At 42.7% G+C, this 144,179-nt stretch overlaps 3 protein-coding genes and 1 pseudogene across 4 annotated transcripts; all 4 read left to right on the forward strand.

Annotated features, from left to right (window-relative positions):
- Positions 1-658: 658 nt before the first annotated feature.
- On the forward strand, positions 659-1,208 carry LOC103557100 (large ribosomal subunit protein uL6 pseudogene; annotated as a pseudogene).
- Positions 1,209-1,578: 370 nt separating this feature from the next.
- Positions 1,579-62,856, forward strand: LOC103557110 (uncharacterized). The gene is made up of 14 exons (XM_070577740.1): positions 1,579-1,732; positions 4,639-4,776; positions 9,439-9,538; positions 9,571-9,721; positions 13,274-13,483; positions 15,225-15,395; positions 28,457-28,605; positions 30,847-30,987; positions 31,388-31,533; positions 39,514-39,609; positions 48,046-48,181; positions 54,525-54,631; positions 61,235-61,347; positions 61,787-62,856. The coding sequence occupies exons 1-14, from the start codon at positions 1,579-1,581 to the stop codon at positions 61,796-61,798; spliced, it is 1,824 nt and encodes a 607-aa protein (XP_070433841.1). The 3' UTR covers positions 61,799-62,856.
- A 3,504-nt stretch (positions 62,857-66,360) lies between these two features.
- Positions 66,361-72,884, forward strand: RNF7 (ring finger protein 7). 2 transcript variants are annotated; one of them, XM_070577579.1, is made up of 3 exons: positions 66,361-66,812; positions 70,235-70,282; positions 71,873-72,884. In XM_070577579.1, the coding sequence occupies exons 1-3, from the start codon at positions 66,638-66,640 to the stop codon at positions 71,989-71,991; spliced, it is 342 nt and encodes a 113-aa protein (XP_070433680.1). In that variant the 5' UTR covers positions 66,361-66,637; the 3' UTR covers positions 71,992-72,884. The 2 variants fall into 2 exon arrangements, with proteins under 2 accessions (XP_070433680.1, XP_070433679.1); XM_070577578.1 differs by having other exon boundaries at positions 66,503-66,805.
- Positions 72,885-104,606: 31,722 nt separating this feature from the next.
- GRK7 (G protein-coupled receptor kinase 7) lies at positions 104,607-137,699 on the forward strand. Its single transcript, XM_008529341.2, has 4 exons — positions 104,607-106,681; positions 107,936-108,373; positions 128,450-128,724; positions 136,061-137,699. Exons 1-4 carry the CDS (start codon positions 106,070-106,072, stop codon positions 136,395-136,397), a joined length of 1,662 nt encoding a protein of 553 aa, XP_008527563.1. The 5' UTR covers positions 104,607-106,069; the 3' UTR covers positions 136,398-137,699.
- The last annotated feature ends 6,480 nt before the right edge of the window (positions 137,700-144,179 follow it).

The following is a 144,179-nucleotide window of genomic DNA, read 5'->3' on the forward strand; positions in this document are numbered from 1 at the left end:
AGAAAGTGGCATAAAGTGAGTTTCCTGATGTTTTTATCTCCTTGGTTGAGAATCTAATGTCACAGTGCCAGGAGTCAGGGTCAGCAGTGGGCTCACATGGGAGAGACCAAGAACTCTTCCAGGTGAGGCCAGAAATGTGAAGGCCAAGGATGTAAAGCTGGGCCAGGCCTGGAGGAGGTGACCAGAGATCCCAGACAAGGGCCAGAGCAGCTCTCACAAAGTACACCACAGGTGTGTGCCTTCTCAGCCAGACTTACGCCTCTGCTCTGTGTCCTTCCAGCCAGAGATCACCTTAAAGATGCTATTTTGCCCCTGGGAGCTCTTCTTGACAAAAATCCAAAACACAGAAAAATGGATGAGGCCAAAATGATCTAAAATCTATTCTTATAAACAGCTCAAAAATTAAACAGGGCCAGATTAAACATAGGAATTAAGTTTGCTCACCTTGAAACTTAGAAATAACACTCATGCTTTTTATCAGTCAAGCTTCAGTCAGAAAGACAGAAAACACTCCAGGTGTTTCAAATAGAGGGAATTTAATTCGGGGAATTTTTTACAAAGATGTTAGAAGGACTGGAAGAGCAAAAGGAAGGATGAGGAGTGCAGAAGAAGCAAAAAGAAAGGAACAGCGAGCTCTTTGCTGCATCTACTGGTGAGAATGAAGACCATTCTCAGCAATCAGAATGTTGACGTTCCAGAGAACGCCGACATCACTCTGAAGGGACGCACGGTTCTTGTGAAGGGCCCCAGAGGAACCCTGCAGAGGGGCTTCAGTCACACCACTGTAGAACTGAGTCCCCTGGGAAAGAGGAAGAGGCTCCAGCTTGACAAACGGTAGGAAATTGAAAGGACCGGGCTACCACTGGCGCTCTGTGTGTCAGGTGCAGAGCGTGAAGGAGGGTGTTACCCTGGGCTTCCATTACAAGATGAGCTCAGAGTATGCTCACGACCCCATCAATGTCATTTTTCAGCAGAATGGGTCTCTTGCTGAAATCTGAAATTTCTTGTGCAAAAAATATATCTGCAGGGTTCGGATGAGGCCAGGCAATACTTAAGTATCTCAAGCCCAGAAAGATGAGCTAATTCTTGAAGGAAATGGCAATGGACTTGTATCCAATTCAGCTGCTTTGATTCAGCAAGCCACAACAATTAGAAACAAGGATATGAGAAAATGTTTGCATGGTGTCTGTATCAGTGCCCTAGGCTGATGAACAGGATCTAAGAGTTGTCCAGCTATGGAAGCAACAAGGTGTCAGATGATTCATAAGACCTGTTTGTGATATTTTAAAGATGCAATAAAAGCCCTCTATTGATTTGGGGCGGGGGGTGGAAGGAAGGAAGGCAGGAAGGCAGGTAGACCCAGATATCAGAAGCTACCAATGCCACCTGGAGCTGGAGCCTGGGACCCTACATCTGCTGCTACAGTTTGGGAGCCACTGTTGCACTTGGTGCTAAACCCATCAAAGAGATGGAACCACTGAAAGGTTCTTCCTCTGTCTGGACTGCTGGGGCCTAGGAATTAGCCCACCTCTGCTGCCGTGACAGCAACTCTTAGGACCTGCCAACAAGTGCCACACCATGAGGGCCAAAGCAGGTCTCCTCTCTCCTTTCCCCCTCTGGTCTCCCACCAGTGCTCCAACTGGCAGAACTCGACAGAGATCCAGCTGGCAAAAGAGCCTGGGAATGAAGTTTGCAGACTCTCGGCCCGATAGTTCAGAGGGTACCAGGGCAGGTGTGAGGCTGAGCAAAAACAGGAAATAACTTGCACATTATCATGTCAAATTCTACACCTTTCTATATTTTTTACTCTAAACTGGACTATTTAACTCATTTTTATATTTGAACCTGGGTGAATTTCTCACCTGAATCAAACTCGCTTCTGTGAGACTTTTTCACAAAAGATGACCATGAAGAACAAGTTGCATTTGGCCATTCTGCGTGGAATACAGGAACCCGGCAGAGAAGTGTGCCATCCTTCACAAAGAAAGACAACGGTACTGAGGACCATGTCAACTGAAGATAGCTTTTGAGACGGACTGTTTCAAAGCATGCTTTGCTACCCAACATATCTACCCTCGGGATGCTCATGCCAGGGAACAGTTACTGTTTCTCCCTGATGGGCATCCTCTTCACCTGTCACCTGGCAACTGCACCCCTGCCTCCCTCCAGCCCACTGTCCTGCTCCTTGAGATCCTGATGGGCCTGTGAATGACAGGACCCACCCCTGAGGAAGGCCAAATAGAGTTTTTCCCTCTCTGGTGCAGGCAGTGGGGGGAATGTGGGGGAGGAAAAATTCTATCCTACTACCCAAATTAGAAATTGAGGGGCCAGCCCGGTGGCATAGTGGTTAAGTTTGCATGCTCTGTTTCGGTGGCCCAGGGTTTAGGGGTTCAGATCCCGTGCATGGACCTACACACCACTCATCAAGCCATACTGCGGTGGCATCCCACATACAAAACAGAGCAAAAAGAGGGAGATTGGCAACAGGTGTTAGCTCAGGGACAATCTTCCTCACCAAAAAAAGTAATAATCAATAAAAATAAATAAATAAATAAAAATTGAATATTCAACTTAATTTGAGTTAATTTGAATAAGAAAAATTGTCAACTTCAGCAATGACTTTAATATTATAATTCTTCCCTGTTTATTAACAACTACTAAAAGAAGTGCCTGATATTTTGCAACTGATAGTAAAGTATTAGAAAGATTCTACTGTAAGTAAAGGTGATGAATTTCCATTCAGCCGGGCTCTTCTAGTATGCTGCTCTTGCACTGTGATCTTTAAGGTGAGAGATCTATTAGGTTTCTGGATATTTTTTCCCTTCAAATACTTGACTATTACACAGAGAAGCTGGCCTTGAGAACAAAAAGATGTGGGGAAAATTTTTTAAAAGCAGAGGCATTGAAGATGGGGAGGAGCAGAAAGGACTTTCAAATGATAGATGTGTAGTCAGGGTTCTCCGGAGAAACAGAACCTACAGGATGTGGAGGCAGATAAATAGATGACAGACAGATAGATAGGTAGATAGGTAGATATGTAGATAGAGAGAGAGAGACGGAGAGTTATTTTAAGGAATTGGCTCAAACAATTGTAGAGGCTTGGTGAGTCCAGAATCTGATGGAATAGGCCACTGGCTGGAGATTCAGGGAAGAGGTGCAGTTGACTCCAAAGGTAGTCTGCTGGCACAATTACTTGTTTCTCAGGGGAGGTCAGTCTTTGTTCCATTCAGGCCTTCAGCTGACTAGATGAGGCCCACCCACACTATGGAGGGCAATCTGCTTTACTCAAAATCCGTGGATTTAAATGTTAATCTCATCCAAAAAACATCTTCACAGAAACATCCAGAATAACGTATGACCAAATATCAGGGCACCATGGCCCAGCCAAGTTGACACATAAAACTAGCCATCACACTAGGGAGGCAGTGATAGCTCCAAATTCCCAGAAGGGATGGCTCCTCAGGGAGCTACAACTTGGACAGTGCTGGGAAGGAACATGCAGTGGGGCCCCCAGGGTCACCTCTAGTGTTGACGGATTTCCAGTTTGGGGTACTGAGGAGGAGTCAGCAGTTTCTGTAGCAATGAGAAAGACTGGGCACCAAGGAATCCCAGAGTGGGAAGAGATTTGGGAATTCACACGGCCGCGGTCCGCAGACTTGAGTGTGCATCCAAACCCCCTGGAGGGCTTGTTAAAACAGGTGCTGGGTCCCACCCCAGAGCTTCTGACTCAGCAGGGCTGGGACAGGGTCCAAGACTGTGCATTTCTAGCAAGTTCCCCAGTGATGCTGCTGCTGCTCTGAGAACCACACTCTGAGAACTGAGAACCTACAACTTGCTCTTCAAAGTGTGGTCCACGGACCAGCAGCATCGGCATCACGCAGGAGCTTCTTAAAACGCAGGATCTCAGGTCCCACCTTAGACCTACTGCACCAGTCTCATGCTGACAAGATCCCCATGTGATTTGTGAGCATATTAAAGTTTGAGAAACTCGAACCTTCGCCCCCACTCATTTTGCAGATGAGGAAAATCAGAGCAGAGGAGTGAAATCCCTTGCTTGAGGAAGGGGAGAGCTGATTCCTGGTTCCCGGTCTCAGCGTTCTACCGCACACCAGCGCCTTTCCACCTGCTGCAGGCCAGGACCATGGAGAGCAAACCCTGATGCCCGGGCCCCGGCGCAGAGATTCTGATGTAGTTGGTCCGAGGTTGGGTCCTGGGCACGGGCATTTTTTAGCTCTCCCAGCTGATTCTAAGGTGTTGTTGGGGATGAGAAGAACTGCTATAGCCCACAGTGAAGACTCGGTTTTATACCCTTATCCCGTTCATCTCGTTGAATAGCGATTTGAACCTTGTTTCCAAATGTCCTGCTCCATAGAGTCTCTTTGTTGGAAAACAATCCTCGGCCCTTTAAGTTACAAACTTCATTTGGGATGTTTTTTCTAATCAGACCGTGTTTTAGAAATACCTGCAAAGGTTGCGAGGCCAGTCCTCACTGAACCCCTACCTCTAGTGCCAATGAATTTCAGACACGCCCCAAATCTCCTCTTCCCTCTAAGCATACCCTGGAAGAAATGCCCTCTTCCCCGCCGATGAAGGGTCTCACTGTCTCCTCACTGACGGTTTTGCCTCTTTTTCCCGTAGGTCCCTTCAGGACTGAACGAGGGCTCTGGAAGGAGCAAACAGGCAAGGGGAGCTTCCTGAGAACTCTGGTTGGGCTGCTGGGCTGGGGGAGGCGGCGGCTCCAGGCTCAGAGTCCACTGTCCTTCCCTCATCTCTCCAGTCAGTGCTGGAAGAAACAGACACATAGCTGGAGGAACAGTTATATGAGACCAAGGTTGAGTGAATTAGCAACAGTTCCAGCCCCTTGAAGGGCTGCGGTCTGCTGGTAGCTCCTTGCCCCAATTCCTGCACCTCTATTTTTGAGTGGGAGGCGCTTAAAGCTCCCTCTTGGAGGTGTTCTGGCAAAGCCCACTTACCGAAGATTACCGCAGTCAAAGAAAAAAGCCATGAGGTTTACCGGTCTTGCTGTAGCAGGAACGAAAGCCCCCCCAGGCCCAGGAAGAAGACGCTGGGAGGGGCTTTTCATAGGAAGGGGCTCGTGCTGGTGATTCTCAGGAGGCAGGAGGAAGTGAGGGGGCTGCTAGATGGGATGCTGTCAAGAAGAGGAGAGCAATTTGGTAACGGGCTATCTGATCTTCCCCAGAAGGAAGAGCACTCGAGTTGGTTGTAATTGGTGAAGGGGCAGCATCACTCAGATTCCTCAGAATAGAGAGACATTTAGTCCCTGTTGTGTTTGGGGAATGGTCTTGTCTCCGTCCAGCTCCAAACATGGCGCGGGGTGGGAGGTTTGTCTGAGCATCGCTTACATGCAGCTGGGAAACCAGGTCTGGCTGCCAGCAAGGCCGGTTTTCATGTCTCCAGTTAAAATCCTGCGTTCTCCTTGAGAATTTCTTGCCTCTGTAATCCCCGCTCTCTTCACAACAGTTACTGTGTGCTGCAGAGACAGGTCAACAATACAAATTCTCGATGAAACAATCCCAGTCAAAAATGTGAAACCTGCTCACCACATGCTTTTTTAAATTTTGGAATTGAATGTTTGCACATTTTCTGAAGATAGGTCCATCAAGGAGCTCATATTTCTATCAATCCCCATATGCTATGGGTAACAGAAATCTGAATGGCTTTGCCTTAAATAAATTGGGGTGTTCCTTTCCTTACGTAATGAGAACCCAGAGGCGGGCAGCCTAGACAGGTTCAGCAGCTCCACGGTGCAATCAGAGACCCCATCTCCTTCCATCCATCTTCTCAGCCATCCGGGCCATGTTTGACATCTGGTCCTTCTGTACGTGCAGGATGGCAGCTTCACTTTCAGCACAGTGACCGTATCCCAAGTGAGAGGAAATGGAAGAACAAAAGACAAAAAGCTCAGGCCACCTGGGTCTGCCTCCTTTTAAAGGGCTTTCTGGGAGCTTCATCCACCAACTTGAGGTGACGTCTCGTCGGCCAGTGCCGCATCACATGGTTACCCCACATGTAAGGAAGGCTGGGGAATGTCGTCTTCCTAGCCTGGCTTACTGGCCCACATGCCAAATTGAGTTCTGTTAGCAAGGGAGAAGTGGGGAATGGATATTGGTCACCACCAGCAGCTCGGCCATGTTCCCCTTAGGTCTCTGTAAATCTTCCATTATTGAGAAAGAAGTTCATAGGTGTGTTGGATATATATTGGTGGTGGAGCAAATTACTCCAAAACATGCTGGCTTAAATCACAAACCCTTATCATCTCAGACGGCCTCTGAGAGTCAGGCTTCTGGGAGCGGCTCCGCTGGGTGGCTCTGGCTCAGGGTTTCTCACCAGGCTGCAGAGACTTGACGGCTTCACTGGGCCTGAAGGCTCTGCTTCCAAGACGTCTCACACACATGGCTGTTGGCTGGAGGCCTCAGTTCCTCGCCACATGGGCGTTTCCTGGGCTGCTGGGGTGTCCTCATGACTTGGTGACTGGCTTCTCCTGGAGCTAGCGATCCCAAAGGGAGAGCAAGGACGATGTCGTGATGCCTTTTATGACCCTGTCACCCACTGTTGCTGCCACCATATTTTATTCGTTAGAATCAGGTCACCAGGTCCAGCCACACTCAAGGAAAGGGGCAGTAGGCTCCACCTCTGGAACAGAGAAGTGGATATCTCTGTGGAGGCATTTTCAAACCACCGCATCAGGGGTGCCCGCCCGTGAGCCCTTCCCCTTCTGACCTCTCACCTCCTTTGTCTCTCTTCCCTCTCTTCTCACTTGCCTCCTTTCTTTCCTTTCTTCCTTTCTTTGTCTTCTCCCTCGTGAGTTCTCCTGGGTTCCCTCCTATCTGGCATATGATTTCCTGTGTATCTAGCAGCAGAACAGCTCCCTCCCCCAGAAGCCAAATCCACCCAGAGCCCTGCTAAGAATTCTAAGAGTTCAAGTGGCCAGACTCAGCAGGGAGTGGAAGTGCGCAGGCGGGGTGGGCGGACCCTGACCTGAGTTCTGAGGGCCCCATCAGGGCTCAGAGAACCAGAAAGATGACAGCACAGCCACCTCCCCTCTGTGCTTAAATCACAAACCAAAACAACACCGCATAGCAAAATACAGATAATGAAGTCTGACAAAGTTCTCATTTTTCCCAAAACTACTTTGAGCAGGTGTTTTTGAAATATGCAATATCAAATTCTTTCCCCACCTTTGTTGTTGTTTCGTCTCCCAGTTTTGCTGGAACCGAAAACACACGCCTAGCCTCTCCGGTAATTCAGCCCTGGTGAGACCCACCTAAAACGATAACAGCTGTGGACTGAGTTCCAGGCTGCCCCTGCAACAAATGCTCAATGGATGAGGAACCCACACAGTACTTACAAACCGGCACCCATGCCACCCGCTGCCCCGGCCATCCTCGTGCTCCTGGTAGCTGGTAGCTGCTGTGTGTGGCTCAGGTTGCTAGTTGTCTCCCAATAACCATCTTTCCCTTCTTCTGTAGGTAATAGAAGCTCCTGTTTTCAGCTGGTACATGTCTGGACACACGTCTGGGCACGTGTCTGCCTGGAATAAAGACTATATTTCCCAGCCTCCTTTGCAGCTAAGTAAGATCATTTCTGGCCAATGAAATGTAAGCAAAAGCATACATGCAATTTCTGGGAAACATCTTTAAAGGGAGAGAATGTGCCTTTCTTTGTCCAGTTCTCCTTCCCTCTATCTGAAACAGGAACAAAATGGCTGGAGCTCAGTAACCATTTTGGGCCATGAGGTAGAAGTCACACATTGAGGATAGCAGAGCAATAACGTAGGAGAAGCCTGGATTCCTCATGATCTAGGACCTTCTGCAGCAGCTCTGGACCGCTAGCCCATGAAGTCCATTTATATGAAAGAGAAATGAACTTCTTTATTGTTTCAACCAGTGGTAATGGGTTTTTGTCACTCTTAGCTAAAACTAATCCTAGTGTTACAGTTCCTTTAAGAACCTGCCCACTGCACATAAGAACTCCTCATCTCATTTCTGATGGTCCATCTAGTTTCTGACCCTCGCTCCATCTGTATCCTCTTGGACTCTGGCCTTCCTTCTCATTCTCTGCTCCCTAAGCGTCGGCTTTGAGTCCACCTCAGTGACCTGCAAGTGCAGCCTCTCACCCCACTCCAGACTGCTCCTCCCTCACTGCCTTTCTGTGGTGATGTCTTAGGAAGGCTGGTCTAGGGCCCAGAGGGTAAGGGAGAGGCTGCACAAAGCAGAAACAACCCAGGGCATGACGCCTGGGGCATGCTCACTGGAAAGTCCTATCTGTCCAAAAGCAAGACACCCTCCTGGCTCTCCTTGGCCTTCCCCATCTCTTTGCTTCACGTTGTGCCAAAAATTCCTTAAATTAGAGCCATTTGGGTTTAAAATATATACTTAGAAAACTACAGCCAGCCCTGGAGGAATTAAGGGACTATTTTCCATTTGCAGTTTACTGTGAATTAGTTTAATCCAAATTCTTTTTTACTCATTCTTTCATTAAACATCCATTAAGAGCCTATTCTATATTCTAAGATATATGGAGATAATTTATTATCTGACAGTTCTGGAGGCCAGAAGTCCCACACGGATCTCACTGAACTAAAATCAGAGCGTCGGCAGGGCTGGGTTCCTTCTTGAGGTCTGTGGAGAATGCATTTCCACACCTCTCCCAGCTTCCAGAGGCTGCCTCCTTCCTCCATCTTTAAAGTCAGCCACAGCGGGTGGAGCCCTTCTCATTGCATCTCTGGGACTTTTCTCCTCATCTCTCGTCTCTTTCTCTCACCCAGCGGGGAAAGTTTCCGCTTTCGTGTTCTCCACTCAAGCAATTAGCCCGGCGCCGCGGGAATAATCCAAGATGAGAGTCCCATCTCAAGGTCTGTAACTTCAGTCACATCTGCATAGTCACTTCGGCCATCTACAGTAACATATTCACAGGTTCTCAGGATTAGGGCACGGATATCTTTGGGGCTTTTATTCTGCCCCTAAATCCTTAAATTTACAAGCCCCCAAGCCAGTGCCCACAGCAAGATTTCTTAAAAGCCTCTTTTTCCTCTCCCCTCCACTTCTTCCGAAAGCTGCACCTGCTTTGGCATCTCTTTCCTCAATATTCTCCACAAAAACTCTCACAGGCCCAGCCTCTAAGCTGCCTCCCTTATCCTGGCGCCGCCTTCCTCCTGGGAAGAAAAAAACCCGCACAACGAAACCTCTCCAGTGGGCAGGAGAGCCCCCTCCTCCGGCTTCTGCCTGTTGTTGACGGACGCAACCATCCTTCGCAACTTGGTTTCTATGGGAAACCGGGTTAGGGCTGGGGTGCGGTCCACAGCGGACCTCGCGGCGGCGGTACCAGGCTGGGACATCCACCCTTTGGACACCTCTGTCCCTCCGATGCCCCAGTGATGACCTAGGACATGGGTCCCCAACTTCTGTCCCCTCTTAGACCCCGTCCTTCGCAGGGCCACTGGCTGCGACCACCTTGACCTGCGGCAGGACACCAGGAGATCTCAGGCCCAGCCCGCGCCCCGACCAGCCCTTGAACGGTATGTCCTGCCGCCCCTCCTCCCCCCTCCAGCGCCCGCTCTTCTTCCTCCGCGCCCGGCCCCTCGCGGGTCACCGGTCCCCTGCAGCCTCCGCCCCTGGCTGTGACCGCCCCGGCTGCCGTCTCCAGGGCGCGGACCGACGCGGGAAGCGGGTCGGCGAGGGACGGGGACACAGTGCGCCGAGTGAGTGCGGGCGCAGGCGGGGGTGGGAGCGTGCCCGAGGCGGGTCAAGGTTGCTCCGGCGCCCCTGGTTGAACGCTCGAGCCACGGCTGGGCCCGGGCTCCCCCGAGAGGGTGCGGGCTCGCGCCTCCCCATCCCCCGCCCCTGGCCCCGAGCTCCCCATCCCGCCCTCCCGGGGCCCGGCGCACCGCAGGGGCCCTTCCCGGCCTCGAGGGGTGGTGAGGATTTTCTCCGGAATCTACTGAAATTGTTGCGTGCCTCGGGAGCCTTGGAAAGGGAGCGGAAAGCAGCCCCTCCTGCCGGCCCTCTCCTTGTCCCTGAGACTCCGAGGGACAGCCAGCAGCCGTCTGAGCTGGCGAGCAGGGCACTCAGAGCCGGGACAGACGGCAGGGCCCGCCTGCCCGCCCCCACCCTCACCCCTGCAGCCCCCACCCCGCCAATGCCGAGGAGGGGACAGTCACCTCAGGTGGGATAAGCACACCTAGCGTAGGGTGGGGCACACACTCCTTAGACCTCCAGGAGACATCCATTCATGACTCAGCGGATCAATGCTACCCCTAAGAACCTAGGTGGTTGCTGCCTCGGGCCACACACCTACCGGATATGGAAATGACATAAAGAAATGCTCATGATAAAATATTAAGTGAAAAACTCAAGATTGCAGAGGGTCTTAACAGAGTGTTTGTAGAATGTATCAGTGTGTACTTTGTGCCTCTGTAAATACCCGGAACGGACTGGTGAAAAATACTTCCTATTGTGCACAGTGATATTGTATAGCACCCGTCCTAGCTCTGCTGCCACAACAAAATGCAGCAGACTGGTAGCTTAAACAGCGGGAATCTGTTTCTGACAGTTCCAGAGGCTGGGAAATCCAGGATGGAGGCACCAGCAAGGGAGGTTTCATTTTAAGGCGTTTTCTCCTGGCTTGTAGATGGCAGCCATCTGACCAGCTCTGAGGCCGCACCCTCATGATCTCAACTTAGCCCTCATCACCTCCCAAAGGCCCCACCTCCAAATATCATCACACCCAGAGTTAGGGCTTCAACATATAAATTTTGGGTGGACGCAAGCATTTAGTCCATAACAGTACCTTACAGAGTACAGGTGGCACAGGTGGTACCTTACACTGCTTAAGAATTTGGCTCCGGAGCCAGATGGCCTGAATTGGAATCCCAACTGCACTACTTGCCTGTGTCTGTCCTTAGGCAAGTCACTTAACCCGGCTCAGATTCCCCATCAAAGCATTTACTATGTGCCAGGCTCTGTTCTTAGCATTGGTCGTGTAGTAACTCATTATTCCTCAGAACAATTCTTTCTCACCATCACTCCCATGTTACTGATGAAGAACACTGCATATGTGGTCTCATTTAATCCTCACAAATACCAAAGAGGTGATATTCCCACTGTTTTTACAGATGAAGAAAATGAGTTTCAGAGAAGTGATTTCCCACAATCAGCCTACTAATAATTGACAGGCACAGGATTCAAACCAGTCCCTCTTGACCCAAAGCCTGAGCCGCCCGCTCCCACAATGCCATGCCAGTCTTTGCCAATTGCCAGATGGTAGGACTCACCTGGGATGGTTTCCAAAAACAGTCTTGGGAGTCAGCAGCCCAGTTCTGTTCTCAGCTGGATCAAGTCCCTTCCTTCCCTTCCTGAGCCCCTCTTTTATCACGTGTGAAACAAGACGTTAGCCCAGGCCCGAGATGGCAAATAGGTTTCTGGTAGCTGCCAAGTCTGGTTGCTCTGCAGCAGCCTGGAGCGGACCCGGGAGCAGAATTCTGAGGCTGCAGCTGGCCAATGGCCATGGGTGAGGGAAGTGGTAGGGTAGACAACTTCCCAGGAGAGTTTGCCCAGGACTTTCCTGGTTTTAGCACTCACAGCCAGGACAGTTGGTCATCCTCGTGATGGCTCCCTGGGATTAGACAATCTGTAAAGTCCCAACCAGAGCTAAAATATTGTGAGTTTCCCTTACCCCAGTACCTGAGTGTCTCTACATTCTGCTGGGATCATTCTGACTTTCCAGAATGTTTTTCGCTCATGATGGGGTAATTTTTTATGCAGCAATAGGATTCCAATACAAGTGTGATCTAATCTGAAACTGTGAACTACCTCCAGTAGTTCAAATAGCATCTAACAGACGTTGCTAGTTTTCTCTTGAATACTTAAAATACCCCACAGTGCCCTGTAGGTTTGCAGTCCCTCTAAGCACCTCGGGACACGGTTTGGGAACTGTGGCTCTAAGACACAAGGCATTACTAGAGATGCACGGTATTAAGTAATGACAAAAGGGTAGATCCTCCAAGAAGATTTATCAGTTCTAAATTTGTAGGCACCTAATAAGATAGCTTCAAAATATATTTTTAAAAATTTACAGAATTAATAGCAGAAATAGACAAATTTACATTTATATACCTCTCAACAACTGACAGAATAAGTGTATATGAAATTCAGTCAAGATAAGTGTAATGGGGAACCATTGGAGAGGTTTAAGCAGAAGAGTCACATGATCTAATTTACAGTTCAAACATCGCTCTGGTGACTGGGTGGAGAACAGCCCTAAGAGGCCTGGGCTGCTGCAGTCATGCAAGTGGAGAAGTGATGGCAGCGTAGCAAAGAAGCGGCATTCCTTTGGATATCTGCCCTTCTCGACAGCCCCTGCCTCCTAGTTTCTTTGGGATGCTCCACCAGGCCTGGATTTAACAAGGAGAGCCCCTTTTACTGTAAGATAATAAACACACTTTTGGACAGTCTCTAGCTGGAAACTTTCCCATTTGGGAAAACTCCAATAATTCCCATAAACCTTTGTCTCTGTGAACTCGGTTCAGTGACCCAACTGCTACGTAAGTTATCACATGGAGGAGCCCTCTGGGACTGGATAATTTAAAGAGCAAAATCAGTACTGATCGGGTGGCTTCCTGTGGCCAGCAGAGTAACAATAACATCAATAATAATAAGTTTATTGAGCGCTTCCACGATGGGCCAGGCCTCGTGCTAAGTGCTTTATATATTTACGTCACTTGACCCTTATGATGGCCATAATCCATTTTACAGATGGGGCAACAGAGGCTTGAAGAAGCTTCATAACTTATCTGAGGCCACCCAGGGAGTCAAGCGGTGGAGACAAGTCTAAAGTCCAAGTCTGCTCACCTCCAAAACCCATGTTCTCAGCCACTGTGATACACTGGCTGGCAAGAACTGTGTCTATGAAGAGAATTATGCCATTTTTAAATCAATGTGGCCTTGGTCATATTTAGTACCCACTATCAATGTTAACTGCATTCCTTTAGAATTGAGTTCCATGGGTACTGCCCCCGTTTTAAAGAATCTAAAAGAAAAACATGGACTCATGAAGATAGCAATTGGAAATTGAACAATTCCACTCGACTGTCTCGCTCTTGATTCCTTACTCCTGTTTTAAGATAAATGAAGCACTTTAAGATTTTCAGAGAACAATGTGCCGCAATGTTTGCCAGTTTTTAGTGAGGGAGGTGTGATCTGCTCCTTAAAAGGACATCTGTGTGACGGGTCTCAGGGCAAGTTACTGTTTTCAGAATCCATGTGGAATCCAACACTGGGAGACAATGCTGCGAGCGAAGGAAGGAAGACAAAAAGCTAAAGGAGCAGCCCTGCCCGTCGTTCCGATTCTCCAGAAGTTCCTGAGAACGTACGAGAAGCACTGTGCACAGACTCGGACGTCCGTGTGCCCGGCCATCAAGAGGGACCTGAAAGCCGGCATTGACAATGGACAGATTCTCAGGAAGGTGAGCGTATGGTCTCCTCTGTTTATACCTCTGTGAAATGGAGTAGGGTTTACTCCCGATGATCATGGGTCCTCCATCCTCCCAAGCCCAGAGGTGGTGGTGTCACCCCCTCTGCATCCCTGCCTGACCAAAGCCCAAAGCCTGGCCCGCTGGCACTTCCCCACCTCCCCGCCCCCACAGGCCTTCCCACGGGCCTCCCTTTCCTCATACCACTTCACATCCAGAATGGCCAACCGGCCCCTTCTCCCACGCTGCATTTGGAAAGTCCAGCTCAAAAGCACCACTTTTTCCTCGTTGCGAGACCTCCCTCCGCAGCACTGCAGCCACGGCCCTGACCCCTCCGTGTGACTGTCTCCTTCCCCTGACTGCTGACTTGCCCGTGTCATCAGGTCAGACCTGAGCTCACCCCCACCTCCCGTCTCGCTTAGAGTGAGGTCAGCATTCACATAATTCTGACTCCAAAAGCCCTGGATTTCAGAAAGAATTCTGATGTCATATCTCTTCTGAGACTAAATCTCGGGATTGGGTATGAGGGGAAAAGAAAGGAGGCCAGCACTGAAACTAAATGGTCAGCTCCTGGGAAGGGGCGGCTGGACGCCAGAAGGGGGAGCCTGGCCCGCAAAGACAGACTGCCAACTTCACGACTTTTCTATCACCAGCCCAGAAAGACAGTCTGTGTTTTAATAATCAAATACCTACTGATTGCCTGAAATGCCGAGTGCTAAACAAGACACGATAATTAAATAGAGACGGGTGCTTAAGGAAAAGATCATCACTATTCTAAGGTGACTTTGACCCAAATCCATCCCACCCATGTTTTTCCTGAATGCTGTTTTTGGGAATGGGAGGGAGATTGATTACATTGCATGCCACACAGAAAGAACCTCCTGAAGTTCCTCTCTAACCATCTCTCTCTTCCATCTGAACTTCCACTGCCCAGGGCAGCTGCCACCCTCTCCTCTCCGTCTCTTCAGCTCTCACCCCGCTTCCTCCGTTCTCCTCTCCCCCATCTGCCGTCTTCCTAATCCCTTCTTTTGCAGTTCCTTCCCTAGGCTCCCCACACATCTCCCTGCTCATCCCAGTGGAGGAGCTTCCCAGAGCCATCCTTTTTGTGGTAAAATAATTACTAATTTATTTGTTTCTACTATAGTTCTTCTAATTAGCTTCCATTATTTAATTATAAAGGTAAATCATAAATCTTATTCAAATTTATAGTCCCTTCAGCAATGTTTTCAAACTTTTTTTTGTTACAATCACCTTTGGAAATACAATTGACGTAATGACCCAGTATATAAGTACTGGTGTGACTTGGTATGACCATAAGGACTGTTTATGTTGGATGAGTTGCTTTGATGGTGTCTCCATTTTGGTTTTGAATCTCACTAAATTAAAAGTCTCGTGAGACAATTATTCCTTACTGCATAGGATACACTCAGATAATTTCTCTCCTTTTCTATTTCATTAAAGAAAGAAAGAAAGAAAAGCTACTTGCAACCCGCTAAACTGATTTCCTGACCCAACAATAGATAGTGACCTGCTGGGAAAATCTCTGCCCTGTAGGACTTTCCCTGGAGCTCTGCACATGGCAGGAACTGCATGAATTTGTCTTGAGTTACCGCCTCAATGTGTACCTGATCCAAAGTCAATAACTATTAAATGTTCTTCAAATGTTGTTCAATTACAATATTCTTTCTCCACATATTCAGGTGCATGGACATCTCCTTATGATGTCCACCTGTAGTTTTTTCTTACATTCCAGTTTATACTTGTAAGACCTGATGACTCCCCGCCAAGCATCCCACCGATTTCCTTGGAACCTTTGCTTATGACAATTCGAGAAGAGTGTTACACGCTGGGGAAAGAGATCTGCATCTGGGGCCTTCAACTGAGCAACCCAGAGATTGCCAGACTCGTGAGTCAAGGATTTTAAAATTATTTCTTCAGGGGCTGGTCCCATAGTGTAGTGGTTAAGTTCCACATGCTCTGCTTCGGTGGCCCAGATTCATGGGTTCGGATCCCTGGCACGGACCTACAGCACTCATCAGCCATGCTGTTGTAGTGACCTACATACAAAATAGAGGAAGATTGGCACAGATACTAGTTCAGGGATAATCTTCCTCAAGCGAAAAAAGAGGAGGATTGGCAACAGATGTTAGCTCAGGGCAAATCTTCCTCAGGAAAAAAAATTTTCTTCAATTAACCTTAAAATTGAATATAAGCATATTACATCATGCATTCAACTTTAGTCGTTTGGTTGTTGACTGACATGCTGCAAAGTTTTCTTTTTAAAAAAAAACATTTTTTTTAAATAAAACATTTCAAACATATAAACATGCAAAATATAATTGAACTGACATCCATGTACCCACCTGTCTGGCTGCACGCCCAGTTGTGTAGGCAGTGTGGGATAAGTTGCAGAGAGAGTGAAGAAAAGACCTGGAGACAGTGTACGAGACATAAGGTTATTGGGACTTACATGAGGGTGTGTCTAGGGGCGGCCGGCTGGACAGAGCTGTGTACCACTACCACGGGCAGGAGGGGGTTGCTTCTTACGAGGGGACGCAAAGGCTATGTGCTTGCTGAGAGGGGCTGTCCCTGGCATGGCCAGCATTCCCAGGAGCAGTAGCTCATGCGGAGGGGCTCTGTGTTCCTTCGTGATGTTCCATGAGTGAGATAAGTTAAGATCTGGGCTGGCCAGGCCCTGGATCCTTACCAATCCCGGCAGCCTGGCGTCCTGCCCAGAAGGGGGCCAGAAGGACACATGACTCTTAAAGGGCTCACAGTGTATTGCTGAGCATGCGAGACCCCACACCTCCATCATGTAATACACTTTTCTCAAGGAATAAAAAGTGCAGATATTTACAAATACAGTAGCTAAAGTTCATCTCACTTTTGTCTACCATCTACTTCCCAGAGGTGCCATTAGCCTAAAGTTATTGTGTATCAACCCCATGCATGTTTTTATACTTTTAGGACACGTGCGTGTATGTTTTTACTTACATAAATGGAATTATACTGTGTATATGATTTTGTGACTTACTTTTTTACTCACATTGTGTTGTTGAGATTTCTCCATGTTCACTAATTTTGGCTGTTGTCATATCACGGATAACCTTCATTCTTGAATGATAACTTTGCTGGATATACACTTAGAGACTAACCATAATTATTTTTTTCAGTTGAACTTCCATTATTGCGAGTGAGAAGTCATATATGGGACTTTACTTCTGGAAAGGGCAAATAGATCATTCAGACCAACCCTTTCACTGAGGACAACAAGATAAGCTGAAATACACAGTATGAGAGATAAAGAAGCTTGACCCTACCTCATATCATACCCAGAATCAATTCCAAGCGGACTGTAAATTCCAAAGGCAATACACTAAAGTTTCTGGAAGATAATATAGGAAAATATCCTCATGACTTTGGGTGGAGAAAAACTTCTCAAACAGGACACGCACACAAAAAACCCCCATAAAATATTGATAAATCGGACTCCATTAAAACTAACAACTTGTGTTCAACAAGAATCACCATTAAGAGGGGCCGGCCCCGTGGCTGAGTGGTTAAGTTTGCACGTTCCACTGCAGGCGGCCCAGTGTTTCCTTGGTTCGAATCCTGGGTGCGGACATGGCACCACTCATTAAGCCACGCTGAGGTGGTGTCCCATGTGCCACAACTGGAAGGACCCACAACTAAGAATATACAACTATGTACTGGGGGGGGGGGGGAGTTTGGGGAGAAAAAGGAAAAAAATTAAATCTTTAAGAAAAAAAAGAATCACCATTAAGAGAGTGAAAAGGCAAGCCACAGATCTGGAAAAGATATTTGCTACATATATAATCAAAAAGAGTTCATACGTAGGATATATAAAGAACTCTCATACATCAACTTAAGAATAATCCAATAGAAACATAGTCAAGAAACTTGAATAGGGATTTCACAAAAAAGATATCAAAGAGCCAATAAACATATAAAAATGTGCTTAACCTCATGAGGAGTGAGGAGAATGGAAATTAAAAACATGAAGAGATACTACTGCATAGCCACTGGGATAGTGAAAATAAAATCGTGTTAATGAGGATTTGGAACGACTGGAGTTTTCATGCGCTTTGGTAGGAGTGGAAACTGGTGCAATCACTATGGAAAATTTTATTGCAGTATCTACTGTTACCAAAGTCTGTGATCCAGCGATTCTACTCTGCAGCTATGTGCCTGACATAAAGGTGTGCGCATAGGCACCAGGTGACACACACACAAATGTTTGTGGAAGCATTAATCATGATAGCCCAAAACTGGAAGCAACCAAATTCCATCAACAGTAGAATGGATAAAGAAATTGTGATATGTTCATGTTGTAGAATAGCAATGGAATGTTGTAAATAGCAATGAAAATGAACTAACTACAGCTATGCAAAAATAAAATAGGATGACTCTCACCAATGTAATGTACAAATGAAGAGAGACACAAAGGAATACATCCTGTATGTATGCATTTAAATACAGTTCAAAAAACAGGTAAAACTGTCCTGTTTGTTTATCATAAAACTTGTTGTAGGGAGGTGAGAGGGAGTAGAGATGGGGAGAGGGCATTAGTGGCCATTTTTCTAGTCTCCTGCCTTTTAGAAATCCCTTATTTTACTTCTTTGAATGTGTTAAACTTTTTTATAATCTATGTCTAACGGATTCAGTAATCAATTATTTTGGGGGTCAGGTATGGCCGACTCTTGCTTCTACTGGCTCTTACACATGGTGACATTCCTCTGTGTGTTTTTGTGATTTCTTTTTTTACTGTAAACTCATATTGCCTGGAAAGATAGTTGTGGCAATTCACTGAGCTCTAGTTTGAAGGTAGCTGCCTCCAGAGAGAATTTGCTTCTGCCACATGCTCAGGTAGCTGCCATCTCAGGGCTACATTAAATTAAATTCTGGCTCTGAGGTTTCTTTGAACCATCCAGGTGGTATTAATTCAAGGTAGAAACCTGTGTTGTGAGATCTCAGGGGATAGATTGTCTTCTGTGTACTCAGTATCAGTTTGAGGTAGGCACTTTCCCCCGGGATCCTTTGGGGGAGGGGAGAATTGGGTTTATTCCTAGTTTATCCATACTCTAAGGGCATAACACTATGGGCCACGTTATGTTTTAGACCACCCTTTATGCAGCATTTTCTACTGGACTCCACCTGTAGTGGTCTTGGGCTTTATCTCCTGTCCTCTGGACTGCATGATCCCTGAAAACCAGAGCCAATTGCTTGAGTGATGCTTTCAAGGGAAGAGCTAGTTTCAGTGGCCTGCGTACCCCTCCAGGTCCCCACGTTCTCTCATTAGTTGGCCTTTGGTCTTTACTCACTAACCTGCCAGTCAGTCAACACATTTTAAAACGATATTTTTTAAACTCTTAAAAGAAAACATAGAGGAAAAGCTTCAGGACATTGGATTTGGCAATCATTTCTTGGATATGACAGCAAACGTGCAGGCAACAAAAGTAAAATAGATAAATTGGGCTACATCAAAATGTAAAAGTTCCACGCATCAAAGGACACACTCAACAGAACGAAAAGGCAACCCATGGAATGGGAGAAAGTAGTTGCACATCATCTACCTGTTGAGGAGTTAACACCCAGAATATATAAAGAACTTCTACAACTCAACAAGAAAAAAAACCAGGCAACCCGATTTTAAAACAGGAAAAGGACTTGAATAGATATTCTCCAAAGAAGACACACAGATGACCAATAAGTACATGAAAAGCACATCATAATCACTGGAGCAATGGAGATGAGATCCCACTTCACATGATTGCGGTGGCTGCTCTCAGAAAACCAGAAAATAACATGTGTTGACAATGTGGAGAAATTGAAACCTTTGTGCACTATTGGTGAACATGTAGAATAGCGCGGCCACTATAAAAACAGTATGGTGGTTCCTCAAAATTTTTAAAATAGAATCACCATATGATCCAGCAATTCCACTTTGGGGTATATTCCCCAAAGAATTGAAAGCAAGGTCTGGAAGAAGGATTTGTACACCCGTGTCCACAGCAGCATGTTTACAGTAGCCAAAAGGTGGAAGCAACCCAGATGTCCATTGACAGACGAGTGGATGAAGAGAATACAGTATACACATACAGCGGGCTATTATTCAGCCTCTAAAAGGAAGGAGATTCTGACACATGCTACAACACGATCAACCTTGACCACATTATGCAAAGTGAGATAAGTCCATCACAAAAGAACAAATACTGCGTGATTCCTTTACATGAGGCATGTAGAGTAATCAAAATCATGAAGACATAAATGAGAATGTAGGTGCCAGGAACCGGGGGGAGGGGAGAATGAGAGTTATTGTTTAATGAGGACAGAGTTTCAGCTTTGCAAGCTGAAAAGAGTCTGGAGATGGAAAGTGGTGAGGGTTGTACAACAATGTGAAGGTACTTAATGTCACTGAACTGTCACTTAAAAATGGTTAAAATGGTCAATTTTATGTTATGTGTATTTTACCACAATTAAAAAATAAATTTAAAAAAAGATATTTTAAGTATATAACCAGAATTTTTAGTTGTTTTTATTCAGAGAGTCAGTCAAGGTGCCCAGTCCATTCAAGCTGGAAATGGAAAGCAGTCTATGCATTTTAAGAGTGATCCTGAACAGTTCCTTAAAATGCAGCCCTCTTGGTTGTCAGGAGGCTGCTGAGGACTTCATGGTAGATGTCTGTGGTCTTGCCCCAGGGAGCGACACTGCAAACCACAGGTTGAAGTCTTTGGGACCTGGCCAAGAGCCTGTTTTGCACAGTCCAATGTTCACATAGACACTGACGTGCCACATTGCCTCCTCTGTCAGAAGGACAGCTTGAGAAATCCAATCCAGCATTCAAACTAGGCGTTCTCTCATTAAAGAGGCCACAGGCACCAGCTCTGTAGTTAAGGTTGCAAGTGCTTTTTAATTTTCAGCCAAGGTATAATTTGGAATCCTATCCCTGACCAACATGTCATTACCTCGAAAAACACTAAATCCTGCAAATGCCACCAAAGCCTCTTTTAGGCTTAAATTCTGAACGGAAGGAATCCTCAGGTCATGGTGAGTCTAATTGCTAAAAGGTGACCTTCATGATTTGTAGCTTTACATACTCTCTCCTGTCAATTAGGAAGGGATTTAACCATGACTGGGATCCCTTGCTACCACAAGAAATGACCTTGCCACAGACCCCTCCATTCAGAGAACTTGAGATGGCGCCAGATGCTCATGTGTTGCCACCAGTCCAGCTGCTTCAACATGAGAAGCACCTCGTTGCTGCATTTGCACAGTCCAGTTCTGAGCAGACCTCTAAATCCTAATAATGACTATCACTAGGAATATAAATTATTTATGAGGTCATTTGACTATTACAATTTTTATCTAATTATGGGAAGATTGGTATAGCAACACTTCTCCACTGAAAAGAACACAACCACAGGAGGATAAATTTGTTGGTTAGAATGTCAACATCTGGGGGATTGCTGGGAAGATGGTGGTATAGGAGGGCTCTGAACTCACCTCCTCCCATGGACACAACAAATTTACAACTACCCTTGGAACAATTACCCCTGAGAACTGGAAACTGAACCCCAACAACAAGGGACAGTGCTGACTGAGGTGGAAGAGGCAGAAATACCTTTCTGGAGAGGGAAAAAGCCACGTTCTAGCTCCAGAACTTCACAGCTGGGAGAAATCTTAAGCCATATAGGGGATCAGCCCCACATTCCAATGCCTGAAACAATTGTGTGTGGCCACACCTGGGGCCAGCCCTACCCAGCTGCACTCCTGAGAGAGCTGATAACAGACTTCCAGGCCAGAGCCCTACAGCAATTGTAAGCCCCTGAGCCTAGCAACCAGCCACAGTGGCACCTACTCACTTAACAGAAAAATGGCAGCAAGAATGTGCTATTGGACCTTGTAGAAACCTGTGCTGGGGCTCCCCATGCCTGATAAAGTGGCTGAAAGGACCATAGCAGCCACTCACAGCTGAGCCTTACCACCGGCCAGCCAGGGAGACAGCCTAGCCTCCTCGTGCACCTGCAGTAAGAGCAACCCTGCCACAACAGAAGGACACATGTATCCCACACAGGAAACACTCCTGCAACATTTGGAACTAATGATGAGAGGGAAGCCCATTGCTGGGCTTCATGAGGCATCTCTTACACAAGTCCACTTCTCCAAGATTGCGAGACATAGCTGATCTACCTAAAACATAGAGATAAGCTCAGAGAAATAGGCAAAATGAGGAGACAAAGGAATATGTTTCAGATAAAGGAACAAGACAAATCCTCAGAAAAAGAACTAAACAAAACAGAGATAAACAATCTACCTGATAAAGAATACAAACTAATAATCATAAGGATGCTCACTGATCTTGGGAGAAGAATAGATAAATACAGTGAGAACTTCAACAAAGAATTGGAAAATATAAAAAGAACCAACTAGAACTGAAGAATACAATAATGGAAATGGAAAATTAACCAGAGAGAATCAATAGCAGAGTAGATGATACAGAAGAACAGATCAGTCAGCTGGACAAAATATTAGAGGAGATCATCCAAGCTGAACAGATAAAAGAAAAAAAAAGAATTAAAAAGAACAAGGACTGTCTAAGAGACCTCTAGGATGACACCAAGCACACTAACATCCGTATTATAGGTGTCCCAGAAGAAGAAGAGAGAGACAAAGGGGCAGAAAATCTATTTGAAGAAATAATAGCTGAAAACTTTCCTAAGCTAAGGAAGGAAACAGATATCCAGGTACAGGAAGCACAGAGAGCACCAAAGAAGATAAACTCAAAGATGCCCACACCAAGATACATTATAATCAAAATGTCAAGAACTAAAGACAAAGAGAGAATCCTAAAAGCTGCAAGAGAAAGGCAACAAGTTACATACAGAGGAAACCCCATAAGGCTATCAGCTGACTTCTCAGCAGAAACCTTACAGGCTAGAAGGGAGTAGCATGACATATTTGAAGTGCTGAAAGGAAAACACCTACAGCCAAGAATACTCTACCTGGCAAGATTATCATTCAGAATGAAAGGAGAGATAAAGAGTTTTCCAGACAAGCACAAACTAAAGGAGTTTATCACCAATAAACCAGCCTTACAAGAAATGGTAAAGGGGCTTGTTTAAGTGGAAAAGAAAAGACCACAAATAGGAATAAGAAAATTATCCAAAAAGTAATAATAAAATCACTGGTAAAGGCAAATATACAGTAAAGGTAGCAGACCAACCACCTATAAAGCTAATATGAAGGTCAAAAGACAAAAGTACTAAAATTATCTATTTCTAACATAAGAGGTTAATGAATACACACACACAAAAAAGAGATGTCAAAAACATAAACATAAAATATGGGGCTGGACTTGTGGCGTAATGGTTAAGTTTGCACACTCCGCTTCAGCAGCCCAGAGTTCACTGGTTCAGATCCTGGGCACGGACCTACACACCACTCATCAAGCCAAGCCCACACAGAAGAACTAAAAGGATTTACAACTAGGATATACCACTATATACTAGGGCTTTGGGGAGGGAAAAAAAAAGAGGAAGATTAGCAACAGATGTTAGCTCAGGGCCAATCTTCCTCACTAAAAAAAAATGAGCATACCTTTAAAAAAAATCAGGGGCTAGGCTGGTGGTGCAGCAGTTAAGTTTGCACATTCCACTTTGGCAGCCCAGGGTTTGCCAGTTCAGACCCCAGGCATGGACCTATGCACCACTTATGCAGCCATGCTGTGGCAGGAGTCCCACATAAAAAGTGGAGGGAGATGAGCAGAGATGTTAGCTCAGGGCCAGTCTTCCTCAGCAAAAAGAGGAGGATTGGTCACAGATGTTAGCTCAGGGCTAATCTTCCTCAAAAGAAAAAAATCATCTCAAAGAGCTCTTGCTCCATTAGGAATAAAAATAAGTAAATAAGAAGCTCATAGTGTAAAAAAAAAAATAAAGAAAATAAAATATAGGAAGAGGGGAGTAAAAGAGTAGAGCTATTAGCAAGAGGTCAAACTTAAGAAACCATAAACTTAATATAGATTGCTGTTTATTTAGGTTATTATATATGAACCTCATGGAATCACAAACCAGAAACTTATAATAAATACACAAAAAAATTAAGAGAAAGGAACCCAAATATAATGCTAAAGAAAGCCATCAAGCCAGAAGGGAAGAGAGCAAGAGAAGAGGAAAGGAACAGAGAAGAACTACGAAAGCACCCAGAAAAAAAGTAACAAAATGGCGATAAGTACATACTTATCAATAGCTACTTTAAATGTCAATGGATTAAATGCTCCAATCAAAATACATAGGGTGGCTGACTGGATTAAAAAACAAGACCCATATACATATATATACTGCATCCAAGAGACACACTTCAGACACACTTCAGACACCTAAAGACACTCACAAACGGAAAGTGAAGAGATGGCAAAAGACACTCCGTGCAAATTGCAATGAAAAGAAAGCTGGGGTAGCAATACTTACATTAGACAAAATAGACTTTAAAACAAAAACTGTAACAAGAGACAAGGAAGGTCACTATATAATGATAAAGGGAACAATTCAACAAGAGGATATAACACTTGTAAATATCTATGCAGCCAACATAGGTACACCTAGATATGTAAAGCAATTGTTAGCAGACATAAAAGAAGAAATAGACAGTAACACAATAATAGTAGGAGACGTTAACGCTGCACTCACACCAATGGATAGATCATACAAACAGAAGATCAATAAGGAAACATTGGCTTTACATGACACATTAGACCAGATGGACTTAGAAGATATATACAGAACATTCCATCCAAAACCCACAGAATACACATTCTTTTCGAATGCACATAGAACATTCTCCAAAATAGATCACATATTAGACCACAGAACAAGTCTCAATAAATTTAAGAAGATTGTAATAATACCAAGCATCTTTTCTGAACACAACAGTATGAAACTAGAAATAAACTATAGGAATAAAACTGGAAAAGCCACAAATATGAAGAGATTAAACAAAATGTTACTGTTAGGTCAATGAGGAAATCAAAGGAGAAATCAAAAAATACCTGGAGACAAATGAAAATGAAAATACAACATACCAAAATTTATGGGATACAGCAAAAACAATTCTAAGAGGAAAGTTTATAGCAACATAGGCCTACTTCAACAAAAAAGAAAAATCTCAAATGAACAATCTAACAGTGCACCTAAAGGAACTAGAAAAAAGGAAGAATAAAGGAAGCCCCAAATCAGTAGAAGGAAGGAAATAATAAAATCAGAGCAGAAATAAATAAAATAGAGACCAAAAAAATAATAGAAAAACAATCAGTGACACTAAGAGCTGGTTCTTTGAAAAGATAAATAAAATTGACAAACCTTTAGCTAGACTCACCAAGAAAAAAAGAGAGAAGTCAGAAACGAAAGAGGAGAAATTACAATGGACACCTCAGAAATACAAAAGATTATAAGAGAATACTATGAAAAGCTATACACCAACAAATTGGATAATCTAGAAGAAATGGATAAATTCTTAGAATCATACAACCTTCCAAAACTGAATCAATAAGAAATAGAGAATTTGAATAGACCAATCACGAGTAAGGAGATCAAAACAGTAATCAAAAACCTCCCCAAAAATAAAAGTCCAGGACCAGACGGCTTCCCTGGTGAATTCTACCAAACATTCAAAGAAGATGTAATACCTTTCCTTCTCAAACTCTTCCAAAAAATTGAAGAGGCGTGGAAGCATCCTAACTCATTCTATGAGGCCAACATTACCCTGATATCAAAACCAGAGAAAGACAACACAAAAAAAAGAAAGTTATAGGCTGATATCACTGATGAACATCTATGCAAAAATCCTCAACAAAATACTAGCAAATCAAATACAATAATACGTCAAAAAAATCACGCACCATGATCAAGTGGGATTTATTCCAAGGATGCAGGGATGGTTCAACATCTGCAAATCAATCAACATGATTCACCACGTTAACAAAATGAAGAATAAAAATCACGTGATCATCTCAATAGATGCAGAGAAAGCATTTGACAAGATACAGCATCCATTATGATAAAAACTCTGAATAAAATGGGTATAGAAGGAAAGTACCTCAACAAAGTAAAGGCCATATATGACAAAACCACAGCTAATATCATACTCAATGGAGAAAAACTGAAAGCCATCCCTTTAAGAACAAGAACCAGACAAGGATGCCCACTTTCACCACTCTTACTTCACATAGTATTGGAAGTCCTAGCCAGAGCAATCAGGCAAGAAAAAGAAATAAAAGGAATCCAAATTGGAAAGTAAGAAGTGAAACTGTCACTATTTGCAGATGACATCATTTTACATATAGAAAACTCTAAAGAATCAACCAAAAAAACTCTTAGAAATAATAAATGAGTACAGTAAAGTTGCAGGATACAAAATCAACATACAAAAATCAGTTGTGTTTCTATACACTAACAATGAAGTAGCAGAAAGAGAGATTAAGAATACAATCCCGTTTATGACTATAACAAAAAGAATAAAATACCTGGGAATAAATTTAACCAAAGAGGTGAAAGACCTGTAGCCTGAAAACTATAAAACATTGATGAAAGAAATTGAAGAAGACACAAAGAAATGGAAAAACATTCCATGCTCTTGGATTGGAAGAATTAATATAGTTAAAATGTCCATACTTCCTAAAGCAATCTACAGATTCAATGCAATCCCTATCAAAGTTCAAACAACATTTTTCACAGAAATAGAAGAAAGAATCCTAAAATTTATATGGAACAACAGAAGATGCCAAATAGCCAAAGGATTCCTGAGAAAAAAAATACCAAAGCTGGAGCTATCACACTCCCTGATTTCAAAATGTACCACAAAGCCATAGTAGCCAAAACAGCATGGTTCTGGCACAAAAACAGACACACAGATCAATGAAGCAGAATCAAGAGCCCAGAAATGAAGCAACGTGTCTACGGACAGCTAATTTTTGACAAGGGAGCCAAGAACATACAATGGAGAAAGGAGAGTCTCTTCAATAAATGGTGTTGGGGAAACTGGACAGCCATGTGCAAAAGAATGAAAGTAGACCATTGTCTTCCACCATACACAAAAATTAACTCAAAATGGATTAAAGATTTGAATGTAAGACTGGAAACCATAAAATTTCTAGAAGAAAACAGGCAATATGCTCTTCAACATCAGTCTTAGCAGCATATTTTCAAATACCATGTCTGACCAGGTAAGGGAAGCAAAAGAAAAAATAAACAAATAGGACTACAGCAAACTAGAAATCTTCTGCATAGCAAAGGAAACCATTAACAAAACCAAAAGACAACCTAACAATTGAGAGAATATATTTGCAAACCATATGTCTGATAAGGGGTTAATATCCAAAATATATGAAGAACTCATACATCTCAACAACAACAACAAAAACAACCCAATTGAAAAATGGGCAAAAGATCTGAACAGACATCTTTCCAAAAAAGATATACAGGCTGCCAACAGGCAAACGAAAAGATACTCAACATCACTAATTACTAGAAAAATGCAAATCAAAACTACAATGAGGTATCACCTCACTCCTGTCATAATGGGTGTAGTTAACAAGACAAGAAATAACAAGTGTTGGAAAGGATGTGGAGAAAAGGGAACTCTCATACACTGCTGGTGGGAATGCAAACTGGTGCAGCCACTGTGGAAAACGTTATAGAGATTGCTCAAAAAATTAAGAATAGAACTACTGTGTGATCCAGCTATTCCACTACTGGGTATTTATCCAAAAACCATGAAAACACGAATGCATAAAGATAGATTCACCCCTATGTTCATTGCAGCATTATTCACAATAGCCAAGACTTGGAAACAACCTAAGTGCCCATCAAGGGACAGATGGATAAAGAAGATGTGGTATGTATACACAATGGAATACTATTCAGCCATAAAAAAGACAAAATCTTGCCATTTGCAGCAACATGAATGGACCTTGAGGGTATTATACTAAGTGAAATAAGTCAAACAGAGAAAGTAAAATATCATATGATCTCACTTGTAAATAGAAGTTAAAAACAACAACAACAACAAACAGATAGACACAGAGATTAGATTAGCGGACACTAGAGGGGAAAGGGGGAGGCAGGAGAGCGAAAGGGGTAACTGGGCACATACATGTGATGATGAATGATAGTTAGTCTCTGGGTGGTGAACATGATGTAGTCAACACAGAAATCAAAATATAATGATGCACACATGAAATTTATATAATACTATAAACCAATGTTACCTCAATAAAGTAATTAATTAATTAAATTTTAAAAAAGAATAGTGACATCTGTATTAGTTGCTCAGGCTGCAGTGACAAAGTGCCACAGAATGAGTGGCTTAAACAGCAGAAATTTATTTTCTCGCAGTTCTGGAGGCTGGAGGTCTGAGATCAAGACGCCGGCAGCGTTGGTTTCTACTGAGTCCCCTCTCCTTGACTTGTAGATGGCCGTCTTCTCCCTGTGTCTTCACATCGTCTTCCTTCTGTACACATCTGTGTCCAAATGTCCTTTTCTTATAAGGACAGCAGTTACACTGGAGTGGAGCCCACCCTAATGACCTCATTTTAGCTTAATTTCTTCTTTAAAGGCCCTATCTCCAAATACAGTCCCATCCTGAGGTGCTGGGGTTCGGACTTGAACATGGGAATTTGGAGGGACACAATTCAGCCCGTGATAACATCTAAAAAGATGTGCTCCAATGTCTTATCTCATCGTAAAGCTTGGTGTTTCCCATATAATTCCTCAATGAGTCTTCATTCTAAGGGGAAATTATGTTATTTTCATCTGACTTTCTCCTTGGGTAATTAGAAAGTTATCTTAGAGCCAAAAATATTAAGGTAATTAACACAATTGACTTTTAAGCAATATTAAAACACAGAACATTCTTGTCTTCATTGTGTAGGAACTTTTTACCTTGCATTCTTAGGCTTTGCTTCTGGAGTTGAAGGGGCGCAGCACCTGCCCGTTTACCACCCTAGAGCTCGTTGATTGCAAGATGGATCCGTGGTCTCTCGGGAGACTTGGGGAGGCTCTGCAGTTCAGCAGTTTGCACTCTCTTGTCCTGGATTACTGCAAGTAAGGCTGGAATGTGAATCCTGCAGGGCTGTTAACTTCCGTCAGCTGGAGGAGGCAGAGACAGGGGAGGGCAATGTCCTGGTTCCTTGTGCCTCATCAAGTCACTGCTGAAAAGGGAATTCTAGTGCATCCTTAGAGTTAATGTTCCTGAGTAAATGTTGGGGTTCTCAAAAAGGGTCTCTATTCATTCATTTATTCTTTCAACAAATATTTGTTGAAGGCCAATTTGTGCGAGACACTGTGATCATTGCTAAGGAAGATACAGATATATATAAGGCAATGCCGCTGACCAAGGGAGTCCGGGGGATAGTAGAGGAGAAGACATGCTCCTGACTATGTATAATGCAAAGTAGAAAGCCTGAATATCACAGAAGATGTCCATATACATTTTAGTGGTAGTTTGGATAACGGAAAGCACAATTCCTGAGGTGATGGGTCAATATCCACCAGGAGAGGATGTGGGAGGAAAGGTGATGCTAGGGAAGAGCCAAGTGAGTCCTTTAGAGGGCGGGGACACCACCATGTCAGGGCAGGGTGAGAGGGTACTGATGATAATAATACCAGCTAATGGTTATTGAGTGCTTACTGTGTGCCAAGCACAGTACATGGATTATCTCATTTATTCTCCCAAAAAGAGATAGATATGTACCGTGACATATAGATGTATGATAGATATGTACCATTTCTACCCTTAGACTATGGATGAGAAAAGACTCGGGGGATTAATTGGCTTATTCAAGGCCATTCAGCTCTTAGGGATGGAACCTAGAAGTGAATCAGAGCCCACCTCTGATCCATGACACTAGATTACTGGGGTCTATAATTTACCATCCATGGACAATTTCAAACTGCTTGTGTGATCTGGGTAAGTCATGCAGCCGCTCTGATCTATAATGAGATGATCTCCTCCACTTCACTAGTCTATGCTTCTGTGACGATCCCCATGTAGCCAGGTGGTACCCTGTACTCAAAAGGCCAGTGAGCTGTGAGGTGACAGAGATGATTCAAGCCTGAGAAGTGGCACCACAGAGACTCAAAGTCCCTCCCGAGGAACAAGGGTCTTATTAGGGCTCTGGTTGTGACACTGGACGAGTCTGTCAGCAAAAGCTGGGGAGAGGGAGTTCTCTGTGGAGGTTCTCTAGGTTTCTAAAATGCTGAGAGGAGCCTTAGGCAAGGTCTCCTAATGCAAGGCAGCAGCCGCCAGTCCTCAGGAAACTTGCCGGCTTCCCGCACTGCACAGGGCAGAACCAGCCCCACTGCTCTGAGAACCCTCAAGACCCCAGCCCTTGGGCTGGACCCAGAGACCTGCCCTAGTGGAAAGAGAAAGAAAGAAAGAAAGAATTGCCACCTTCAGGAAACAGCTTGTTTTAATTGTCAGTTGAAATCCCGCTGCTGCTAAGACACCCAGAGTTGTCAGGGCTGGGTAGCTGGGAATCACACCCGAGACGTCAACACTAGTGAAATCGCAGGGTCCCGGTCCCCGGGGATGGAGTTCTTTCCCCACTGTCTTCCCAGATAGGCTGTGAAGGCAGCATGTGCTTTTTTCTCAGGCACCGCTACATTCCCACAATCAGTGCGGTAGCTGGCCCTCAATAATTACTTGTTAAGTGAATTAATAGATTTTAAAAGTTATTTCTGTTAATACTACTCACCTCATTTTAAAGTTCAAGCCTTGATGTTCCACATTCCCTGAAGATGTCCTCTTACCTCCCCCATGCTCAGTTCCCTCACCTAATACCTTCCCGGAGGCTGTGGCTGGCATCAATGAGCCGATGCTTGTGGTTCCACTTTGCAAACTCTAAGGGCTGTGCCATGCAAGGCGAGAAGCAGCACCAGCCTTGAAAGGAGGGTGGGAGGTTGAACTTTCCTGAGCCTGCTTTGGACACACTTTAATGGGCCCCTCCTCGCAGAGACCTCCCAGGCTCCTTCGTCCCTGCCAGCCAGTTCACCTGTCTTCAGGAGTCAGAGCTTGCTCTCCGTCCGCTCCCTCGAATGGGCGCTTCAACCTGCCCTCTGCTCTCTTTGCCCAGGAGGCAGACTCCGGGTGCCCCTTCCTCCACACGCAGGCTGCCCCCAACAGCCCACCCAGCCCACCCCCACAGCCTGCCCCGGCCCAGGCAGCCCACGCTGGTGATCAGCAGATGTGCCTCCACCTGCCCTGCAGAGGGCTTTCAAATCAGTAAGCCAGTGGGTGACACAGCTTTTAAAAGTCACTAATTTGTGCCTGTCCTTTCTTTTTAGCTTTGGAATTGAAGAAATTGAGCGTATTTTCTCAGGCCTGGAGAACAACCAAAGGCTCCAAGGCCTCAGCCTGCGTTACTGTGGTCTGGGGCCACGGAGCGGGCCGGCGCTGGGCTCGGTCGTAAGCCAGAGTGCTGTCCGGTGAGACGCGTCCCCCTTCCCACCCCCTCCCATCTTGGCACTGCTCTGTCTTGAGTTGTATCACAGCTTGTTTACAGAGCCTACTAGCTATGAGTTCCCCTGACTTTTCATTATGATTTTAATCATCTTTTTCTCCCTTCTAATTACTTTTGGTTTCTTTTTCTTATTATAAGAGAAAGATCCTTTACTTACTTTTGAAAATCAAGGGTGGCAGGCCAAATACATGTTTTTGGCCAGATGACATGGTCACAAGGTGTATTTTTTTTGTGACATAGTCTGTTTATTATGATTATTTATTATTTTATAACTAGATCTATTATTTTATGAGATGACCTCAAATCCAAATTTGAGGAAGTGGAAATAACACCAAATGAACAGTGTGTTTCACCCCCTTCCCCAGTGAGCTGCACCTCGACGGCAATTACTTGCAATGTTCTGGAGCTCTGGCTCTGCTCAGACCCCTAGCAGAGTATGCAGAGATGCAGGGCAAAGGCTGGCCCACCACATCCTCACCAGACGCCAGGAATCCCCCTCAGCTGCTCGGAGGTAAGCACTGGAGAATTTGGCCTTAAAGTCCTTTTGGGGCCACCCAAAAGAGGAAAACTTTGGTTTGGGATTAAAATTACCTTCCCAGTGGTCAACGGAGACTCTTCTTCCTGAGTATGTGTGGGAGCAGAATGACGGTCCCCAAAGATGAGTTTGTCCTGTTCTTCAGAACCTGTGACTATGTTACTTCACATGGCAAAAGGGACCTTATAGTCCTTTTAAATTAAATCAAGTGATTAAATTAAAGACCTTGAAATGGAGAGATTAGCCTGGATCATCCAGGTGCGTCCAGTGTAATCACAAGGATCTCTATAAAAGGGAGGCAAGGGGGTCAGAGTCAGAGAGAAGGAGATGTGACAGTAGAAGGAGAGGTCGGAGTGATGTGAGGAAGAGGCCGTGAGCCTCTAGTAGCTGGAAAGGACAAGGAATCTAATTCTCCAGAGTCTCAGGAGGAACCCAGCGCTGCCAATGCCTTAACTTTTGCCTGTAATGCCCGTTTCAAAGTCCTGACCTCCAGAACTGTAAGGCAATAAATTCGTATTGTTTAAGCCACTAAGTTTGTAGTCATTTGTTACAGCAGCAAAAAGAAACAAGTATAGCATGTTAATTGGAACTCTTCCAGTTAAAAGTGAAAGCAGCCCAAACAGAATTAAAGAAAAATTGGGGTTTATTGGCCCAAGTAACTGGGACGTCCACAGGTGGGGCTGTCTTCAGAGATGGCTGAAGTCAGGGGCTCAAATCACGTCAGCAGGAGACCCTGAGTTTGCTGCTCTTGACTCTTCTTCCCCTCCAAGGGTTGGCCTTCTCTTCCAGAGCAGCCAATCTTCCTCCAAGCAGGAAACAGCACTTGACATGTCTGCCAGCAGTCCCAGGGCTGTATCATCATGACTTGTAATCAGTCAGAAAGGGTGAGTCTCCTTCTTCCAGTGGCTGTGGGTCGAATCCCATAGGAAGGCCCTAACTGGCCCTTCTTGGGTCACACACTACCTCTTGGACCAGCCCTATGGCCCAGGTCATGGTAAACCATGATTGGCCAGGATGGATCACACACCCATGGTGGGGAGGGGTGGAGCGGGGCAGCCCTGCCAGAATCACGATTTGCAGTGGAGAAGTGGCAGTCCCCAAGAAGTAGACAGATGAGGGGCACAGACGCAGGACTGACAAGAGCAACAGCTGCTTACTCCCCTATGAAAGGCTTTTCATTTGTTTTAATAGATCCCAAGTACACATATTCATGTCACATTTTAAAGCTGACTACTTTTAATCATTGGTAACAGTAAACTATAGCAAGTGGTTAATAGCACAGACTTAGAGTTAAACCTGGGTTCAAATCCTACTCTAGCTGTGCGTGACTTTGGGTAAATTATCGGATCGATCTAACTTCAGCTTCTTCAGCTGCAAAGTAAAAGTGATGATAAGTACCCCATGGTGTATAGTGGGGATTAAGTGTTATAGCCTAAAGCAGTTAGCATGATGCCTTCACACAGTAAGCACTTGAGGGATATTAATTATCATTACCGTTATAGCAGCAACAGTCTCTTCCTGGGAGAGTAAAATCTCGAAGCACGTTGTTGAACACAATCACTCTACTTGCTGGAAAAAATGAACATAAAGAGCTGAAATGGGTGAACTGTTTTTGGCTTTGCTTTTAGTTTAAATAAATTGGGTTAAAAAAACCTCAAAAACTATACACTTCTCACCACTACTCCATCAGTAAAATGGGTATAATAATACCTATCCCGCAGGGTTGTTATAAGGACTTTAAAAGGTAGTATATGCAGGAGTGCTGGACGGCATGTCAGCATGTGACAGATACTAAGAAATGTTACTTGAATTTGCTCTTCTGGAGCCAGATCTTCTGATTCCTGACCAGACTCTCTCCCTGCCACTATGCTACATCTCATCCTGAGCTGCAGATGGGGTTCTAAAGTTCCAAGAAATATTTACCAAAATGGTAGGGAAAATCACTAAATTAGAATGTAATGAGAACCTCCAAGGAAATCTTAGGCCAAACTCAGCCAAAACTATAGGGCATAATTGCTATGCGGTCTAGTGCATATTCACAAACATATAATGAGTGGGAGTCAACCTTTGGGGGTAAAATGATGCTACCTGGTCTTATTCCTGTCAATCCGGGTATCTCGTTGCCTCAGGGTTAAGAGGGTTAGCATCATTAGCTTTATAACTTCTCTTCTCTATAAAATACTCCAAACTACAATTTTTAAAAATGTTGACTCAAAATCATTATGTAGCCATTTTTTTAAATCATAGATGTAACTAACTGAAGGTACATTTAACCATCACAATTGCTCTGCAAAGTAGATATGATAATCCCCATTTTCTGGTTGAGGAGGCTGAAGCTCAAGGCTACAGAGCTTCTAAAGTTCAGAGCCAATCCCCCGGCCCAGGGCCCTGGTGACACCCCACTTAGATTATGAGACACCGTGTTCTCCAAGTCTTTTGATTCCTCAAAATGACTGGGGATTTTGCCCCAGGGTACAAAACAAAGTGACGTGTGCAAACTCAAGACAAACACATAAATCTCTGCTACAATTTGTTAAATGTTGGTGAATAATGGATAAAAAAGGTTGCATTTTGTAAAAAATTTTAATGAAATTTTATTGAAAATAGTATATCTCTGGTAATAACGCATATCCACATCAAATATAAATGCTGAAAATGTTCCATTTCTAGTGGATTAAGTCTAACTCTGTGCCAGTAAATATCTACATTAAATGAAGTACCATGCTGTCAACAAAAACAAAGAGCTGAAGTCAAGTCTACTTTGTGGAAATGAATGCAAAGAACTTGCAACTAACAGAGATTCCTCAATATAATGGCTATCACTCCTTTAGAAACTTTCATGGTATCAGAATTATATAGGTCATTTGTTGAACTTGATAATTCAGTCGACCCAATAAATATACAAAAGGATGCTGGAAAATAGTGATTGCTGTCAAATATTACCTTCCCTTTGCTATTTTTACCAATATTACTGTAAAACACCACAGTCCTATTTATGATGTCCTGTATTATAACTTTGGGATCTAAATAACTTAATGAATCTGATTTTTTTTTTTAATAATTGGAAATCTAAAAGCACCATCTCAAGGGCTTAGTGTGTGCAGGCAGGGACAGGTGTGAGAGGTGTGGGACTGGAAAAGTGAGGTGACAAAGATGTGGAGAAGAAACGTGGAGACCCCTTATTCCAGTTGTCCCAAGAGGTTTCTGCCCAGAAAAGCATTAAGGCTTAATCTGAGGAGTTCTGGATTTGTCTTCCCAGACTGCCAAAAAAGCCAAGTCAGAGCTGACCGCAGAGAGCGCCAGCCCTGTCATTCTTCATAGCAACCCCGGACGGGATGGAAACTGCTCCAGCTGGGCCAGGCCCTGTGGTCAGTGGTCAACAGACAGAATCTCTTTCAAGTTCTTCTCATTACTCAGGATCTCAGCAATAAGAACAACAAAACCCACAACAAGTACATTTCTAGGTTCTTCTCTTCGCCTAAGGCTAACTATAACAGTCTCCAACATCACATTCACTTGAACCTTGATTTTGATCCAGTTCAGCTTGTGCATTTCAGCTATTCTACGTTCTTTTGGGCGAGTGCATTAGTTTGCTCAGGCTGCCATAACAAAATACCACAGGCTGGGCGGCTTAAACAACAAATTTGTTTTCTCCAGTTCTGAAGGCTGGAAGTCCCAGATCAGCTGGGATTCAGTTCCTGGTGAGAGTTCTTTTCCTGGCCTTAAAGATGGCCGCCTTCTTGCTGTGTCCTCACACGGCCTTTCCTGGGTGTGTGCACTTGAAGAGAGAGAAGGAGTGCTCTCTGGTGTCTCTCTTATAAAGACACTAGTCAATCTGATCAGGGCTCCACCTTATGACCTCATTTAACCTTCTTTACTTCCTTAGAGCTCGCATCTCCAAACACGTCTACAGTGGGCATCCAACATATGAATGGGGGTGGGGGGCATGAACATTCAGTCCCTAACAGTAACATACATGCCAGTACAGAGTAAAAGTACCCTCTATGTCAGAGATGGAGCGACAGACCTCTGCGCGGGTAAATTAGTTTTCCTATCTTGATTTCACTTCTTTGCCAGCAGGATTTGCCTTAAATGATAGAATAAAAGAGGCCTATGAGGCAAGAAAAATGATTATGGTATATTACCAGGCCTCCCTTGGCCATGGGTAGATATAGGACCCAAGCTCCACCAGCTGGACTTTGCCACCCTAAAATGTTATTCCTAAGCTGAGGAACCTCATGCCCCACCCCTAACAACCTGTGCCTTAGCTCCATATCCCTGAAGCTGCCGTGGTCCCTGTCCTTTACCCTGGTCTTGAAACCAAGATGCCATAGACTGAAAATTGCGTACCTCCAAAATTCTTATGTTGAAGTCTTAATCCCCCAGGTGATGGTATTAGGAGGTGAGGCCTTTGAGAGGCCTTTGCGATGCCTCTGATTAGGTCATGAGAGTAGAGCCCTCCTGCGGGTTTAGTGCCCTTCTAAAAGAGACCCCAGAGAGCTCCCTCCCCTCTTCTGCCACATGAGGTTATAGCGAGAAGGCTGTCTGTGAAGCGGGAAGCAGGCCTCCCAGACACTGAATTTCCCAGTGCCTGGATCTTGGACTTCCCAGGCTCCAGAAATAAAGGCACACGAAAACCTCCTAGTGCGTGTCTTTAAGGGGATGTAGATGGTTTTAAAGAAATGTGCAGATTCTCAGCTTCCATAGGACCCAGTGCCTGATGAATATCCTCGGTCACAATCATCATTCTACTTTGCGGAAGAAAGGCATACTTCTCTCCTATCCAGTATCTGAGCAGAGTGTCTTTCCTAGGGTGCAAAAACAAAGAGACAATTCAAAATATTAATGCAAGTGTTAAGAAAGTGAATGACAAATAATTCAGTAACAAACCATTTTTTACTCATCAAGTGGCTTCCGATTTTTGCTTTTAACAAAATTGAAGGAAGACCTAATCAAATTATCAACTGACAGCTCATTCAAAATCTTTGTGTGTGTGATCAACCACTGTGTGGTTTTTAGCCTATAACTCAGGAGTTCAAAGAAGTGAATAATACTGCTATGATAAAACTTCTTCTAGGATTGCCTGGTTAAATTTGAATTTTAGATAAAGAAACAATTTATTATAACTACGTCCCATGCAATGTTTGGGATATACTTTAAAACAATTATTCTTTGTTTATCTGACATTTTAACTGGGTGTCCTGTACTTGGGGGGTGAGTGAGGCTAAATCTGGAAATCCTATTCCATTCCCATCTGTATGAACAAGATTTCTCAGCACTTACAACTATAACAACGAAAAACAGAAATAGCATCAATGCTGAACTCTGCCTCATTTTAGCAGTAATATTTTTTACTGAATACATGAATTAATTGTAAAAACAAATAAATAAAACAGCACTATCCATGTCATTGAGAGATACATTCAATAAAATTTTATTTTTGTCTTTAATTAGGATTTATCAAAATCTATAAAATGTGTATGTGGTATGAATCAATCATACACTTCTAAAAATTGATTAATAACTGCAAAAGACATTTTTAAACTTTAACACCTTATGGTCCCAAGAAATTTAAGAATCTCTTTTTTACGGAGAAGTACTACAGGATGACCTGGAAAAGACTTTCAAACATAAAATTCTGCAGTGTAAGTGGAATGGAAATACAAATGAAAGCACAAGAAAAAAAGAGAAAAATGCAAAATTTTCAGTTGCTAAAGAAGAGTTTCCTCATGTTTTGGGTTGCTTGGGAATTTTTTAATGGATAAAGTTGGGTATCAAATTTCTTGGAACTTAGAGTCCAGTTGATACCCTTAAGATAATGATATAACAGATTATACTCTTAAATGTCAATATTTGCCATGAACTAAAAATTTCATCCTTTTAAATTTTAAAATTTATGATGAAAAACTTTAGATATTGTCAACTTAAAAAGCAAATTCAGCACAACCAGAGGCACTCACAACTAGAATATGCAACTATGTACTGTGAGGCTTTGGGGAGAAGAAGAAGGAAAAAAAAAAAGAAGGAGATTGGCAACAGATGTCATCTCAGGTGCCAATCTTTGGGGAAAAAAAAAAGCAAATTCATCTGTTATTTATCTCAAAATGAGTTTATTCAGGAATAGCCAAAAGAATTGCAATTTGGGATGTGCATTCTATGGCAAACCACAAGCAAATCCAGAAAAACAAGGAGGGGAGCTGTTTCTATAGAGAAAAAGTGGAAGTAGGAGGGGCTGTTCTAAAGGAAAGTCCAGGGTTGGAAAGTAACAGTTCAGGGCAGCAATGGCTTCTCATTGGCTGAGCTGTGGCAGTTCTCATTGGCTGGGCTGTTGCTGGGTCGGAGAGAAATCTTCCCTCAGGAGTAAAGTAGTTGTACTTCCTGTCAGAAATTCAACCCTCAATCTCTAGTTGTTTGGTGTAGTTGACCGTGAGGGGAGGGAGAGCTCCCCCTACAGGCCCTCTGGACTCCAATTTAGTTAAGGTTTCTTTAATTAATTTCCACAATACATACCTAAAACCGTGCAAGATAGTCTATAGCTTTTCCACATGCCTCTGGGGTGTTATGAGAGCAAAAATTTTTTGAGGCCGCTGCTTTGTAAGGCCCAAATGTTTGGTTTCTCTCCTGTTCTGTGAGCTGCTCCCAGGCCTTCCAGCACCTTCTCCTTCCTGACAGAGTCAGGCACGCGGCTTTCTGTTGCTGACAAAGAGAAACGAATGCCTCATGATCCAATGACAAGTTTGTTTTCTTATTTACTCGTTATAACGTGTAAAACACAATCTTAGTAATGATGCTGCTTCCTTCCTTCGTCAAATGTGTGTGTGCCCACACGTGGGTGTGTATCTCCTAATATATGCCAGGTACTCTCCCCTGTGCTTGGGATACGTTAGCACGTAAAACAAATATCCCTGGCCCGAGGAGGCATGTGGTACAGGGGTGTATGTGTTTGGGGGCAGTCAGATAATATTTTAAAAACATAATAAATATATATATGCTATATATAGTTTGTTAGAAGGTGATGATTGCTGTGGAAAAAGAAAAAGTTGAGCAAGATAAGCAAGTGTGGGAGTCTGAGGAAGAAGTCGGACCAGGTGTGATTTTAAATAGATGGTTGAGTGTAGGCCTCCTGGACAAGGTAGCATTTGTCTACAGACACAGGAGGTGAGGGAGTGAGCCCGCAGATAAATGGGGACAACAGTCCAGGCAGAGCGGACAGCCTGTGCCACGGCTCCAAGGCCCACAGGACCCCAAGATGCACGAGGAGCAGCAGGGCACCTGGGCAATAACAAGGGCCAAGGGTCAAGGACCTTGTTAGCCAGGAAAGAGCAGAGGAGTGACTGATGGGACCTAAGTTTGAGAAGGACCCCTCAATCTGGGTGGCAAGGATACCTTGAGGGGGCAGCAGGGAGGCCTGTTGGGAGGCTGTCGTCATCCAGGTGAGAGGTGGTGGTGAGAGGTGTCTCCCCAGGTGAGGAGAGGGTGGTAGCACGGGGTGGTAAGAAGTGGTAGGTTCAGCATCTGTACTACTTCCTGAGGGATGGATATGGGTGCAAGGAAAGGAAGAGTCCGGAACAACTCCAGAGTGATGATATACTAATATACTTTTTTAAAATGTGCCCCGAATGTGTTCCTCTCTGCTATATTCTTACTAATCCCAGAGGTTTAGAGTGACTTTTACAGAGCACAGCTGTGGAATGTAAAGAAGAATCAACACAAGGCCTTGCATGACAGTTCTTGGGGCCCTCCTGGGTACAGGCTCTCCTCACGCCTTTGAGGAGAGAAATAGGGAAAAGACAGGACTGAACAGAAGTGAATATGGTTTTGACAATGGGTCAGATAATTCTCTTATGAGAAATATCTCTGCCCAAAGTATACATTAAATGAAGGCAATAAACAATTTCAGTGTGTGTCAAAAACCCATCCATGCAACTTTGAACAGGCTTTTCTTTTTTCATACAGTCAGCCACAGAGCAAGTTCAACTTTGAACCCGATTACAAAGTCATCTGGAGCTGTAACAGTGAAAACTACTTCAGGGAAGAATAAGAGAAAGAAAGGTATTGTTTTTGTGTTGTTTCAGCTATTGCTCCCACTTCCTTCCTTTCCTTCATCACTTCCTCCTTTCATGGGCTCTGTGTTCCCACTACAGAAGTAATTACCCCAGACAGAGAGAAAAACTCAAGCAGAGAAAAAAAATACTCAGGGTTTTTATGGCTTCATATGACCCAAAAACAGAACAGCTAGCCATATCCACCAGGGGAATTAGTCTTGGCACACTCAACAAGGCCACAAAACGATGGTGGGGCCCAGGCTGGTCTGGGAATATCTGCAATAAACCGCCAGCAGGACCTGATCAATCCAGCTTGGGGACTTCTCTCCTATGCTCATTGCTTAGAAACTGAGTCAGTTAGAGGGAATTTTAAGAAATCACCAACTCCACAACCTCTGAGCAAGATTAAACTAAATGAGAAGCTGTCCAATATTAAGGGTTTGCAGCTAAGTGTTGGGAAGCCAGGATTCTAGTCCCAGAACCTGCCCCGATGCCCGCGTCTCAGCATCCTAATCTGCAGTTCGAGAACTTTGCGCTCACAGCTTCCTAAATTCCACTCCCGCTTTAACAATTTGAAGATGTAAAGAGACAGGACAAGATGATCACTGGGCGTGTCTGGGCACAGTCTTTGGGAGACTGTTCATGGAGGCTAACCTAACTTCGTGTTGTTCTGTTTCAGTCCACTTCATTTTTTTTCTGTAAGGTTAGTGTGTGAAAGGCAATAAGCCCTTGTAATGAAGCTCTTTGCCCTTTGGCTTTCTCTTCCTCAGTTTTCGTCTGTTTTGTGTGGTCTTTTTTCTGTCTCTGAATTAATGTATCTCCTCCATGAAATCTCACTGAATTAGAAAATATAAATTCTTAAGATCTAAAAAGCCAAATGAAAATATAAAGTAAGAAAATTTATCAGGCATTTTTTCTGTTGTCTGATGTCAATATAGTCTTTCCACTGGAGAGTACTAGCAGATTTTGGGAAATCTACTAAAAGGAAAAAAAAAAAGAACCATGCCAGGTTATCATTTGTTTTAGACAGTTACCATTTGGGAATATTTTCAACCAAATATCCTTTCAGACGAATTGGTTGGGGTCCTGTGAGGATGAGGATGAGGATGATTGGCATCTCCAGGACAGGTGGCCCCATGAGGACAGTCCTTACACTGGGCCATTTGACATCTGAGAGGGCAGGAGTGCTGGGTCTCTGATTCTAACTCTGCATGTAGACTTTCAACAGAAATTGGTAACAAGGACAGAGACTGAATGTCTGTATCATGCTGTGCGTCAACTTGGCATTGCAGGAAGACCGAAAGGCCAAAATCTATCTGGGAACTTCAAGGCTTCTCAGGCTGGAGTGAGGCTCTGACCACTTCAATTTGTTGAGCCTTCCTGATAAAAAAAAAAAAAATTAAATTAGTTAATGGCAAAGAAGTTTAAAAAAATTGCATAATAGTTGAAGTTTTTACATTTAACAAGCAAACTCTTCTAATACACGTAAAAACACAGAGAACGCATGCATAACCTCATTAGGTGATGACACCAGGATGCGAATATGAGGCCCTTTGCGAATATGACTTCTCCTGTGTGCCACCCCCAACCCAAGACCCTCGCTCCCCACCCACATGTAGGCCCTGGAGATGTTAAACCTTCATAGAAGGTGGATAGTTTGAGGGAAAAGTCAAAAAGAGAGCAAAACAATTATTCATCCTTCACCTTTTAAATAATAGCTATGTTGAGGCCCAGGTCACAATACCTTTCAGCTACTAACAGCCATTACAAAAGTACCAGACATGCTTATTTTCATCTTCATGACCAGATATACTCTCCCACCAGGCCCCTGGAGGAGCCCAGTATCTTGAGGTCTGCCCGGGAACAGGCAGAGGCCTTGACAAACTGCAGGCTGCCTCTGGTCATTGTTTCAGTCAGCACTGATGAAATGAAATGTCCTCGGGGTCATTTTGGGCTGGTGTGTGAGGGATGTAGTGAGGGATATCCCTGGTCCCTGCCCCAAGGAGCTTACTTTCCGGTCACTGCAGCTGCCTCAACAGAAAATTGTTATCAAGCACCAGCTCTGTGCGGGGCACAAGGGGTGCTCCTGCCTTTTTGGGGTGTATTCATTTGCTAGGGCTCCCATAACAGAGTACCAGACTAGGGGAGCTTAAACAACAGAAATATGTTGTCTCACAGTTCTGCAGGCTGGAAGTCAAGCTCAAGGTGTTGGCAGAGTTGGTTCTTTCTGGGGGTTCTGAGGGAGAATCTTTCCATGCCTCTCTCTAGCTTTTGTTGCTTTGCTGACCATCCTTGGTGTTCCTTGGCTTCTGGTTGCATCACCCCAATCTTTGCCTTCATGTTCACATGGCATTCTCCCTGTGTGTGCCTTTGTCCAATCCTCCCCTTCTTATAGGAACATTGGTCATATAGGATTAGGGGCCCACTCTACTCTAGTATGACCTCCTCTTAATGAATTACTTCTGCCACAATCCTATTTCCAAATAAGGTCACATTCTGAATAACGGGAAGGGGGGTTAGGACTTCAACATATGAATTTTGGCAGGGGACACAATTCAACTCATAACAAGGGGACATGCAGTTTAGAAACAGGATACACACCCAGAACACAAATAGCCACACAAGGCAGCATCTGCCAAGGGCCAAGCATGGACACTGGGATCAGAGAAGAGCATTCTCTCCCAGGTCTGAAACCAGGGAGGAGGCTTTGTGAATAAGCTAGTTGCTGGTGCAGGGTGGAAAAAAAGAAAGGACTTAACCTGAGGAAGGATGTAAGTGATGAAGAAAGGCCTTAACAATGCAAGCCACAAGCACACAAGTTTAGCTGGAACAAGAGGATGTGGGAGGGTGGACCTGTCAAGAGGGGTGGGTCATATTAAGGAGGACTTTGCATGTCAGGCTGAGAGTTTGGACTTAGTCCAGTGGACAATGGGAGCCATTAAAGTCTTTCGTCTCCCAAGATATCCTTTGCCTCGAACCAATAAAAACAATTTTGTAGCTTCTTGTCAGAACAGACCATTTTCTTGCTTTTCAGAGTTCACAAAACAAGTTAATTTTCCCACATTGGATAATTACCTTCACAGTCATAAGGTGTTTGTTCGGGGGTTAGTTTGGTCTTGGGGAGAGTTTTACTTGTTTCACAATAAAGAGTCAGACCGAGCTGGTTTACATCAGCCTCCTGGGTGAGGAGTCCAGACGGTTTCCATTTGGTCCCAAGTGGAAACAGCCAAGCTATTTTTATGCTCACCCCTTTGTGAACAGGAGGCTTTTGGCCTGCTGCTTAGGAAGTCGAACTCACAATATGGTACAAATCAAAACCCCTATTCAGAATCCTGACACCTTTTATTGCTCCTCTCTGAATGTTTAATTATAAGAACCTAACAACTTTACATTAGCAGCCATTTATAAGTTGATAGAAGAGGCAAAGTATTCCATTTCTGTGCCTGCAGAGGTTACACATCTGTTTGTGCATACCAGACCTGCCTCAAAGCACCACGGAACATGAGGAACCATTAGATCAGAGGTTCTCAAACTTGCGCAGCAGAGGCACCCGGAGGGCTTGTTAGAACACAGGCTGCTGGGCCCTGCTCCCGCAAGGTCCTGAATCAGTAGATCTGAGGGAAGGCTGCAGAATTTGCTTTTCTATCAAGTTCCCAGGTGATGCCGAGGCAATTGGTCCAGGGTCCACACTTTGAGAACGAGTTTTAGAATTGAAAGAAATCAGATTGCCTACTCTTGCTTTATTTTGCTCAGGAAAGAAAGTCAGAGGGCAGAGTGAGGCTCCTACTGCCTCTTCTCTGCCATAGAAACCACAGAACAAATAGCACCCGGGCCCATTTCTCTTCCATCTTCTCTGTCTCTTCTAGAGCCAGCCTGGCTCACTTCTGAGCCCCGTGACACTGTCCCACAGGTACACAGGGCCTGGGCCACCCAGGCCTGGCGACACTCAAGTGGGTGATGTCTGGCTTGGCCTATGACTAGTCACGAGCCTGTCTTGTTCATAAAGAGCCAGAAGATGGCCGAAGACTAGAAGTCACCCAAAGGTTGTCAGGAATAGTCATCTGCAGAGAAGATGGCTTCCCTGAGCCCCTTTCGCCCAGCCCTGCCTCATCATCTCAAAGCCCCAGAAGTTCCAGAAAGACCCAGCAAGGACGCAGAGGTGTCCTGTCACCTGAGCCTGCTCTGCTTCCCGGCTCAAGCCCCACACGTAGCTCCCAGGATTGTTTTAATTCTCGAGGATTTAGGACTGGAAAGGCTACTCCATGACTTAGACGTGTACAGGGGACAAAATCTAACCATAAAATGGTCAGTCCACACACTTGGGATTGATCAGACCTTTACAACAGCACCAATGCCACCCAAGGGGTGAATTCACTTCCCCAAATAAGGCGTTATTACTTGTATCCTAGCCAGAGTCCATAGGAATGCTAGCAGCATTAAGGAATGCAAAGGTCAAGTTCAAAAGTTAACACGTAATCTTCAGAACAGCTTTATTAGTTCCAAATCAGGAAGTCACTAGTTATAATCCTGAAATTATTTTGGGATTTTATCCTGGAGTGATAGCTAAACAATGGAAACCTTTACAGGCAGGTTCCAAGGTCCAAGATGTAAATCATCTGACACTAATTACCCTCTGCTTCCTTAAGTCTTGCAATCAAGCAAGCGGAATTTATGTTTTGGTTTACAAACCTCTGGTAATTACACAGGAAATCACGCGTGTTCCTTGTTGATGGAAAGAAGCTATTTTTAACAGGTTTAAAAAGAGTCAACCTCAACAAGGAGGTCTGACCAGGACCCGGCGTCCACCGATGGAGAGAGCTGTGGTTAAGTGAAACAATCGGATGCCCCCCTGTCCTCGTGGTCCCAGAGGAGGCCGGAGAGTCAGGGAAGAGAAGAGGAACCTTTTGGGGGGAACTTCTGGTCTATGAAGGTTTCCACTTGCCCTCTGGGTGCTGGCCCACACAGGAAGTAGAGCTCTCTCGGGAAGGGATGAGCAGAGGCTCGGCATCTGGGAGAGCGAGGGCATTCTAGGCAGAGAGAGGGAAGCACGGGAGAAAGGGTGCAGGGGGCCAAGAGCCGGCAGTGGTCAGCATGAGGGAAGTGTGACGTCCACCACAGAGCGGTCGTTGGGCGAGTGGCTAGAGATGTTGCTGGAAAGGCCAGTGGACCCACATGGCCAAAAGCCATGACTGCTGTTAAAGAGTTAGACTTTGTCCTGTGTGCAAAGCGGGAGCCATGATGGTTGTGAAGCAAGACAGTGACATAATGAGAAGTGGATTTTTGAACAGAACTTCGGGCAGCTGTGCAGAAGGTGCTTTAGAGAGAGGAACGTCTGGAGGATGGGAGGCTGGTTCAGAGGCTTTTACGACGGTTCAGACAAGAGAATGTAGAACCACGGAAGTGCAGAACCGAGTGATGGGAAGATAGAGTCTGGATCTGTTTCGGAGGGAGATTGACAGGACCTAGTGGCCAGTTCACTGAGAGCTGTAAGATTCTGAAATCAGGGACAATTTGGGGATCTGGGCAATTAACTAAAGAGAAAGTGGGAGGGAGCCCAAGGTTGAGTGAGTCCCTCTTGGATCTGTGGAGTGGCTTCCAGGGAGAGGCGTGCGAGTGGCAGAAATATGTGTGTGATCCTCAGGAGGCAGTGGCAGAAGGGAGGACTTGTTACACATGGAGCTTCTCCACGCCGGTGTTCAATGACTTACAAAATCCAGAACTGAAGCTGGGAAGCTAGGCAGCAATATTTCCTGTGTACTAAGTGCCTCTACAACCATTATTTCACCATGCTTCCCAGTCGATTTTTACAATGCATCTAGGAGATGACTATTATGATCTCTATGTTAGCAATAAGGAAATTTAGTTTCAGAGAAGTTAAGTGACTTTCTGGGGAGTCACACAGCATTTTTCAGAAAGAGGTTTTTAACCTGGAGACTCTGCTCCTATCTCTACGCCACTCTGCCTCTTAGGCACAACTGGCATCACTATGCCCCCACTAAGTTCTCTGAGACAGAGGGGGGTAAGTTAAAGTGGTCGTTGTTGGTGAGCTTGGTTTTGTTTTAAAGCAGAGAAATGTAAGATTAGGTAAAAATAGGATGGAGTGAATACAGCTGGAGTGGATCAGGTATTACCAGGGGCTCAGCATGTACTCACTTTTACTCCAAGGAATTTGTTTTCCATCCAGAGAAAAGAATTTAATTCTGCTTGAACTTTGGTTGAAGGCCTGGAGCAGGCAATCCCTGTATGAAGCAGCCTCGGCCTTCCCCCCTCAACAGGGCACTGTGACTCACGTGAGGTCTAAATTCTGGAGAGGGGTTTGGACTAGCATTTTCCAAACTGTTTATTCTTCATAGGCACAGGTGACATGTCCCTCCCAGTTGGAGGGAGATTTAGATTGTTTTTCCCACGGGGGTGCAAGCTGTACCAGGCCAGTCACAGGCTGGGCAGCCCCTTTCCTCTCCAGGGGCACACATCTGTGCCACGCTAGCTAAGCCAGGGCGTAGGCTGGCTGAGAGGGTTTCTCTCCTTGCAAAGCTGAGTGGCTGCACAGGAATTTGGCCTTTGGCCTTTGGCCTTGGCCCCCTTGGCCTCGTGTTTCACCACTGCTGCTTTCTGGCATGCCAGAAGGGGGCAAAAAGAAATGAGTGCCACATGCAATCAGTCTCCACATCGTTAATCATTCCGGGCAATAAACTTCACTTTTCAAAGGCATTTATGTTTGTGAAGAGATTTTATAAATAGAAAAATCATATTCTATTTTATGTTCATGAGTGGTCTCAAGGCATTATTACCTGTGCTGTACTTGGAAAAACAATGAACAGTGAGATAGAAGTTTCCACGCTATGATTGCACTCTGCACTCCCCTGCTCATTGATTCGTTCATTTATTCCACAAAAAGTTATTGAAAACCTACAATGTTCCAGACACGTTCTAGTCTATTAGCACTGTTATCTTATCAGCCGCATGCCCTGGATTTAAGGACAAATGAGATATGGACACATTAGGCTCATCCCCAATAAAACTAAAGGATGAGGCAGTTTTCTTCCCTCCAACTGTGCTTTGAAGGAAAATAAACCCTGTCTATCTCGTTCAACAACCCAGCAAATTAGATTCCTATCCAAAGAAACCAAGTGACTTTTTGTAAAGCATACTTTTTTTTTTTTTTAAAGAACTGGCAAACTAGAATGGCCCAATATCCAAAGTTATCACCTTTTCCTAAAAGGTCAGTTCTCCTTCATGACTTGAAAACTTACACATGGCTATCAGCGACTCTTCTCTTCCTGCGCACAGTTGGCTCACTTCAGGTCAGCGTCGTGAGGCCAGGCGGTTTTGTCTCTTCTGTTGCCTGTTGCAGTCCCACTGCCAGGAACGGTGCCTGGCACAGAAGAGGAGCTCAGAAAGATTTGTTGAGTGCCGAATGAATGCAAGTGCAGAAGAGTCCTCGTCTAGCCCTGGGGCTAGGTTCTCAAGTATGTTAGGCACAATTAGTGTGTAGCTAAATGGTCCTTTAAAACCCCTTGAATTGCCCACACAATACGACATGTAGACATACTATCTGTAAGTTCCACGTGGTTTCTTCCCCAGCTTTGGAACAGATCGCTGTTTCTCACTTGAGCCCCAGATGCAGCAGTTGGCTAGTGTTTGGGCGGTCATGTTGCACAAAATGTATATAATTTCAAACACTTGGAGGCTCCCGGGAAGCGATCTGGCTCTGGGACTGGAGATCCGGATCTCCCATCTCACACTCACTGCGTGGGTGAGCCAGGCTCGTGTCTGGATTTCTCTTTCTCCATCCCCTTCGTGGTTTTGGGGTTTCTTTTTTTTTTTTTTTTTTTTTTTTGGTGTTTTTTGCTAAACTCCTAAACTTGAACTGGTGTGAGCTGAACGGGTATGTGATGCCACTCCGCAGCACTGACACTGAACTTTATGAAACCGGATAGACCGACAAGGGTGAACCAGACTCCAGGACCACTGACCGCAGTCGTGACATCTACAAAGGCAGGATGGTTTCTCCCCTTCAAACATGTCCTTCTAGAACTCAAAAAATGTGACAACTTTGCAGGCTTTTTCATAGGGCTGAATCTCTATATAAGGGCTATCACTTTCCCAGGATCCGCGGACAACTTAATCATCTTGTACCAAAAAATTTCCAGAAACATTGGTTTTCCTCTTTAGCCAAAGTAAAGGCAACAATCTAAATCTTAAATGAGATGTCCTCTCATACAGAGCAATTTTGGGCTTTCTGTTGTACAGAATAAAGGATGTACTGAGTATTTTTTAAAAGGACTTCTTAAATTATATGTATTTCCTTGACTATATTGCATAATGCGTCTGCTCACACAAGTCAAATAAGTACAATCTTAAAAAATAAAATCAACTTAGGTGGTGGTAAACAGTGGAACTGTTGTCTAAAAATAGTAAAATACTCTAGTTTTTCTTGTAGGAATCAAGAAAAAAGTTAAAGGTTTGACTGAAGCTGGTCCTTGGTTAGTGAAATTGCATTTGGCAGATAATGGCATAGATGGAAAAGGAAACGAAGGAGAAAAAGGCTTGTTGGAATTCACTCAGATTTTAACATGGTGAGTAGAAAATTAAGAGGTTCTATTTGTTCACCTTCCAAAACTAGGTGCTTGGGTTAAATCATGGGGATGATGGTTTAACTGCAGCTTGTTACCAGTGCCAAGTGAGGTTTTTCAGCTCTGAGAGGGAAGCAGTGACCCATCTTGGTCTTGGTACGTGGTCTTAAGAGAAGGCCTGGAATCATAAAAACGGCACTGCAGACAGTTGCATGTGAGCCCACAAAGGGGTCTCAAAGACCTCACTAGAAGCCCTATCTGAAGAAGTTGGCAACTGAGGAAAGACAGGAGGTATGACCGCCAGGGTCTTCTTCCCTAAATCAGGATATAATGTCAAATATAGCAATGTGACCTGAGGAAGAAAGGCAGCCCACTCAAGTGACCACTCTTGTGTTTGATTACAAAGTTGTCCCAATCTTCTTAGACAGAAAGACACAGCTATTCTCAAAAGCTTCTGGAAAACAGAATATTTCCTTGCCATGTTTATCTTGACAACTTGGACATCTCCCTGTCCAGCTCTCTTGAATCCACATACCCGGTACCCAGTGGGCCAAGCTACGAGTCAGTATTTGCAGCACTGTAAGAAAGCTTGCTGTGTAGAGGGCTCCAGGCTATACCATCTCAGGACATCTGTACTTACAGCCCCTTGGAGCAGACAAGGACAGTGGAGCACAGTCTTGATCTGAGGCTCGAGGGTTTGATTGATGGCTACATATTACTTTAGAGGAAAAAGATTTCTTCTCTAACATACTTTACTTCCTTACTTAGGAAGGTTGGGAAGATTTCCACATGGATAGCTTTGCTACTATTTCTAGAATTATGTTAATAAATTTCATTTTATTACCCTTTTAATATATTTGCTAGATTTAGTATATTGATGGCATATTATCCTTTTAGTATATTACTAACATTTTGCTAAGGATTTTTGCATCTATGTTCAGGAGGAATATTGGTCCTTGCTCTTCTTTTCCTGTAGTGTCTTCATCTGTATCGGGATCAAGGTAATTCTGGCTTTACAGAATGAGTTAGGAAGTGTTCTCTCCTTGTTTATTTTATTAAAAAATTTGTGCAGAATTGGCATTATTTTACCCTTAAATATTTGGTAGAATTCACCAGTGAAATCATTTGGACCTGGAATTTTCTATATGGGAAGATTTTAAACTACAAATTCAATTTCTTTAATAGATATAGGCTATTCTGGTTATTTTTACTTGAGTAAAGCTGTGGTAGTTTGTGTTTTTCAAGAAATTTGTTCATTTTATCTAAGTTTTCAAGTTTATTGGCATAAAGTTAGTCAGAATATTTCTTTGTAATCCTTTTAATGTCTGTAGGATCTGTAGTGATGTTGCCTCTTTCATTCTTGATGTTGATCATTTATTTTCTCTCTTTTTTTCTAGTCAATCTGAAAAGAAATTTGTTAGTTTTATTTATCTTCTCAAAGAACCAGCTTTCCCTTTTCTCTAATGTTTTTCTTTCTTCAATTTCATTAATTTATTCCCTTATCTTTATTGTTTCCTTTATTCTGCTTACCTTGGGTTTAATATGCTCTTCTTCTAGTTTATTAAGGTAAAAGCATAAGTCATTGATTTTAAAGCGTTTTATTTTTCTAATATAAAAGTTTGTACTAACACTAAGCACTCTTTCAATGCATCCCACAAATTTTGGTATGTTGTATTTCATTCAAACTATTTTCTAATTTCCCTTTTGATTTCTTCTTTGACCTATGGGTTATTTAGAAGAGTACTGTTTAGTTTGCACATATTTGTAAATTTTTCAGATATTTTTCTCTTGTTGATTTCTAATTAAATCCTGCTGTGGTTGGAGAACATACTTGTTTTATTGCCCAGATTATGGTCTATCTTAGTAAATGTTCTATGTGTACTTGGAAAGAATGTGTATTCTGCTATTATTGGATGGAATGTTCCATAAATGTCAATTAGGTGAAATTGGTTGACGATGTTGTTCAGGTATTCTATGTCTTTACAAATTTTCTGTTTACTTGCTCTATCAATTATTGAGAGAGGGATTATTGTGATTTTGTTTATATCTCTTTGCAGTTTAATCAGTTTTACCTCATGTATTTTGAAGCTCTGTTATTAGGTGCATAAACATTTAGGATTGTAATATCTCTCAACAAATTGACCCTCATTATCATTTGAAATCCCTAGTAATATTTATCTCTTATCTCTGGTAGTATTCCCTTCTCTGAAATATACTTTGACTTATATTAATATAGCCACTCCAGCTTTCTCTTGATATTAGCATGATGTATCTGTCTCCATCCTTTTACTTTTAACCTGTGTTTTATATTCCATTTGGGTTTCTTGTAGACAGCATATAGTTGAGACCTTCTTTTTTGACCCGTTTTGACATTCTCCGTCTTTTAATTGTCATTTAGACCATTACACTTAATGTGATTATCGATATAGTTGGGTTTTAATCTACCTTCTTGCCATTTGTTTTCTATTTGTCTCATTTGTTATTTTAACTAGTTTTCTGCCTGTTTTGGGATTCAGTAATGTTTATAATTTCATTTTTATCTCTTTTATTGGCTCATTAGCTAATACCTCTGTCTTTTTTCTTTTTAGTGGTCGCTCTAGTGTTTACACCATTCATTTTTACCTATCACAGGCTGCCTTCAACTAATATTATACTACGTCACTCATAGTATGAGAATTTTACAACAGTACGCTTCCATTCCCTCCCATCCTTTGTGCTCTTGTTGTCATATATTCTACTTTTACAAATGTTAAAAATCACAGAATACATTGTGATTATTATGTTTGTTTTAAGCAGTTTATTTTTTTAAATAAGAGGGGAAAGTCTTTTGTATTTATTCACATATTTACAATTTCTAGTGTTCTTCATTCTTTTGGATATATCCAAATTTCTATGTAATATTATTTTCCTTCTGTCTGAAGGACTTACTTTATACACTTCTCGTAGTCCTGATTTGCTGGTGGTGAATTCTCTAATCTTTTGTATGTCTAAAAAGTCTTTTTTTTTTGCCTTCATTTTTAAAGATTTTGGGGGAGGGGTATAGAATTCTTGGTTGACAGTTAATACTTTCAAGATGTTGGTCCACTGTCTTCTGCTTGCATTGTTTCTAAAGAGAAATGTGCCGTCACTTTTGTCTTTGTTTTTTTGTACATAATTTGTCTTTTTTCTCTGGCTGCTTTTAAGACTTTCTCTTTACTACTCTAGTGACCTAACCAACTTGAACTCATAAAGGCAGCTTAGTGCAAATTTAGCATCCATGGTCTTTGTATCATTCATCTATTCTGGGTCTTTTCAGCCTCACTGCATCTCACTGGCAGTTGGTGACCTTCTGATGTGACTTGTGCAGTGAGCTGCATGCTCACCTCAAGGACAGGTCCCCTCCCTCATTTCCATCTTCTCAGCTTCAACACTCACTCTCCTTGGCACTTGTCTGCAGTGCTAACAGGCTGGTGTCCTGGAAGTAGAAGGATCATCTTCATAACTCCACCCTACCCTGGCTAGCCCAGTTCTGGGCTAGCTGGAGAGAGAGTTGAAGGATGATCAAACAGGCTCCAGGAGCACTTTGGGGAACAGATTTGTGGCTCCTCAACTTTTACCCTTGAGAGTCCGTCCTGAGTATTTACACAGGAAGAGCTTAGTGGATGGATGGGGAGCCAAGGGGCTTGTCTGGGGGCCTGCCAGCAAGTCAGCTCCTGGGGTCTGCTTAATTGAATATTTACTTAAAGTGGCTTATGCATATGCATTTATGTTGGGGTAAGATTTAGTGATGGAGATTATGGAGCACTGATCACCTGCCTACCCACTGGCCCTCTTCATCCTTGGTACCACATGGGTCTATCCTCAACTTCGGATTAGCTGGTCCAGGGACATGGGATATCATGCCTTTTGTTTGTGATGAGGCCTTACCAAGCTCTACTAAAGCCAATATCAGTGGCTTCTTTTTCAATATCTGCTAAAGCCAATACCCCTAAAGCCAATATCGGTGGCTTCTTTGAGCTTAAGGCAGGAGCCAAATGACCCTGCTGGTTCTCCCTCTCATGACCCAGGCCTCCCTCTGATCAGGATTCATCTAGCAGTGCTCTATGGGGCCAACAGAACAGTACAATTACTTAAGGCTGACCCTTTGGCAGATTTTGCTTTCTGCTCTGAGCACGCTAAACATGACAGCAAAACTGGCTATAGGATTCGTGGGGACCCAGTGCAGATGGAAACTCATGGGCTCTTGTTCAAATATTATGAATTAAGAATTTCAAGATGTTGATAGCAGAGAACTAAACCAAGTGAGGAGCCCTTCTGAGCTCAGGCCCCACACCTGTGAAGCCGGCTCTGCGTGTCAGGGTACACAAACACCACTAGCAATGCGCGCCAGTGCCAGGAATTCCCTTCCCATGTTTTTTTAGTTCTGATACTAAATACTTAAATATTTTTGTTCTTTTTTTTTTAAGTGTAAGAATTGGGAACTATTGGAGATTGAAACATATTTTCTTGGTGTCTGTGAATCATGCATCATGGCTATCTTCAAGCAGACTGCCTGGGTTCACATCCCTGCTCCACGGTTTACTAGCAGTATAATCCTAAGCAAGTTAACTAACTTCTCTATATCTTCTCTATATCTTGGTTTCCTCGCTTGTAAAACTGAGGATAGTAATAGTGTCTAACTCCAGAGATTGCTACAGGGTTAAATGAGATCATGCATGTAAGATGCTAAATATAGTACCCAGGGCTGCAGCTGGCACCTTTATACAAACTAGAAAAAGAGCCCCTCTGGACAGATGAGTTAAAAGAGTTGGCCACCTCTGGCCAATGAGTCAGAGGAAGTTACCCTTTCCAGGTCTCTGCCTCAGGCCCAGGACTTGGCAATCAGAGCTTGGCTGGATTTCAGCCCCACTCACACCATTGGAAGGCCCCTTTGTGCTGGGCACAAGTGCTTCTAATCACAAGGGTGGCCCTGATCACATCTGATGCGTAGTGAATGCCCCACAAAACCGAAGCTCATGTGAGGCTGTGTCGTGTGGTGGGTAAATCCATGCCCTCTGGAATCAGACCTAGATGCAGTCAGGTTGTGAAGTTTGCCTTCAACACTCTCCACTCTCCTTCTGTGCACCCCCACTTCCTCCTTGAAGCATTCCTGTTCTTACTTATCTCATCTGAAGGAATTGAACATAAGCAGTTCAGGAAGCCAAAGCCAGTCAAGTCCTGATTAGACAGACTGTTTACTTGGGAGCAAGATCTTAGAGAGGGAGAGTCTGGAAGGGTCATGCAGCCCTGGCTTTGAATTCTGGCTGCCGAATCATAGAAAATGTGTGCAAGGAGCAAGAGAGTGGCATTGTATTCGCTACTGACCCCAACTGAAATTTCATATCCCCCGCACATAGTAAGGGCTAAAAATTGTTTTACTGATAGTCATATGATAATTTTTTCAGAGCAGAGATCATGTGTTAACTTCCTGTTAATCCCTGCCGTGTTAAGCACATAATACGGACTTAGTAAGTATGCACTCAATATAATAGCATCATTGGTATGTCATTTTGCAGGAGGCTTTATATGAACTGCTCCATTCCATTTTCACCACAACCTTGTGAAATAGGCAGAACAGCTCTTTTCAGGCCAATTTTACAGATGGGGAAGGTGAAACCCAAGAGGGCACATGGCCTTCCCATGAGCATATGGTTGACAAGAGGAAGAAGCTGACTCGGGACCTAGGCCTTCAGTCAGATTCCACGTCCACTCATGACGCCAGAAATTCTCAAAGACCAATTGGCAGGCCAGTGCGAGGACATGAAGGAATTTTCAATAATCCTCAAAGAGATTAGAAAAAGTAAAGACAGCTAGAGTGTTCATTTTTCATAAAACTACATTTGCTTGATTTAAAAAGCTATACTTTATTTCAAGTCTTTGCCCTTCCTAATTTTACGTAAAAATATTTGTTCTTTTATAAGTGTTGTTGGGTGGAAGTTGTTATTTATTTGACATACTAAAAGTTGCCAAGCTGACCTTCATCAGTCCCCCCAAGTTTTTTGACATTTTATTGATATGTAAAATCTAAAAAACTGGGAAGCCCTATGCATCTTTTGAATAAATAAATGAATGGAAGATTTAAGGCAACTGAAAATCCTTATCCTACCAACTTACTTAGGAGAGGCATCCAAACTAGAGAGATTAAATTGAAAAAAACGTATTCAAGATGTCTCCAGCTTCAACCTGGGTCATGGGCGTGGGGGGGCATGGGGGGGGGGGTGGAGAGGACCTGAAAAGAAAAATCATACTCCAGAATAACTGGATTGAGTTTCTTTGAGTAACTGTGCTTGGCACAATGCCATTTTGTTTTGTCGTTTCCTTTGGTCAGCCTGATCAAATACTCTGCCCACTTAAGGGAAATTGACCTTGGAAACAACGGCCTGGGAGAAAGGGCTGCTGCTGACATACTTGAAGCACTGCGAGCCAGAAAGGCAGGTAGAGTGTTTTGGTTTGTGTTCCCTTCTACTTGTCCACATCCACTCTTTCCCAAATGCTGTACTACCCCAAACTTGCTCCATGTTTTTCATTAAACAACTGGCCTGAGCTATGTGATGACCAGGAACACTGTCACAGGCCAGCCATCTTTGTGTCAAATTGCCCAGTGATTTGCAGAATTCAAGAACTTTTATGCTGTCATATGTAGTCTTTGACCTAAGCAATGAATGTTGTTAGGCAACATTTTCTCTGTTACCCTTTCTTTTCTCTCTTTTCTCTTATCCTCACCTGTTCTCTGAGGAACTCTCTCCTAGTCTCTATTCTCCTTCCCAACCCAACCTGCAAATATCTCTCCAGATATCAATTGGAAAACGCAAGTAACAGCCCTCATAAGATTCTGATGTGCTTTCTGGATCATCAAAGAATGGTTCAATTGTGATTGGCATCAGGAGAGCATTAAATCTACTTTATGACCATGTAATCCTTTGAAAATTAGAGAACCACATATGGAGTGAGTTAACATTGGCCATCTCCCTTGCCCCCTTCACCAATAAGCATGACCAGAGTTAATGATAGCCAGTCTTACTGCTGATGAGAGAAGATGAGGAAATGTGATTTTAAATAAAGCTCAGTGAAAGACATCATAAATAGATTTGAAAATCCAAATTCAATGTTTAAAAAAGGGGGGAGAAATCTTGGTGCACTATCTGGCAGGTTATGTGGAGAGAATTAAGTAGTACAAGCATTCGGTCTTTATCATTTCTTCAATAAAACAGTCTTAGAGACATGGCATAATTTTAGATTGGATTTTTTTTTAACACTGGCAGGTTTAGAGAAAAGAATTACAATATTACTGTCTATTGCATTGCCATTTTTATAAATTTTACTTTTCTTTTTTTTCTCCCCAAACCTCCCCCAGTACATAGTTGCATATTTTTTTTAGTTGTGGGTCCTTCAAGTTGTGGCATGTGGGATGCCACCTCAGCATTGCTTGATGAGCGGTGCCATGTCTGCACCTGGGATCCGAACTGGCGAAACCCTCAGTCGCCGAAGCACAGCGCAGGAACTTAACCACTCGGCCGCGGGGCCGGCCCCTACATTGCCATTTTTAAACTAAAACTATCGTATTACCGTTTCTGCTGGCCAATCAAATGATTTCAAGATTTTAAAATTATCCCTTTATTTTAGAGAAATAGAACATCAACTTCCTAGTCCATTTGAGTTGAATTCAAATTCAACAGAATTATTCTGTTAAAATTAATTCAAATTTAACTTTAATTTAAGCGCGATAAACTGAAGGCAGGTTAATGATTTCTTTAGGTTTTTCTTGGCACTGTAGTAACTTTTTCACTATCTGCTGAGCAGACGACATTATAGAAAGCTGCAGGCAACCTTCTGACCATTACTATAGTGAGTGCTAATGGTGGACAGTCTCAGATGATTTCATGGAAAATGCTTATCATCAAGTACGCATTTAGAGCTGCATACATGGTGCTTGCTTAATAAATGGTTCAATTTGCGTAAATGGGAAGATAATTGTGAAATACCCACCTGAAAATATAGATACTCATTTAAATAGCGTTAAAAAGTAATTTATAAACTCCTCAGTTGAGGGAAACAATAGAAAGAATAAACAAATGGGACTTCATCAGACTAAAGAGCTTCTTCAAGGCAAGGGAAAACAGGATTGAAACAAAAAAACAGCTCACTAATTGGGAAAAAATATTTACAAGCCACTTATCCAACAAAGGGTTAATCTCCATAACATACAAAGAACTCACACGGCTTAACAACAAAAAAACAAACAACCCGATCAAAAAATGGGCAGAGGACATGAACAGACATTTCTCAAAAGAAGATATAAATATGGCCAATAGACACATGAAAAGATGTTCATCATCGCTAATCATCAGGGAAATGCAAATCAAAGCTACACTAAGATATCACCTTACACCCGTTAGATTGGCAAAACATCCAAAACCAAGAGCGACAAATGTTGGAGAGGTTGTGGAGAAAAAGGAACCCTCATACACTGTTGGTGGGAATGCAAACTGGTACAGCCACTATGGAAAACAGTATGGAGATTTCTCAAAAAGTTAAAAATAGAAATACCATATGACCCAGCCATCCCATTACTGGGTATCTATCCTAAGAACCTGAAATCAGAAATCCCAAGAGTCCCTTGCACCCCTATGTTCATCGCAGCATTATTTACAATAGCCAAGACGTGCAACCAACCTACATGCCCAGAAACTGATGATTGGATAAAGAAGATGTGGTATATATACACAATGGAATACTACTCAGCCATAAAAAAAGACAAAATTGGCCCATTTGCAGCAACGTGGATGGACCTCGAGGGTATTATGTTAAGCGAAATAAGCCAGTCAGAGAAAGACGAACTCGATATGACTCCACTCATAGGTGGAAGTTAACATATTGACAAGGAGATCTGATCGGTGGTCACCAGGGAAAAGGGGGGGCGGGGAGAGGGCACAGAGGGGGAAGAGGTGTACCCACAACGTGACTAACAATAATGTACAACTGAAATCTCACAAGGTTGTAATCTATCATAACATTAATAAAAAAAAAAGTAATTTATAGTAGAAGAAAGTGGACTTTTCCAGATGTATATATCATGAGTAGCTTTAATGCATCCACCTTTTGAACCAAAATAATTACGGCATGTTTCTGATGGAAACTTTCAATCAGACTGTTACTTTCAACACCAAGAAAGACTCCTCAAAACTGGGTTAACCGGTTGGATTCCATAGGGAAAGTCTTGCCATTTAGCTCTAATGGCATCATTTTAAACATTAAAAGCAATTAGAAATATCACTGCTCATAGAACTAATCTTCTTCTTTTGATTGCTTCTGGGTTCTTATCATTTGCAAGTGAATAAGCTAACTTCTAATTCTAATTCCACTTCTTTCATGAAATTCAAGTTAACAGCCTAAGGTCATTTATTTACCAAGGAGTCCTTAATGCAATGATGGAACACACACAGTGAAAGCTTCCTCGGAAACATCATCAACCTCACGTCTTAAAGAAAAAGTTAAAAAAGAGACAAACTGCTATCCACATCTGACAGGGTTGCTTTTTAACTAATAAAAAAACCTCAGAATACTTCCGGGTCATTTCATTTATTCATTCTTTACTTATTTGTTTCCTTCAACATACATTTCTTAAATGCCTGTTGTGTGCCGGGCCTTGTTCTCGACACTGGTGAGTTGAGCAATGAATTCCTGCCCTTTTGGAGCTTACGTCCTAGTGGAGGATGACAGACAGTAAACCAACAACGACAAAAAGAAGTGAAATATATACTATTGTACAGCAGATGGGGATCATACTTAAGGGAAAAACAAAGCAAGAAAAGGAGATAGAGTGTCGGGGGCAGGGGTTGCAATTTTAGTTCAGGCAGCAAGAGAAGGCTATACTAAAAAGGGACATTTGAGTGAAGACCAGAAAGAGCGAGGAGCAAGCCGTGTAGCTGTCTGGGGGACCAGCATCTCAGGTAAACGGAACAGCAAGTGCAAAGGCCTTAAAGCAGGAGCCTACCTACTGTGTTCTAGCGCCAGTCCAGAGGCCAGCGTGGCTGAGATGGGGCGAGAGAGAATGGGAGAGGAATAGCATAAAAAGTCCAACAAATAAGCACAGAGGGCAGGGGCCCTTCTAGACAATTATGAGGACTTTCGTTTTTAACTCTCTTGAGATAGAAAGGCATTTGAGAATTTTAAACAGAGGAGGGACCTGATGTGACCCACATTTTAACAGGATCCCTCCAGCTCTATGTTGAAAAGAGATTGAAGGCAAGGGCAGAAGCAGGGAGACCAGTTAGGGAGTTTCTCTGGAAAAATTAAACAGAGCCTTTCAGCAGACCTAGGACATCCAGCAATGAGGGTGTGGTGAGAAGCTGGAAAGAGGAGGATTAAGGAAAATTCTACACACCGAATAGGTGGGACTCCGCCTTTACCATTACCCAAGGCTTCTTTGTCTGCCCTGCTTCCAGAAGGCTGATAGCCATGTAGAAGACTGGGGTATTCTATGAGAAACTGAACAGCCTTAGAGAAGGAACTCCAGATGCTGACAGCTGGCCACCCCCTCACCATTCAAAGAAGCCTGGCAGGTAGGCAAGCCATGCACACACACAAGAGCTTCCCATCAGCCTTTGGATGCCTCATGCTTCACTGTGAACAGAAACCCGAGAATCTCTAGACAACTGAGGCAAGTCTCCAACACAGGAAACCAAACCTGAAACAGAGAGGAAAAAACAAGCCCTGAAGATGCAGAGACAATGCCAAAAATTAAAAAAAGAAATTAGTTATAACACCCTCAGTGAAATAGAAGATAATGCATCTGTAAAATAAGAACAGGATGCTATGAAAAAAGAATAGTAATTAGAAAATAAGAAAAAGTTCTTGGAAAGTAGAAATGATAGCCAGAATAAAAATTTCAGAACAAATGTTGAAATACGAAGTCATGAAATTCTTCAGAAAGTAGAACAAAAGATAGGGAGATGAAAAGCTGATGAGAAAATATGAGAGAGGATCAGTCTAAGAGCACCCATGTCTAAGTCATAGTTTCAGCAAGAGAGAAAAGTGGGAAGAGGCATTATCAAAGGAATAAATCAAGAACTTTCTCAGAACCAAGGGACATAAATCTGCATACTGAAAGAGCCCATTGAGTGCCCAGCACAGCAAATGATAAAAGGTCTATCATCATGGCATTTAGAGCACTAGGAATAAAGGGGCGATCCTAACAACTTAGTAAAAGAAAAAGAAAATGAAAAATTGCATGCAAAGGACTGGAAATGGGAAGGACATCAGACTTCCCAACTGGATGCTGGAGGCCCTGCAGCATCTCCATGACAACTCCCTGAGAACTCTACATTCCCAACTTCTGACCAAGTGTGAGGATAAACGAAGATGTGTTTACTACTCGAGAACCCAAACTCTGTACTTTCTCTGCATCCATTCTTAGGAAGCTTCCAGAGAACAGGCATGAGCAAAACGAGAGAATAAACCACAAAGAATGCAGAACCCAGAAATTAGGAGGACCAATACAGAAAAGTAGAAAATGGAGTCCCAGATGATGATTGAGGGTCAGAGCAGAAAAATGGAAGAAGACTTTGGAAAGGGGGAATACCGGGGTAAAAACTGCATTAATTGAGCATTAGAAATACTTAAGGATTTTGAAAGAAATACTGATAGGTGTATGAGAAACAAAAGAATTTTGGGGAAAATATTTTGAATAGGTACACAGAAAACTATGCAAATGAAAAAAACAAGGCAATTATTAACTAAAGCAAAATAAACTTAAGAAGAAACGTTGTGAACAAAATATATATGATCATACCAGTGAATACAACAAGTGCTGACTTAACTAAAAATTGTGATATATCTCCACTGGAAGGTTTGGCGAGAGGAAGTGACAACAGCAAATATGTAAAATTTCAAATGGAAACATCGAGAAATAATATAATAAGCACTTTGAAGTAAGGCAATAAACACCATGAAAAACAGCTGAATGAGTTGAAAGTGGTTAAGCTGAAGAAAGAGTCTTTCTCCTGATTTCACTGGACCATCATGAGTCACACGAAACATGGGACTCGTGCCCAAGTCACATTAACCAATCACTGTGCCAGAGAGAATACACTAATCGTCCAGTCCCAGATTATGTGCCCATCCTTGAAGTGGGACCCCAAAGGAAACTCAAGGTTCTGTTCCAGAAAGAAGCTAAAGTGGAAGCTGCGCAAGCAAAAACAAGAGATGTCCACTAAAGATGGAGAGCCAATAACAGGATTAGAGCTGATGAATTACAAGATCAGAATTTTGCTTTCAGATGATTAATGTGGAAACAGAGTCCAGGATGGATTTGGGGTTGGGGAAGCCCGGCGTTAGGAGGAATAGTTAGAAGGCTGCTGTGTCATCCAGCTAAGAGACAGGGCAGTGAGAACTGTTCAAAAACAAAATTCAATTGAGAATTCTGAAACATACTAAAAATCATTGAATTGGACCCTTTATATAGACGAACTTTAAGGTATGTGAATGATATGTCAATAAAGATTTTTTTTTTTAAATGGGTAGGAGCAAGAGAGAGGAAGAAATGAAATGCTGCTCCATGGCCTGGGGACTAGAGAGAGAATTCAACTGAGTAAATCTGGAAATCTAATTGGCTGTATTAAACAGTTATGAATCGAGCAGCATACCTCATTAGTGTTGATGAGGAAATTCCAGACTGATTGGCTTAAAATTCCACTCGTGGGAGAGGCTGAACTACAATTAGATTAGGTATTAAGTTGTGGTTGCTGTCCTGAGGTTTAGCACAAGTGACTCAATTTTGGGCCTGTTGTTCCTTTTTTTAACAGAATGGAAAAGAAAGGACTAGCATAAGAAGTTATTACAGAAATAAGCTAATTGTTATGATCACTCACATCAAGAAGATACAGGGAAAGGTATTAGGTGAGAGGAAATTTAGTTATTAATTATTGCCCAGTTAATAAGAATGTGGGAGACTGCCCCTCTCAGAAGCCTGAGACCCAGTCCGTCAAATGGGGCTGTGAGATATCCTGCCCACATTCTCTTGTGCTCCTCTCCTCTCAGGTAAACTGCCAGTCTTAAAACTTACAGTCACTCCTCAGATCTCCTCAGACACCTTCCGATCTATTTGGAAAAATAGCAAGAAATCTTATATTACCCGTAAAAAGAAGAAAAAGGTATGTTCTTGGATGTCTGTATCAGACAGTAGTAGCCATTGGGGGCGCTGTATGGAGCCTGGGCATGCTGCTGGGGTAGAGGGTGCCCTCACAGCAGATTTTGCACTTGATAAAATCATGAGAATTTGGGTTCTAGGTAACAGTCTCCTAAACCATGGTTCCATTCTGACGGATGATGACTGTACCAAAGGACAAGAAATAAGGGAACAACATAGTTCCCTCAAATATTAGTGCAAACCCTGCCTCTTCTCCAACTCCCTCACACTCCCGGCAAATCTTGGTTCCTAGTGGCCCATTGTGGAGCTGAAATGGTGAATTTACCTGAGCTCTTTATGAAGCATGTGCTGCCTCTTAGGGGGTAATGATTTACGTATGTTTACTCTCTATTAAGTACTACTCTCTTTTTTTAATTTATGATTTACTGTTAACTATTTCACAGGTTAAAAACTGACTATGGATGCCATCTATTTCTATGGCCAACCAGATATGCCTAGAAAGATATTGCTTGTTCTATAATAATATTTTTCACTGTAACCAAGCCCCTTTCAAGTTCTAAAATTTGACAAAACAATTTTATGAAAATTCAAAGAAGTGTTAATCCTATCGTGCTTGTCAACTTCTAAAATGTGAATTTCACAAGTAGGCCTTAGAGAAAATGGGTGGGATTCTCTTCTGGAGCTTCTTCTCTTATACATGTGAAATTTATGATTTGAAGGAAGTCATGTTCTTTATCTAAGACAGAAAGAATCTTCTTTCATAAATATATCTATAGTTGGGAACAATAGTAATTTTTGGAAATAATAACCACTTTATAAAAGACAACATCCCTCCAAATGGGCATCTCCTCCAAATAAGGAAACTTCTGATCACCATACCCCCCATGAAGATGTCAGACAGAAATGGAGGAAGTGTGGTTGATGTATGTATGGATGATAAATTGGATTAGTTGAATTTTATATGCCAGGACAATATGGTGCAGGAATGAAAAGCATGGACTGGGGAGTTAGATGAACAAGAATTCTTTGTGGAAACCAGCTGCTTTCCAAGTATGTGACTTTGGGCAAGTCAATTAACCTCATTGTGCCTCAGTTTCCCTTTATATAAGATACAGATAATAATAGCATCTATCTCATTTGGTTAGCATTGAATGAGAGGACACATGGCAAGCATTTTAGGTCAATACTTGTTTCATAGTACATGCTCACAAATAAATATTAGTGGCTCTGATTATTGCTGTTATTATTGTTGATGTTAGAATTGAGTGATTCCAGTTATTTCTCTTAGGACAGCTACACAAGAAAAATAGAAAAGAAAAAAAGATGAAGACTTAGGACCTCTGTATTTTGAAGTAAAGAAAAAAAAGTCATTCATTCTATGTACAAATGTAACAAGCACTGGCAAGTTCATGAAACCAAACTAACTGTGGGGATGGGTATAGTAAATTATGTCTCCTCTTGAGGATCTTAGCATCTAGCTAGGAAGACAAGATCCTCACACATTAAAAGTAAACAATAATAGAGCATAAGAGTTGAAATAATATAAGTCATTATCGAGGGTAACAAAGGCTATAGAGTAGTGAGATCAATTTAGCAAATCTCCAGAATTTAAATATCCAATGTGTGAGGCCTCCTGAGAAATTATTCCTGATTTAAAAAAAAAAAATTTGGAAAAAAAATGGAAATTTGCCACTGACATCCACTGGGTGAGAGTTTAAAATCTGTTTCTCTTTAGGGGTCTTTTGGCCGTGTCTATCAAAATGAAAAATACATAGCTTTTGACCCAGATATTCTACTTCTAGAAATTTATTTTACAGATACACTCTCACACTGTGCAAAGAAATATACATGAGGATATTCACTGAGGCACTGTTTATTATACACTGGAAACAACTAAATGTTCTCAGAGGATTCTCAGGGAAATAAATCACAGGAAATATATGTGGTGGAATACTATGCAGCCATCAAGAGGAATAATGTAGATATATAAATGCTTATACAGAAAGACAAAGTAATACTGTTAAACAAAAAGAGCAGTCTAGAGAATAGTATATGTGAAAAACTCATATTAAAAGTGAAGTGATGTAATATGAGCCAGCAATTTCACTTCTGAGTATACACACAAAAGAATTGAAAGCGGGATCTTGAAGAGCTATTTGTATATCTATGTTCATAGCAGCATTATGCACAATAGTCAAAGGTGGAAGCAACCCAAATGAATGGATAAACAAAATATGGTCTATACATACAATGGAATATTATTCAGCTTTAAAAAGGAAGGAAATTCTGACACATGCTACAACATGGATGAACCTTCAGGACATCATGCTAAGTGAAATAAACCAGTCACAAAAAGACAAATACTGTTTGATTCCACTTATATGAGATATTGAGAATAGTCAAACTCAGAAACAGAAAGTAGGATGGTGGATGCCAGGGGAAGAGGAGAGGGAAATGGAGAGTTGTTTAAAGGGTATAGAGTTTCAGTTTTGGAAGACGAAAAAGTTCTGGAGATTGGTTGTGTTAACAATGTGAATGTACTTAATACTATTGAACTGTACACTTAAAAATGGCTAGGATGGCAAACTTCATGTTATGTGTATTTTACCAAAATTAAAAATTTTTTTAATGAGCTGATGTACTATGTGTCTGCTTCCACATATATAGGAATTTCTGGAGAGTCCATTAACAGTACTTGCTTTTTTTTTCATTATATACTCATTTTACTATTTTAATGTTTTTATCATTTACGAGCTGTCAGTTAGAAAAAACTTAAAATTGTTTGATAAACATCAGTAGCAGCATTTTTTAGTTGCTATGTGACCTGGTGCCAAAAGAGAGATGTGCTATGATTTCCTGGAAGGACATGAATAAATGGTGACAAAGAATGGTCGGTGAGAACACAAAGATGAGTAAGTTTTTCCTAAGTGCGGAGGGCAATTTCAGAAATGCTAAAATGTGAGAAAAAAACAAAAAATACAGAGCAGGCTGTGTTTGGATGACTGAGCAGACCAATTTGATGAGGATCTCGGAGAGGAGTGTTTGGGAAAGACACTAGAAAAGTAGGTTGAGGCCATATTGTGGCAGGATTTAAATGACCAACTGGGTCACTGAGATTTTATTCTGATGATAATGCGGAGCCATGGAACATTCTAAGCAAGAGAGTGCCAGGTGGAAAAGGAGGTAGAGGAAAATTAAACAGGCACGTTAGATTGAAAGGCAGTTAGACCGGGGAGGAGAGACAGGAAGGAACTGAGCACTCAATAATCCAGGGGCAGGGTGATGAGGTTCAGACTCCGCCGGGGCAGGTACCATTCCTCGCTCTTAACCATCCTCTAGCCTTTCTTCTGAGTTCCCTTCCCTTTCTCTTTCAAACAGCCCGGTTCCCACCAGCTGGGTGCATTTTATCCTCATCTGGTACCTGCCTTCTTTCTTTATTAGCCGTCTAGCATGTGGAGCCATCTCTAGTCAGATGTGTGGTCACTTAATACAAACAAAACATGTGTTCTGTATGGTTCAGCTGGGTTTGTTTATTGGCATTTCTGTCTGGCTCACAAAGTTAGCGTGGTCAGATTCACATCCGCCACCACTGCTACTGCTCTGCGCTGGCTGACAGCTCGTAGAGCTTTGCTTTCTTCACTCATTTCCTGGCCTCCAGGACCTCCCATCTCCCCCGGAGTTCAAACTTCACCTCTTCCATAAGGCTCTCCCTCACTGCGTCAGTCCTCAGGAATGTCTCTGTCCCTCACAGCATTTAACACACCATTCGACAGACAGCACACATTAGCATCTAGTCAAATGTGACCCTGTGTCCATATTTATATTTTTACACATTTATGCCAGGAAGAAGGACCTGACCACACACTTCCAAAAAAACTGGCTGTGAAAACCCTGTGTACGGCAGCGGAGCATTGTCTGATACAGCTCCGGAAGGTGAGAGGCGCAAAAGACTGGGCAGGTTCCGCTCTGCTGCGCACAGGGTCATTAGGAGTCAGAATCGACTCCACGGCACTAATAACAAACACATTTAAGCATCCTTGTCTCCTCTGCCAGACTCCTTGAGTTTGGTTGGCCCCTCCAGGCACAGGGCCTGGCATCAGGAGATGAGGGGATGCCGAGGCCCGGTAAGAAGAGACGGGAGGCTCTGAATTCCGAATCTGACACAGCAGGTGTCCACCACTAGGTGGCGGCGGTAATCGGGCATCTCCTTAGGCTCACTGTGCCTCAGTTTTCTCGTCTTCTAAATGGAGATGTTGTCTGCTTTGCTTGAGAAAATATAATAGGAAATCTGACACTGGGCTAGGAAAAGAACAACCCTGGCCTCAAAACACTGTAACCTCCACCTAATAGCAGTGTGCTCTTTACTGGACGCCATTACTCCTACATATAAAAGGAGAAGGTTAAACTAGATCAGAGGTGCTCAGTATGGTCCCCAGGGTTCCTGCGAGCCTTGACCAAGGAGGTCAAAACTGTTTGCATAATTCAGAGCTGTTTCTTTCCACTCTCTCATATGAGTATACAGTGGAGTTTTCCAGAAGTTCCACGATACGTGACGTTACTGTTCTAATAATGACTTGTAATTGGATGATTACTATTATTTTTAAACGAACACGTTTTAAATTTTTCCTCCATTTTAAGTTTTCCTTTAAATTATACATATATATAGGATATATATATATAATATACATAATATATAACATAAAAGTTCTTTAAGGTCCTAAGAATGTTTTAGTGTGAAGGGGTCCTGAGACCAAAAAGTTTGCGAACCACTGAAGCGGATTTCTAGAAGATTCACTCAACAAGTAAGTGCGCCCCCGAGGCCAGGCATTTTTCAGATACCGAGGATAAAGTGGTGATAAAGACGTGGTTCCCGCTCTGATGGGGTTTACCTTTGGGAGGGACGAGACAAACGAATACATTAACAAGATAATTTATGAGAGCGGTGAGTCTCCTGAAGGCTAAAGCAGGACACGTGCTCCTGCGCAGAGTGCGCCCGCTCGCCCGGGAGTGACACTACCCGACGCGACGCGTCGCCTTCACCCGGAGCCGCCGGGCGGCCCGCGACCCTCATCCCTCTGCCCTGCCGGCAGCGCCTGCGCGCGGGGGGCGGGGATGCGCCGGCGCTGCCGTGCGGTGACGTCACTGGGCCGCGCCAGCCAATCGCGGGCAGATCCTGTCGTAGGCCCCGCGGGCCGGCGGGCGGCGCTGTGGGCCGTCGGGCGGCCCCACGGAGCCGCCATAGCCGCCCGCCTCCCGCGACCCAACGTCTTCGCGGCCGGCTCCGCGCCGCCGCCATGGCCGACGTGGAAGACGGCGAGGAACCCTGCACCCTGTCCTCGCACTCGGGGAGCGCAGGCTCCAAGTCGGGAGGCGACAAAATGTTCTCTCTCAAGAAGTGGAACGCGGTGGCCATGTGGAGCTGGGACGTGGAGTGCGATACGTGCGCCATCTGCAGGGTCCAGGTGATGGGTAAGCGCTGCACGCGAGGCCCGGGCCGCGCTGCGGCCTCCGCGGGGCCGGCTCCGGGCGCGGGGGACGGACGAGGCCTCGGAGAGACCCCTCCCTGGAGGAGTGGGGGCGGGGGCGCCGTGTGCCGGCGCGAGGGGACTGGGGCCACGCCCGTGCAGCCGCCGCCTGGGGCCGTGGGGTCGTTCACCAGGCGCCCAGCGCTGGGGGCTGGCGATCTGTAGAGAGCGTTACTGCCCGTTTGGCAGTAAGCAGAGGAATTAAAGAAGGTAATTGGAGGTAGTGATGGGTGTGATCAAGAAAAGAAAACTGGGAGATTTGATGGGAGCTGGGAGGAACCGCTTCGGTTTGTGTGGCCAGCCCCGGCACCCTCTTCTAAAAGCACGCCGCAGAGCGGGCAGGGTGAAGGCCCTGATTCAGCAGGGCACGTTAATGGGTTTGGTCTCAGCAAAGTGATGCTCTGGAGTCATCTTCCACAAAACCACGCCCTCAGCCCGGCTCCTGAGAGGCGCAGGGAGGAAAAGCGTTCCCAGCCATTGCCTTCTTGGATTAGCTGCTGCTCTTCTGCTGGCTTTTAAATCCGGATGATTCAAGACGGGTCAGATGGCACTCGCTCGGCATGAAGAGGGTACAGGGTAGTTCACGAATATTTAAGTTTCGTGGGAATTGAAGAATGGAAGCGCTTTATTCAAAAACGTAAATCTTCGTCCCCTTCCTGGCCTGCCCGCACCATAGGACGTCGTTTCCTGCAGAAGACAGTGCCCTGCTCTGAGTCAGGCCTTTATGGAGAACCCCCTTTTACAAAGAAGTCTTATTTCTTTCTATGATATTTTGAATAGAAATATTGGACTGAGTGAAACCTTTCAGAACAGCTTTATCCCGCTATGTTTTTATATGGTTTCTGTTTTAAGATTTCAGACCACCTTGAAAAAGAGGGGCTGTTTAAATGCAAGTTATGTTTTGAAATGGGGCGTTTAAAATCACGGAGAGAGTATCTTAAATGTCGTTTCTTGAGGGTAGATGAAGAAACCTGACGTTTCTGTAGTGCGAAAACTTTGTCTTGCTCTGCAAAACGAGAGAATTGGAGAAAATAGCTAAAAGAGAATTTCTCTCACTTCTCGAGGGATGAAATTTTAAACCTACCAGAATCGAAAGATTTCTCAATTTATACTCGTTAGTATGCTCTCGGTTTTTATTCATAAAGGCTTGTTTCAAAGAGAATTTACCACAATGGGATTCAAGTAGTTTTTATTTTTTGCTTTTGAAATGGCTTGATTTCAGACATGATGCACTTATTTTGCATATTAGGTTTTAAAAGCATCTTGTTTACTGGCCTGCAGTGCAGCCCCTCATTTCTCCCCTTGAGAGCTAGAATCATAATTTCCAGTATGGGTGGCATTTTTAACTTTTCCAGGCAACTGAATCTTTTGGTCTTTTGCAAGAATGTTTCTTTTTCTCCCCAAAGAAAAATTTTAAAATAGTAAGTGGAAATGCAGAATTTAAAATAATGGTTGAAATTTTGCAACAAATAAACTTTACTGGGATATTTAAAGCAAGTCAAAGTATGAGCTATAAATGCCTCACATTAACTTTCTAATTATAGCAGATATTCTGCTACTGTGGATTAATGTTGCAGACGGACAACAGCTGTACTTTGGGTTCAGGAAAGTATTCTGGACTAGACCTTTGTATTTTGTTTATGAGGTGTGAAAATCCACTTAGTGGTCAGGTGACTGCAGAAGCAAGTTTGTTTTTCAGACTTCCCACCCATCACCCTAGCATCCTTCTAAAAGGTGTTACTGTTACTATACTCCTTAGAAAGTGCTCTTTTAGATATTAGGAATATCCCCCAAAGAAATGTTTTTCTTTTATCTGAAACTTTAGGTATTTCATCCATTTAAGTCAGTTTTTGATAATCCAAATCAAAACTATAAGCACAATTCAGAGATTTGTAGATTCTACAAAAAGAGTCACCTTAATCCCATTTCCTTAATGGTTGAAATTCATCTCATACACCTAAATGATGTATTATGACTTCTTGATCCAAAATTTACCTGTCAGCCCATTCCCATGTGGTTAACTCTCTCTTCCTTGGTTTCCACTCTTCTCCCCTCATTCTGAAAGGAGCAGATGGCACAGTGAGCGAGTGCTGATGAGGAAGAGGGGAATAGGTTTGCTAGTACTGCCAAGTTCTAAAGAGCCAGAGTAACCTTCATGGCTGTATGTTAATTTAAACATTTGACATAACGTTCTGGGGCCCTTGTTTTCCTAATTTGTAAAAGAGGCAGTTGGGATCACAGATGCTCATTCTGTCATTGCACAGAACCAGAGCCATGTCTTCACTGTTAGATCACGATCCTTAGGGTATTCAGTTGTTTGCCGGTCTACCTCCCATTTGCTGGTGAGCCAGGGACCCAGACTTGGTCATTTTGGTGTCTGCAGTGCATAAGTCCTTGCACAAACTGGATACTCAGTAATTGTGGGATTGAAGAAAGCCTCCGGAGGCAGTGGTTGTTTTTAATCTGTACTGGAGAGGCAGTGTGATTTTTAGGATCAGGGCATGCAGAGAGAAGTACTCAAATGCCGCAGCAGCGCCTGGGGTAAGAAGAGAAGCAGACTTCAGCTCCACCGTGGGGCTAGTTTAACCAAAGTATTTTTCTCCAATTTATATTAAAAACTACTTATTTCTGTTGGTTTGAACTTCCTTTTACCCAACTTTGACTCCTTTTCCAGCTAGTGAATGAATCCATTACATTGGTCCCTAAAATGTTCTGTTACCCCCTTCATCAATCCAATGGTAATACAGACTGATTTTTGAAAACTTCTAGCATATCCTTTAGTTTCTCATTCCTAGTATTTACTCTCAAATACTTTATTAAAATACTTTGCCATTGTTGGGTAAATACTTTGGGCTCAGACTTATTTGTAAAGGGAACATTTTCTTAAGGGAAAAAAGAGAACTTAGTATTTAGGAGGGTTTCTTTGTTTAATTTTTATGTAGATTATACAGTCACATAATTCAAAAATTAGGAAAAAATACAATGAAAATTCCTTCCCATTCCATGGCCTCCAAGGTAAACTTTATTATTAATCTTTCTAGAGTTTATGTATGTATAAGCAAATACCAGTATATATGCATGGCTTATTTAAAAGGATGTCTTGAAAATAAACATCAGGACATCTTTTCTTCAGAGCTTGTAATAAAAGGTCGGTAACCCTTGTGAAATGGCCCCAGGTCATAAATAAATTAGTGGAGTGCCTTGTACTTTATTCATTTTTAAACAATGTTCAGATGAGAAATTAATAGTAGGAGTGTTTTCTCTCCATCTCTAGCCATTTAGGCTTTTATTTGACTTTGAAGTATCTAGGTTTTAAAAATTGCATTTAGAGCATCAGAATGAGGATTGCTGTTTGTTTACTTTCAGATGCCTGTCTTAGATGTCAAGCTGAAAACAAACAGGAGGATTGTGTTGGTATGTTGTAATTTCGTTCTCTTGCTTTTTCAACTAAAGGTTTTCTCTCAGTGGGGATGTTTGAATTTGCAATTAAGATTGACTTTATCAATACACAAAAATAAACTGTAAAGCAGTGATCCATTGTTAATATTAAATGTGTTGTTTCTCAGAAAGCCTTAGTGGAATTAATCTTCAAGTCCTTTTATTGCCTGTAATTAAGAAGAATTGTTTATATGTTCCTGACATGGGCACAGTGAACATTTTGATAATCAAAAAAAAATAATAATTCTCTTCTATTAAGAAAATTATAAAATAAAGAATTTGCCAAAACATTATTTAAATTTTGACTGTTATAGGTCAGTTCCATAAGATTTTATTCCAATAAAGCATTTCAGTTTTCAGTACTCTTTTATGATACAGTATATAACTTTTCAACTAAGGTAGAAAAGATTCTAAATCTCCAGATTTTTTTTTTGGAATGTAGTTTGTATATAGAAATCTAATAAATTTTCCTTAGAGTCTGGGACTGCAAAAGTTGTCTTAGGCTAAATCTTTTAAGCAATTCAATAGTTTTTGTCCTAGTTCTTGAGGTCATCACTTCTAGATTGCTATATATAGGTGTTTAAAAGTTTTCCTAGAATAAAAGATTAACTTTGTACTTTGTGTAGTTTACGTACAGCTTCTTAGCAGTTTTGATCAAATCCTGTTTCTTCCACTCGAAACACTTAGAATGATTCCCTCTTGCTTCCTACCCCTACAGCCAGTTTTCATAAGCAGACTTTTTTCTTTTCTCCTTTTTTTCTGTTTCTGTCATCATTCTGTTATAGAGCTCAGCTGGTCAAGCAAAGGACAAATGAAGCTTATGTTTGAGATTGTATTTCAGATTGTGGGTGATTTCCCTTGGTTTAAGATTTTTCTTTCATGCTGTTTGTTTAAAAAATATTAGTTTGGGAATGTGAGGTATAGGCCAGCTTTCTTTGATCACAGAGAGGCCTCTTTTTCCACACAGCCACTTTGAAAATTTTATTCTGTTTGTTACGTGAAGAGTCGCACTGCTTACAGATGACGTAACAGTTCATCACCGCTTCTAGGAAACAAATCAGTGGATGTACAAGTATAATGTATAGAAGCATGTCACCTATTTGTAATAACCTGCTATGAACTGAAAACATTTGAAACTCCTTATATCTCGGTAAATAAAAATCAGGAGGACATTTTTCAATAAAATAAAACCGAAAAGATCTGCAAGATCAGTGCGTGACTGAGAAAGTCTAGGATCTAAGGAAGGCTCAAGCCTTTAACCTCCTAACGTCGGGAAGACAGCATGTGGAGCTATGTAGGAACTGGGGAGCCACCACATCACCCGCAGAATCTAGAACAGTGATGGAGAGTCTCCCAAGCACAGTGCCTTATCTCCCTTCTTAAGTGTAATTTACACATGTAAGTTTCTATTTCTTTGTAGACAGAAAAAATTATTTTGACCAATTAACCATGTTTATTCAGAATTATGAACCATGATTATTATTCATAACACAAAATAAGCTATAATTCTGAGCTCAGTAATTGAAAGTGAAATATGTAACGTCAGATATTCTTGTTTTCTTTCAGTGGTCTGGGGAGAGTGTAATCATTCCTTCCACAACTGCTGCATGTCCCTGTGGGTGAAACAGAACAATCGCTGCCCTCTCTGCCAGCAGGACTGGGTGGTCCAGAGAATTGGCAAATGAGAGTGCTGGAAGGCCTTCTCAGTGTAGCTGTTCGGAGCCCTGTTGGATCTTGTCATCAAGTGCCCTACAAAGGCTAGAACATTCCAGGGGACTGATTCTTGGAATGGGAGGAAATGGATCTGTGGTCCTATGGGACTCATGAAAGGCATGGTTTAGCGTTTTGTCAGTTTTATTTTCAGAAATTGTCTACAATTAAGAAGATAATTTATTAAAGATGGTCTTTCCTACCTCTGTGGTATGTGTCATATACACTGCTTAGAAGTGCTATAAAGGAGGAGAGAGCTACAAATTGAATGACTTTGATCATTTACTTATTGATAGCTGAGGGGCTGTGGAAGCAGTTCCATTCAGAAGAGAATTTTTTGCATGCTTACAGTTGATCAGTTAAAAGAAGAAAATGTTACAGTAACAAATAAAGTGCAGTTTAAAACCCAACTCTTCTCCTTAATTTGTCCTAATATTTATTTTTGGTGAAGAGGGGGTGATTCATTAAATCCTTATTTGATATAATGAGAATTTTAAGGTTGTACCAGTGCACAGGACAGATGAAATTTGACCTTTGGGTGTATGGGCTTTCGATTGTCATTAGGTTATATCATTCTCCACCTTTGACTCCTCAAGAAAACCCAGAATCTGCACTCACCTCACTGTTCAATCGCTGAGTGGTAAAGGACAGAAGTATTTTCAAGTTCTGGTCAGATTATGTTGTAATTTAACTGTTTTAGGTGGAATGCTAATGAGGGGAAAATGTTTACCACTGTAGCGTTAGATCAGAAAGTTTATTTTATCACATGGTGTTTTAATAAATAGTTTATTCTGTTACTTCATTTGAATTGTCATTATTGCAATTTTATGCACAAGCTTAAAATTTAATAAACTAATTTTTCAAGTGAGTGCTTTCATTTCATTTGAAAAAATATTCATATACTCTTGTTTGGTAATAGTAAAATTTAAAGTTTATTACCTAGAAACATATAAGTGTGAGAAAATAATTAAATTTTATCAAACTCATTTACACTTAGTAGAGGTTACCTTGTAATAATTTATGGGCCACGAGTTCGTTTTGAATTTTTCCATAATAGAGGCTGCTGCTACAAATTTTAAAAACTAAAACCTTAAAATCTTGACCATTCCACTTCTGCAATTTCAGTTTGCCAGTATGAATCTTTTTAAATCTCAAGAATGTGGCTAGATAAAAGAATGTTAACAAAACAATAATTAGAATAAAAATTAGAATTGTGTATGCTGTCACATTGCGTACCATTTATTAATCAGATTTCTTTGGAAATTTTTGCTCGTGTATTCTTTCACAGTTGTCTACAGAGAAAATTAATTGCAGTATACAACTGTTTGACCATTTGAATGTGCTTATCGTTGTGCAGTGAACTATTTTGGCAGCTTTTCCTTTGACCTTTTTAAAAAGTTGTATCCATAAAATGCGAGCCAAATATTTGGCTTTGCAGTGAAGAGAGAAACAGTAAGAATGTCGAGTTATTTTAGTCAGTATGACAGTATGTAAATGAAATGTGGAGGACGGTGGTAATACTTTGATTTTCCACACAGCAGAACTGCAGGCCCACCACCTAGCAAAGCTCTGTTTCTGTTGGACACGGGCATTGCGGGCAGAGGAGCAGGAGGGACTGGGACAAAGCAGCTCTGACCCTGCCCGTCCTGGGTGATAGCGCTCCTCTGCCTAGCCGTCTGAAAGTAGTACGTACTGTTTCATCGGAAAGAACACGCTGGGGCCTTTCATTGTGAGTTTCAACGCAAAAGTTCGGAACTGAACAGGTTTTCCTTTCCATTTGACTAAACTGTTGAATTTTATTGTACTAGTGGGTTGGAAACAGACGTTTGTCGCCTTTAGCTATTTAATTTTCCATCTGTACAAGTTGGACAGCTGATAGCCAAGTGAATAAATCTCACCTTATCAAACCCATTACTTCCTTTTTATAAAAATTACATCCTCTTTGCTATCCTGAAGTGAAATTTATAAATATGTTTCCACTCATAGAGTTTAATAATTTAATTGTAATATAAAATAGAGGTAAAAGGAAAGTAATTTATACTTCATTTGTATTTCACTATCTAAATGCTTGGCCATAATTACACCAGAAGACACAATGAAGGGAGCTGATGCGTGTGTGTGTGTGTGTGTGTGTGTGTGTGAGAGAGAGAGAGATCACTATGTGTAGACAGCAACAGTGTAGACTGTTGTGACTCAGAAACATGTATTTCCATTGATAGGACTTTTTTCCCCCCAAAATGGTGGATTGTTCTTAAAAGTTCTGAACAAAAAACGTACAGTCTTTTGGTTTATGTATTAGTTGCATGTTTGGAAACTTACATGGATTTTTAAAGCTGTGCAAAAAAGTATATGTAAGAAAAAGTTAGGTTCTAGGCTCAGATAAACAGGTTTTTCTACAATGTGAATGGATATTCAAAAGTCATGCAGGATGCTGCACTATGTTTCATCGTGTGAGACCATCCCAAATTTTCAAAACATCCCCTTTAGAGGTAGTATTGGTTTCTTTGGGGGCGCTAATCTAGGTGCTTGTCCAGTAGGCAGTTGCCGTGTATACTTTGTTGCAGCAGTCTCCCAGAAACAGCGTAAATGACACACACACAAAATAACTAAAAGGTATAAAAGGTTCAGATTTTTGAGTAGCTGCTAACCTAGAAAGTAGAGTTCATAGAGGCCAGTCACTGTAAACTGTTCTGTAAGCCCTTGTTCAAAAGAATATTTAAAGGAAAAATACTACTTATTTGAATATAAGGAAAATTGGTATTAAAGTACAAATATATATTTAATTTTAAGCTATTTTACGTTGAACGTTTGAATGGAATAAAAAAACGCATGAGAAGTGTTTGCATGAAAGTTCCTATTTTGTCATCTTTATGTCATTCCATTTCTGCCGTGATTCGATTTTGTTCAACAAAGTATGTCTTACAGGAAAAGTTTCTTCTCTACATTTTGATCCTCAGCCTAGTGGCCAACAGCTGAGACTTAGAGCTGCGACACCTGGATTGGAACCACAGCACCGTCATTTGTTGTGTGACCTTGAGCACGTTACTTCACCTCTCCAAAGCTTAGTTTCCTCGTGGACAATGTAGGTAATCATAATAATACCTCACTCACCAGATCTTGTGAGGATTGAAGACGAAGTGGATTAATACCCACGTAAAATTCTCAGAACAGTTTCTAGCACGTGCTAAGCTACTGTTACGATTTCATTTAGTCATTTTTGGAAGCCCCTTTAAATAAAAGTGACACTTTAAAAATAATGTGCTTTTAGTTATGGGGTAAAGCACTCCTAAGTGTACTCAATAAAAATTTCCTAAGAAAAAGCTAATTGTTGTAAACATGTTACATTACTAGTAGCACTGTGAGCTTTTGTGAAGGATGGAAATGAGGCCTGAATGACTTGCCTGTTATATTTTTTCTAATCATTTGGTCAGCATGATTTCCAGATTTTATATTAAAAAAAGGTTTTGTAAATGTTGAGCTCTTGTTTTAATTTTAGGTTTTCCATCTTAGAAATATTTTGTTGGAATCTTGCAGGTATGAATATAGAGGTACATTTTTTAACCACTTGATTTGGGGGATAGCCATATAGTTCAGAAAATTAACCCTTTTTTTACTGCCCTCAATTTTCCCCGCCTTTCAGAGCGGGAGTAAGCTTTACCGTCAACCTGCTGCTTTCTCATCTATGCACTTGATGAACCTGAGTCGGTGATTAGAACACAGCCTGCCTGTCCTAGGTTGGCTGCAAGCACGCTTTCCCTGGGTGCATTTAGCTGCAATTTTGGAGTCACTCAGCCTGACCTGGAATCTTGACTCTCATTTACTACCTGTGTGATCTTGTACAAAATCTTTAACTTCTCTGTGCGTATTTCCTCAACTAAAATGGGAATAACAATATTATCTACCTCAACAGTTGCTATGAATTGCTGCATGTCACTGCCTAGAACAGTGCCTGAAACATAGTAAGCACTCAGTAAATGTCAGCCATTGTTGAGATGACTGCTGCCACTGCTGACCTCTGCCTTAATTAGAGAATGGCTCTTAAGAAGGTGTCTTGTTTGCAGTGATGCTTCTTGTAAGAGTTACGATGTTTGTGTGCACCCACACCTGTGAAGAACTGCCAACGTGAGTTTTTAGGAGAGTGGTTTTCAACCTTTTTTTTAACCACCCCAACGTATCTGAAAAACACGTTCCCATCAGCAGTTGTAGGCCCTCCCACAATGGTTCCCGAAGTGTGTGGTGAACAGGGCTGGGAGGAGAGTGGGAAGCAGCTGCCCAGAGGAAAATCTCAGTTAAAAATTTGGAACTACTTCAATACACACGAAATGTTCTGTGACATTTGCATTTTATCCCAGACTCTAAGGAGCTACCTACTACTTAAATTTATTGGGACTTATATTAAAAAATGCAACTAAATTATTTTGTATCAAAATTTTAGTGTAATAGAATAATCCGAATTCTTGCCAGACTGCCTGGGGTGTGACTTTATAAATCAAAAAAATACATAGTATAGAACAAGTTTTGCATGGTGGGGACAATCGTCAGTAACTCTTCAGTGGTGATTCTTAGCCTTTAGTTGTAAATCAACCTCTGCTGTGCTAACTCCTGCTCTGCCTTTTCTGCTCTTAGGGAAATTATATATTTATAACATTGTACATTTATAATAAAAATATTTATTGCTTGCCTCCTCTATATGAGGCTTTGCCATAATATAGGAAGAGTTTGAATACAAATAAGTTTTGTGTCTTCAGAGGCTGAGGGGTCTGTCAGGGAGCGTTAGACTTAGAGCAGAACTGTGAGCCCTGCTGTAGTGAACCTGCTGAGAGACGCGCAGCGCCCTGGGTAGTAGCAGGGCAGACCGCATCCGCCTGCAGCGTAGACTGTGTGCTACAAGGACCAGTTCCTGTGTGGATTATGAAAACCTATTTCCGTTTTACTTAACCACACATGGTATGTCTGTGCTCCATAGCATATGGAGCTTTCATTTCTTGCTTGAACGGTATAGATCTGTGCTATCTGATAGTATAGCCACTAGCCTCATGTGGCTATTTAAATTTAAATTTTAGCTAATTAAAATAAAATTTTAAATTCAGTCCCTTAGTCATACTAGACACATTTCATTGCTAATAATCACATGTGGATCGTGGCTCCCATATTGGATATCACAGAACAGAACATTTCCATCATTGAAGAAAGTTCTTTTGGACACTGCTGGTGTAGACCATCTGTTGATAAGGTCTGTTCTATCAGAATTTAGGGATCACGGGAGCCTCAGTTATATGAAATTCTGTTTTAAGTGACCTTCCACTATCCCTTTAAAAGATTATCTCTGGAAACTAGAATGTTGAACAGTGAGCCTTCTTTTACAGTTAAATCTTATCCTTGACAAAGTGGATAACACATTTTTAATCTTTTAGCTGGTCAATTCACTGCACCTAGGGAAAAAAATTAACGCAAACATAAAGATCCAAAATTACGTGAAACACCTCAGTATTAAGTATAAAAAAAGGATTGTTGACGCAGTTTCCTGTTCTTTATGTCTTGTAAGAATTTCTTATGTTTTCAAAGTGACAATATTTTAAGCTATATATTTATGTAGCTGCTTTTATGTCCTTGGTAAGTTTATAGCAGTGGCTCTCGACCAGGGGTGATTTTGCGCTGTTGGGGACATTTGGCAATGTCTGGAGATATTTGTGGTTGTCACAACAGAGGATGGGGGTGCTACTAGGATCTAGTGGGTGGAGCCCAGGGATGCTGCTAAACATCCTGCAGTGCACAGGACAGCCCCACAACAAAGAGTTATTGGGCCCAAAATGTAAATAGTGCCAGGTTGAAAACCCTGATTGATAGTAATTATATACATTTTGATAATATTTTTGAGAAGTTAGAATTCCTTATGAGAAATTTGCTGAAATATTGTCAATAATAATAATAAAACTTGTATAACACTATGTGCCAAATTCTCTTCTAAGAGCGTTACGTGTATTAACTCATCTAATCCTCACAGAAATCCTTTTCTATTATTGTTAACTCTTTTCACAGCTAAAAAAGACATAGGCACTGAGAGGCTAAGTAACTGACTGCTATGGATGGAATTTCCCCCACTCCTTCAATATATATATTGAAGCCTTAAGCCCCAATGTGATTATATTTGGAGATGAGGCTTTAGAAAGTAATTAAGGTAAAATGAAGTCAGAAGAGTGGGTCCTAATCCAATAGGATTCGTGGCTTATAAGAAAAGGGAGAGAGAGATCTCTCTTCGTGCGTGCTCCCAGAAAAGGCCGTGTGAGGACACGGTGAGAAGGTGGCCATCTGCAACCCAAGAAGAGTCTTCACCAGCCACTGGCCCTGCTGACATCTTGGTCTTAGACTTTGCAGTCTCCAGAACTGTAAGAAAATAAATTTCTGTCATTTAAGCTACCCAGTCTGCGATATTTTGTTATGGCAGCCTGAGCTAAGACAGCTGCCTGGGGTTACAAAGCTAGTGAATGGAAAGCAGCCTGTGAACCCAGGCAGACCAGCTCTAGAATCCATGTTCTTCACCACCAGCTTGTACTGTCTCAATAGAATACCTTATTTGAACATATTTTTCTCCAAAATTACTTTTCTAAAGTTTGTTCACACATTTCCGTTTTTATTCCGGTAAAGCTACATGCAGACTTCTTCATCCATAGTTGTATTTCAGAGCTGTGTCCTACGTGTTTTCAAACTATTGGCCAAGGCATTTCATCATGTTCTATACCATTTTGTTGCATACTCGTACACTGCTGTCATAGCTGATCCAAATTCAAACATTCATGCACTGAAAAAGGAGTTTGTTTGTTTTCAAAGACTAGAAACATATGAAGAGATCACTGGTAAAAAGTAATATATCAAAATGTTTGGTACATTTTTCATAAATGCTAAAACAGCATTGGAGCAGGTTATTACTAGATTTATCAATGTTTTTTAATTTGGTTTCTGGAATAGATAATATGGTGAAAATGTGAAGCCCGTCTGCTCATGTTAAAATATAATTAGGTCTCAATACTTGGAGTTCCTTGGAAAGCAGTTGTGTCCTTAGTAAAGCCAGGCTCCATAAGGAGAGAATGGTGCATAATATGGACAGTTACTCTCATGTTTGGTGTGGTATCTGCTTTTAAACGCAAGTGAATCAGTTGGTGGTACATTTGTCTGCAAATATCAGAAAAGCTGACTACACTGGCTTAAGCAGATAGGGGGTTATGGTCTCACACAATGAGAAGTCTAGGCTAGGAAGTCCAGGGCTAGTACAATGGTCAGTGGATACCTCAGGAACCAGGCTTTTGACATCTTCAGCCTAAAGTCCCTTTCCCTCTTAGTCCCAAGGGAGCTGCTGTATTTTCAAATGTCATATTCATTCCTGGGGAAAAGTGAGGGGCAAAGGAATTTGTTTTCTTTAACAAGATTTTGAATTTTACTTGGGAAGGGTTGCCCTCCCTGGTGTCCTTAGTCTGTAACTCATTGGGCAGAGTTATGTCAGATGGCCACTTCTAGATGCAAAGGAAAATGGGAGATGAAGTGTTTGGCTTTCCAGCTTTTACAGCAGAGGAAGAAAACGGGAAAAGTAATTGGGAATAGGTGTTGAATTAGTCAACCTAGATTATCTGTCACAATTAGTATTAACAAATAATTTAATGATTGTTAATATTTGGGGACTTACTGCTACATGTACTTTCATAAACTCTTAGAATTAGGAAGGATCTTAGAAGTCATTTTATTGCTGAGATGGCATCTTTGTGTTTATTTTTTTTTATTGAGGTCAGAATAGTTTATAACATTGTGAAATTTCAGTTGTACGTTATTTGTCAGTCACCATATATATGTGCCCATTTCCCCCTTATGCCCACACCCCAGCCCTCTTCCCCTCTGGTAACCACTAATCTGTTCTCTTTGTCCGTGTTTGCGTATCTTCCACATATGAATGAAATCATGCAGTGTTTGTCTTTCTCTGGCTTATTTCACTTAACATCATACCTTTGAGGTGCATCCATGTTGTTGCAAATGGGACAATTTTGTCTTTTTTTATGACTTGAGTAGTATTCCATTGTATATATATATATATATATATATATATATATATATATATACACACACACACATATGTATATACACACCACATCTTCTTTATCCATTCATCAGTCGATGGGCATTTGGGTTGCTTCCATGTCTCGGCTACTGTGAATAATGCCGCAATGAACATAGGGGTGTATAAGTCTCTTTGAATTGTTGATTTCAAGTTCTTTAGATAAATACCCAGTAGTGGGACAGCTGGGTCGTGTGGTATTTCTATTTTTAATTTTTTGAAAAATCTCCATACTGTTTTCCATAGTGGCTCTGCCAGTTTGCATTCTTACCAGCAGTGCATGAGAGTTCCCTTTTCTCCACATCCTCTCCAACATTTGTTCTTTCGTGTCTTGGTAATTATAGCCATTCTGATGGGTGTAAGGTGATATCTCATTGTAGTTTTGATTTGCATTTCCCTGATGACTAGTGCTGTTGAACATCTTTTCATGCGTCTGTTGGCCATCTGTATATCTTCTTTGGAAAAATATCTGTTCAAATCCTCTGCCCATTTTTTTATCAGGTTGTTTGGTTTTTTTGTTGTTGAGTTGTATGAGTTCTTTATAAGTTTTGGAGGTTAACCCCTTGTCAGATATATGATTTACAAATATTTTCTCCTAGTTAGTGGATTGTCTTTTCATTTTGTTCATGGTTTCCTTTACCTTGCAGAAGCTTTTTAGTCTGATGTAGTCCCATTTGTTTATTTTTTCTTTTGTTTCTCTTGCCTGAGTAGACATGGTATTTGAAAAGATGCTGCTAAGAATGATGTCAAAGAGTGTACTGCCTATATTTTCTCCTAGGAGTTTCATGTTTCACATCCTACTTTCAAGTCTTTAATCCATTTTGAGTTAATTTTCATTTATGGTGTAAGATAATGGCCTACTTTCATTCTTGTGCATGTGGCTGTCCCGTTTTCCCAGCACAATTTATTGAAGAGACTTTCCTTTCTTCATTGTATGTTCCTGCCTCCTTTGTCGAAGATTAGCTGTCTGTAGATGTGTGGTTTTATATCTGGGCTTTCAACTCTGTTCTATTGGTCTGTGTGCCTGTTTTTGTACCAGTACCATGCTGTTTTGATTGCTGTAGTTTTGTAGTATATTTTGAAGTCAGGGATTATGATGCCTCCAGCTTTGTTCTTTTTTCTCAGGATTGCTTTAGGTATTTGGGGTGTTTTGTTGCCCCATATGAATTTTAGGATTCTTTGTTCTATTTCCATGAAGAATATTGTTGGGATTCTGATTGGGATTGCGTTGAATCTGTAGACTGCTTTAGGTAGTATGGACATTTTAACTATGTTTATTCTTCCAATCCATGTGCATGGAATATCTTTCCATTTCTTTATGTCATCATCAATTTCTTTCAGTAATGTCTTATGATTTTTATTCTATACGTCTTTGACCTCTTTGGTTAAGTTTATTCCAGATATTTTATTATTTTTGTTACAATTGTAAATGGGATTGTATTCTTGAGTTCTCCCTCTTTTAGTTCATTATTATAGAAATACAACTGATTTTTCTAAGTTGATTTTGTACCCTGCAACTTTGCACTTATAGTTGTTGATTATTTCTAATAGTTTTCCAATGGATCCTTTAGAATTTTTTATACATAGAATCCTGTCGTCTGCAAATAGCAATAGTTTCACTTATTCCTTGCCAATTTGGATACCTTTTATTTCTTTTTCTTCCCTGATTGCTCTGGCCCAAATCTCCAGTACTATGTTGAATAGGAGTGGTGAGAGTGGGCACCCTTGTCTTGTTCCTGTTCTCAGAGGATTGGCTTTCAGTGTTTCACCACTAAGTATAATGTTGGCTCTGGGTTTGTGATATATGGCCTTTATTTTGTTGAGGTACTTTTCTCCTATGCCCATTTTATTGAGTTTTTATAATAAATGGATGTTACATCTTGTCAGTTGCTTTCTCTGCATCTATTGGGATGATCATGTGGTTTTTATTCCTCATTTTGTTAATGTGGTGTATCACATTGATTGATTTGTGGATGTTGAACCATCCCTGTGTCCCTGGTATAAATCCCATTGATCATGGTGTATGATCCTTTTAATGTATTGCTTTACTTGATTTGTCAATATTTTGTTGAGGATTTTTGCATCTATGTTCATCAGCAATATTGGCCTGTAATTTTCTTTCTTTATTGTCCTTGTCTGCCTTTGAGATCAGCATAACATTGACCTTGTGGAATGAGTTAGGAAATGTTCCATCTTCTTCAATTGGGGGGAATATTTTGAGAAGGAAAGGCATTACATCTTCTTTAAATGTTTGGTAGAATTCTCCAGAGAACCCATCTGGTCCTGCACTTTTCTTTTTTGGGAGATTTGATTACTGTGTCAATCTCATTACTTCTGATTGGTCTATTCAGATTCTCTGTTTCTTCTTGATTCAGTTTTAGGAGATTGTATGCATCTCAGAGTTTATCCATTTCTTCTAGATTGTCCAATTTGTTGGCATATACTTTTTCATAGTATTCTCTTATAATCCTTTCTATTTCTGTGGTATCTGTTATAATTTCTCCTCTTTCATTTCTAATTTTATTTATTTTTGCCTTCTCTATTTTTTTCTTAGTGAATCTGGCTAAGGATTTGTCAATTTTGTTTATCTTCTCGAAGAAGCAGCTGTTAGTTTCATTGATCTTTTCTGCTGTATTTTTGTTCGTTTCAATTTCATTTATTTCTTCTCTAATTTTTATTATTTCCGTCCTTCTGCTGACTTTGGGCTTTGTTTGTTCTTCTTTTTTTAGTTCTGTTAGGTGTAGTTTAAGATTACTTATTTGAGATTTTTGTTTGTTAAGGTGGGCCTGTATACTATGAATTTCCCTTTTAGGACCACTTTTGCTGCATCCCATTTGAGTTGGTATGGTATATTTTCATTTTCATTTGTCTCCAGATATTTTATGATTTCTCCTTTAATTTCTTCATTGATCCAGTGGTTGTCCAGTAGCATGTTTAATCTCCACATAGTTGTGACTTTCCTAGCCTTTTTATAGTTGATTTCTTGTTTCATAGCATTATGGTCAGAAAAGATGCTTGATATAATTTTAGTCTTCTTAAATTTATTGAGGCTTGCCTTGTTTCCCCAAATATAGTCTATCTTTGAGAATGTTCCATGTGCACTTGGGAAGACTGTGTGTCCTGCTGTTTTTGGATAGAGTTTTCTCTATGTATCTGTTAAGTCCATCTGGTCTAGTGTTTCATTTAAGGCCACTGTTTCCTTGTTGACTTTCTGTCTGGATGATCTATCCATTGATGTAAGTGGGGTGTTGAGGTCCCCTACTCTTACTGTGTTGCTGTTAATGTCTCATTTTAGGTCTATTAATAGTTGTTTTATGTATGTTGGTGATCTTGTATTAAGTGTGTATATATCGATAAGTATTATGTCCTCTTGGTAGAGTGTCCCTTTTATCATTATATACTGCCCTTCTTTGTTTCTCATTCATTGTTTATCTTGAAGTCTACTTTGATATAAGTATGGCAACACTTACTTGCTTTGGTTTGCCATTAGCTTGGAGTATTGTCTCCCATCTCTTCACTCTGAGCCTCTGTCTTTAGAGCTAAGATGTGTTTCCTGTAGGCAGCATATTGTTGGCTGTTGTTTTGTAATCTATCCAGTCATTCTGTGTCTTTTGATTGGAGAATTCAGTCCACTTATATTTAGAGTGATTATCGATATATGAGAGCTTAATACTACCATTTTATCTCTTGTTTTCCAGTTGTTCTGTATTTTCCTTGTTTCTTGTCCCATGTATTTCCAACCACTGATTCAGTTTGGTGATTCTCTGTGATGATTTTCTTAGTTTTCTCTTTATTTATCATTTATGTCTCTTCTGATTTTTTGTTTAGTGGTTACTGTGAGGTTTGTACAAAAGATCTCTTAGATGAGATAGTCCATTTTCTGATAGCCTCTTATTTCCTTAGTCTATGCAGGTTCTATCTCTTTCCTCTTCCCTAAGTTATTGTTGTCACAACTTATTCCATTTTGTGTTATGAGTTTGTGATTAAAATGAAGTGATAATACTTAATTTGATGCTTTCCTTCCCTTTATATTTACTGTTTAAGTGTTTGCTAATCTGTTCTGATAGATAGGTGCAATTTTCTGATTTTGTCATCTGTTTATCTCCTTGCTCAAGGCTTTGTAAACCCTTTCTGTTTTTTTTTTTTAAGATATGAGGGCCTTCTTGATCATTTCTTGCAGGGGGACTCTTGTGGTGATGAACCCCCTTAGCTTTTGTTTATCTGAGAAACTTTTTATTTCTCCTTCATATCTGAAGGATAGTTTTGCTGGATAGAGTATTCTTGACTGAAGGTTTTTGTCTTTCAGAATTTTGAATATATTATTCCACTCTCTCCTAGTCTGTAAGGTCTATGCTGAGAAATCTGCTGAAAGTCTGATAGGGGTTCCTTTGTGGGTTATTTTCTTCTGCCTTGCTGCCCTTAATATTTTTTCTTTGTCATTGACTTTTGCCAGTTTTACTAATATATGCCTTGGAGAAGGTCTTTTTACACTGATGTAATTAGGAGTTCTATTCGCTTAATTTACTTGTAATTCCAGCTCCTTCCCCAGTTTTATAAGTTCTCAGCCATTATTTCTTTGAACAAGCTCTCTGCTCCTTTCTCCGTCTCTTCTCCCTCTGCAATACCTGTAATCCTTATGTTGCATTTCCTAATTGAGTTGGATATTTCTCAGAGAATTTCTTTGTTTCTTTTTAGTCTTAGTTCTCTCTCCTCCTCCATCTGAAGCATTTCTGTATTTCTATCCTCTAAATTACTAATTCTCTTCTCCATAATAGCTATTTTTATAAAGATTCCAGATTTTTCTTTATCTCATTTATTGTGTTCTTCATCTCCAACATTTCAGATTTGTTTACAGTTTCGATCTGTTTTGTGAAAAATTGCCTCTGTTCATTCATTTTATTCCTGAGCTTATTGAACTGTCTCTGGTTTTTCTTGTAACTTGTTGAGTTTCTTTATGATAACTATTTTGAATTCTGTGTCATTTAGATTGTAAATTTCTGTGACTTCAGGTTTGATTTCTGGGTGCTTGTCATTTTCCTTCAGGTCTGGAGTGTTAATCTACTTCTTCATGCTATTTGTTGGAGTGGACTTTTGCCGTTGCATAGTGGTAGTATCTGGTCACTGACTCCACCTGCCACTACTGCAGGCAGACAGGAGCTGTTTTTTTTTTTTTTTTTTTTGAGCCCACTGCAATCCCTGGCAGTTGTGCAGGTGTGTTGGAAGCTCTGCTGACAGGGCCCATCTGCCTTTGCCTGGTGGCCATTGCTGCTTTACACATGTAGGCACAGGCTCTCTGGCGGGGATCCCCTCCTCTAGCTGACTGGCTGAGCTGGTGCACTGAGCAGAAACGGTGGGATGGGGACTTTCTTTCACATGCCTGATCCCATGCAATCCCACTCTGCACTTACTGTCTGCTCACCTGGGCTGCTCAGCTTGGCGGGAATGCCCCTGTGGTTGCTTTACCACCTCGGTGTGGAGTGTTCCCTCAGGAGGCTGGGAGGCAGCTCCAAGAGTGAAAGCATTTCCATAGAGGGCTGCCTTTTCCCCATTCTCCTCTCAGAGTTGTGCGCTGGCTGCCATATGATATCCCATGCCCTAGATCACTGCCACTGCCACTGGGGCAGGGAGAGGAGATCCAGTTACCTCCTTCCACTGCCTGCCAGTTGAGGGGGGCCCAGTACCCCCACCTTCAGACGTATAGCTGTGTAGATCTCTCAGACATCTATTTTATTGTGTGAACGTCCTCTTTTGGTTTATGAATGTCCTTTTCATTGTATCTTAGGGGGAAGAGACTAAGGGAAGTGCTCACTCCACTATGATGCTAACATCATTCCTCTTTATTTTTTAATATGCTGACTTACAAAGCAAAAATTTTTAATGGGCCTTTGGCACATGTCTATTATGAACGAATTTGGATAGTCCTTGAATAAAATTGTATTTCTCAATATAACTGTAAAAGAATCATGTTATAGAGGCTGTAACACCACTTTTAGCTATTTCCCCAACTCTAATTTTATGCAGAAATTATAGAGTAATTGTTCTTTGTATGTTGAAACTTTGAAGTGAAATAGCACATGGAGCCTTTTACAAATAAAATGGTTGCTTATATAATTGTCCTCAGAAACTTAAACTGTTTGGAAAGTTCTAAATCTAATGCTCTTACCTAGGTATTTTATTTCTGCCATTGCTGCCTCAATGTCTGCACAACATTCAGCTTCTCTATTAAAGAACATGCTCAGTCAACAGAATACTGACTGATGAGGCCATATTCTCAACAAAAGCTTAATTAAAGAGATATTGGGGGAAATAATTGAAAAGATACTTCACAAAAGAAAACATACAAGTAGGCGGTTAGTGCATGAAGAGATGCCTAACATTCTTCATAAGAAATGCAAGTCAAAATCACAATGGTGTACCTCTGCACACTCCCTGGAATAGCTCAAGTTAAAAAGACTGATACTACCAAGTCTTGGTGAACATATGGAGGACCCAGAACTCTCATACATTGCTGGTGGGAATGAAAAATGGAACAGCCACTTTGGAAAACAGCAGGGAAGTATTGTAAAAGTTAAATAGCATCTGTCCTTTGGCACAGCAATTCTATTCCTGGGTATTTGCCCAAGAGAAATGAAAACCTATGTCCAAAAAAAGACATAGATGAATATGCAAAGCCATTTTTTTCATATTTATAACAGCCCCAAACTGGTAACAACCCAAATGTCCATCAACAAAAGAAGAGTGGTATAATCATAGAATGGAATGCTACTCAGCAGTAAAAAAAAAAAAAAAAAAAAAAATTACTGATGCATGCTACAACATGGATGAATCTCAAAACATTACATTGAGCAAAAGAATCCAGGCACAGAAAAGTACTTCACTGTATGATTCTCTTTATATAAAGTTCAAGAACAGGCAAAACTAATCTTTAGTGATAGAAATCAGAAGAATGGTTGCTTCTCAGTGGGTTATTGACTGGAAAAGGGCACAAGAAAGCTTTCAACAGGGATAGAAATGTTCTATATATTCACTTGGGTGATGGTTACATGAGTTTATACATTCATCAAAACTCTTCAGACTGTACACTTAAGGGCTGTATATTTTATGTAAAGTAAATCTGAATTTTTAAAAAAGAGAGATGGGTATTATTGTCTAAGACCGCAACCAACACCCTTTTACATTCGCTACTAAGTGGAAAATACAAGGAAATGCATTAATGGTTGTTCCATTTGTCTTATTGTTCAACTCTTCACGAAAGCACTCAAATCAAAATAATTGTGCTTCTCATCTTGTTCTGGTCTCCTGTGGAGCTAATCTGAGAACGCTCCTTGGAGTTAATTAGAAGTGCTACATTTTCAAGAAGTTTAGCAAAATGCAGAAAAAAGAGCTAATGGACAAAGCAATTTTTTAAAAGGGGAAATGTTTTATCAAATCCTCTTATAGAATGTTTTTCAGGGTTTTAAATGTACAAAATCTTGGAACTGCCCCCAGTTATAAGATGAAAATTTTAGTGCAGCCTGAAATTCTTCACTGAATTCTAAACTCTAACTGCACTAACTCTGGACTTTTCTCATTCTAACTCTGGACTTTTCTAACAGGCTTAGATAGATCTTCTTAAGGATAAAAGATATGGATGTGGGTCTTTCCCATACCTCATGCTTAAAATAGTCCTTGACAGCCCTGAGGCCATAGAGTTGGGTTTCTGTCAGACAGGTGGCCCAGAATTGAGGTCTTGTGGGTCCATACAGACCCCCTAATAAAGCTTGGAAGTGCTGGAGTCCCAACTCCATCACAGCCCTGCTGTAAGTAAGGCAGATGCAAAGTAAAGGAGTTACTCTGAAAATCCTTGTACAGTCTGTCCGCAGCCCTCAAACCCACCATTTACCTATGCGAATTCTCCAGGTCCTCCCAGCTTAGGTCAGACCAGCCCTCTGCCGGCTCCACATACATAGGCCAGGGTGAGAAGGGGCCCAAGTGCTCCGCCTGAGACATCTCTCAACTCTAGTAGCAGTGATCCAGTGGGCGCTCCAGAATCCCGGGTGCCCACACCAGGAAGGCACCTGTCCCTGCCCCGAAAATTCAGGGCCTGGCCACCACCAGCTGCTTTGAGACCATCAATCTTATCCTGCCTTTTATCCCTAGTTCAGTCAGTCAACATAAGAAACCCAGACTTTCCAGGTCACCTCGCATTTTCTTAAATCTAATCCAAAGTAGATCTTTACATTCCCTCTCATTCCTCCATTTCCCACTCCTCCCCAGCTTCTGAAACTCTTCCTCTGTGTCCTCTGCTATTTACACCAACAAAATGTCCTCCATCCTCATCCTTCTCTGAAAGTTCCCTTCACTTTCTTATTCTCCCTAAAACCTGGTTCTCCCCTGAGAATGTTGCTGCTTCTGCAACCCTCCTGCTCCCCTTATACTGCTGGACCTGGCATTGTGTGAGACATCTTCATTTCTCTTTGTTGCTGCTTCCCTCCCTAAAAACGCCCAGCTTTGACTCTCATGTCATTAGACCACCACTCATTGCAGTCTTCTTGTGGCCCCACAAGTCACTCCCTTCATTCTATGAAGACGCTAGCTTCCAGCTCTCTGTCAGTCTCTCCATCGCTAGTCTGGATAATTTTTGGTGATTTCAATATTCATGTGGGTGAAGCTTCTAATACCCTGGCCTCTCAATCCTCTGATCTCCCCTTCTCCAGTGATCTTCCTTCTCCACCCCTACCTTGGTCACTCACTCCAGTGGCTGTACCCTTGAGAAAAACTCCTCAAAAGAATATACTGGCTACTTCAAATTTACCTCCTTCCATTCTCTACTGAACTGACTTAATAAGGGTTTCATCACACCACTCCATTGAAAATTCTCTTGTCAAGCTCCCTAGTGACTCCAAATTGGTACCTTTTTTTGTTTCAATATTTTATTAAAATAGAATACTTAACTACCCTTAATCAAGAATATGTTAATTTTGTCTCCCACTCGCCCAAGAATACACAGCAGGACACAGTGGTGGTTTCAAATATCCTTGATCATGCTGACCAACAGAAATATTTCAAAGTCAAGTTTGCGACTAAAAACTGGACCTTGGAAAAATCCTAAATTAAAAGAAACATAGAGCTCTCAAGCAGAATTATTTTATCCACCCGAAGAATAAATGCCAGTGGGCCACCCACCTGATGATATTGCTAGGTTTTTGTTTTGTTTTGTTTTTTCCTTTATGCATAGTATACCGTCTCATTTATATGTACCCACTTTTATAAATAAAATTGGCACTTTTCACCCCACTTAATGTTTCTTTTCAGCGTCACAAAGAAACCAGTACATAAAACCGTCAACAACAGTTAATTCTCAGTCCCTTATCCTGCTTGACCTGCCAACAGCATTTGCCACAGTTGATCATTGTCTTTCTTGACACCTTTCCTCACTAAGCTGCTAGGATACCAGCTTTTCCTGACATGTCCACCCAAGCATAGCAGTGCTCTGCTGAGAACCTCCCACGGCTTCCCAGCTCTCCCAGCTGAGCTCAGGGTCCACCCGCCCACCATCTAAACGCAGCCGCCTGCGTGAAGCCAGCTAGGAGCTGCCGGATCAGGGCACAGAATCATGAGAAATCACAAATGATTATTCTAGGTTATTAAGTTTGGGGGTGGTTTGTAATACTACAATTTAATATATTATATATGGCATTTATCTTATTTATTGACAGTCTCACCCACTAAAATGTAATCTCCATAAAGACAGAGATTTTTGTTTATTTTGTTTACTGCTGCACACTCAGCGCCTAGAATAGTGCCTGACATAATAGGCTCTATCTATCTATCTATCTATCTATCTATCTGTCTGTCTGTCTAGCTACCTATATCTATATAACAATAAGGTAAGTGAATAGACAATAGACAAATGAAAAGCACACCAGAAGAATTGGTATCTGGGTTTTAGTTGGTATGACTTAGTACTCAATTCTGCCTTTACTAATTCCCCTTTATACATCAAGGTCATTACTTGCAACATCATATCAGGTATGAGGTGAATGAGTCTCACCAACTGAATCTGGGGTTGCATTTTCTTTAGCATAACACATGCCGGAGTCCAGCCTTCTGTTATGACCCCTACTATCTATGGAAATAAGGCTTGCATCTGATTTACCGCTACCAAATGACCCTAATGTTACTGTTTTTTTATTAAACTTGGTGTTCATATACTTTAAAATATTTTTTAACATAACTCCCCCCACCCCATTTGTGGACATTTAGCTGTGGTCTAATGCTTAACTTGTTCACTTTTGCTTATAATTCCCTTATTCTCTCAACTCTTATTTATTTTTATTCTTTACTGACTATGAAAAAAGAAAATTTTTAGAAACAGATTACAAAAATTTGTAGCAAACAATTAATACTTCTCCATTCCCGAATAGTCTTTTATGTTCTACTAAAAATAACTTTGACTTTTATCTCCCTGTTTTATTCTGCAGTATAACCACAAGAACTTTTTCCAGCTAATTCCCACATTTTCCCTCACATAACAAATATATGTTTTGTAGACTTTATTTATTTTTTGGCTAACCTTGTCTTGTTTGGTTTTCTCTAATAATCTCTTAGTCTTCTTTAATAAAATCTCTTACTTTCCAGAGAGTTGTTTTAAATTTTTTTATCTCATTGTGTGAACATATACAATTCACTTGCTTTTGTATATCTGCCATAATTCATTTGCAAATTGAACCTCTGTCAGGAAGTATTTTCTATTCCCTTCAAATATACCAATTACTTAATTTTCTCTCTCAGCTACTGTGGCTCCTTGTTTAAGAAGAATATTCTCTGTTAGGATGTGTAGTTATTATTAAAACAATTAGAGTCTTGGTTAGAGAGGAAGATGTTTATGTTCTGCCAGATTTTAGATCTTAAGGTTCAATATTTATGAATTTAATTTATGATAAAAACAAGAAATTTTAAACAGGTCCACAGATTCTTTTGCACCTATTAAAGTATTTGCAACTTCTTCTATCTTCAGTAGCCTCAAAAGCACAATTTTTCACCATCTATTCTTGGTATGGCTTTTAAGGAAAGTCAGAATTTCTGTTAATAAAAGGATTTTTCCTTCAGATTCATGGTAAATGTTTCATTATCAGTTGGAATAGAGCTGAACTAGAGGCTTAATGTTATATCATGACACCCTGCAAGACTCATAACTAGAAAATCTGCCATTCTGATAAGAAATAAAGCACAAGAATCATTTCTAAATACAATCCCAGCTTCTTCCAGTCCCATACTGGGTCCTTTTGACCCCATAGCTTCTCTGTGCCACAGAGACAGGCAGAGTGAAAAAAGTCCTTGACTAAAAAGTGGGACCTTGAGTTTGTAGTCCAGATCTAGCACTTTTTTTTTTCTGGTCTTAGTTTTCTTCAGGTCCAGTGAGAGCTTAGACCAGGTCAACACTAAGGTTACTTATGTAATATTTCATTCAATTCTAAGTCTGTGGCTGTTGGATAATGTTTGGAGTTAATAAGAAAATGCTTGGTTTAAACCGACTTTTCCTAAAAACTAGAAATTAACTGCTCCCTCTTCTCCCATTGGATTTGGTGCCCAGCTCCATGAGGGCCTTAGCCACACAGTGTCATGGTTATTATGTTAAATGGAGATACCAAACGTAAAACTCTGGCACCCAGACCCACCCTCCTTCTCTCTCATTATGATTGGAGAGCTGCCCTTCATCCTAAAATCCTTCACCTCTCCTTTGAACTCCTCCCATCTTCTCAGGAATCTTATGCATTTATTCTCATATTGTGACCATGCGCTCTACACTCGATCCTCCATCAGCCTTTCACATACATAAGACACTACCATTAATTTTTCCCCTCTCCCCCACATTCCCTCTGGCTCCCCATTGCATCTCTCCTTCTCTTCACAGCCAAAGTTCTTCTGTTGCGATCCCCACTTTTTCATCTTCTTTTCCTCCTCAACCCACTTGAGTCAGGCTTACAACCCAACCCCACAATGCCACCAGGACCCCATGATTTCTGTCTTGCCCAATGAGTCATCATTTCTTCGTCCTCATCTTCTCCACCTCTCAGCAGCATTCAGTATAAATTAATCACTCTCTCCTTGGCTTTTGTAGCGCTATACTTCCCGACTTTTCCCTGACTTCTCTGGCCATTCCTTCTCAGTCTCCTTTGCAGGCTCCTCCTCCTCCCTCTGACTGTTAAATGCTGAAGATCCTCAAGGCTCAGTCCTAGTCTCTCTTCAGGTCTCACTCACTCTCTAGATAGGTTTTTCAATAACTGCATCAATTATCACCTACACCACCATGGCTCGCAAATGTGCATCCCCCCCTCAGACTTCTCCCCTGAACTCCAAACCCTTGTATCCAACTGCCCACCTGACATCTGCACTTGGCTGTCCCATGGGCACCCCAAACTCCACATGTCCCAAACGGAATTCAAACCAAGCCTTCTTCCAGGTTTTCCCTATCTTGGTGAGTAATACAACTATCTGTCCAGTTTCCTCAAGCCAGAACCCTGGAGTCATCCCTTCATCTCTTTCTTCCTCACCCTCCATTTCACCGTCTCCCGTCTATTATGCCTTCTGAATAGGTTGAGGCTCATTCTGCTTTGTTCCATCTCTACTGCCACATCATTACTCACTGGGCTGCCACAGTTTCCTCCCCTCAGACTCCTTGCTCCCACTCTTTTCACCACACAGCAGCCAGTGGGGTCTTCTCAAAAGCACAGATATGGCCATGTTATATGGTCAAATACTCTAGTGGCCTCCCACTGTTCTTGGGACAGAGATCAAATCCTTAAAAGGACGGTTTGACTCCTGGCTGTCCCTACAGCCTCATCTGGTACCACATGCCTCCCCCCTCATTCATGACACTCCAGCTACTCTGGTCTTTGGCGTCTCATGGGCTGCTCCTTCTTCTGCAAATGCTCCCTCCTCTCTACTCTTCCTTTGGGACAGACCTCAACCTTCCTGGACCTTCCATGATACCACGGCAAGGTAAGGTGGCCAACTCCCCTGCCTTACCTTGCCATGGTATCACATAACTCTCTGTTGGATAACTTCACGCAAATGGAAAATCACATGGTTAATTCTGTCCTCCTCAATAGATGATAAGTTCTGTGAGAGTATCTGCTTTTGCTCCCCACTGTGGCCACAGTTCCAGTACAATGCCAGGCAGGCAGACTCCAATAAATACACGTTGAAGGTAGAAAGAAAGAAGGCAGGTGGCAAGGACCTTATTCATCATTGTACCCTTAGGATCTGGTTATATCTCTGACACACAGTAGGTGCCCAGTCAGTGTTCGGAACAAATGAATGCACACATGAACGTTTGCAGATAGCACTTGGCCACGTGCCAGGAGTAACATATACAGGCTAATAAACAATTTTAAAATAAGCTAAACTGGGCTGGGTAATAAAGAAACCCCCACATCTCAAGCCTTAACAGATGAAAGTTTATTGCTGGATATTAGATCATATTAAGGGATTGTTGGTAATTGTGTTAGGGGTGATAATGTCGTGATAGTTATTGCTGATCATTGGCCTACTTGTTCTCAGATACTTCTCTGACTTTGCTCTTGTCTGATCTGTATCTCAGGGGGCTCACCTCCCAGCTTTCCATGCTGTATTAGTCTGCTAGGGCTGCCATGACAAAATACCATAGACTGGATGCCTGAAATAGAAATTTATTTTCTCACAGTTCTGGAGTCTGGAAGTCTGAGATCCGGGTGCCAGCATGATCAAGTTCTGGTGAGAGCTCTCTTCCTGGCTTGGAGACGTCCACCTTCTTGCTGTGTCCTCACATGGCAGCAGGTAGGGGTGGGAGATCTTCCACTTCTTACAAGGCCATCAATCCTATAGGGCCCAACACTTATGACCCCACTTGACCTTAATTACCTCATAACACCCCATTTCCAAATACAATGACATTGGGGGTTAAAGCTTCAACATATCAATTGGGGTTAGGTGTACAATTAATTCCATAGCACTCACCTTCTGGCTTCTGGCCAGATTCCGTGAATGGAGATAGGATGCTCTCTCTCAGCTTCCTGTGGTGTCTATGGCAGTGGCTGCATCTCCTCCGATATTTCAGCTGCCACTGGACAATCTCTCCCTCCCTGGTCCCAGCTCCTACCAGACAGCCCCTGTATTACTTCCTGTGGCTGCCATAATGAATTACCACAAACTTCTTGGCTTAAAACAACTGAAATTTATTCTTTCATGGTTCAGGAGACCAGAAGTCCAAAATCAAGGTGTCAACAGGGTTGGTTCCTTCTGAAGACTCTGAGGGAGAATCTGTTCCATGCCTCTTTCCTAACTTCTGGTGATTGTCAGTAATCCTTGACATCCCTTGGCTGGTAGGCACATCACTCCAATCTCTGCTTCCATCTTCATGTTGCCTTCTCTCTATATGTCTCCTCTGTGTCTCTGTATCCAAATATCTCTCTCCTTCTTATAAAGACATCAGTCATTGGATTTAGGACCCACCCTAATCTAGTATGACTTTATTTTAGCTGGATTACATCTCCAAAATCTCTATTTCCAAATAAAGTCACATCACAGGTACCAGGGTTTAGGACTTAAACATATCATTCAACTCACTGCAGCCCCCATCACGGTTCCATGGTCCCCTAGGTGTTTGTGGCTCATGGGCTCTGGTAAAACCTCCTCCTCCCTTTGTCCCTCTAGCCAGAGAGGTAGGAGTAGCTTTCAGCTAGAGCTAACCTCTGAGCTGCTTCACCCACCCCTGTTTATGTTTGTTTATATTATATAAAATAAACATCTATAGTATATGTGTGTATATATGTGCATATATGCATGTGTATATATGTGTAAATACCAAAGTATTAATGACATGGGATTTCCTTTAAAACACTCCATCAAAAAAAAAAAAGCAGGATATGGGGAACCCTAATGTAAACTATGGACTTTGGCTGTTTATGAAGTGTCAGCGTAGGTTCATTAATTGTAACAAATATACCACTCTGTGGGAGGGGAATGTTGATAGTGGGGGAGGCTATGCATATGTGGAGAACAGGGGGTGTATGAGATATCTCTGTATGTTCCTCTCAATTTTGCTGTGAATCTAAAATGGCTCTTAAAAAATTAAGCCTTTAAAAAAATGGGGGTGGGCCAGCCCAGTGGAGCAGCGGTTAAGTTCGCACATTCTGATCCGGCGGCCTGGGGTTCACCGGTTTGGATCCCGGGTGTGGACATGGCACCATTTGTCAAGCCATGCTGTGGCAGGTGTCCCATGTATAAAGTAGAGGAAGATGGGCACGGATGTTAGATCAGAGACAGTCTTCCTCAGCAAAAAGAGGAGGATTGGCAGATGTTAGCTCAGGGCTAATCTTCCTGAAAAAAAAAAATGGGGGTGGGGGTTTTAGATGAAAGAGAATGGGCAAAATGCTGATAATAAAGTCAGGTGTTGAGTATATGAGAGTTCATTTTACTATTCTCTCTACTTTTATCTGTGTTTGAGATTTCCCATAACAAAAAGATGTCTAGAAATAGTGTGATAAAATGGTGATTTTATTCCATTTGATTTTTATACTAATTTCTCTGAAAATACCTTGTGTAGCACTCCTTCCTAACTTCACTAAGAAAACTTCAATTGTCTCTAGAACTCTGCTAAAGAAAATCAGGCAGTTCCTGTTCAGTATTTCAACAGGAAAGACAAAAGTGCTTGGGGAGTGTCATTACATCATGGCGGAGTGAGTTGTTCCCCTTGTCTCTCACCTCTAAGTTATAACTAAATGGACATTCATTAAGCAACAGAGGATTCCCTATACAGCACAATAGGACAGCTGAGAGATCCTCACAGCCATACATCTGAAGGTGGGTGGACCAGATCTCCAGGAAGCAGTGGAAGTAGGTAAGCACACGCCTCCTCCTCCTCCTGGTGGCAGCAATCCAGGACATGGGTCCTCACGCAGCAGCTGACTGTAAGAAGAGTCCAGGGCTACCCTGCCTGCAGGTGAACACTTTCAAAGTAGTAGCCCAGACTATGGGAATGCCCACCATGCCAGAGCAACCCTGCTCATGGGAACACTCCCACCAAATGGTGGCAGCTCAGCCCCTGCAAGGAGTCCTGCCCACCAAGTGCAGCAGCTCAGATGAGCTGCCCATAAGCACACAGCCAGCCCATGTTTGAAAGAAAGTGCCCCTCCCCTCCTGCCTGGCACAGCAGCTCAGCTGGTCCCCTGCTGAGCACAGTGGTCCACCAGCATGAGACTGACCCACTAACAGGGCATAGAGGCTCTCTCTGCATGTGTATGTGTGACCCACTAAGAGGCTGCAGCCAGCCTCAAAATGCAGAGCAGCCCTACCAGCACAACTTCCAGCAGATGGGGAAGGATCAGAAAATACAACTCCTGCTCTCCTCCCCCACTGGTGGCAGGTGGGATCTGTGACCTGATATTACCACAAATATGATGCTGGTAAAGGGTCAATTCATCAAACACCATGAAGAACTACAGCAACACCTCAGAGCAGAAATAAAATTACAAGTCTCCAGAAACCAATCCCAAAGTCATGGAAATGTACAATATAAATGACAGAGAACTCAAAATAGTTGTCATAAAGAAACTCAATGAGTTACAGAAAGTCAGAAAGACAGTTCAGTGAGCTCAGGAATAAAATTAATGAACAGAAGGAATACTTCACCAAAGACATTGAAGCTCTTAAAAAAGCCAAAAGAAAACAAATTCTGGATATGAAGAACACAATTAACGAGATAAAGAATAATCTAGAAACCATAAAAAATAGAGCTGACATTATGGAGGACAGAATCAGTGATTTAGAGGATAGAAATATAGAAACACTTCAGGTGAAGGAGAGAGAACTAAGATTTTAGAAGATGAAGAAATTCTTTGAGAAATATCCAACTCAGTTAGGAAAAGCAACATAAGGATTATAGGTATTCAAGAGGGAGAAGAGTGGGAGAAAGGAGCAGAGAGTTTGTTAAAGAAATAGTAGGTGAGAACTTCCTGGGGAAGAACAAACCTGGGGAAGGAACTGGACTTAGAAGTACATGAAGCTAATAGAACTCCTAATTACATCAGTGTAAAAAGACCTTCTCCAAGGCATATAAAGAAAGCTGGAAAAGTCAATGGCAAAGAAAAAATATTAAGGCAGCAAGGCAGAAGAAAATAACCTACAAAGGAACTCCTATCAGGCTTTCAGTGGATTTCTCAGCAGAAACCTTACAAGCTAGGAGAGAGTGGAATGATAAACTCAAAATACGGAAAGACAAAAACCTTCAGCCAAGAATACTCTATCCAGTGAAACTATCCTTCAGATATTATGGGGAAATGAAAGCTTTCCCAGATAAACAAAAGCTGAGAGAGTTCATCACCACTAGGCCTGCCTTACGAGAAACATTGAAAGGACCCCTCCCATTTGAAACTAAAAAGCAAAGGTTTACAAAACTTTGAAAAAGGAGATACATAGATAGAATCAGAAGATTACAGCTCTATATCAGAATAGGTTAGAAAACAGTTAGTTATATCATAAAAGATAAAGGAAAGGAAAACATCAAAATTAACTATAATCACTTCAATTTAGTCACAAACTCACAACAGAAAAAAGAATAATTTGTGACAACAATAACTCAGAAGGGGAAAGGGAAAGGGATAGAACCTGCTTAGGCTAAGTGAGATAAGAGGCTAACAGAAAATGGACTATCTCATCTATGAGATCTTTTATACAAACCTCATGGTAACCACTAAACAGAAAATCAGAATAGAGCCACAAATCATAAATAAATAGAAAACTGAGAAAACCATCACAGAAAACCACCAAACTGAAATGGCAGTTGGAAATACAAGGGAAGAGGGCCAGCCCCTGTGGCCTAGTGATTAAATTCAGCGTGCTCCACTTTGGTGGCCTGGGTTCAGTTCCTGGGCAGGGACCTACACTACTCGTCTCAGTGGCCATGCTGTCGCAGCAGCTCACATACAAAAAGAGGAATATTGACAACAGATGTTAGCTCAGGATGAATCTTCCTCAGCAAAAATAGAGAGACATACAAACGAAGAGAAAAAAATGGAAATATAGAACAACCAGAAAACAACAGATAAAATGGCTGTATTAAACCCTCATATATCAATAATCACTCTAAATGTAAATAGATTGACTTCTTGAATCAAAAGACACAGAGTGGCTAGATGGATTAAAAAACAACACCCAACAATATGCTGCCTCCATGAAACACATCTCAGCTCTAAAGACAAACATAGGCTCAGAGGGAAGGTATGGAAGATGATACACCAAGCAAATGGCAAGAAAAGAAAGCAGGTGTTGCCATACTTATATCAGACAAGGTGGACTACAAGATAAAAAAGACAATTAGAGACAAAGAGGGGCAGTATATAATGATAAAAGGGACACTCCACCAAGTGGATATAAAACTTATGAATGTATATGCACCTAACACAGGAGCACCAAAGTATATAGCAACTATTAACAGACCTAAAAGGAGAAATTGACAGCAACACAAAATAGTAGGGGACCTCAACACTCCACCTACATCAATGGATAGATCATCCAGACAGAAAGTCAACAAGGAAACAGTGGCCTTAAATGAAACACTAGACTGGCTAGACTTAACAGATACATAGAGAACATTCCATCCAAAAACAGCAGAATACACATTCTTTTCAAGTGCAAATGGAACATTCTCAAAGATAGACCATACGCTGGGAAACAAGGCAAGCCTCAATAAATTTAAGAAGACTAAAATCATATCAAGCATCTTTTCTGACTATAATGGTATGAAACTAGAAATCAACAACAAAAAATAGGCTGGGAAAGTGACAAGTATGTGGAAACTAAACAACATGCTACTGAATGATCATTGGGTCAACAAAGGAATCAAAAAATACCTGGAGACAAATGAAAATGAAAACACAACATACCAACTCAAATGGGATGCAGCAAAAGCAGTCATAAGAGGGAAATTTATAGCAATACAGGCCTACTTCAATAAACAAGAAAAATTTCAAATAAATAAACTACACCTAACAGAACTAGAAAAAGAACAAACAGAGCCAAAAGTCAGCAGAAGAAGTGAAATAATAAAAGTTAGAGCAGAAATAAATGAAACAGAGGCTAAAAACACAATAGAAAGGATCAATGCAACTAAGAGCTGGTTCTTTGAGAAGATAAACAAAATTGACAAATCCTTAGCCAGATTCACTAAGAAAAAAGAGAGAAAGCTCAAATAAATAAAATCAAAAATGAAAGAGGAGAAGTTACAATGGATACCACAGAAATACAAAGGATTATAAGAGAGTACTTTGAAAAACTATATGCCAACAAATTGGACAATCTAGAAGAAACAGATAAATTCTTAGACTCATACAACTTTCCAAAACTGAATCAAGATGAAATAGAGAATCAAAACAGACCAAGCACAAATAAAAAGATTGAAATGGTAATCAAAAACCACCCAGAAAACAAAAGTCCAGGACCAGATAGCTTCTCTGGAGAATTCTACTAAACATGCAGAGAAGATTTAATACCTATCCTTCTCAAACTCTTCCAAAAAATTGAAGAAGATAGAACACTTCCTAACTCATTCTATGAGGCCAACATTACACTGATACCAAAACCAGACAAAGACAACACAAAAAAGGAAAATTACAGGCCATTATCTCTGATGAACATAGATGCAAAAATCCTCAACAAAATGTTGGCAAATAAAATACAGCAATACATTAAAAGGATCATACACCATGATCAGGTGGGATTTATACCAGGGCTGCAGGGATGGTTCAACATCTGCAAATCAATCAATGTGTATACATGTTAACAAAATGAGGACTAAAAATCACATGATGATTCAACAGATGCACAGAAAGCATTTGACGAGATCCAACATCTGCTTATGGTAAAAAACCTCAAAAAACCAAAACAACTCTCAATGACATTAGTATAGAAGGAAAGTACCTCGATATAATAAAGGCCATATATGACAAGCCCACATCAAACGTCACACTCAATGGGGGAAAACTGAAAGCCATCTCTCTGAGAACAAGAACAAGACAAGGGTGCCCACTCTCGCCATTCCTACTCAACACAGTACTGGAAGTTTTGGCCAGAGCAATTAGACAAGAAAAAGAAATAAATGGTATCCAAGTTGGAAAGGACAAAGTAAAACACTCACTGTTTGTGGGCACGATTCTATATATAGAAAACCCTAAAGAATCCACCAGAGAACTGTTAGAAATAATCAACAACTACAGCAAAGTTGCAGCGTACAAAATCAACTTAGAAAAATCAGCATTTCTATACACTAATAATGAACTAGTAGAAAGAGGAGTCAAGAATACAATCCCATTTATGGTCACAACAAAGAGAATAAAAAATCTAGGAATAAACTTAACCAAGGAGACCTATAGAACGTAAACTATAAGACATTATTGAAAGAAATCAAAGAAGACATAAAGATATGGAAAGGTATTCCATGGTCATGGATTGGAAGAACAAACATAGTTAAAATGTCCATATTACCTAAAGCAATCTACAGATTCAATGCACTCTGAATCCAAATCCTGATCACATTCTTCATGGAAACAAACAAAGAACTCTAAAATTTATATGAAACAACAAAAGACTCTGAATAGACAAAGCCATCATGAGAAAAAAGAAAAAAGCTGGAGGCTCACAATCTCTGACTTCAAAATATACTACAAAGCTACAGTAATCAAAACAGCATGGTACTGGCACAAAAAGCAGACACAGAGACCAATGGAACAGAATTGAAAGCCCAGAAATAAAACCACACATTTATGGACAGCTAATTTTTGATAAAGGAGCCAGAACATATAATGGAGAAAGGAAAGTCTCTTCAATAAATGGTGCTGGGAAAACTGGACAGCCACATGCAAAAGAATGAAAATACACCATTATCTTACACGATACACAAAAATTAACTCAAATGGGTTAAAAACCTGAAGGTAAGACCTGAAACCATAAAACTCCTAGAAGAAAGTATAGGCAGTACACTCTTCGACATGGGTCATAGTAGCATCTTTTCGAATACTATGTCTACTCGGGCAAGGGAAACAAAAGAAAAAATAAACAAATGGGACTACATCCGACTAAAGGGCTTCTGCAAATCAAAGGAAACCATCAACAAAACAAAAAGACAACCCACCAACTGGGAGAACATATTTGTAAATCATATATCCAACAAGGGGTTAATTTAAAGAACTCATACAACTCAACAGCAAAAAAACAACCTGATCACAAAATGGGTAGAGTCTATGAACAGACATTTTTCCAAAGATATACAGATGGCCAACAGGCACAGGAAAAGATGTTCAACATCACTAATTATTAGGAAAATGCAAATCAAATCCACAATGAAACATCACCTTACACTCATCAGAATGGCTATAATTACCAAGACAAGAAATAATAATTGTTGGAGAGGATGTGGAGAAAGGGGAACCCTCATACATTGCTCATGGGAATGCAAACTGGCACAGCCACTATGGAAAACAGTATGGAGATTTCTCAAAAAATGAAAAATAGAAATACCATAGACCCAGCTATCCCACTACTGGGTATTTATCCAAAGAACATGAAATCAACAACTCAGAGAGACTTATGCACCCCTATGTTCATTGCAGCATTATTCACAATAGCCAAGACATGGAAGCACCCAAGTGCCCACTGACTGATGAATGGATAAAGATGTGGTATATATATACAATGGAACACTACTCAGCCATAAAAAAAGACAAAATTGTCTTATTTGCAACAACACGGATGGACCTTGAGGGTATTATGTTAAGCGAGATAAGCCAGACAGAGAAAGACAAACACTGTACAATTTCACTCATATATGGAAGATAAACAAATACATGGATAAAGAGAACAGACTGATGGTTACCAGAGGGGAGGGAAGGGGATTGCCTGGGTGGGTGGGCAAAAGAGCTGAAGAGGCACATATATATGGTGAGGGATAGAAACTAGACTATTGGTGGTGAGCATGATGCAGTCTATACAGAAACTGATATATAATTACATACACCTCAAATTACACAGTGTTATAAACCAATATGGCCTCAATAAAATAATATTTTTAAAAGACAAAGTGCTTTAAAACCAAATTTTTGTGAAAAAATTCTATGACCACATTGAAACAATAGTCTAAAATCTATCTAGCTCCACCTCTTCTTTGTTTTATAGTCAACAAATTTTAACCAACAAGATATCCTTGATTTTTCCAAATTATTAAAATATAAAGTGTGGTCAGCTAGGTTGGAAGGATAAAGACTCTTTTGCTTTCCCTTCCAGTAGAGGGCTTCTACTGAAAGAAAAAAAGTAACATCTTTAGTACGGAAGGATTTAAATCAGAAGTTGAAGAATAATCTGGATTCTGTGGGTATCCTAATGCTAACATATTAGTCTCCTTCAGAATTTACACTGCTAAAATGTCTTTTGTTTCTGAGACCATAGAATATCAAGTTATATTATCTCATAATTCTTGATCCTCAAATAAACGTTCTACCGGACCATGCAGAGAATGGTGCGTTGTGAAGGAAAGTCACATTCTTACTAGAAACCTAGCTTTACAAGGTTCCTTAGCCTAGGATGTATTTTCAAAATTAAAAATCCTTTGAAAGAGAAACAAACCAAGCATACCTTATTACTATTCATTAACCTAAACTTTTTTATGTTCTTTATGTTTCTAATGCTGTGACATCAGAGCATTTTAAAATGTAAGGACAGACACATTATAAATAATGCTTTAAACACCATGATGCAAAATGTAATGGAAGATCTGGGTAAAGAGCATTTTTTTCCTTTTCTCCAGGTTACAAAATTAGTCATAAAAGATACTAAAATACTTTTGTTGTTTTCTCCTATCATAAAAGTTGATTTTTCTTTCAAAATAAAATATCTCCTCTTTTCGTGTGACAGAACATAATAATCATTTAGTTGCAATAGTTTGCTGTTAGAAATCTCGCATGTCAGTTAGTCTAATCTCCCTGTCTTCCAGCTTCACCAGACCCTGCAGCTTTCCGAGCTCGCGCGAAACCCCGAGTTGGCTGTCCTATGCTAGGGGGACATTGGACACACGCGCCCACCTTCTTCCACATTGCTGAGGTCTCTCCTGTCTCTAATCTGCATATCAGAAAAGCATAATTTTGTATCAGGTTTTGATCATTGATAGTCATCATTTAAAAGCTAATACTTTTTGATCACTTCTTAGTGCCAGGCACTATTTGGCATTTACTTCTCTCAAGAACTTACTCAAGAATCAACATTTATTATTTCTGTTTTCAGATAATGAGACTGAGGCTGAGAGAGGTTAAGTAACTTGCTGAAGATCACACAGCTTGGACCTGCTGGAGCCAGGACTCAGCTCTCCTAAGCAGTGCTGGAGTTAGTGCTTGTAACCGTTGGGCTACATCTCCAGGATTTCTGGTACTCTTCCCCACTGGCGCAAGGTATCCTGAATGTGCCCGGCACTTGGCTCTGTCTAAGCTAAGGATTTAGTGCTATTCTTTAATTGGATCTACAATTACTGTCTCATCAAGTTGGGAAAAGCCCTGGACCCTAGCTGTTAGCAATCACATAAAGTGTTCCATTATAAATAGACTTCTCTTTTTTTCTTCAGGTAGGTAAAACTTAAAAAATAGTGATACTCTGTTTAAAATTGCCAGTAGGCAACATTATAGTCATTGCATAACGTCTAAACTTTGTGTTCAAATATTCTCTAAATTCTATCCTCATCAGTCGGATAATTTTTAATTACTAAGAGAGTGAGGTTTTTTTACCCAGATGGTCTATGGTATTACTGATTAGAAAACAACCAAAATAAGAAAAACTTCCTCTTATTTATGAATGACAGCGCTACATAAAGAAGGGTTAAGTCTGTGCTGTCCACTAAGGCAGCCACTGGCCACATGTGGCTACTGAGCATTTGAAATGTGGCCGGTTTGAACTGAGATGGGTGTTAAGCATAACATAAAAAGCAGATTCTGAAAATTCAGGGCACAAAAAAGGATGTAAAATATCCAATTAGCAACTTTTATATCAATTACATGTTGAAATGATATTTTTGCTATACTGGGCTAAATAAAACATATTATTAAAGTTAATTTCACCTGTTTCTTTTTACCTTTTTAATGTGGCTGCTAGAAAATCTTAAATTCCATCTGCGGCTTTGCATATTTCTCTTGGCCAGTGCTGGGTTAAGTGATTACTCAGGAATAATGAAAGTATAGGGGCAAGTGGAAGCAAGCAGTTCGTAGCATATATATTCATTAGTGCTTTTTCGGTGATAAGGTTAAATATCTATGTGATGACAATCCTACCATTTTCTCAAAGTTCTGCCCTCTTATATTGCCACTGTATTCATAAGAACCACGAGAAAAGGCATTTCCTTGTCAGGAGAGATTCTCAGACTGATTTTTCACTACTCAGAAATGTGGAGCTGGGATGACACATCGAGAACAAAAAAAGTACCAACATTTCTTGTGTGGGACTCAAAGCAGCTGGCGTGATGCTGAGCAGTGGCCTCTGGTGCAGATCGCCCATCTCGGCCATACCGGTGAGCGTTACAGCGCAGCGGTGCAAAGCCAAAGGGCGCCCACGAGTTCATTACATAATTCCTGGTAGCTGAGGCCAAGCGCTATCTGCTCTGGGGAACGGTGGGCAGGCTCTGACAGGCAGACCGACCGGGTCGTGATGATGTTTGGACAGAGTATGTGCTGGAGGTTGTTTGTTTGGAAAAAGACTGGCCTTTTTTCCCCTCCTCCCTCCTCTCTCTCTCTCTTTTTTTCCGCTTTAAACACTCTGGTATAATAGTGAATGACTTTGTTTTTAAGCTGCCTTAGCCTTGCTTTGTGAAGAAAAAGCCTGAGTATTCTTTCCCTGTAGGACACAAGTGTTATTTTTGGAGGAGAGGTTCTTAGCCTGATCTCTGTCTAAACCAATTTCTGTTCTTTGTGAGGTCGTGGTCTGGGACGGCTCTGAGTGATGTTGGTGGAGGGGAGCTTCCTGGCCTCCTGAGGGAGCCTGGGCAAAGATGTCCAGGGGCCATGTCTGAGAGGTCTCTGCTCTGGGTCTCGACATAAGGCTCCTTTGCACACAGATTCCACTGGTTAGACTGTGCCCTTGGAATGGTCTGGACCACGTGCCGTGAAGCGGAACATCTTTCCTGCTTATGTCACTTCATGGGATGTTTTGGGTCAAGGTGACCCCCCACCCCCCACCCCCCCAATTTTTTAACCCAGGGACTTTAGGTCTTAGACCCCTCAGAACTAGAAAGCCGTAGCTGGAGGACCTCTGCAGGTTGTTCAAGATGCAGCCGGCTGTGGAGGATCACCGCGCACGCTGAGGGCCACGACTTGAGTCCCCAAGGGCCTCTGGGAACACGCGTCAGGACTCAAGGTCGCAGCATTCCCTTCTGTAACCTGCTCTGCGTCAGGCTGCAAGACCCAAGGAAGAGAACCTCTCCAGCTCCTCACAGTTGTCTTCCTGGCCTATTTGTTATTCCTGGGAGTTTACAGAGCCTGAGCCCGCTGGAAACATGTAACATTAGAAATAGGTTACTGCTGTCAGCAACAAACAACGCCACCTTATTAGGACTCCCTTCCTTGGGAAATGGTAGCTGTGTGTTCAGGGAGCAGGTGTAGATGGAGAGAGGCACCCATGATGAGCAAGTAGCCCCTGCGTGTGCTTCAGGCTGCTTTCGCCTCGGTGGGCGGGGGGCTTACCATGCGCTGTGCCCTTCCCCGGTCGGCTATACATAGCCAGCAAAGCTTCTTACAAGAGAACCCTCCTGCACCCTCCGCCAGTCCCACGCGCAGACCGGGGAAATCGCTGCAAATCCCCTGGACGTTAGAACAGGAACCGGCCAGCTGGGCCCCAGACGTGCCGAGTCTCCGCGGCAGCCCTCGTCCTTGCTTTGCTTTCCTGGGGAACGCGCTCCGTGCTCAGCCATGGTCGACATGGGGGGCCTGGACAACCTGATCGCCAACACGGCCTACCTGCAGGCCCGGAAGACCTCGGAGGGAGACTGCAAGGAGCTGCAGCGGCGGCGCCGGAGCCTGATGCTGCCCGGGCCGCAGTGCTGCGCCGAGATCCGCCAGGCGCTGCCCCAGGACTTCGACAGCCTGTGCGAGCAGCAGCCCATCGGCCGCCGCCTCTTCCGGGACTTTCTAGCCACGGTGCCCCCGTACCAAGAGGCCGGGGCCTTCCTGGAGGAGGCGCAGAGCTGGGAGCTGGCTGAGGAGGGCCCCGACAAGGACAGCATGCTGCAGGGGCTGGTGGCCACCTGTGCGGCGGCCCCGGCCCCAGGGCACCCGCACCCCTTCCTCAGCCCAGCTCTGGTCACCAAGTGCGAAGCAGCCACCACCAATGAAGAGCGAGTGGGCCTAGTGGCGCTGGCCAAGGCCGAGGCCATGGCCTTCTTGCAGGACCAGCCCTTCCGGGATTTCCTGGCCAGCCCCTTCTATGACAAGTTTCTGCAGTGGAAAGTCTTTGAGATGCAACCCGTATCAGACAACTACTTCACTGAGTTCCGGGTGCTGGGGAAAGGTGGCTTTGGGGAGGTAAGTGTCTCTGCATAGCCAGGCTGGAAGGTGAAGGATACGGCACCAAAGGGTTTTGTTTCACTTTTTTTTTTTTTCGTCTCAAGGGACCTTAAAACTGATTTCAGAGCCACGTGCAGAGCATTCTTAGCTGGCTGTCACCTCTTCTTTCTGGTCACCATGTGAAATAAAATGAGAGTGGCACAGGAAAGACAAAATGTGGAACTGGCCAAGAATCTTTCTCATGAGGCACACACCAGGAACACACTCAGATGCCCTGGACACTTTGGAAAGTGTAGCAACATACGTGGGAGAGCTCCCTTCCCCTGTAATTGTGGTAACGGAGGTAATTTGAGAAAAACTTCAAATATCTAAGAAAACACTCATCTTGAAGTAAAGCTGAGAATTCATTTTGCACCACTGCTGTGCTCAGCTCTTTCCTTTTTTAAGTAGAAAAAAATCTTTAATTTAAAATTCACATAAAATTAACAATTAACCATTAAAGTGTACAATTCAGGGGCATTTAGTACAGTACAGTGTTGTGTAACAATCCCCCATATCTAGTTCTAAGACATTTTCATCACTGCTATACCCATTAACGGTTACTCCCCCTGCCAAGACCCCCGCCCCCAGCCCCTGGTGACCACTCGTCTGCTTTCTGTCTATGGGTTTGCCTATTCCGATGTTTCCTATAAATGGAATCAGACAATACGTGACTTTTTGTGTCTGGCTGCTTTCTCTCAGCATCATGTGTTGGAGGTTCAGTCATTGTAACGGGTATCGGTACTTCCTTCCTTTTTATGGCTGGATAGTATTCAGTGGTATGGGTATACTACATTTCGTTATCCATTCGTCTGTCGATGGACACTTGAGTTGTTTTGCCTTTTGGCTGTTGTGAATAGGGCTGCTATGCACATTCATGTACAAGTGTTTGTTTGAATACCTAGTTTCATTTCTCTTGCATATATGCTCTTCCACATTTTGCATTCCCACCAGTAGTGCATGAGGGTTCCAGTTTCTCCACATCCTCACCAACACTTATTTTCCCTTTTTCTTTTATTATGGCCCACCTCATGGGAGTGAAGTGGAACCTCCTTGGGGTCCCAGCTCTTTCTTAAAGGACACTTCTTACTTACAGCTTCTCTTTTCTCACAAGCCTGCCATCTTTTCACCTTGGCTGATTTCCACCCCTCCACCCCTCGCATTATCCTCTCCTTCTTCCCTCCAGTGCCGTTTACTTCTGCCTCTTCCTCTCCCTCTCTTTCTCTCCTTAAGGTATGTGCTGTTCAGGTGAGAAACACCGGTAAGATGTATGCCTGTAAGAAACTGGACAAGAAGCGGCTGAAGAAGAAAAATGGCGAGAAAATGGCTCTCTCGGAAAAGGAAATCTTGGAGAGGATCAGCAGCCCTTTCATCGTCTCTCTGGCCTATGCCTTCGAGAGCAAGTCCCATCTCTGCCTGGTCATGAGCCTGATGAATGGGGGCGACCTCAAGTTCCACATCTACAGCGTGGGCACGCGGGGCTTGGCCATGAGCAGAGTGGTCTTCTACTCGGCCCAGATCACCTGTGGCGTGCTGCACCTCCACTCCCTCGGCATCGTCTATCGGGACATGAAGCCTGAGAACGTGCTTCTGGACGACCTCGGCAACTGCAGGCTGTCTGACCTAGGGCTGGCCGTGCAGATCCAGGATGACAAGCCCATCACCCAGAGGGTGAGTGGCTCTCCCTCTGCGCCAAGGATGGGGCACAGAGTCGGAGAGGAGGGGAGAGGGCTGTTTAAGACTACAGAGCCTTGGATGTAATTCTTCTAGTTTCCTTTTTCCCAAAGCCTTTATGTTGTCCTCTTGTCTTGAGTAGAGCGGTGTAAGAGGATTAGCTTAGCTGGCTGTTTGGGGCTACTTTGCTCTCCTCTCATTGGAGTCAGAGGGGAGTGTTCTTTGTAGGCTGGAGATGGTCTGTGCTTTCATGGTGAGATGGCAAGAGCTGAATCCATAGTTAGGGTCTAGCTATGTTCCACCAATAACCACCCCCCTGGTGCCATGTTCCTGAGTCAATAGAGCCTTAATTTCCTCTTCTGGAAAATTTTAGGGGTTGCGCCCTGAAATTTCAGAATCCTAGGAGGTAAATTTTAATAAGGTAAGAAAAAGAAAAAGAAGAACACCCTAACACTTAGCACATTAAAGTAAATATCTCCTTTCCTGTTGAGTGTGGTATGGGAGAATGTTTTACATTGGAGAAAGGTGAAATTTTAAATGAAAATATATAGAAGAGAACAAAGGCAACTTATGTTGATTTTGACCAATTTGGTACAAAGTGACTTGCAGAGAATTCTTTGATCAAAAATGGAATTGTACTTAAGCAGTTATGTTAAGTGAACAGTACATTATCTCTGGCATTCTGATAGATCTTTACCACTGTGTGTCTGGGAGATTCCCCAGGAAGACAAGGGCCCAAGTCAGGTTCCTAAATATTCACTTAAAAGTTTATTTTTGCACAGATTCCAGCTTGCAAAGCAGAGAGAACAGTCCTGCAAGGAGGTGAAAAAAATCTTAGCATGTTTGGGAAAGTATAGGTGGTTTTATGGGGCTGTAATGGAAGGGGTGCTGCCAAGATGTGCAGGGCTCAGATCGTGCAAAGGCATTGGAACGCTTTCTTGTGGGGACAAGGAGCCACTGAAGGGTTTTAAGAAGAGGAATGACATGATTAGATTTGCATTTTTAATAGCCAATTTGGAAGGTAGATGAGAGGCAAAGGAGCTAGTTAGGGGGCTAATGCAGTGGCCCAGGTGCTGTATAAGATGGCAGGATTGAAGAAGTGGGAGTCAATTGGAGCTATTGGAAAGACACTTGATAAGACTTCAGGACCAGCTGGGTATGAGGGTGAGGGACGGGGAGGGTCTCTACCTCCAGTGACCAGAAGGAGGAGCGGAATTCTGGGAAAGCTGGCATGTTCGACTGTGATCGTATTGTGCGTGGGGCTCCTGGGCAAAGGGCAGGTAGAGATGTCCACTGGACATTTGTACGGATAGGTCTGGTGCTGTGGGGAAAGATCTGGGCTAGATATCCGGATTTGGATTCACCATGGCTTGGGAAGCACCAGACACCACTGAGTCATTTGGGAGACAGTGAGGGAAGAGGACCAGGGATGGAAGCTGAGCATCATCCACATGTAGGGGACGTGGAAGAAGAGGGGCCTTGAGAAGGTTAAAGAAGTAGGAGTAGAGAAGGAGTGGCATAGTCACGGGAGCTGTATCAGTTAACGGTTGATTTCAGCAGCTTATCATAGAAAACCCAAATAACAGTGGATTAAATAAGAGGGGTTTATTTTTCTTATGTAACAAGTAGTGTGGAGATAAGCAGTGGTTGGCATTAGTTGAGCAGCTGTAGGATGATGGGATCAATGTCTCTGTGATTTTGGCCTTTTCCATGTGTTGCAAGATGGCTGCTCTAGCCCCAGCCATCAGGTCCATGTTCCAGGCAGGAGAAAGGAGGAAGAGTCAGGAGTAAATGGGGTTGCAGCTGAGTGTGCCTCTATTTAAGGAGCTTTCCTGGAAGTCCCATCTGACAGCTTCCATTTAAATCTTATTAGCTAGAGCTATTATCTGGCCACCCCTATCTGTCAGGGAAATTGATAAATGACATTTGTTGTGTGTTTTTTGGAGGGGGAGAAGGAAATTCTAGTTAGTGAGGAAGAAGAAATGCTGCACATAGAGCAGGTAACTGGTGACCTCTGCCACAGGAGCCAGAGGAGGGAGGTTTTGGGGAGGAGAATGTCGGCACTGTTGAATGCTGCAGAGAGGTCTTGCAGGCTGTGCAATGTGGCAGTTTGGAGACCAGTGTCCTCAGTGAGCACAATTTCCAAGGTCTAAACTGAGACTGTGAAGGTTGGATTGACCTGGAAGTCAGGAGTGAGACTAAGGAAGGAGGGATGCCGGTTGCTGGAGGGGGACACAGTGAGGAGGGTGGAGTCTTAAGGTGGGAAGAGTGGAGCAGACTTAGATGCTGAGATAAGAACCAGGAGAGAAAGTGCTGGTTCTATAGGAAGGAAAGAGGCTGAATGATGGCGGAGAAACCAAGGGAGAGGCAGGCGGCATGGAGGACTTCTGTCACACTGTCTACTGATGGGCAGGGAGGAGGGACGAGAAGGAGGAGGCAGTGGCTGTCTCCTTGGGACCTTGCTGTGGAAACAGGAATGGAGTGAATTCATGCTGTCTGTACACGAAAAAACCCTGAAAAGCATTACTTCAGGGTTTTGAATTTGTATTGTCGGTTATGCAGAGCAGAAATGCTCCTTCTGAGTGTCCCCTATTGTGCGTCATGCTAGTGGGTGACATAGCTGCACCTTGCTGGGGGCTTAAGAGACACGTAGCTTTGTCTCTCTCTTTTAAATCCCTTCTCAGTCTTCCTCCAGCTCTGTTCATGGGCCAAGAGAGGTTTTTAAAAAAAGATTTTAGCTCTTTTTGGACTTTTTCTTTTTTGCAGGGGAAGATTCACCCTAAACTAACATCTGTTGCCAATCTTCTTCCCTTTTTTTTTTTTTTGCTTCCTCCTCCCAACCCTGCAAAGCCCCAGTACATAGTTGTGTATACTTGTAAGTTGTTCTGGTTCTTCTATGTGAGCTGCTGCCACAGCATGGCTACTAACAGATGGATGGCATGGTTCTGCACCTAGGAACTCAACCCGGGCCACCGAAGCGAAGCGTACCTAAAACTTTAACCACTAGACCATCAGGGCTGGCTCCAAGAGAATTTTAAGGACGGTTCCTTCAGGGGCTCCTGCATCCAGGTCTCTGGCTCTTTTGGAACCTGCAGGAATCATGTCCGCTGTACAAATGCATTCGGTGGAGAAGCTTACTGCCTAGAGGCCTCTGGCTCTTTGGCCTTTCATGAGTCCCTCTCTGCCCCATGAGATCAAACTTCAGGGTTGAGACCACTTGCCCCATCCAAGAAGTTTTATGCCCCAGTTCCCGTGCCTGCCGCTGAAGCCCAGGGGACCGTTGGGAGGAATGGGGGCGAAAGAGTCAGAGAGCAAGATTGGAAGACAAAAAAAACAGAAGAAAGGAAAGCCTCCCTCCGTCACAGTTTACCCCTCGACACATGAGGCAAAGCCCCTCGGTCTCCTATTTTCTGCAGCTCCCACACGTGTAATGGGGCCCCCAAGTGGATTTTAAGGTCATTACACTTACGACATTTCACACAAGAAATGAAAAATGACATGTTTACAGGGTGTCTGTGACCACTAACATTGTTTTGATGTCAAGATACTGTATAAAGAATTCCTGTGAACACTATGAATAAGGTGAGAAGGAAAAGTCAGCCTGATTCTAAAGGCTGCTGTCTGCATTGACTCTGTGCAGTCGTTCCAGAAAAGTTCAGGCATCGTGGCTTTGGGAACTGCTCGTTCAGCTACTCAGGCAGTCTTGTGCAAGTTAGGAGTGCTTCCTGCTACATAAAACAGAATGCCAGATTCTCGACAATTCCAGGGCCAAGCTCTCTGTAAAACCCTCCTGCCCTTTTGCTTCTTGTCACAAGATGATTTTTACAACTCCAAACATCAAGTCCACATTCCAGGACAGAAGAAAGAGGGAGAGAGGAGCAATGGCAGCAGACTTCTGCTTATATCCTGTTGGCCAGGACCAGGCCACATGTTCACCACTAGCTGCAAGGGAGCCTGAAAAATAGACTTTTTCCGTTTCTAGCCTCTATTTTAGGGCATAGTAGGAGAGAGGGGGAGTGAGAATAGGTGTTGGGTGAGCTGGGAGCATCTGTCACATCAGCCCCCAGGAAAAAAAACATCTTATTAATAAGGATTAGGAACTCTGACTCAGCTTCTTAACTCACACAGCCATTAAAACAAGAGAATAATTGTTACAGTGGTGTGGGAGGCAGCATTTAAGATGACGGCCAATGACCCTTGCCCTTGTATGATCTCCTCCTCTTGGACCTGTGAATATGAAGAGATATCATTCCAAGGACTATATTTGCATTACAGGGAAAAATAGATTTTTGAAGATATAATTAAGATCACTACTCAGTTGACTTTGAGTTAATCAAAAGAGAAATGATCCAGATGGGCCTGACCTAAGCACTTGTGTCCTTTAAATATGGGAATAGAAGTAGAGGCAGCAGAAGTCAGAAAGTTAAAGCACGAGAGGGCTTCAAGACTCCATTGCTGGCTTTGAGGATGGAGGGAGCATGTGGCAAGGAATGTGGGTGGTCTCTAGGAGCTGAGAGCTGCCCCTGGCAACAGACAGCAAGGGAACAAAGACCTCAGTCCTACAACCACAACAAACTGAATTCTCCCATGACCGTGTGAACTTGGAAGAGGATCCTGAGCTCCAGATGAGAATGCAGCCCAGCAGACGTCTTGACTTTGGCCTTCTGAGACCTGACCAAAGGAGCCTGCTGCACTGTGCCCAAAATTCTGACCTACGGAACTGCGAGCTAATAAACAGGTGTTGTTTCATGCTACTAAGTCTGTGGTAATTTGTTACATGGCAATAGAAAACTCCTACAAAGTGTTAGCAAAGGAAGGCAGCCAGAGGAAAGATTTTTTGTATGATAGCATCAGAATTAATGGAGAAGATTGCAAGGTGCTGGACATTGTTAGAGGGACAGTACCTTACTTTCCATCAGGGCTCAGAGCGCCCATGCCTGCCATCTGTTATCATAGAACTTGAGGCTGTAATAGAATTGGAAATTCTTCCAAGTGGGTAGCTCTTGCCTAGGTAGGAGCTGGCCTCCTGGAGGGACACAGGCCCTTTCAGACAACTGGGGGGGACACTAGGTGAGGTACTTGGGCCATTGCTCTGCAGGCAGTAGGGAGTCATTGAGGGTTTTTCGGCAGGAAAGTGCAAGGACCAGAGTGATTCTTAGGAAGATGACTCTGACACTATGTAAGATGAGTTGAAGGAGAAAGAGACTGAGGTTGGGAGAAAGGGGAATCTGCAGAGAGCTACAGTCATGAGCCACACGGAAGGCAAGCGGGTTGAGGTAGGGCCCTGGGTGCCGCAGTCCTACGTCCAGAGCTCGGCCCCCTGGCCTCTCACTGAGGCTCCAGCAAGACCCACATCTGTACTTACTTCTCTTTAAAGGTGGCCGTCCTCAGTGGAGTGGCAGGGAGGGCACAGAACCACTCCTAGAATGTGGTGACTGAGGGAGGCCCCTAAAGGCACAGGTGGCTCTGCCCAGGTTTGAGACAGACTGTGGTGGCCCCGCGAGGCGAGGCAGGGATGCTAATGAGCACGGGGCTGGGAGGCAGAAAACCTAGGTCCCTGTCCCAGGCTTATCCCTCATTCATCATGTCTGCCATCACAGGCAGACCATGGGACATCTCTAATCTCCAAGATCTTAGGAGTCTGTGAGATAGTCTTTGGATTATTTGGAGGAAAAGACTTGTAAACTCTAAAGATTAAACATGGAATAAGTTACTGTGGTTTACTGGACTATCATGCAGGGTTCCTACAGGACCAAACAAAGGTGCTTAAGACAATCAAATTGATGGTTCACATAACTAAGAAGCCCCGAGGCTTGGCCTGCGGCAGGTGTCTGAGCAGTGTCCCTGGGAGTCTCTTCCTCTGTTCCCAGCTCTGCTCTCTGGTGTTGGCCTCACTCTCAGGCAGGGGCTCCCCACATAGAGGCCACCAGCAGCTCCTCACATATCCTGCCAACTGAGCACCCCATGGAGAGAAAGCACTTCCTGACAGGTAGTCCCTTCGCAATCCCAGGGAAGACTCTCAACGGACAACTCAGGTCACGTGCCCGACCACGGCCAACTCTGCTGGGCAGGACTGGATCACAGCTGCTCCCAGGAGCCAGGGAGACCGTCGGTCCCATCTAAATATCATGGACTGAAAGGAGAGAAATGTGTTCTCCAAAGGAAAATCAGGATGGAAAAGAAGAGGAAATGGATGTCAGACAGGCGAAAACAGTGGCTGCTCCTAATAACTGCTGTTACCTCAATGGTTTGAAAACTTTGGAAGCATTCTGACCCCTTAATCAAGGGGTGATGAGATCTAGATCCTCTTCAAAAAGATTCTACGATGTCGGGACTATTATTAGCCCCATTTTACAGATGGAGAAATTGAGAATCAGAGAGGTTAAGTTACCCACACAAAGTCACATTGCCAGTATGTGCTGTGAACCCAGGTACGTCAGATTCAAGAGCACTTACTGTTTTGACTCCACCTTCTGAAGGTCACAAATAGGATAGAATATGGCCTATGGTTTTTAATGCTTTAAAAGGCTCCCCACCCAGTACAACTCAGACGGAATAAGAGCATGTGATAACATTAGCGTATCTTCCTCAGTCTGGTCTGATATGGACACCAACCACAAGTCTAGCTGAACCTCTGACAGAGCCAAGAGTTCAGAAAAGGAGCATTCCAGCCTACGCAAAAGGAGCGAGGTGACTAACGTCTCAGAGCCAGCCTCCCACGCTGGGCACCGTATAATTAAATGCGGTCCAGCCACTGTCTGCATCCACCTTTAAAGCGTGAGATAAGCCCTCCTGCCTGGTCTCAGCTGACGTCTACATGTGCACAATAAAACTAGTTCATATCACTTCTTAGAGACTCCAGAAACACGTCATAGGAAAATTGGGCAGTGGGGCTCATGCTGGGATTTCTCAGTTCCAGCATTCTATGTGGAGAACAGTGACCTTCCGATTTTATGGAACATGAGTCCTTAAAACTTGCTGTTTTGTCAGGAATGGGAATGAAGTTAGAACCGCATCCCAAAAGCTTGTAACATAGCTACTTTGTCCTGTCCTGAAGCTTCTGACCAAGTCCTCACATTCAGAGGGATAATGGGTGACAGAGTTTGGGCATTATATTTGTTTTGAAGCCTTTATTGTAACGCTAGAGACACACTGAGTAAGCAATTTTTAAAAGGTCTCTGGGGGCCGGCCCGGTGGCACAGCGGTTAAGTGCATACGCACGTTCTGCTTTGGCGGCCCTGGGTTTGCTGGTTCGGATCCTGGATGCAGACATGGCACCGCTTGGCAAGCCATGCTGTGGGAGGCGTACTGCATATAAAGTGGAGGAGGATGGGCATGGATGTTAGCTTAGGGCCAGTCTTCCTCAGCAAAACGAGGAGGATTGGCAGCGAATGTTAGCTCAGGGCAAATCTTCCTCAAAAAAAAAAAAGATCTCTGAATGTCTTTCACTGGATGTTAATACCTACATACGGCACAACCACTATGACCCTGCTCCAGAATTTTTTCTCTTTGAGAATTTACTTCTGAGAACCAGTTTCAGAGCCACACAGTAGAGGCATCCTGGTTACTTCATGGTCACACACTGGTCTCACCAAAATTATAACCACCATCATTAACTAAATTTAGTTCCTAGTAACTTTGGACCACTACTAAAACTTGAAATCCGTCTTCAAAGTATTTACCACTATGAAGGGAATTCAAAAATATTCATGACAGTCTTGGAATTATTTTTAACATTCCTTCATTCAAAAGACAGTCATTCATTTATTCACTCATCATTCATTCCACATAGATTCATTGAGCATTTCCCAGGTGCCAGAACTGTGCTCAACATGAAGGATAGAACAATGAGCAAAAATGGACATGATTTCCTGCCTTCATGGAGCTGATAGTCTAGTGGGGGAAGTAGCACTTCACAATCACTCAGATGAATGTAAAATTTCAATTATGATAAATGCTGTGAAGATGTGGTCCATGGGGCTCTCCAAAGAGGATCTGACTTAATGTGTGAGGATCCGAGAGTTAAGCACAGAGGAAATACAACTCACTTGATATCAGAAGGACAGATGGGAGTTCACTCAACAAAGTAGCTGGGGAAGGGCGTAGGTTGGTTTCCCTAGAAAAAGACTCGGAGACAGACGTACGTGTGGGAGATTCATTAGGGAGCACTCTCACGAGATACGTGCCTGAGGAAGGCAGGGTTGGGTGGAGGGAGGAGCTGACCCATGGTGAGGCAGAGCTAAGACCTCAGTTAATCCTTCAGCCAGCTCTGGAGTTGGGATGGCCCAAATCGAGGTGGGGTCTGGGCTTTTGTGCCCCTCCAGGAGCCAGTCAGTAGCCTTGGCTAGCTGCCAGAAGGGGGCAGCTCGGGCGAGGCGGCTCCCTGTTGCACAGGGTGGTGCTCCGGGATGGGGGCAGCTGTGAGCTACCAGCAGTCAACGGTCCCAGCCTGGCCTGGCTACATAATCTTCAGGGCTCATTGCAAAGTGAGAATGCAGGACCCCTTATTCAAATATCAGGAAAAAGTGTCTCTTTTCTTCCATGCTCAATCTTTCAACAAGTCCTGGTGTTTTTTAAATTGCTGTTTAATATCCCACTCCCTCAGGCTCGGGGACACAGGAGGGGTGAATGGAGACCCTCAGAAACACCCGGGGCCCCACCCCACAACTGGACCTGAGAAAGCACGTGCCTGACCCCAACCCTCCCTGCATCCCAGTCCAGGCTCCCAGCGGGACACCAGGTAGCAACAGTTGCTGAGCAGAGACAGGGGAGCAGACAGCCAAGGACCCATTGCTGGGAGGCAGGAAGGTAACGGGAGACAGGACTGTGTGTGAGCCGAGGCTCCAAGACCTGGGCACAGGCAACATCGTCTCACTGGACTTAACTTACAAAATACAAATGCAAAAATTTGTCAAGACAGCCTCCACACAGCATGAAACCCCAGCACAGGGCTGCTTCTGAGCACAGGGCCCTGTTCCACCGCACTGGAGGCCGACCCTGGTCCCAGCAGGTGAGGAGTGGAGGCTGCGACCCTGAAGAGGGGATCTGGGCAGAGTACCCCGGCTGCCACTCCAGGAGGGGCACAGCAGGTCAGGCAATGGGAGCAGCCAGTGCACAGTAGCTGCTGCTTTAGGGGAGATGAAAAGCACAAAGCAAGAGGAAAAGTGGTTCAAATGAAGCCAGAGGGGTGGCAGGGCCAGACCACACCTGCATTACAGGCTGTGGTAGGGACTTCGGCTTTTTGCTTAAGAAAAAAAAGCCTTTGAAAGGATTTAACCAAGGGGGCAACGTGCTTAGAATTCTGTTTTGAAAAACTTCCTCCGTCTGAAGTGAGACCAGATCAGAGGGGATTCAGGTGGACTGTGGCCATTTGTAATCCAGGTGAGAGATGGTGGCAGCTCAGCCCACAGAGTAGGAGGTGGAGCCGGAACACCATGGGCAAACGGGAGAGATTTCAGAATGAATAGGCCTCAGTGACGGTTTGATATGCGTAAGGGAGAGGGGCTGTCAAGGGTGATTTATTAGGGGAGGTTGTGTGGCAGGAACAGACTTGGGCCCTGAGTACAGTAGGGAACCTGCCTTCAGGAAGCCCCCGGACGGAGAAGAGACCAACAAGGAAAGAGCAGTGACAATACAGTGTGGCGAGGGCTATCCGAGTTGGGGGCATAGGAAGGACACCTGGCCCAATATGGGGTCATGGGGTCAGGAAGGGCTTCCAGGAGGAAATGATAACCAAGAGGAGACTGACAAGGTAAACAGAAGCCAGGCAGCTGAGGAGGGAGCGCAGTGGGCCAGGCACAGGCACCATCAGAGGTCAGGGCTCCTCAACTGAGGACGATTTGGGCCCCCAGGGGACTTTTGGCAATGTCTGGAGACATTTTTGGCTGTCTTCACTGGGGAAATGCTGCTGGCATGTAGCGGGTAGTGGCCAGGGATACTGCTAACATCTTACAATGCACAGCGCAGGCCCCCGCCGCAAGAATGATCTGGCCCACGACATCCGTAGTGCCGTGGTTGAAAAACCCTGGCCCCGGAAAAGCCTGGATCGAGGGGCGTGAGGTTCGGTCACAGAGTGGAGTGGCTCTGCAGCTGCCTGGAGTGTGGAGTCACAGGGTGGGAGGCGTGACAAAGGTACGCCTGGAGAGTGTAGAGAGTTGTCAGACTCTGGGGGCTGGAGGGGACAAGGCCATTTGAACCTGATGCCAGGAGCGCTAGGGAGCCATTGAATGCTTTCAGGCAGGGAAGTGACAAGATCAGCCTTGGAAGGACAAGCAGGATGAGGGGGTTGGGTGAGGGTAAAAAGGAGGGGAGTGAGGCAGAGGGTCTGGGAACTGGGTGGACGGCGTATGGTGAGATGTGGGAGTAAGGAGAGAGAGCCAGGAGGTCTGCAGGGCACAGCGTGCAAGATGACGCAATCCAGGGACCAAAAGTTTGCTGCAACATCTAATTTGTTACAGACACACGTTGGAAGCTCAGAGCATCCATTCAGATCAAGTGCAGGTGATGAAATGTGGTCCTCAGGATCAACGAGATGGAAGGAGTGTGAGTGTGCCGACCCTGGTTCTGCCACTTACTGTGGCTGCTCTGTTCAGAAGTGCAGGCTGACCCCTCATTTGGGACGCCTAGCCATGGGGACAGTGAGGACTGAGAGTCAGCCTGTGTTATATGTACCCAGCCATGTGAATAGCATTTTCTAATTGCACTTGACCCCAGGCAAGTCATGCCTCTTCTCTGAGCCTGGTTAATACGGCCTGCCTCTTAGGCTTGATGAGAGGATTAAGAAACAAGGTAGATAAATGCCTAGCAGGGGGTCAGCCACTTGGTAAGCCCTCAAGAAATGATTGCTATGATTATTCGACAAGAAGCCAAGCGCAAGACCTTCAACGACAATGCCCACTGTTGCATTGTTTCCACTTCACCTGACAGGCACTGTATCTACTCAAATGACCTTCGCAGCTGTGCTTTGTTCTCTGAGAGGCACAGGGACCAGAGGACCCCAAGGCTGCAGCCGAGTGGGCAAGGGCGCAGCTCACCTCTGGGCTGAGCCAAGAGGCGCGTGGAGCTTCGCTTGTGGTTTTATCCTGAGCATCTTAGAGACACCATGGAAAATACGCCTCAGCCCACTGCTGATAGATTCACAGAACATGAAACCACCAACCAACGCTCCCCAGTGGAAGAATCACAACTGTTGATCTCTGACAATGTGCCAGGCCCATCTTCAATCTGATAGAGCCTAAGAGGCTTCTAGGTTTTTCTTCTTGTGTGGCTGCCCTGCCTGAGACCCAGAACCAGGCTTGCTCATCATGGTTGCTCACACCTACCAAGGGCCTGCTATGTGTGAGGTATTCGTTTTAATCTTCATCACCATCCTGTGAGGCAAGAGCTGTGAAGCTCAGAGAGGTTGAGTTACTGGACGAGGGTGACCAGCTAATAATTGGTAGAGCTGAAAAGCGAACCACAGCAGACTGATGCCAGACTGTAGAGCTGCAGAAAGCATTATTGCAGGGACCCCCGTTTTGGATCCCCGTTTGGATCCTCTCTGAAACTGGTGTCCTCCCGGGAGTGTCAGAGAAAGCAGGACACCACCTCGGGTGAGGCTGTGCTCCCCGCCCAGGAAGTGGCTGGCAGAGGAGCAAAAGCAGGCCCTGGTGGAGGCTGCAGCCTGGGGCCGAGCATGCGGGCAGGCGGAGCCTCAGAGCTAAGTCTCCCGGGGTCTCGGGCACATTCCTCTGAGGTCTGCAAAGGCCACCGCTTAAAGGCGCAGAGGAGCAGCTGGGAACGAGAACAAAGCAGCCAGGCCCCCCTCGGAGGAAGGAAGGAGCAAGCCCCAGGAAAGAGCTGATAGCGCTAAGCTCAGCTTGTTTTTTTCCTCTGCTCAACAGTTCTCCTGCCACGGCAAACAAAAGATGTACATTCTGATTCCTTCTTCTGTTTGGATTGTGCTGTCGAGTGGATCTCGTTTGTGATGAGCTGGGGGGAAGAGGCACCCGCGGGCAGTGTCTTGCTTGCTCCGAGGGCCGGTTTGCTGGGCCATCGCCTCCAGGAAGTGCAGAGAGCTTCCTTTTCTTCCTCTTTCTCCTGCCCGGGTCATCAAATCCAGCCGGGCCTGGCCACACCAGGGACAAGACACCAGCGTTTCTTCTAATGATGGAATTGAAGGTTGCCAACTTTTCAGATGCAGTGGGAGCTGGAGGTTTACTCATGACCTTGACCTTGAAGGACCTGCATGTACACACGCACGCATGCACATGCATACACACACGTACACTTCTTCATGGACATGTGAAACTATTAAGATGTGAACCGTGCCTTCTCAGCCCCACTGGCAGGCCCCTCGCCGTTCTCATCACTGCCAAGGCCACAGTCCCCTTCTGTCCAGAGCCACACTGGAACTACTCAGAGTCCAGAATCCTCCCCCCGGCCCCGGGCCCTGCCACTCAGCTCTTATGGACCCAGGGGTGAGAGTGACAACAATGACAGGGCCAGCAGAAGCCAGCCTCAACAGCAGGAGCGATGGAGGGGGTGTCTGCGCAGGTCCCCACAAGCTGGCTCTGATCCTGATCCCACATTAGGGTGTCCACCTTCCTCAAGGTCTGGATACCTGTAGGGGACAGGTGGCCCTGATGGGACCAAGTAAGCCACATGTGATGACTGTGGTAGATGGACCTCTTGCTGCCTCCCGGGGGCAGTGGGTTGCGGGGGGGCCTCCCTGGCTCCCTAAATGCTGTGCTGTCTGATGGTTGACACCTGCCATGCTGGGTGTACTCTGCCTGACCAGGTGTCGACTGTGTGGGCCGCCAAAGGGCACTATAAAACCAAAAGCAAAACAAAATGAAGAAAAAAATTTTTTTAAAAAAGGTAAACCACGCACAAAAACCTCCAGCGAGAGCTCCATTGCTGCTGACACTCGGGTGATCCCCACAGCCCTGGCAGTGGCAGTGCCGGTCACACGGACAGAAAGTGACTGTTTTGATGACACAGAGACTGGTGTGCGGGGGCCCTTTGTAACTGCAGGAGTTAAACCCAGCCGCAAGAGGTCTGCGTGGTTGGACCCTGCCCCATGCTGCTTGGTCTGGTCTCTCCTCCCACCCCGCTCTGAGGAGGCATTTCACATGCGGAAGACAAATGGCATAAAGGGCAGGCAATTAATTTTTTCAGCTGGAGGCTGCAATGGAATTTGGGTGCTTAGACTCTGGCGTGCGCCTCTAATTCCATTCTTCTCCTCTGTGAAATACCTCCACTCGTCAAGGAGGAGGTGCCCTTCTAAATTCCATCACTGACATTTTCTGTCTTTAGGACCAAAAGGTAAATTTAGTCCTGAGAATTATTTGGAATGAATTTATGGCTACCCTGCATGCTGTCTCGTGCTCTTTCCACTACACCAGAGAGCTATAGAGCATAAAGACGGCAGGCCAATTCTTCATTTATTTCCTTGGGGAGGGAGCAAGGTGGCCCCAGAGCATAGCTGAAGGTCTGGTCCCCACCTCCCAGCCACCTGTGTGGTGTGGAGCAGCCCAGGCAGCCTGATGAGCAAAAAATGGAGAATTTGTTGGGAAAGGGGAAGGGAAGCAGCTGAAGCAGGAATGGACCAGGATGAGGACTTAGTACTTGACAGCCGTGGAGAGGGAAGGAGGGGACGCTAAGGAGAAAAGAAAGCCTGAAGGGATCTTGGGGGAGTAAGAAAGCCCCCCCTCCCCTACTTGCACAGATAGTATGAGGCCACTAGTGGTGCCAAGTGCAGGCCGGTGTGTGGATCTTGGATGGGTGACCTTGGGCAAGATTTAACCTCTCTGCGGTTGAGTTTTCTAATCTGCAAAATGGGGGGTAAAGTGGTCTCTGTCTTATAGGGTTATCATAAAGATTAAATGAGAAATTCAGGGAAAGCACTTAAGAAAATGTTTAGCATGTAATAAGCACTCAGTGAGTATTGTCCATTGTTATTTCCAATTTTTCTCCCAGCAAGCATCTCACGGTCCTTTGTCCCGGACAGGCATGTTCTCCACTTTCACCCTGCACCTTCTACTGAAGGTCTGAGGTTTATCCAGGGTCCTGGTTAGCAATTTTAATCCTCACAGTCACTCACCTCTGAAATCTGCTCATTGGAAGGGTGCCACACACGGAGCGAACTCCTAGTAAACGCTGCCGAGCGGAACTTCCCCATCCTCACCGTCTGAACTGCAGCTGGAGGCTATTTGTAGTCTTTCTTCCTGCCTGTCCCACCCGGCAGAAGAGATGGAACCAGGGAGTGCGGGATCCCGGAACACAGAGCCAAGTGAGAGTTGCAGAGAGTGAAACACTACATACAGGGAGACCTCAGCCCCTTCCCGCCTCGGCTTCCAGAATGAGGGCCAGCAGCCGACACCTCTCAGGTGGGGTATTGGAGGATCTCTCTGGGGAAGCTGAGCAGCCTAACAGAAAAAGTCTACAGATACTCACAGGTAGGGGCCCCAGGGAAATGGCTGTGCAGGATCGTCCTCCAGTGAAGCCCCTCAGTTGACAAGCTTCTTTCACTTTTGGTGTTACATTCTTAAACATGAACAAATAGTCAAAGACCATGTGTCACTTGAAAAAAAACCCTCCAAAATGACAGACAATGCCAAAACAAACAAAAGAAAGAAACTTGTAGAAAACAGGAACATTGCAAGGTGTAGAAGAGAACTTTTCTCTTTTTTCTTTTTTTTTGCTGAGGAAGATTCACCCTGTGCTAACATCCATTGCCAATCTTTCTCTTTTTCCACCATAGCATGGCCACTGACAGACGAGTGGTGTAGGTCCTTGCCCCGGAACTGAACCCAGGCTGCCAAAGCAGAGCGCACCGAACTTAACCACTAGGCCACCAAGGCTGGCCCAAGAATATTTTTTAAAACCTATAGTTAATATCTTTTGAGATTTAAGAGAAGGTATTACATCCATGAAACAAGAACAGCTGCTATGAAATAAAGAACATTCTGAGAAGACCAAGGACATTTGGAAATAAAAGATACATAAATATGTTTGCAGAACAACATGGATAAGTCTCAAAAACATTATGTTAAAAAAAAAGAGTCACACACAAAAGAATATCTACCATACAATTCCATTTACATGAAATCCAAGAGCAGACAGAAGTGATCTGCGGTGACAGAAATCAGAAAGTGCTTGCCTGGGAAGCGAGGAGGAGAATAGACTAGAAAAGGGCACAAGGGAACTTGCTGGGTGGATGGAAATGTTCTATTTCTTGTTTGGGTGGTATTTACATGAGTATATTCAATTGTTAAAATTTATTGAACTAAATATCTAAGATCTGTGCACATTATTCTATGTTAATTGTATGTTAGTAAAAAAACATTTGCAGAAAGGAGATGTTCAAAAGAAGGGTTAAGCCTGTAGGTTTAGCCATCAATTTACAGGAAACACAAAGAACAGAGGAACATATAAAATGACACCACAGAGGGGCCGGCCCGGTGGCGCAGTGGTAAAGTGCGCATGTTCTGCTTCAGCGGCCGGGGGTTCACCGGTTCGGATCCAGGGTGCGGACATGGCACTGCTTGTCAAGCCGTGCTGTGGTAGGCGTTCCACATATAAAGTAGAGGAAGATGGGCACAATGTTAGCTCAGAGCCAGTCTTCCTCAGCAAGAAGAGGAGGATTGGCAGCAGTTAGCTCAGGGCTAATCTTCCTAATAAATAAATAAATAAATAAAATGACACCACAGGGATGCAGTCAACAAATTTTGACTGTGGGAAACTCTACAGTTTAGCCAATTTTTTCCAAAAAATAAAAGCTTGCAGAGGAGGAACTTAGATATTCACAGAGATTTAAGAGACATGTCAGTCAATCACATGGCATGAAGCCTGTGTGGATCCAAATTTAAACAAACTGTCTAGAGGAAAGGTTTATAGGACAATTGAAAAAGTGTAAACACGTGCAGATATTTGATAATATTAAAGAATTGTTATTTTTAAAGTGAGATAATGGTAATGTTTTGATTTTGTTTGCTGGTTTTAAGTGACTTTATCTTTTAGAGATTTGTAGTGAAATGCAAATGATACGATGTCTAAGGATAGTGTGGGGCAATGGGCGGCGCTGGGGACACGGATGAAACAAGGCTGGCGTGTGTTGATGATTGTTGAAGCTGCGTGTAGCGTTCCCTGGGTTTACTATTCTAGTCTCTCTTCTTTTTTATATGTTTGAAATTTCCCATAATAAAACACTTTTTTAAAAAAAAAAAAGAGTTGGAAGGAAAAATACAGGAAGTCTCTCAGAAAAAGAATGATAAAAGACAAAGAGATGGAAAATAGGAGCACAAGATAAGAAATGTAAAGGATAAATTCAGGATTCTCAAAAACAGAGAGGAAAGAAAACGGAAGGGAGAAAATGATCAGAGAAATGAGAAAATTTCCCAGTGCCGATAGCTGCTGGTTTCTGGATTGAGAGGCCAGTAAGTAGCCAGCACTGTGGAAGAAAGAGCCCCACGCAAAGTCCCTCCTGGAGAGATTTCATAAGGTTGCTTTCCTGGGCCGCAGACCAGAGCCCTCACACACATTCTTATAATCCTCCGCTGCCTCCTTCTCTCTTGGACGGCGCCCTGTGGGCACCACTTCTAGGCTGGCTTGCTCCCACACTTTCAGAATTGGTTGAAATATCACACTGTGGGATGCGGGACCTGGTTTCCAGGAGCTGCTGAGGGTCTGGATGCCGTATCTGGAAATATAGACAAGTTAGCTTTGGGGTAATCTTGACTAATGGAAATGGGAGATGGGAGGCAGCTAGGCAGCTAGATTCGCCCCGGCTGCTCTCTCCTCTGGTTCCTCCTTGTGACCCTTCCCGAAGAGTCTCTTGTGCCTGATGAACCAGGCGCTAGTCTGGTAACGCCTGGCATCACCCCCACTTCCCTCACTCCTTTTTCCCTCAACATTCTATAACGAAAACTTTCAAATATACAGGAAAGTTAAAAGAATTTCACAGTGGGCACCTGTATATCCACCACCTAGAGTTGACATTGACATTTTAATCAGTTTTATTGAGATATAATTTAAATACCAGAAAATTGACCCATTTAAAGTGTACAATTCAGTAGTTTTCACTATATTCACAGAGACATGCAAACATTATCACAATTTTAGAATATTTTATTCACTCGCAAAAGAAACCGCATACCCTTTAGCAGTCACTTCCATTCTGCCTCTCCCAGCCCTAAGCAACCTCAAATCTGCTTTCTGGCTCTGTGGAATTGCCTATTTTGGGCATTGCATATAAACGGAATCATACAATAAGTAGTCTTTTGTGACTGGCTTCTTTCACTCAGCCTCATGTTTTCAGGGGTCTTCTATGTTGTGGCGTGTATCAGCACTTCATTCCTTTTTATGGCCAAACACTCTTCCATTGTATATTATTAACGTTTTAGTAGATTCGCTTTATTGGGTGTCTGCTCCTCTATTCATCCCTCTATTGACCCATTAATCTGTCTTATATCCTTTGTGTATTTCCAGGTAAGCTCACTTCCCTTTTTCCCCACCCTCAGCAGCTTTGCCTTGCACACCTCTCAAATAAAACTCACATCGTGTGGCCACCTGGGTGCACAGGAGGCTGGAGGTGGAGTACTCAGCCTCTGGCCTCCGTAGTAGAGGGATACAAGGGAAAAGGGAGTCTGGGGATGGACTTTTCTACCTTGGCATACAGCGTTTCTCAATCTCATCCCTGTCTGCCCCTCCAGTCTCCCCTCCCACTATTGCATCCCACAGATCTTAAATTCCAGAAATACCAAATTCTTTAAAGTTCCCGAACGCCCCGCATTTTTTCTGACTCCATCTCTTGCACATGCTCATTACCTGGATAGTCTTCTCTATGAGACAGATTCTTCCCACATGTCTCAGCTCAGCCTTCACTCTTCAGTGAACACACACACCCCCCCACTCTGGCCTCCCTGTGCTTGTTTTGCACTCCCATTCTGGCATTTATCCTACTTTACTGAATTAACCTTTTGACCTGTCTGTCTCCACCAGCCTATAAATCCTCAAGAGCAGGGGCCGGGCCTTACATGTTTTGGTGTCCCTAGAACTCACTGCAGGACACAGCTCAATAAATATTTGTTGGATAGTGAACAGAAAACATCTCGTTACCATCTTTACTGTTGTTTTGTTGGGCATGCACTAAGTGAGGCCCTGTGGTCAGTACCTGGTTTGCAAACGAAGATGAGTAAGTCTATATCCTGGGCTTCCAAGGAGCCTACAGAACCCTTTTGTCTGGGCAGATGCAAAACCGGACAAGACATCAGGACAACAGATGTAAACCGGGACTGTCCCAGGCAAACCGGAACATATGGTCATCCAAATTATATACTAGGTTCTATGAAAACAGCAATGCCACACTGACTCATGCCCAGCCTGTCAGACCCCGGTCGCTTCCAGAATCTTCTTGCACAGGCCAATTACTCTTCGTTGGGTCTTGAGTCATTTATTTTCTTCGTTGTTGTTATCCATGTAAAGATTATCCATGAAATTTAATATTCCTAAGGCATTACACACACTGTGCACATAAAAAACATATACTTAAGCAATTAGACAGAAAAAGATCACCTAATTAACAGCTAAAAACTCTTTCCAACCATTTTTGCTGTACTGAAATGCATATTTGTAAGCAATGTGTGAAACCCATTACATATATAAATTTGTAGTATTAACAATAAACTCTGGTCTATTGTCTTTACTTATGGGCATCTGGATGTTTCCAGCTTATGACCATTGTGAATAATGGAGCTATGACCATCTCTATATAGAGTCCTTTTTCTTTCTTTGGAATCCTTTCTTTGAGGTATATACTCCAAAGTTAAGTAACTGGTCCTTATTTTCTGTTGCTCCACATCTTACTGCTCTCCTGGAAGTCTGAGGCAGTTTACAGAGCACAACCGTTTCTCACAACTCTACCAATAATTTATATTATCATTATCATTTTTATGTACTAATAGAAGCTTATTGTCACTCTAGGCTGTTCTCTTTGTTTGTATTTTTAATTGCTGCAGAGGGTATACATTATTCTTTAACCAAAAGCAGCTTAATTTTTGTGAAAACATATTATGATGTAAGTTTATACTTGGTATGTTGTAGGTATTCATTAAATAGTTGTTAAATGAATGAGTGTATTAAAATCACACACAGTCAAAAAAGACAAATACTGCATGATTCCACTTATATGAGGTTCCTAGAGTAGTCAAATTCATAGAGACAAAAAGTAGAATGGTGGTTGCCAGGGCTGGGGAGCGGGGGCAATGGGGAGTTGTTGTTTAATGGGAACAGAGTTTCAGTCTTACAGGATGAAAAGAATTCTGGAGATTGGTTGCACAACAATGTGAATGCACTTAATTAAACTGTACTTAAACTGTACACTTAAAAATGATTACGATGGCAAATTTTATGTTATATATGTATTTTACATATATATATATATATATTTTAACCCAGTGGTCATTTGGCATATATTGTCAGTAGAAGAGGGGCTGCAATATGTAGTCATGCGTGTTAAATGAAGTTTCACGTGGAGACTTTCTAGATTAAAATGACAGTGTGCATTTTTGCAGGCAGAGATGTGTGATAGTAATATCATTACATAGCAAATAGAGTAAGCAACATCATAGATTAGATAATATTATGTGAACATCAATATTAGCAATAAAGTGCTCAACCTTTAAAAAATCGTGCATCTAATTAATCTGTGAATGAAATAGGCAGAGCTTAGGGAATCTTAGAGACATCCACTTGCACTTTTCACCTTAAAGATGAGGTGCTGAAACTAAGAGAGGCTGTGTGATTTTCCCACTTCGAGAGCAGCCACATCTGTCCCTTTTATAATGCGCTCCAGCCAAATCCTCTTTCTGTCTCATTGGCCAGAATGGATCACATGGCCTGCCCTGACTGCACCAGAGGCTGCTGGGAAAGCAGGGAATAGACTAAGTTAGATACATTGCCACCCCAAATAAATTCATATTCCCTTAACAAAGTAAGAAAAGGAGAATGGGTATTGAGTAGGCAATCAGCAGCATCTGTTACCCTCCCATTCATGTTTTTGATCTCTTTTGGTTTTTGTTTGGGGTGTTACAGGCTGGAACCAATGGCTATATGGCTCCTGAAATCCTGATGGAAAAAGTAAGCTATTCCTATCCTGTGGACTGGTTTGCAATGGGATGCAGTATTTATGAAATGGTTGCTGGACGAACACCGTTCAAAGATTACAAGGAAAAAGTCAGTAAAGAGGATTTAAAGCAAAGAACCCTGAAAGAGGAGGTCGCATTCCAACATGATAACTTCACAGAGGAAGCAAAAGATATCTGCCGACTCTTCTTGGCTAAGAAACCAGAGCAACGCTTAGGAAGCAGGTAAGCTTCTGGATAACGGAGGTGATTGGTGATGTTAGCATTGTCCACAGGGATTGGGAAAACACTTTGAGTCAGTGACAAAGCCTTGGGATTGAGTAGTAGTATTATTTTCCTATTATTATTTGCATGTTATATGGTTTGGTATTTCCAGTGCTTTCAAACACTATGAGCACTTGATATGGAAAATCCTCCAGGATACATTTTAAAACGAAATACTGAGGCGCAAAACAGCATTCATAAAAAAGAAGAAAAAGAAGATACAATTCAAATAGTTGCATAGAATATTTCCAGCAGAGTATACAAGGCGTATATAGGATTAGCTGCCTCTAATAAAGGGAAATTGGGAGCTAGTGACAGGAATGCAAAGGAGGATTTTCACTAGAGAACCTTAGTATCTTTTGAATTTTGAACATGTTGAATAAATTACGTACTCGACAATGAATAAAATTAAAACTTAAAATAAAAACCATCAGTACTGATAGTCATAGCTCTGGAAAATTCTGCCTCTTTTAAACGTCTCTGTAAAATATCAGTCAGCAGATATTTAGAAAGTACATATGGTGCTGTCAGCTATGTTAAGTATGGTTGAAATTCGTTTTGAGGAAAGTCAAGTTTTATTGCTTACAATGGATTAATAAGATCAAGATATTTTAGAAGAAAAAAATAAGTGAAAGATGACCTGTGAAAAGATCTTTGGCTGTGGGTGACTGTGTCACGGAAGAAAACCAAGGGTTTTAGAGTCACAGATTAGAATCACATCCCAGCTCTGCTATGTACTGGTCATTTTACCTCAAGCAACTGAATTACTTTTTCTGAGTCTCAATATCCTCATATATAAAATGCGGGGGCAGGAAGGGGTGATGGTTAATTTTATGTGTCAACTTGACTAGGCCACAGTACTCAGATATTTGATCAAACATTCTAGATGTTTCTGTACTGGTGCTTTTTAGGTGAGATTAATGTATAAATGAGTAGGCTTTGAGTAAAGCAGGTTATTCTTCATAATGTGGATGGGCTTCATCCAGTCAGTTGAAGGCCTTGGTAGAAAAAGACTGGCCACCCTGGGTGAAGAGGGAATTCTCCAGCAAACCGCCTTTGGACTTGAACTGCAACTCTTCCCTGGGTCTCCAGCCTTACAGCCTACCTTGCAGATTTGGACATGCCAAGCCTCCAGAATCGCATGAGGCAATTCCTTAAAATAAACCTCTCCCTCTCTCTCCCTCTCTCTCCCTCTCCCCCTCTCTCTCTCTCTCATATACGTACACAGATATTGTCAGGGAGGAGAAATTTTCCTTCTACCTCCTTATGTTTAGGGATGGAGGCCTGCAAATTGAAGTGACAAAAGACACATTAGCAAGAAAAAAAAGACAGATTTTTAATTCATATACATACACAGGAGTTCACAGAAAAATGCGACCAGGAGTTGGTTAGAATTGGGGGCTTATATACCACTTTAATAGGGGAGCGGGGGGAGGGCACTTACAGGAAAACAAATGACTTCTCAGAAATGGTGCAGGGAAGGGCCCTCACAGGAGAACAAATGACTTTTAGGAAAGATAAATGGGCCCTCAGGAGAGTAGATGGGAAAATATGATAGTTTTGTCACAATGTCTATTTGGGCGTGGTGCTGATTTCTGTCGCTGGTGATAAGAGTCAGTCTTCCCTGGTTCCAAACCTCTCAACTCGGTGAAACTCCCAGGGGGAGGATTTATGAATTGAGTTCTTCGGGGAAGCTCTGCTTTTAGGCAGATAAGGGGAGTTCAAAACCTGCGTCTGTTGATGCTCAAATGCCTTCAGCTCAAAATAATATTTATGCCACCGTGGTACAGCCTGGAGCCCTTCAACATCCTGTGGTCCTGTTTCTCCAGGGAGCCCTGACTAATTCAGTGGGATATTTTGAGGTTTAGATGTAACGTATGTAAGGTTAAATATAATGTGTGTTAGGAATCATTGAATAAATGATAGCAAATATTATTACTTTGTTTTAAGGGAGATAGATAATATTTTGACTAAACTATGAGCTTGAATGTCTTGAATTACTTGAATTGAATTTTCAGAATCTAAAAATCTATACAAACATGAAAGCTACAACCAGAGAGTAAGATGACTGGTTTTCAATATGACACTAGAACTGAGCCACCAAATGACTCTGAATCTTCCAAGCAGTTGCCAGTGAAGGATCTAGAACAGGGCTACCTTAGCTCAAAATGTTCGAGTATGGAAGCAAGCTTTTAAGTTTTGACCTGATTTTTTAAAATAGTGAATCAAAGTCCACTTGTAATAACTTTCCAAGCATGACAGATAACCAAACTAACAATGAGTATTTTGAAATTAGCTGGAACTCTACATTATGTGAAGTAAAATGTGAAACTGATTTTCCTGTGTAGATTCCAACGTTGCTGTGTTAGTATGGTCAGAATAGGTCATGTTATGATAACAAGCAAATCCCAAAGTCTCATTGGCTTAAAGCAAAAGGATTATATCTCATTCACACAAAATCCGTTATGGCTCCAGCAGCTCTCCAAGTTCTCTCTCTTCTGAGCAGTGACTCAGAGATCTGGGCTGCTTCCCTCTTACGGCTCCATTGGCTTCCAGCTGCTGTGGCAAGAGAAGAGAGAGCTCAGAGAACTAGGGAGCTCTGTATTACCTCAGCCAGGAAGTGACCCACTTCCCACATCACTCCACACACACTTCTGTTGTCCAGAATGAGTCCTTCGGCCCTGCCCAGGGTTGAGGGGGCTGGCTGGTGACATCCTCTGTGTGCCCAGGAAGGAGAGGAGAACCAGCTCTGGTACCACTGACCATCTTACCGACCTGGTTATCAAGGGCAGGGAGCATCAGAGAGAAAACCAACAGTGACAGAGGCAGTGGGGGAAGTGAACAGCCTCCTTAGATAACTTCCCTGAAGGGGACACCACCCACTTGGTGCGTTTGATTGAAAATCTATTTCAATACTTTGTAAGCACACTTTGGGTCTGTCAAATGAAATACTGACGAACTTCTTCAGGAAAATGCCACCTTAAGGCACTGGATCATTGCTTGAAGCCGCTCCATCAAGCAGAACCTTTTTATAAAGCATCTGTTGTTGTGACTGTTTTGAATAAAACTGTTTACAACATTAAAGAAAAGGCATATAAAAAACAGCTGTTCAGTGAAAGAGAAAACCTTCCAAGGTTTTCATTTCAGCTCTTTGTATTTTTAAAAACTTCATTCAAATAAGATAACGTTTGATTAATGTATCGGGTGTCCTCCAAAGCCGACAACCTAAACAGGACTTTACATAGCAGAGGTCAACTGCCACTCCCCCCCCCACCGCCACCGCCCCCCCACAGCTCCCTACCCCGCCCCTTGCATTTACAAGCATTTGAAATAAGTTAAAACCCTTCTCCTTCTTTTGACCTCACTGAAGAGGATTTCCTCCTTTGCCCTTGTGGGTCTGTGAGTTAATTTTGCGGAGCAGCCAAAAGCTTTTCTGAGCATCTCACAGGGGCTCCAGATAGGGTCAACTATGGTGTTTTCTAATAAAATAAAAGATGAAGACCACTTAAGTGTTTTTGCCGGTTTTATTCTGATCAGTCAACGCAGCAGAACAAAAGCAAATGAACCATAAATGTCTCTGACTTAAGTGCTTCTCTGACACGCAATTTCAAGCCAATACCCACTATTCTTGGCCAACCAAATGCCACGTTGTGGTCTTCATGAATGGGTAGGTGGTATCTTTTCTTCATGAACTGTTATAAGAAATTCCGTTATAACCTCTGTGTAGGATTCAGTGACACAAGAGCCTCTGTTAATGCTCGGAAATGCATTCCACTCCAAGCAGGAGAAAACTTCCTGCAGCTGCCTATTTGGCTCTTACAAAAGAGGCTGCCTCCGTCAATAGCCATTTGTCCAAAGTGCACTGCACGATTATGGCCCAAAGAGCCCTGCTAGGGAGAGATTCGAGAGTAAAATACTCTTCGTGCTATTTGTAATTACAGAGCTGAGGTGAGAGTCATTAGCGTAAAAGATCTAAGTGATCACCTCTGCGGTGGCCGGACACAAGAGTAAAAGGAATGGAGGTTGGAAAGCCTAGTCTTTTGTTGTTAGCATCAGCAGCCGCAGACATTTATTGGAAAAGGGCGTAAGGCATGGGTCCTGCCCTCCAGGAACTTCTCATTGGGGGTATTGGGAACACAAAGAAAACCTCAGGGTGGCCCATGGTTCCCTTGTCCTTTGTAACTAGTTGCAAAAGGCTGTAGTCGGCCATCTCTGATGGACAAGCCAAGGCCATTCGGGCCTGGTTGCTTGAGATGTTGCTTGAGACGTTCCTGCTGAAGTAAAGACTGGCCTGGCAAGTTTCCCGAGGTTCCCAAGCCCCTGGGCACTCTCCCTTGTTACAGCTACTCAGACTGAATTGAAGGCGCCCTCTTGACCTCTGGGACAGAGTGTGCATGCCTGCCTGCAGCTATCCAGCTGGTTCAAGCTCCTTCCTTGTGGCACCTGGTCCCATTCCAGCTTGTTTGTTCTCTTTGAGATACATAGGCCCAGGGTTTATTCTTGATTCTGCTTGGTTGGAATTCTAGCTCTATCCTTGTTCTGCCATGTTTAAAATCTATCTGATACCTTGAAAATGATGAATGTTGCTGGGTACATAATACCTCAATAAACCAAACTTCAAAAATCCATCCATGAAGCTTCAATTTATCTCAGTAACCCTCCCTCAAGGCTCTTACTCTGCGTAACATAAACGACACAGACATTGGTCAGCAGGTTCTAATAGATGGCAGCCTTGCATTTTTCCTTTACTGATGGAGATCTGGTGGCTTTTGGAAGAAAAGAGACACTTTGTAGTATCTCACGATGCAACTCTCTCCATACCTGTCTTTTCAGTTGGGTCGTAATGGGAAAAGTCCAAGGAGTCCTGGATGGGTCTTTCTGCATGGGCGTAGATCTAAATCACAGAACAGGGCCGGCCCGGTGGCGCAGCAGTTAAGTTCGCACGTTCTGCTTCGGCAGCCTGGGGTTCGCCGATTCGGATCCCGGGTGCGGACATGGCACCACTTGGCAAAAGCCATGCTGTGGTAGGTGTCCCACATAGAAAGTAGAGGAAGATGGGCATGGATGTTAGCTCGGGGCCACTCTTCCTCAGCAAAAAGAGGAGGATTGGCAGCAGTTAGCTCAGGGCTAATCTTCCTCAAAAAATAAATAAATAAATAAAAAATAAATCACAGGACACCACCAGGGAATTAGCCGAATGTCAGATGCCTCCAAGTGAATTTTTTTCCATAATAACACTTAATTATAATTTTTCCTTTGAAAACTTCACCTGTATTTTCTGGCTTTCTCAGATGCACAGCCATTTATAAATGCAGAAGCAAGTAAAGAGGTTAAAAAGAAGTTTAAAATACAATTAAAAGACAGGGCTGTTGTGATGGTTAAATGTGATAACATAAATGAAGAGCTTAATGTTGTGTTAGCTGAGAGTAAGCTCTGAATAAATGTTAGTTCTTCTCATTGTTCTTATTCGGAATGTCATTGTTGTGTTTGGAGTCTGGTCACCTTGTTGGGCAGAGTCTGCTGTGGTTATCATCTTACATGGCGGGGACTCTCTGAAGGAGATGTATCAGGGAAGTCTTCAGTCCTTTTCAGAAAGCTTTTTGGTAACTGGAATGGAAAATGTGAAAGGAAAGACCACGAATGTGATTAATTTTTATTACGGTTGATTTATGACAGAAACTGACTCCTTCCAAAAGGAAGACATTTCGTAGTCAGACCAGCATATCTATTCATGTAAAAGAAAAAGAAAAAAATCATTTGAATCTGGTGCCACAAAACAGCCCCCTTTTTATTTCTTTAAAACCTGGGCTTAAGAGGAAGCAAGAGAAGTGCATGGTGGCCACCCTTGCTATGGTCCCCAAAGATCCTCACCTCTTGGCATCCACACCCTCATGTAATCCCTTTGTCTTAAGGATGAGCTGGACTTGTTGACTTGCTTCTAACAAATAGAATACGGCAGAAGCAGTGAGATGTCATTTCCAGTGTTACGTAATAAAAAGACTGTGCTTTCCATCTTGGGCTCTCTTCCTCTCCCTCTCTCTCGTCATTTGCTCTGGGGAAAGCCAGGTGCAACAAGGCAGCCCTGTGGAGAGGCTCACGTGGTGAGGGATGGAGGCTTGCAGTAACCACAAGTGAGCTTGGAAGAAGATTCCCTCCCCCTCAACACAAAGCTTCAGCGGAGATCACAGCTCTGGCCAACAGCTTTACAGCAACCTCATGAGATACCTTGAGCCAGAGGCACCCAGTAAAGCGTGTCGAGATTCCTGATCCACAGAAACTGTGAGATAATAAATGTTTGTTGTTTTAGCCACTAAATGTTAGAGCAATTTGTTACATAGCAATAGATAACTTATATAAGAGGTTACAAAGTTGGGAACATACACTTTTCCCCTTATTCTAAGGTAAATATCAGAATAATTTCTAGCATAAGGAAGGAGGGCTTGAGAACAAATAACTATAGTCTTGAGCACTGAATGTGTGCTTATTCATGCCACTAAAAATTACTAATGGATTTTTTTTTTTAAGTCTTTAAAGACTATGGTGGGGGCCAGCCTGGTGGCATAGTGGTTAAGTTCACACGCTCTGCTTCAGCAGCCCAGGGTTTGCAGGTTTGACTCCCAGGTGCGGACCTACAGACTGCTCATCAAGCTATGCTATGGTGGCATCCCACAAACAAAATAGAGGAAGATTGGCACAGATGTTAGCTCAGTGACAATCTTCTTCAAGCAAAAAGAGGAAGATTGGCAACAGATGTCAGCTCAGGGCCAATCTTCCTCACCCAAAAAAAAAGAGACTATTATGGCAATCAGAGGAGGGGGGTGGGACTCCTAAAAACCATGTCATATGAAGAGTGAGGAGATATGAGTGCTAGCTTTTAAAATGTGAATGGTGGTCATGTGGGAAGAGACATGCTTCACTTGTTCTGTGTGACCCTGAAGGACAGAGCAAGAGTCAATGACTGGAAGGTGCAGGCAAGCAGATTCTGGCCCCACTGAATTTTCCAGATGTTTCCATGAAACACCAAGAATAAAAGTCATGTCAATCACTTGACTCTTTGAAAATTACATCTGCCTGTGAAGGCTGTCGACAAACAGTGAAATGCTACTGTCTGTGTATGGTGGAATTGTGGGGAATTTTTAAAGTTATTACTTTTCAAAATTATTCTTTATGTTATATTGTCTTTGCAATTAAATGAAATGTATTATAGGAAAAGGACGCTACACACTTTGTATTGTTAGAACATTTCCTATTTGGGTTTGCTATTGTGTCTCAGGCTGACCATCTGCTTTCTTCACAGAGAAAAGTCCGATGATCCTAGGAAACACCCTTTCTTCAAAACCATCAACTTTCCTCGCCTGGAAGCCGGCCTAGTTGAACCCCCATTTGTGCCAGACCCTTCAGTGGTTTATGCCAAAGACATCGATGAAATTGATGATTTCTCTGAGGTTCGGGGGGTCGAATTTGATGACAAAGATAAGACATTCTTCCAAAGATTTGCAACAGGTGCTGTCCCCATAGCATGGCAGGAGGAGATTATAGAAACGGGACTGTTTGAAGAATTGAACGACCCCAACAGGCCCGCATGTTGTCAGGAGGGCAATTCATCCAAGTCTGGTGTGTGTTTGTTATTATAAATTGTTCTCTCTATCAGATGGGCAACAGGAGTCTCAGCTGACATAATCTTTGACTGTTCCTAAGACATGAAAATCTGTTGAGTGAGGACTGATCAATCAGGAGGGGCATTTCAACCTGGAGCAGTTCAAAGGACAGGCGAGCTCACTGGGAAATGCTTTCTCTCCCTTCCTCCCTCTTTCTTTTCTTTCTTTCTTTTTCTTCCTTCCTTCCTTCCCTCTTTCTTTCTTTCTCTCTTTCTTTCTGACTAAAGTCTCAGTTTCACTGAGGGCTGGGGAAAGGAACACTCAGGGTTGTTTTGATAAACTAAAAGCATGAGGCCTCCACCATCATGTCTCTGAAAATTACGCAAAGTCCTAGGAACAGAGAATGGAACTTTGTGGTGTACTCAGAAAATGACCATTTGCAATTCTTAGTAAATAATCGTGTTAGTTTTTCTTTGTTTATATCCCTTCTTCCCTTCATCTTTCATTATTTCTTCTGCTTCTGTACTTATAAAAAGAATTTTGAAGCTGGAGATAAATGTTCCTGATATCCTCCCCCTAAAAAGGAGTGAATTGTAATATTTTGGCAATATTTCAGATAACAGAATAATTTTTAATGTAATGAAAGTCTGTTTTTCATTTTTTTGAAATAATTTACATTATAATGTGAAAGCGTTTTAAATGTAAATATACATGAGGTCTGCAAATTAGAGTATTCCATAAGTTCAGTCCTTTAAGTAATATGTTACAAGTTTCTTACAACAGCAATTCCCTATGCCATCAGTTCCCAAACTTTGCTGGACGTTGAAATCACCTAAGGATCTTTAAAAAAATACTAATGTGTGACTCCCACCCCCAGATTTTTTTTAAAGATTTTATTTTCTTTTTTCCTTTTTCTCCCCAAAGCCCCCCGGTACATAGTTGTGTATTTTTTTTAGTTGTGGGTCTTTCTAGTTGTGGCATGTGGGATGTCGCCTCAGCACGGCCTGATGAGGAGTGCCATGTCCGCGCCCGGGATCCAAACCGGCAAAACCCTGGGCCACCAAAGCGGAGCCCGCGAACTTAACCACTGGGCCTCAGGGCCGGCCAGCCCCCTCCCACTCCCAGATTTAATTGGTCTTGTGCACAGCCTGGGCATCTCGAGTTTCAAGAGCTCTCGGGTGATTCTCGTGTTCAGAAAAATTTGGGAACCACAGCCACGTAGATTTAAAGGTGATTGCCTATGGCTCCAATTGTACATTTTGACAGCAACTTTTCATATACCCAAAAAACATGTAATTTTGGCAATTTCAGTGTAAATGAAACTGAAGATAATCTGTATTCATCTTGTACATTTTCTTGCCTTTGCACACTTTAGTTCCTCATATATATCTTGAGAGGTAGATCTCTGGGCTGTTTCAAGACCTGAGGGAGAAATACGGGGTTAGAAACTAATTTGAACAAACGGTGACCTCATTTAAAGTGGGTGCCCAGCCAGCACTTTATTGTAGAATTAGCACATCTCAAAAGCACAGCCGAAGTGAGAATTCTAAGGCTATAAAAGATATTTTGGACACAAATATAAACCTGGGGTGATTATATTAAAATAATATATATATGTATGTATGTATGCATAAGGAAATCTCACTTGTCCCAGTGGTGAGAATCCTGACTGAAGTTGTTTTAAAAGTTTTGTCCCTTGAGCAAGGGATCCAAGAGTTGTAAAAATAGTAAGCAAAAATATTTTGGTTTACTGAATCTAGCTAATAGTAATCCTCAACTACAAGACGGCGTTAACCGTATCTGGACTGAGTAGGAAGAAATCCTCTTGGAGCTGAGTCTTGGGGGCTGCACATTCCACTCACCCTCCTGCTCCTCCATCCTCAGCGAGCTCCCTGATGCTCCGCCTCCCACCCTGGAGACACTGCCGAGTCCTGAGTCACCGAGGCAGGAGACAGGTGTGTCCAGCAGATTGTTTTTTCCTAAGGCAAGAAAGTGGATTAAAATTTGTTAAATTTATAACAAGTCTACTTTAACAAAAAACTAACAGTTAACAGAAATCCAATTAGCCAGAGCATTCCAAGAGTAGAGGTCTCAGAATTTAGCTTTACACACATTAGACGTTTAAAAGTAATGTCTTATTAACTTGGTTCCTTCATGTGAGTATCTACTGCTTTCAATAGCTTGAAATACAAATCTGTGTTTTCATTTCTTAGAACTAAGTCAGGAAAATAACTGAATGAGATACCTATGTTCACACAATCATCAAGTAAGCATGTGCTGAGCTCTAACGATACCCTGAGCCCATACTGGGAAGTATCGGGGACGCCGTAGAGAAATAAGACAAACCACCTAAGAAAAGCCGTGTGGTGTGGTGTGTGCAGAAGGCAGACTCCTGTTGTTATTATCCACATTTTAAATGAGGAAACTGAGGCTCATAGAGGTTTTGGAGCCTGTCCAAGTTCAGAAAGCTTTGCAGGGTTGTTGTGAAGACTAGAAATAACGTGTATGAAGCATCTAGTACGTGACATGTAGGGGCATAATAAATTCAAGACCGTGGTCAGTAAGTAGCAGCAAGTCCATCAATTCTAAGTCAGGGCACAAAACTATTAAGGGCTGATCCCAGCCATGTTAATTAAAAGTTCCAGAGGAGGTGAGAGAAGGAAGAGGGCTAGTCCCAGGGAGTGGCTGAGAAGGAAGGTTTTCATGCACAATGAAAGAAAAATCTGATTAGAATAAGTGGAGTTGTTGGGATGCATCCTAGGCTTCATCCTCCTCATATGCCAGGTGGGAGACCCACCTGGGCCAAGTCAGAGTGAGGGACGCTCATCTGGACAAGGGCAGGGCACAGTGAGGGACAGAGCTGATTGGGGAGGTTAAAGGTTGGCAAGAAATAAGCAAATGCAAATGGTTGTAGATGGGATTCAAGGAAAGACTTAAATAAGATGCAACCAGATGTCTCATCAAAAGAAGAAAGTGTGTTTTGAAAAGGGATGATGCTGACTTATTTTTAAAAAGTTAAAATGAGCTTATGTTTTTATAGGAAAATTCTAAAAACGTAATGAGACATCAGGAGAAACAAAAACATCTATGAGTGAAATATTCAGACAAAGAAGAACTCAGGAAAAGTCATGAGGAAGATTAGCCCCGAGCTAACTGCTGCCAATCCTCCTCTTTTTGCTGAGGAAGACTGGCCCTGAGCTCACATCCATGCCCATCTTCCTCTACTTTCCATGTGGGACACCTACCACAGCATGGCTTGGCCAAGTGGTGCCATGTCTGCACCCAGGATTCGAACCTGTGAACTCCGGGCCGCCAAAGTGGAACGTGTGCACTTAACCGCTGCACCACCGGCCGGGCCAGGGAGAAGTCATTTTTATTCTTCCTATTTGTCAGGGATTATTTGAAATGTTTGTTTCCTAAAGGAGATGGATTTGATACACTGCTTGAAGGGATTTAGAACTGCAAAGCAGAAGGTATGGATGGTGTTTTCATAGGAAATAGTGAATTACTGATTTTAAGATTGCCAGCCACACAGAGTTAAAAAATATTCTCGTTTATTTTGAATATCAAATTTAAGATGTTTCTCATTGAGGTGACCAGGCATGAATGTGAAATAATTCAATAATTTAAACTTTGCTTCTTAAGAATGGCGTTTCAGGGACTGGCCCCGTGGCCCAGTGGTTGAGTTTGCACGCTCCACTTCCTCAGCCCGGCGTTTTGCTGGTTCGGATCCTGGGTGCAGACATGGCACCACTCATCAAGCCACGCTGAGGCAGTGTCCCACATAGTACAGCCAGAGGCTCTCACAACTAGAATATACAACTATATACCAGGGGGCTTTGGGGAGAACAAGGAAAAAGAAAAAAAAAAAAAAAGAAGATTGGCAACAGATGTTAGCTCAGGTGCCAATCTTTAAAAAAAAAGAATGGCATTTCATATCATAAGAATCTACCAGATCAACTTTTAAAGATCATTATATTGAATGTATCATTAGGGCAGTTTATTAATAAGACAACTTACTTAAATTGTTTGGACAATAAAAGATGATGAAAACCAATTAATGAAGATACATAACTCTTGCTTCTTAAATGGTTGTTCTTGGCAGTTATAAGCCTCAAAAAAGAAAAAAAATGATACAAGGAAAAAAATAGATGCATGAAATATTTTTTTGCCTGGAAGACTTCTTTGACATCAGCTTCAAAAGAATCTTTTCAGACACCATAACCCCTCACATGAGGGAAACAATAGAAAGAATAAACAAATGAGACTTCATCAGACTAAAGAACTTCTTCAAGGCAAGGGAAAACAGGATTGAAACAAAAAAACAGCCCACTAATTGGGAAAAAATATTCACAAGTTATTTATCTGACAAAGGGTTAATCTCCATAATATACAAAGAACTCACACAACTCAACAATAAAAAATCAAACAACCCAATTACAAAATGGGCAGGGGACATGAACAGACATTTTTCCAAAGAAGATATATGGATGGCCAATAGACACATGAAAAGATGCTCATCATCACTAATCATTAGGGAAATGCAAATCAAAACTACACTAAGATATCACCTTACACCTGTTAGAATGGCAAAAATATCCAAAACCAACAGTGACAAATGTTGGAGAGGCTGTGGAGAAAAGGGAACCCTCATACACTGTTGGTGGGAATGCAAACTGGTGCAGCCACCATGGAAAACAGTATGGAGATTCCTCAAAAAGTTAAGAATAGAAATACCTTATGACCCAGCCATCCCACTACTGGGTATCTATCCAAAGAACCTGAAATCAGCAATTCCAAAAGTTCCATGCACCCCTATGTTCATCGCAGCATTATTCACAATAGCCAAGTCATGGAACCAACCTAAGAGCCCATCAACTGATGATTGGATAAAGAAGATGTGGTATATATATACAATAGAATACTACTCAGCCATAAAAAAGGACAAAGTTGTCCCATTCACAACAACATGGATACACCTTGAGGGTATTATGTTGAGTGAAATAAGCCAGACAGAGAAAGACGAACTCTGTATGACTCCACTCATAGGTGGTAGTTAACATATGGACAAAGAGAAGTGATCGGTGGTTACCAGGGGAAAGGGGGGTGGGGGGAGGGCACTAGGGGTGAAGTGGTGTACCTACAACATGACTAATAATGATGCACAACTGTAATTTCACAAGGATGTTAACTTTCATAAGCTTAATAAAAAAAAGAAAAGAAAAGATTTCTTGAAATTTCTTGGATGATCTAGGAAAAATCATTGCAGCTACTTAGATTTAGTTGTTCTTTCAATGAATATTGGTGCCTGCCCTGTGCCAGGCTCCATTTTGGTTGTGGGTGATACGCTGGATTTTATCCGTTTAGGATTTTCAGATTGGAAAGTGCTTTTATTCCCCTGTGGATCAGTAAATCTTTATCTTTCTCTCAGTGGAGATGAATTTTATTCTTCCCATTTTTTCCCCCAAGTTTTCTGCATTGAACACATCTTTCTTTCAAAGATCAGAAAAAAAGTATATTATTTAAAGCAGGGCAAGAAGCATCATAATTGAACCTGGGTTTGTGGCGCATGCCCATGCTGGCTCTGGCAGTAACCTGCCCCCGAGGACTCTCCTCTCAGGCCAAGGGCATCAGCCTGGGAACTGCAAGTAAGGCCAGGACTCCTGGTCCCAGCCAGCGGAATCTCCCTGGAGAGAGCCAGCAGCTGGTGCCTAAGGTTGGGCCAGATTAGTGGTTCCACAATCCAGACCAAGAACTGTGGCTGGTCAGGGGCTAAGTATCTACCAAACCTCAGAGAAATGAAAGAAAGAGGGACAATGCAGCAAGTGTTTCATGTGCTATTCACTTTAAAATATCTTCTTTTGAGCCAGCCCTGATGGCCTAGCGGTTAAAGTTCGGTGCACTCCACTTCAGCAACCTAGGTTTGGTTCCCAGGCACAGAACCACACCACTCATCTGTCAGCAGCCATGCTGTGGCAGTGGCTCATATAGAAGACTAGAATACACAACTATGTACTGGGGCTTTGGGGAGGAAAACAAAAGAAAGGAAGATTGGCAACAGATGTTAGCTCAAGGCAAATCTTTTATATTTTATATATATTTATATGTATATATAGGCTAATAATTATTTTAAATATCCTTTTTAGAAGTAGTTAAAATGTCTTCTTTTATGAAGTAGCTGGTATTTGACAAAAGTAAAAATTGGAGCCCCCATGACCATCGCTCAATTTTTTCTTAATTTCACTGACCCATGAGATCTCAAATTCTGGGAACCCCTGGCCTGGCTGACCTTGAATGGCATCCCAATTGTAGGGAAACATTTGTGCTTCAGTGGAAAATGATGCATTGTCCAGAGGAGAATCTGCAAAATTTTTCTGCCAAAGACCAGATAGTAAATATTTTAGACTTTGCAGACGACAGGTACTTAACTCTGCCTTTGTAGTGGGAAAACAGCCAGGGACAATGTGTAAAGGATGGGGTGTGGCTGTGTGCCAATAAAGCTTTATTTACAAAAACAGATGGCGGGGCTGGATTTGGCCTACAAGCAGTAGTTTATGGGTCCTAGTCATAAATCAAGTCTTATTAAACTGACTGGGCTATCTGATTCTAACAGAGCTATTTTACAACTCTAGAAATTGTGGGTAACTAATGCGAATGCAAAATAATTCTTGTCTAGACATGCAAATGACCCTTCCCCCATTGTAGGAGTTTGTTAGGGCTATGATAACAAAGTACCACCGGCTGAGTGACTTAAACAACAGAAATGTATTATCTCACAGTTCTGGAGGCTGGAAGTTCCACATCAAGGTGTCCGCGGAGTTGGTTTCTTTTGCGGCCTCTCTCCTTGAGTTCTAGATGACCGTCTTCTTCTGTCTGCCCATGGTCTCCCTTCTGTGTGTCTGTGTCCTAATGTCTTCTGCTCATAGGGACACCAGTCATATTGGGTTAGGACCCATCCTCAGGATCTCATTTGAACTTAATTACCTCTTTACAGACCTGATCTCCAAATACAGTCACATTCTGAGGCACCTGGGGGTTAGGACTTTAACATATAAACTTTGGGAGACAAATTTCAGCCCATAACAGTCCCAGAGCCAGTTTTATGTCCATTTGCTCATTCCTTTACTCCACATAAATTTGTAGTTTTTGTTACTTCTCTGAACTGGCCGTAGTGCAGTTCCTTCATTGATGAGTTAAATAAAATCTTTATACTGTGTTCATTTTTATTTCTGTATGACAGTCATGACTTTACCCGTTTTTTTTTTTTTTTTTTGAGGGTTATCCAGTAACACAACCTGGAATATCACAATGCCATCAAGGAACTTGAGGCATATTTTTGAAATTCTGTTTCCATAAGCAAAAGTTTTCAGCAAGAGCTTTCTCTTTTTGTTCTCATATGAAACACACAGCAGAAAGAAGAGCCCATAAACAGGGCTGGTGGGAGTGGTGGCGAGCCCAGAAAATGGCTCGCATTTCCCCGGGAGTTTGGTTGAGGTGCATGGGACCAGCTGACTATTATATTTATTTTTAAACCAATTCTCCTCGCCCTGCCTTTCCCATCTGTGCTGCCAGCTGTCTCATACATTCCTGCCATGCTCACAGTTCCTGAGTGCAGCAGGAGAAGCTGTCGGGAAAGGAGAGGCAGGCAGGAGAAAGCCAGGAGCCAGAAGAACCAAGGACGGCTTCAGAAGTCCACCTGTGCATGGTGCAGAGCGTGCTGAGAGCAAGGCCATTAGTGCAAACGTGCATTCCAGAGGCACACCCAGAGGTGGGCACCATTTTGGAGTCCCTGCACTAGCCACTCTTCTCTGAGGTTCG

This window comes from Equus przewalskii, chromosome 15 (genome assembly GCF_037783145.1).
Source record: "Equus przewalskii isolate Varuska chromosome 15, EquPr2, whole genome shotgun sequence".
NCBI classification, from domain to species: Eukaryota; Metazoa; Chordata; class Mammalia; order Perissodactyla; family Equidae; genus Equus; species Equus przewalskii.

Bases quoted from the DNA above. Each gene is read 5' to 3' on its own strand.
- LOC103557110 (XM_070577740.1), top strand. From the start codon at position 1,579: ATGAGGGCCAAAGCAGGTCTCCTCTCTCCTTTCCCCCTCTGGTCTCCC. The intron at 39,610-48,045 runs GTATTGTTTTTG...TTTTTCTTGTAG, and splicing joins GAAGAATAAGAGAAAGAAAG to GAATCAAGAAAAAAGTTAAA. The intron at 54,632-61,234 runs GTAGAGTGTTTT...CTCTCCTCTCAG, and splicing joins ACTGCGAGCCAGAAAGGCAG to GTAAACTGCCAGTCTTAAAA.
- RNF7 (XM_070577579.1), top strand. From the start codon at position 66,638: ATGGCCGACGTGGAAGACGGCGAGGAACCCTGCACCCTGTCCTCGCAC. The intron at 66,813-70,234 runs GTAAGCGCTGCA...GTTTACTTTCAG, and splicing joins CTGCAGGGTCCAGGTGATGG to ATGCCTGTCTTAGATGTCAA. The intron at 70,283-71,872 runs GTATGTTGTAAT...GTTTTCTTTCAG, and splicing joins CAAACAGGAGGATTGTGTTG to TGGTCTGGGGAGAGTGTAAT.
- GRK7 (XM_008529341.2), top strand. From the start codon at position 106,070: ATGGTCGACATGGGGGGCCTGGACAACCTGATCGCCAACACGGCCTAC. The intron at 108,374-128,449 runs GTGAGTGGCTCT...GGGGTGTTACAG, and splicing joins ACAAGCCCATCACCCAGAGG to GCTGGAACCAATGGCTATAT. The intron at 128,725-136,060 runs GTAAGCTTCTGG...CTTTCTTCACAG, and splicing joins GAGCAACGCTTAGGAAGCAG to AGAAAAGTCCGATGATCCTA.